Source organism: Pygocentrus nattereri, chromosome 20 (genome assembly GCF_015220715.1).
Source record: "Pygocentrus nattereri isolate fPygNat1 chromosome 20, fPygNat1.pri, whole genome shotgun sequence".
Taxonomy (NCBI): Eukaryota; Metazoa; Chordata; class Actinopteri; order Characiformes; family Serrasalmidae; genus Pygocentrus; species Pygocentrus nattereri.
The window spans coordinates 23543776-23660608 of record NC_051230.1 but is presented as its reverse complement, the minus strand read 5'-3'; the positions used below and the strand labels follow the sequence as shown (position 1 = coordinate 23660608).

The following is a 116833-nucleotide window of genomic DNA, read 5'->3' as shown; positions in this document are numbered from 1 at the left end:
AGAATCTCAAGAGGATTTCACTACAGTATCACACTGAGCTGAATAAGCAAAGGCAGAGCAATTAGCATTAACCTTAAGATGAGCTAACTCCATATTCTGCTTTATGGAATATGGCTCTGCTTTATGACTCATTCAAAATTATTCAACATACTTATGTCAGATGGGTCACCTGACTCATTCACAAACCATATGCCCCTGTTTACAAATCTTCTTAAAAATAAATAAATAAATAAAAAGAAAACCAGCCCTCATCAAACATATTTGGAACCTATAAATTCAACTCAAACCAAAACAGTTCCTGTTCACAATTATCCAGTCCATAAATAAAGAACATCTACTATAATTTCCATACTTTTAGGCTGGGCTCAAGTTTACAGGCCTCATCCCACATTTTTTTGTGGTCAATGGAACTGTTTTGCTGACTCCAGTTTCCTCGCTGGAAAGTTCCCCCGACGGTGACCAGACGGCTCCTGAAGAAGGGTAAAAATAAAACCTGCTTAGTACACGACTGTATTTGCAAACACAAATACCTCTTTAAAACTGATGGAATTTCTTAAAGGACTAGTTTGACCTATTTTTATTACTAATGTACGGAAGCTATTAGGCACCATCAGATCTAAGTTGCTGGCTAGTAGCTTTAGGGTTGCCACACGTCCAGGATTGTCTTGTCTCTTGGTTGTCTGTTCAGGTAAACTAGAATTCCATAAATGTCTTGGAATCAAAGCATTTTCATGTTAGCACGTTATCATTTCTTATGAAGATTCAACCATTTATCCAGTTAAGCCATCAATGGGTTAGATTAACCCTCATGTAGCTGCTGTTTCATTAAGGTACATGCAATAAGGTTCTACAGTTGAACTGACGTCTATCTACATTAGATTTAACTTCTGACTTTTGAATCAAGCCACTGAAGAGTTTTTACAGTAGTAAGGTGGCAAAACTAGTTAGCATTTTTGGTCAATGTACTCCTCTTAACCCCGTGAAGCAGCTTACCCTGGGATTATATACGGTTTACTGTAAACTTCTGCTGTGAAACTGTGGGTCAGAATCCAGTGCTTTATCCAAGGAGCATCTACCTAATAACACACAAAAAAGAAAATAACAAAAACAGCATAAGACCACCTCTGTGTGTTCTAATGATTTGATCATGAGTAATGTAAGTGTTGGTTTGGCCAAATATCAAATTTTCTCCTTACACCAAATGTAACCAAAGTTGGCTTCATGTGCACAAGCTACATGGCTATTGCAGTAACACAAGTAACAGAAGTTTGAAGCTACTAGTTAGCATCGTACAGGCTACATGCTTAAATCACCACACACTTGCCTCAAACCATGTTGAGCTGTTAAATAATCTCAAAAAGACTTACTTATTTAATATGTAAGATGGCTGCTATTACTGTTTTAGCTATGCTAACATAACTTTGTCCATTTTTATAGTTAACAGTATGGCAATCAATGTCAAAAACAACATAAGCAAGTCTATTTGATATTAATGTAACAATTTACAATAAGAGTACTTCATTTAACAGTACTTAAGAGAGTAATAAGCATTACTAAATGGTTAAGTAATGCATCGTTTAATGATTTTATTAAGCAGTTTATAAAATCCTAGTTCTTACTGTCCCAGTTGAGTAACATTAATTAGCACATCTAAAACTAAAAATCTAAAACTATCCTAATTGTCATTTCATTCAGTAATTTATTTACTAAGTCATTTTATTTAGTAATTGATTTAAGTAATTACCATTTAGTAATCATAACTACTTAATAAAAAATAAATTAATGTTAGTTCCCATTTCTATCATTAGTTTCTGACTAGTTGTAACATTACCTAACTGTTTAGTATTGCTTATTACTCTCTTAAGTACTGTTTATTGTACTCTGATTGTAAAGTGTTGCCTAGATGACTTGTGACTGAGATTACTCGTCCATTATGCTACATTAGCGTTGTAGCTGCAGTTCAAAGCTAGATAACTGGTCGACTACATTTAAGTGGGGACCATTTGAATATTTGTGCATTTGTTATTGGCTGAACCATTGCCACCTGTAGAATGATTCTGACCAAGATTTTGACCACCACCTCTTTTTTCTGACCTTAATGATCTGTCCTCGGGCTGGAGTGAGCTCAGGGTCAGGTTGTAGGTCACCTGATCGAACACCAGAGCAGTTGATGATGATGTCTGCACCACTATCTGCCAGCTACTCAGCAAAAAAGAACAAAATGAAGAGATGTGCTCGTTCTGTTCATATCAAAGGTACTGAGTTGAGTATGTCTATGTTAGAAGTACTACATTAAAGGCCATTTCCTCATACAGTAGAAATAACCACAAAAATATTCCTTATACAAGGAAAATGGCAATACAGGATCAATGTGAAATGATGATGGAAACAAAGTTTAAATCTAAATTAAAATATTAAAATTCAAAGCTGAACAGAGGGACCCTCTAAAACAGACTGAAATTGCAGTTTATCTACTGTGAAAATTCGTATATGCCTTACAATGTGTGGTGAAGTTAATGTGTAATAAAAAATGATAAGAGAGATCAGTGGATTGGCACAATAAATTAAGTAATGTTTGACTTAAAGTGCCCCATTTTTTTTTGCATTATTTTTGTCCTTGGGGTCCAATTAAAACATTTATGTGGTTTTACATATCAAAACAGGCACTATTTATTCTTAACTGACCATTTCTCAACCTATATTTATGTATTAGAATTAAACAGGATGTCTGTTATGATAAGCCACTATCGTTCAAAAAGAAGTATGGGCTGAAACACTCCTTATAACTTCAACGTGAATGGGCGGAGCTACACTGCACAGGCAGGTAAAACTGCATACAGAGAAGCCCAAAAATCTGAAATATGTTTTTTTTTTAATTCAACCTGGAGACAAACAAGTTTTTTTAGAATCTTCAAAATTTTAAAAGTAATGACAAAAATGAAGAAGACATATTAGAAATTCTGCAGTATTTCTAGGTCTTCAAACTGAAGCAAATCTATGAAACTGACCCATTCAAGCCTTTACACAAAAAAATTATTATTTTTTTAAAAAATCTATTTCGTTTCATCGAAACACATGTTCAGTCAGGTGGATTTGATCAACTGATCAGAGACTTTTGCAGTCAGTGTTAGCATGAGGGCACGCTGTCAATTAAGCAAAAGGAGGAAATATTAATTCTGAAATTACCTTAAAACAGTCAAATATTTTTACTCAAATTGTTATGCTGACCAAAATGATGAATTCAAAGAGCTTACCTTCCATATATGGACCATATGAAATGGTGAATAAATGGTGTTTTATAAACTTTAACAGTTTTTAAATACTATCAATCTCATTTCTGTCAGTGGGAAATCTGTTTTTTCCATGATATGGGCCCTTTTGTACTTTTGAACCAACAATTTACCAAAAGTTGTTATAAACAGGAACATTAACCTCTTGAAATGAGTTAATTTTCCTTTGGTAAAACTTGATGCCTCTTTCTGACAACCTGCATAGGAGAAAAACAAAAGAGGAGAAAGTGTCATTAAGTGCATACGGGCCAAACTTACAAGGAGATATGATGTCTTGTGTAAAATACACCACATCTTTCAATATTGCATACCATATATCATTACATAAATTAACATCATTATAAACAATAGCTATTGTTTTGGTGCTACATGCTGAAATGTAATATAGGTCACCACAAAAAATGGGCATCACGGAGATAAAGATTAATCCCTTACCAGTTCATGAGCCAGGGTAGGTAGGTCTTCCCTTCCACCATTAGAGCAGTGTTAAACCAACCAAAGCTGACAACAACATGCACACCATTAGAGAAGAGATCAAAACCACAAGGTTAAAAATAGAACAGTTAAAAGAGAATTCTATCATATTTTTCTGCATTTCTGCAAGTAGTTAACAAGTAAATAGAGTCATTCAGAGTGGTTTTATGTGGGATGTTCAGTTCTAGAGATACTTAACAAGTCAGAATTGTTTATTGTTGCGATGATAGGAACCACAGGCCTAAAGAATTTAATGTCTCTAAAAGCTCCTTCGCAGAAGGTTATTACATGAAATGGTCACAAATATGCTGCCTGATGACTGAGACAACATTTTGAAATACAATCTTTGTCTGAGACCTACAAAAAATATTTATACGTTCAGAGTGGATGGGTACTACCTAGGTTTTAGGTTGTGAATAATGATGGTTACATCTGCTTTGTGGACATCACAGCCTCCCACCACCACTGTAAAGAAATCAGTATGTTTCTTGAAAATGAGAAACTTACTGATGTCAAACCACTCTAAATAACAATATTTACATCTGATTAATTATTATGCAATCAATCAGATTGTTATGATTATAAAGGTGGCAGCCGCAACGGCGGCAGAAGCAAAATCCAGGGCATGGGAGGAGTTTGATGAGGCCACAGAAAATGACTTTGTCAGCTTCAAGGAGGTTCTGGATAACTGTCCGGCAACTCAGGAGTAGTCGGGATGGCTGCGCCCAAGCTGTATTCAGCAGGGGTAGAGAAACTCTGACTTCAAGTGAGGATATTGCGGGGCTGTTGTGGCTGACGTGCCTCTGCAATATTGCAAGGAACTCAGGAACAGTGCCCTTGGACTGGCAGACTGGGGTGGTGGTCCCTATTTTTAAGAAAGGAGACCGGAGGGTGTGTTCCAACTATTGGGGTATCACACTGCTCAGCCTCCCTAGGAAAGTCTATGCCAAGGTGCTGGAAAGGAGACTTCGACCGATAGTTGAACCTCATATTGAGGAGGAACGATGCGGATTCTGTCCTGGCCGTGGAACAACGGACCAGCTTTTCACCCTCTCACCGATTGTTGAGGGGGCATGGGAGTTTGCCAACGCCCCCCCCCCCCGAGATATCCTGTGGGAGGTCCTCTGGGAGTATGGGGTGCCGGGGCTACTACTCCGGGCCATTCAATCTCTGTACTCCCGGAGTGAAAGCTGTGTTCGTCTGGAGGGTATGTGTGGAAGGGTGGCGTCTCTGCTATTTGCAGATGATGTTGTTCTTTTGACTGGATCATGTATGCTTACAGCATTCACTGAAGTTTTCACCGTTTGCAGCGGAGTGTGAAGCAGTTGGTAAGTGGACTAGCACCTCCAAGTCTGAGTCCATGGTGGCATGCCCACTCCAGTTAAGGGGAAAGGACTTGCCCCAGGTGGAGGAGTTTAAGTGTCTTGCTCATGAGTGATGGGAAGAGGAATCGTGAGATCAACGCAGGCTGGGACAGGCAGCAGCAGTAATGCGGTCACTGTACCGGACTTTAGTGGTGAAGAGGGAGCTGAGCCAAAAGGCGAAGCTTTCTGTTTACCAGTCAGTCTACATCCTGACCCTCACCTATGGTCATGAGCTATGGGTAATGACCAAAAGAATGAGATTGCGAATACAAGTGGTGGAAATGAGCTTTCTTCGCAGGGTGGCGAGCTACACTCTGTTTGATAGAGTGAGGAGCTCAGCCATCCGGCAGGAGCTCGGAGTAGAGCCGCTGCTCCTCTGCATTGAGAGGAGCCAGCTGAGGTGGTTCGGGCATCTGATCCGAATCCTGGACGCCTCCCAGTGGGGGTGTACCAGGCATGGCCTGCTGTGACAAGACCCCGGGCTCGTCCTAAAACCCGCTGACCAGTCAATAAAGAATCTACAGAGCACAACTCTATACAAACTGTTTAATGAAAAATAATTTTTACAGAACTAATTTACAGAATTTCCCCCTGTACCCCAACTATAATAGACCACCTAAGACATGTTTAGCATCTGAAGTTTACTTTTTTATTTTTGTACTGGAGTTATGAGGTTAAAGTATGAGTCAAGTAAAGTCAAACATCAAAGAACACAAAAGTAAGTCCATTTGATATCACTTAAAGCTGCAGAACGCAAGATTTGAGGATTTGAAGACCTCTCTGGTGGAAATGTGTAATTGCACACCATGAAGAACATTTTGTGATGTGGGTTGTGCTTTGAGCCCCTTCCCCAAGTGGATGAATCTTATGATAATGAGTGTGTTGAAAGAGTATTCAAAGTGAACTTAAGCATCAAGACCTTCTTTCTAAGCCTGTGCATGGCAGTAATATGTAAGATGTATGACATGGTCCAAAAACACTGACTTTTAAATCATTATTCCAAGCTTTACAGCGCAACTTGCAGCAGTTTAGCCTGTTTTTATTTCTCCTGACTCAGTAATGCTCCAACTCTCAATTTTAACAAAAAACCTTATATAGTGCAACTTTAACTCAATGCCGTTTTTGTGCATCTAATTTGTAGGTTTATATTTACAGGTTTCCATTACAAATTAAGCAAAATTCAGACACCAAACATGTCTTGACAGAATTACTACATTTAGGTTAAGGGGAAAAGCAGCTGCTTTAAAGCAATGCTATGTGTCAGTACCTGTATCCTGGAAATATATCAAGCTCACGCTGAGTGAGCTCACGAAAACCCAACACAGTATCTTTAAATGAGGGATCCTGTAATGAGAAAGGAGGTGATTAAAGTCTTTTTCTGCTACTTTTTCCTCACTGCTGAGCTTCAGTACAGTTTATAAAGAATTTGACATTGAAATAATTTTTCAAGTTTTGACTGTGAACTCTGTACCAGCATACTGGAAACGTGAGTTTTAAGTGCAGAATGTCCATTTTCATTTGAGGATTTTTATATTTATGCTTATATACAGACCATGATAAATAGGGCAAATGCCCAAGTGAATGGGCATTTGTCCTACCCATGCTCCAGCCACAATACTTGTTCTCTCAAAGCGACTGTTGTGAAGTTCACAGAATGCTGATGAAATATCATGTAACCTCATGAGAAATCACTTTTGACGAGACTTGTCCTTTTTGAAGCTGAGAAGTTGAGATATATACAAAATAATTCTGAGTGGTTTAATGTGAAATGTGCCATTACAGAGAAACTTACTGTCTTCTTTACAGTGGCTTGTGATTTTTCTTCAATGCAAATATAGCCACTTTATTTATTTTGCAAGACCACCAGTGAACCTACATGTATCTTCTGATTTTCTTTTGAGTTATTTTGCCTTACAATGCCCTACATGCATCTCTCCACAATGAATGGACTTATAAATTATACTTTAGGTCAAAACTTTCTCAAAACTACTGTACAACATTTCATGTAAAAACTTTCTATGAGGGAGCTTTTAGAGGCATTAAATTCTTCAAACATATAGTTTCTATCATCACCACTATGAACTAATCTGAATGTAAGTTTAAGTAGAATGAAGCATTTAGCATCAAGCAATTCTCAATGGTTTTGTTTACATCTTAATTTACACAGAAATTCTACAGAAAAAATCTGCAGAAATTTGCAAAAATCAATGGAATTCCTCTTTACTGTCATATCCAATGTGCTGGTGTACATTGAGCAAAAACTGCATTGCTGACTATTTCAGCAAGTAGGGCTGAGAAGTGTATGGCCAGTAGTATACCAAACATCTGGCAGTGTACATTCTACAAAGTATTCACCCTAAAATCCTCTCCCTCAGACACAGCATAGCATCAGTTCACTGTAATTATTTGGCAAACCCGCAGATATGGTATTTCATTTTTATTAGCTAATTAGAACTAAGATAACATTACTATTAAAAAGAGAGCTACGTTTCATGAGCAGTGAAGCTGGTTTCATTTTCACATATTTCGAATTATATAGGTCTATTTCTTTTTATGTGTACACGATCATTGTTAGCAACCAAGACAGCCAGCTTTCATTGAGTTTTTATCTCAAATTGTACAACACATTTCTGCTGCAACTGTGAGCTAAAAGCAACCAGATACAAATTACACCCCAAGTGGCGATCATTGGGGTCCAAGCACCCTATATACCACTATTGAGCCTGTAGAACACAAATGAAAAACCATTTTTACAATGACCCCCATTTAGAACAGATGTGGTTCTGTTGGTCTACACCTTGACCTTCTGAATGATAATTGTTGAACTCAATGAACTAATTAATTCCACAGCAATTATTCCATTCTCAGAGTGCTCCAGAATTTCATGTTAAAATCAAAAATATCCTAGGAATAAATTCGGCAGAATTCGGTTTTTTTTTTTGTTACTGAACTTACAACCCCAATTCCAATGAAGTTGGGACATTGTGTAAAACATAAATAAAAACAGAATACGATGATTTGCAAATCCTTTTCAACCTATATTCAATTGACACTACAAAGACAAGATATTTTATTTTCAAACGAATAAACTTTATTGTCCTCTCCATGGATCACCACCTTATCGTGGTGGAGGGATTTGCGTGCTTGAATGATCCTAGGAGCTATGTTGTCTGGAGCAAAAGCTCCTGGTAGGGTCTCCCATGGCAAACTGGTCCTAGGTGACAGGTCAGACAAAGTGTGATCCATAATAACCCCTATGAAAAGACAAAAACAGGACTGTACGCTGCCCGGAACAGGGTTACCGGGGCCCCACCCTGGAGCCAGTCCTGGGGGAGGGGCTCGCCAGCGAGCGTCTGGTGGCCGGGCATTTACTCATGGTACCTGGCCAGGCCCAGCCCGAAGGAGTTACATGAGTCCTCCTTCCCATCGACCAACCACCAATGGGAGGGGCAGTAGTAGGGGTTCGGTGCTTTGTGGATCGGGCAGTGTCCGAAGGCGTGGGCCTTGGCGTTCTGATCCTCGGTTGCTGAAACTGGCTTTTGGAACTTGGAATGTTACCTCACTGGCAGGGAAGGAGCCTGAGTTGGTGTGCGAGGTTGATAGATACCGGCTAGATATAGTCGGGCTCACCTCAACACACAGCTTGGGCTCTGGGTCCAATCTCCTTGAGAGGGGCTGGACTTTATTCTTTTCTGGAGTTGCCCATGGTGAGAGGCGGCGGGCAGGTGTGGGCTTTCTCATAGCCCCTCGACTCGGTGCCTGTATGTTGGGGTTTTCTCTGGTGGACGATAGGGTAACTTCCCTACGCCTTCGGGTTGGGGAACGGGTCCTGACTGCTGTCTGTGCTTATGCACTAAACAGCAGTTCAGAGTACCCAGCCTTCTTAGAGTCCTTGGGAAGGGTGCTTGAAAGTGCTCCTCCTGGAGACTCTATTGTCCTACTGGGGGACTTTAACGCTCACATGGGCAATGACAGTGAGACCTGGAGGGGTGTGATTGGGAGGAATGGCCTCTCTCATCTGAACCCGAGTGGTGTGCAAACCACAGTTTGTCCATCACGAACACCATGTTTGAACACAAGGTTGTCCATAAGTGCACATTGCACCAGGACACCCTAGGCCGCAGTTCAATGATCGACTTTGTAGTCGTGTCATCGGACTTGCGGCCATGTGTTTTGGACACTCGGGTAAAGAGAGGAACTGAGCTGTCAACTGATCACCACCTGGTGGTGAGTTGGATCAGGTGGTGGGGGAAGATGCCGGTCAGACCAGGCAAGCCCAGACGTATAGTGAGGGTTTGCTGGGAACGTCTGGCAGAAGAACCTGTCAGATTGATCTTCAACTCACACCTCCGTCAGAACTTTGACCAGATATCGGGGGAGGTGGGGGACATTGGCTCAGAATGGGCCATGTTCCGTTCCTCCATTGTTGAAGCGGCTGACTGTAGCTGTGGCCGTAAGGTAGTTGGTGCCTGTCGGGGTGGTAATCCTCGAACCCGGTGGTGGACACCCCAGGTGAGAGATGCCGTCAAGCTGAAGAAGGAGTCCTACCGGGCATGTTTGGCCTGTGGGACACCAGAGGCAGCTGGCAGGTATCGACAGGCCAAGCAATCTGCGGCTTCAGTCGTTGCCAAGGCAAAAACCCGTGTATGGGAGGAGTTTGGTGAGGCCTTGGAAAGTGACTTTAAGTCGGTTCCGAAAAGATTCTGGCAAACCGTCAGGCGACTCGGAAGGGGAAAGCAGTGTGCCACTAGCACTGTATATAGTGGAGATGGTGTGCTGCTGACTTCGACTGAAGACGTCATTGGGCGGTGGAAGGAATACTTTGAGGACCTTCTCAATCCCACCGACACATTCTCCAGTGAGGAGGCAGAGTCTGGGGACATGGGAATAGGCTTGTCCATTACTGAGGCCAAAGTCACTAAGGTAGTTAAAAAGCTCCTTGGTGGCAAGGCTCCAGGGGTGGATGAGATCCACCCTGAGTTCCTCAAGGCTCTGGATGTTGTGGGGCTGTCTTGGCTGACACACCTTTTCAACATTGCGTGGACATCGGGGGCGGTGCCACTGGACTGGCAGACTGGGGTGGTGGTGCCTCTTTTTAAAAAAGGGGACCGGAGGGTGTGTTCCCAACTACAGGGGAATCACACTTCTCAGCCTCCCTGGTAAGGTCTATGTAGGGGTACTGGAGAAGTTTGTTTGTTCTATGTACCACATTATTTGTAAGTCGCTTTGGATAAAAGCGTCTGCTAAATGTAATGTAAGAAGAGAGTCCAGCTTATAGTCGAACCTCGGATACAGGAGGAGCAGTGCGGGCCCTGGTCGTGGAACACTGGACCAACTCTTCACCCTCTCCAGGATTCTGGAGGATTCATTGGAGTTTGCCCAACCAGTCCACATGTGCTTTGTGGATCTGGAGAAGGCATTCGACTGTGTTCCCCGGGGTATTCTGTGGGAGGTGCTTCGGGAGTACAGGGTACATGGCTCTTTGCTACGAGCCATTCAGGCCCTGTACAAGCAAAGCTGGAGTTTGGTTCGCCTCAGACTCGTTCCCAGTGAGAGTTGGACTCCGTCAGGGCTGCCCTTTGTCACCGATTCTATTCATAATTTTTATGGATAGAATTTCTAGGCGCAGTCAGGGGATGGAGGGTGTCCGGTTTGGTGACCTCGGGGTCACATCGCTGCTGTTTGCAGATGATGTGGTCCTATTGGGGACATCAAGCCGCGAACTTCAGCTTTCGCTGGATCGGTTTGCAGCCAAGTGTGAAGCGGCCGGGATGAGAATCAGTATCTCTAAATCCGAGACCATGGTTCTCAGGCGGAAAAGGGAGGAGAGCCCTCTCTGGGTCGGGCATAGGTTCTTGCCTCAAGTGGAGGAGCTCAAGTATCTCTTAGGTCTTGATGACTGATGGTACTAGGGAGTGGGAGATTGACAGGCGGACTGGTGCTGGGTCAGCAGTGATGCGGGCTCTTTACCGGTCTGTTGTGGTAAAGAAAGAGCTGAGCCATAAGGCAAGGCTCTCGATTTACCGGTCGATCTACGTTCCCACCCTCACCCTCAGGAGCCAGCTGAGAGGGTTCGGGCATCTGGTTAGGATGCCTCCTGGACGCCTCCCTTGGGAGGTGTCACAGGCAAGTCCACCTGGGAGGAGACCCTGGGGAAGACCCAGGACACCCTGGCGTGACTATCGCCCAGCTGGCCTGGGAGCACCTCGGAATCCCCCTTGGAGAGCTAGTGGAAGTGGCTGGGGAAAGGGAGGTCTGGGCCTCATTGCTTAGGATGCTGCCCCTGCGACCTGAACCCCGGAGAAGCGGAAGATAATGGATGGATGGATAAACTTTATTGTTTTTTGCAAATATTCACTCATTTTGAATTTGATGCCTGCAACACGTTCCAAAGAAGTTGGGACGGGGGCAACAAAAGACTGGGAAAGTTGAGGAAAGCTCAAAAAACACCTGTTTGGAACATTCCACAGGTGAACAGGTTAATTGGAAACAGGTGAGTGTCATGATTGGGTATAAAGGGAGCATCCCTGAAAGGCTCAGTCGTTCACAAGCAAGGATGGGGCAAGGTTCACCACTTTGTGAACAATTGCGTGAGCAAATGGTCCAACAGTTTAAGAACAACGTTTCTAAATGTGCAATTGCAAGGAATTTAGGGATTTCATCATCTACAGTCCATAATATCATCAAAAGATTCAGAGAATCTGGAGAAATCTCTGCAAGTAAGCGGCAAGGCAGAAAACCAACATTGCATGCCCGTGACCTTCGATCCCTCAGGTGGCACTGCATTAAAAACCGACATCATTCTGTAACGGATATTCCCACATGGGCTCAGGAACACTTCAGAAAACCACTGTCAGTGAACACAGTTCATCGCTCCATCTACAAGTGCAAGTTAAACTGCCATGCAAAGTGAAAGCCATATATCAACAACACCCAGAAACGCCACCGGCTTCTCTGGGCCCGAGCTCATCTGAGATGGACTGACGCAAAGTGGAAAAGTGTCCTGTGGTCTGACCAGTCCACATTTCAAACTGTTTTTGGAAATCATGGACATCGTGTCCTCCGGGCCAAAGAAGAAAAGGACTGTCTGGATTGTTATCAGCACAAAGTTCAACTCCGCATCTCTGATGTTATGGGGGTGTGTTAGTGCCCATGGCATGGGGAACTTGCACATCTGTGAAGGCACCATTAATGCTGAAAGGTACATACAGGTTTTGGAGCAACATATGCTGCCAACGTCTTTTTCAGGGACGTCCCTGCTTATTTCAGCAAGACAATGCCAAGCCACATTCTGCATGTGTTACAACAGCGTGGCTTTGTAGTAAAAGTCTACAGGTACTAGACTGGCCTGCCTGCAGTCCAGACCTGTCTCCCACTGAAAATGTTTGGCGCATTATGAAGCGCAAAATATGACAACGGAGACCCCGGACTGTTGAGCAACTGAAGTTGTACATCAAGCAAGAATGGGAAAGAATTCCACCTTCAAAGCTTCAACAATTAGTGTCCTTAGTTCCCAAACGCTTATTGAGTGATGTTAAAAGGAAAGGTGATGTAGCACAGTGGTAAACATGCCCCTGTTCCAACTTCTTTGGAACGTGTTTCAAAATGAGTGAATATTTGCAAAAAACAATAAAGATTATCAGTTAGAACACTAAATATCTTGTCTTTGTAGTGTATTTGATTGAATATAGGTTGAAAAGGATTTGCAAATCATCATATTCTGTTTTTATTTATGTTTTACACAACGTCCCAACTTCATTGGAATTGGGGTTGTATCACCTTTTTCACTGCTCATGAGTTTTCATGTGCGTGTGTTTAGAGTATGTGCATCTCACAAACAGCATGGCGGAAAAGAAAATGCTCTTACTGGGCCGCGCGTTGTACATAGATTGTAGCCAGACTGGAGGAATATTCCCATCTTTATTGACTCAGGAGAGCTAAGGAAACTCAGGAGGTAATCAAACGTCTCTTTGTTCCATTTCCTAGAAAAGGTTCCAACACATATATACAGACATAAAACCAGCCAAAACATCAGCCAATAATCTAATAGCACAAATCACCATTGTCTTTCTGCCTGTTATCTGCCAGAAAGCCTCCCGGAAACAATGGAAGCTTTAGTGAAAACAAAGGGTGGACATTAAAAATGTTATGTTATATTCAGCTGTTGAGATTTGTGTGCAACTGTCTGTTAAATTTAAGTTTTCTGCTTTATTTCTGATTTAATACTTGTACTTACAGGCAATGAAATAAAGAAAGGGTGATCTCTGATTTTGCACAGTACTGTAGGTGCACCTTGTGGGTTTACAGTTATAGCCCAGACTGTAGCCCATCTGTTGCAGGAGAATTGATCAGCCCCCCCTTAACTATGTCCATCATTGAAAAGGGACCAGCACAGGACCACCACTGAGCAGGTATTACTTGGGTGGGGGATCATTCTATGCACTGCAGTGACACTGACGTAACACAAATGTTTTGTGTAATACACACCACACATATGCAAAAAAAAATATTTATATATATTTGTATACTGTGTATACAAATGTTGCTAAATAACACTATTATTTTATATTTAATCTATCTATACTGCAGATGAAATTTCTTTAATATATTAGTATATTAGTTTATATTGGTATATAAGTATTATATATTATTATATAACAATATATTATATTAATATATTATATGTATTTAAATAAATTCATTCCCTATTTAAAGAAATAGGAGTCAGGTTGTGTATGTATGTGTGTTTCTGATAAAATGGCCTTTGTGTATGTGCAAGTTAGGAGTAAATAATAAACCCAGTGTATAATTAGCTAAGTAGCAGCTGTTTAAAAGCAGAAAGTACACTGGGATGCCCTCCTGGACCAGAGTTTGACCCAACCCCACTGCAACACTGTCAGTCCTCACGTTTCCTGGACGTTGCCCTTGTCGTACAGGTACGGTTGCCACAGCCCTGCCGCCCCGTCGCTGGTGGTAAGAGGGGTGAACACGTCGGCATAGACCTCTATAGTCAGGGGACTGACTTTGTCGTGGTAATGCTCATAAATGCTCTGGGCAGTGGACAAGCCAATGACCCCTGCTCCAATGACTGCCACCCGCATGGCTGTAGGGAGACACAAACAGCACAACTCTACATTAACAAAAGACCCTCTGAAAATCAGAACTCACTTGCGCCAGGTATTTTCCATTTTAGGGCTGAACAATACTTCTTTCAACACCTTTTATAAAATGACAAACCAAAAGTGGGTGTGGCTTAAACCAGAAATGAGCTTGAGGTGCTGGGAACAGGGATATTTACAGGAGAATTTAATCTTTACTTTTAATTTTTTTTCAAAATTTCCACATAATTAAATAGTTAACATGTTAGTGAAGTCAATCAGAGTTATTTGATATTGTTTATAGTGGTGGTGACGGAAGCCATATGTCTGAAGTGTTTAATGTCTATAAAAGCTCCCTCACAGAAGGTTATTACAATCAGTGGGCACAAATATGTTGCCTGATACCTGAGACTTCATTTTACAAAGGTTTTGTGATAAAGTTGTGACCTAAAACAGATTTTTGAAATCTATAGAGAGGTGTATATGCAGAGCAGAGCACTGTTAGGTGAAGTAATTTGTTCAGATTCATGCAAAAATGCATGTCTTTTATAATTAAAAGACATCACTATGTCTCATTTTGACCCCTGCTATGCAAATAAAAGGTGGTATAATAAACGAGGGTATTAAATATCCATACCCAGCTCTATTCCACATCCAAGTAATGTGTTAATGTCTGCACACGTTTAACATTCAATACAATAAGCAGACTAAGCAAGCATTTAATTATAATGTATTTTAATAATAATAATAATAATAATAATTTATAATAGAGAAGTACCCCTTCCTGAAGTACCCCTGCTCTGCACATTTTAGTGTTTTCCTGCTTTAACACACCTGATCCAACGAGTCAGCTCATTAACAAGCCCTTCTTAAGTTGGATTATCTTATAAGTACCTGGGTTTTCACCTCAACAATAGACTGGACTGGTCATATAAAATTAGTTCAGGAAAGGCCAGAGCAGACTTCTGCTGAGGAAACTGGGGGCTTTTTTTTTTTGGCATCACCTGTCTTTTATGGAGTGGTTGGCTGGGGCAGCAGCATCTCAACTGCAGACAGGAATGACTTGACAAACTCATTAAGAGGGCCAGCTCAGTCCTGGGAAGCCCCCACCCAGTGCAGGTGGTGGGAGACAGGTGGATGTTAGCCAAGCTTGCATCCATATTGGAGAACAGCTCCCACCCCCTGCACAGGACTCTGACAGCACTGGGCTGCTTCTTCCGTGGCTGGCTGCTTCACCCAAATGTATGAAGGAGTGCTATCGCTGGTCCTTCCTTCCTGCTGCTGTTACACTGTACAACCAGTGTAACGAGGAGTGAGGAGGCGGACGAATGTGCTGAGATAAGCGACTTTTATTGAGGGCAAATCCAGGGTCATGGTCATGACAGTCCAGGTTCATATAACCAACACGGAGAGATCGATAGGCAGACAAGACGAAATAACTCACAAAAACACAAACCAAAAGACCTCCAACAGGATATACAGACAATTCAAACAAGCATACAAAGCAAACAAAGACTAGCCAAACAAACAAAGACCAACACAGACCAGAGCAAACATAGGGCTTATAAAACACAGGGATAACGAGGGACAAGCAGAAAACAGGTGGCAACAATCAGAGTCACGAAACAAGGGGCAGGACTAAGAACCAAAACAAAGAAGCAAGTGGATGAAAAAGTAAACAAAAAGCACATGGACAGGACTGGCCGGGGCCAATCATGACAACCAGCAATACTCCAAGTAGAATCCCCTCAGGAATTAGATCTCACCCCTACAGACATTAACTGTGAATTCATCACCATACCCATGTGAAATGGTTACTCTTCTCTTGAGTGCCTTGCTGTCCCTTTGCTGCTGTAACACTAGGAATGTCCCCGATGTGGGACGAATAAAGGATTATCTTCTCATATCCTGTCTTATCTTGTCTTGAAGTGGGTGTCTTAGAGCAGGACAACAGGAAAATGTGCAGTACAGACGTTCTAATATAATGTAATATAGGTATAAATAGCCAGTGTGAATACATAAATATGTACATAGTTATGTAGTTACACTGTAACTGTATGAGTTACATATACAGTTAAAATCTATCAGCCAGTTTTCCACACATTGGTCAATGATTCCATAACATAGGTAATGTAAAGTCACTTTAAAATGTATACTGTCTCTATGTCTTGTGTAAACTGTCTCTATATTTTGTGTATATTTTACTATATTTTGCGTATATTTTCTCTAGACTTTGTGTATATTTATTTCCATTATATATATATATATATATATATATATATATATATATATATATATATATATATTTGTGTGTGTGTGTATGTGTGTGTGTGTGTGTGTGTGTGTGTGTGTGTGTGTGTGTGTGTGTGTGGCTTAGGCTAAATTCCTAAATTTGTGTCTGGGAAACTGGTCCTGAAAGTTAAACTGCAGAGCAGAACATTTAACCTAACTAAACTTTTCTGGCTAAATAGTGTTAAAGGGTTTATATCATGGAAAATAGATATTTTCTAAGTTTGTTTTTAAATAAAAGATGCAACATGTAAACATGGTTACGGTTTTAAAATGTGCTGTTCATGCCGCAGTCCATACAGACCATATATGGAAACTGAGCAGCAAAAACATGTCCTTTGAACTCAGTGTTTTTGTGATGTCACAAAAGCCAACTCATTTACAAATATTTATCTATTAATACTAGTATCATCTCTGAGCGTTGCTGCAGAGGTCAGAATATAAAGTGTAATCATTTCTAGCTAACACCTGTTGTTGAGGGGCTTCATAATTAACTGCTGAGGTAAATAAGAAGACTGAGTAAAGCAAGTGCTGCAGTGGCACTGGAGAATAATTATCCGGTCAGTACAGTGCTTGTCCCATTGCCTGGCAGTAGTCCAAAGATACAATAATACTTTGTTGCAAGTATTGCAGTAGTGCTTTCTAGTTGAATTTCAGACTGACCTAACTGCATGTGTCATCACCGGTGTGGCTTGGGTTTGCTTCCACTCACTTTAAGAACATTCTGTGGCACATCCAGTTGCAAACCATGCCTATTAGAGATGGGCCTTTATTTCAGGCCAAAATGTCAAAACTCGGTCACTGGATACACAAAAACTGGGTAATTACACTGTCAGTTACTCATTTTTATTAGTGATATGTTAGCACTCCATGTTAACGTGATGGTTCAGCCAAAGAATGACACAATTTTCCGCACAAAAATGTTCAGCTACAAAGTGTTCGGTGTCCACCTTCATTTTGCACTGGGGCTTGAAGGGTAGCTAAGTTTGCCCAATGCTAATTGGTCGGCTATAAGTTTGCATTGCTTGTTAGCTACATTCCATGCTAGACCAGCAAAACCAGCATATGTTGTGCTTTGATGCTGGTATGCTAGTCGACCAGCATGACCATGCTGGGGTGACCAGCTAAAGCAGCACTAAACCAGGATGAAATGCTTGCGTTTTTCTGCACTACAGTAGTTTGGTCAGCTCTGTATGTTCCAGTACAATCTAGTACAGACTATTTTTATTATTGTTATTACTGCAAATAGCGTGTAAAGTAAATAAATATTATAATTTCACGCCATTAAAAACACAAAGCACTCTTAACTCGTAAAACGCCGCTGTAACAGAACTTCATTCAGCGATAAACTGCTTTAGTAGTCTGCGCACGTTTACTGTTAGCTGACTTTAAGGCTTCAATAAAGCAGCCGAGTCATATAAACATATAAGATACATATATGACAACGAAGTCAGAAAGACACTAGTCGTCTGTTAAAAATAAAGTTTTATAGCTTGAGTTACCTTGTACGAATGCGTCGGTCGGTGCGAAGCGAATGTACTTACTCAGCTGCTGTTATGCTTTGCTTTTGTGTAAATACAAAGGTGGCCTGTGCTGCGTTCAACAGCTCCTGAAAAGCCCTGATTTACCACCTGCTGATGTTACGCTCAGTACAATCATTACAGGACGTTGCTGACAGTTTGGGCGGTTTGAGTCCAGAAATTGTGAAATTGACTCCGACTCCAAGTGTCGGGAATTGATGAAGTCGATTCCAATAGTCGACTGCACACAACAATCTAGATTCCAAAGAACGAGACATCGGGAACCCTGGGAAAAATAACGAACACTGTGTGGAAACGAGTCTAAAGCTTTGGAGTCGACTCCCGAATCCCGAATGCCTGGAACTGAGGAATTGATTCTTCATGGAATCGGTCCCAAAAAGAATCAACTTCTCGATTCCAGGCTTTCAGAAAGCGAGAAATTATTCCTTTTGGAGTCGACTCCTCATTTTCAGCCATCCGGGAATGGAGGAATCGATTCTTTTTAGGATTGACTCCCAACCAAACTAACAACAGACATAATGGGTCCAGTGCTTCACTTTACACTATGTTTCTCAAAACTTCGGACTTCTTAGATTGATTCTAGTCTGTACATTTGTTTGCCATTCGCACATCACGGTAGCATTTAGCTCTTTTACTCTTTCTGTTGACAGGAATACCCATATGATTATGGGTAAATGTGATCTTCTTCTTCTTCTTCTTCTTCTTCTTCTTCTTCTTCTTCTTCTTCTTCTTCTTCTTTCGGCTGCTCCCTTTAGGGGTCGCCACAGCGGATCATCTGCCTCCATCTTTCCCTATACATTGCCTCCTCTTTTTTCACACCAACCATCTCCATGTCCACCTTCACTACATCCATAAACCTTCTCTGAGGTCTACCTCTTCTCCTTCTACCCGGCAGCCCCATCTCCAACATTCTTTGACCAATATATCCACTATTCCTCCTCAACACATGTCCAAACCATCTCATCCTGGCCTCTCTGGCTTTATCTCCAAACTGCTCCACCTTCACTGTCCCTCTGATCTGCTCATTTCTAATCTTGTCCATCCTTGTCACTCCCAATGAAGATCTCATCATCTTCATCTCCGCCACCTCCAGCTAAGCCTCCTGTCTTTTAGGCAGAGCCACAGTCTCCAAACCATACATCATAGCAGGACGCACTACTGTCGTGTAAACCTTCCCTTTAAATGTGATGAAATTGATATTTTCTTCAAATTATTTCAACCATTTTAGAAAGATATTCTACAATATAACACTGGGTTTTTGCCTGCCTTATTTTTCATTTAGCAGGGAAATGTTTTGAATTAATTTGGGTGAATCTTGTTTTTCTTTTATTTCATGAATAACAATACAAAGTCAAAGAGTAGTTCAATTAAACATCAACATGATTATGCAACCTTTTTTATTGTTGATCATAGTAAAAAGTTATTAGCCTGATAGGAAAATGCCTTGTGGCGTTACATGCAAGCACAACCTAGTAATTATGGGCAAAACTAGAAAAAATGTTACCTATGTTATGGGTTGATAATATGTATGGTCAACTACGTTATTTGTCCACTAGGTTACTGTGACCTTCAGCCATATGTTAAACTCATCCAACCCTAAATACATTTTGTTTGTAACATAATTGCTAAACTTATTTATCAGTTTTCTTTCCTTGAAAGTATTTTTTAAAATATTATAGTACAAGCATGGCCATTAATGAACATAAGAAACATTTTTCCATATATTTTTAAAATATGTTTGACATATGGGCAGCGTATGTCATGACATTTGTAGCGCTGTCGCCTCACAGCAAGGAGGGCCTGGGTTCGATTCCCCAGCTGGGCGACCGGGGTCCTCTCTGTGTGGAGTTTGCATGTTTTCCCCATGTCTGTGCGGGTTTCCTCCGGGTTCTCTGGTTTCCCACAGTCCAAAGACATGCAGTTAGACCAATTGGACTACATTGCTACATTGCTCCTAGGTGTGATTGTGTTTGTCTGTCTGCCCTGCGATGGACTGGCGACCTGTCCAGGGTATATCCTGCCTTCCGCCCGGTGACAGCTGGGATAGACTCCAGCACCCCCTGCGACCCTGACGGAGAAGCAGCCTAGAAAATGTGTGTGTGTGTGTGTTCATTAAAACAAAATTGTACTACTTTGCAGAAAACGTGTCTTAATATGACATATTAATTAATTAATTGACATATTAGTTAATTAATGAATCTTAATATGATTTTCACACTTTGCCACACGTTTACTTCAAACCAATAGGATCTAACTGCTCACCATGTGGTCATAAGTGAAAGGGATGCAGTCTTAATCCCTGCTTTAAAATACAGGGCTGTGTGGCTGTAATGAGGCCCGAGCTACGGACTGAATCTTTTGGTAGTGGTATAAAGTGTTATTTTCATTTCAAGTAGAAATTTAGGGGTTAGGATTTGGAACAAACATCTCCCAATAGAAAGTACTCTGTAAATGATGATATTATACACATTTAGTCTATTACTATATCAATTCATGCCTTAGTTTTAAATAGATCATAACATAACTCTTGTAAATATCTAATGTCTAAATACTTATTTAGTATTGCCTTTAACTGACGGACTGCATTTTGAACTAATTTGGAAGAATGATGCGTATATATTCCTCATTAAACCTAAAGGTGTTCTACAGCACATGTTTTCAGCTTTTTCACTTCCAACAGGCATATATGCAAATATTAAAAAAACTTATGCCATTACATATTTTCATCTATATATATATATATATATATATATATATATATATATATATATATATATGCATATTCTTCAACATATTGACACACACATATATATATATATATATATATATATATATAGGCATATGTTGGAATATTCAAAAGTGCACACTTAGTATATTCTATGATATCCTATAAAAGCACTAAACTTAGCATTTAAAAAACTAATAGATTTATTTAAAAAACATCTTTTTTATACTTTTTAAATGCCAATTCTATATTTAAGCAATATAACATGAAATAAATCAATTGGGCCGTGAACATGGAATGTAATATGTTTTAATGTCAAACGCCAAATTATAGTTCTGTCACAAGCAGCTTGTTGCTGCGTCACTCGTTGCACAATATACTGTAAGTCTCTTGTAATATACAAAGCCTTGCCTTTTGAAGTACGGACTGAGCCATAAAAGTGCTGCAATAAAGTCTGTAAGTATCTGCAATAAAGTCTATAAAATATCTTACAGCCCATTTTGTTTGGCAAATAGTATTCGGTTCATGTCTGGCTAATTCCAGCTTGTTTAGGTGTTCTTCTGTCATGTAATGACAATTTTGGAATTCAGTGTAATCTCATCTTCAGAGTCTGACCTAATTGTCTGTAAGTTAAATGTGATCTTAATATTATCCATTTTCTGCTTGTGGCAAAAAACATTCAAATGGCTTGAGCATCTCCTACAACTGTCGTTGCTTAGCAACGGAGTCTCAGCTGAGTGATACAGTGGTTGTGGAAAAAATGTGATGTTATGGCGAAATAACAGCACGGTTAGAGCGCTTCTCAACCAATCAACTTGCGTGGCCAGAACTAACTGTTATATAATGTAGTATTACTCCACAATAATCATCTAGAATGTCATAATAATAAAGATTATTTAACAATCAACACATGGTATCTTTATTCAACAAATGTTTACACCACCAAAATTATTGATGGACAAAGTGTGTGAATGACCTCTTCTATTTCAATCACAGTCTTTCTGTAGTTGCTGAATAGCTGTGTAAAGTGATCAGGTTACAGGTTGAGTGAAGCAGAATACGAATGTTCAGTCCATAATACATCTTGATTAGGCAGCATTCAGAATACAATTACTTTGTACATTTTTAGAGAAACACAGGTAGAATACTCAACGTCTAAATAAAAATAAAGTTTGTGCGCATGTTACAAGACAGTTTAGCCTGTTTTTTTCCCTCCCGACTCAGAAGTGCTACTTCTTTCAACTTTAAACCAAACTTAGGACAGCTTTATCCATCCATCCATTTTCTAAGCCGCTTCTCCGTCAGGGTCGCGGGGGGGGCTATCCCAGCGGTCATTGGGCGGAAGGCAGGATACACCCTGGACAGGTCGCCATGTCTGGCTAATTCCACAATTTTGGAATTCAGTGTAATCTCATCTTTAGCTTTAAATATTGTAAAATCAGTGAATGATGTAGTAAACATGCACGTTACACAGACTCTAAAAGACCTCTACAAACAGCTATTCTAAAGATCTGAGTAGATTGATAAATCAGCGTGATGCGTTATTTACCTCAGCATTGCTAAGCTCCACTAAAGCCTGAGTCAAAACTTCCTTTCATCATTCTGCATCTCATTTAGACAATTAAACACTATATTAGCTGTTCCCTCGCCAACGGGGACTCTATTCATCACACAATCCTACCACACATTTTTTTTCTCAGGCTCCCAATTATGGATGGCTGTAATATCACTTACAACCTCCTGTTGGGGTAAATGCTTAGGCTGTTGCACAAATTGTGAGCTCCTGAAGTTATGTAGATTTATGTGTACTTATAAGTTAATATGTTGAAAAGTATGCTGTACTATAAAAAGTAATGTGGTGCACCGGTCTAAGAATTCACCCCAGGTTGTGAGTTTGAACCTTTGTGATACCACAACTGTCCATATCTGGAAGCCCTTGAGGCCACAATACTGTGGAACTGTGTGATAGAAAGAGTCCCAGCTAGTGAAATGCAGAACTAGGAAAGGAAGTTGGAAGAACTTTTATCTAAACTAAATACAGGTTTACACTGTAATCTGTGATGTGCTCCACAGGGACTGATTTACTGCATACGTCAACAAAGACAACCTGGATAAAGTTCTGGAAGTGTCAGAAATTTTGGTGCAAAATCTCACAGTGTGACTGCAGCTATGAAACACGGCTATAAACAACCAATAAAGAGTGTCCTGGAACATTAGATGTGTGTACAAGAATGGCAGAGACATAATATATAAGGATTAAAACTTTATTGCTCACAAGTTTAAGAATATTAGCTTGTGTTATTATGTTATCCTATATATAGAGTGGTTTCCAGAGAAACAACAGCACTAGCTACTGCAGAATTCACAGAAAAATTAGCTAACTGACCTCCCTTTGAAGAATGCAGCACTGCTGTGTCTGATCCACTCATACCAGTACAACACACACTAACACCCCAACACCACAGCAATGCTGAGAATTTTTACCCAAATAGTACCTGCTCTGTGAGGATACATGGGGTCCTGACTACTGAAGAACAGGGTAAAAGGGGATAACAAAGTATGTAGAGAAACAAATGGACTACAGTCTGTAATTGTAGACCCACAAAGTGCACCTATATAGTAAGTGGAGTTGATGAGCATAGAAACAAGGAGATGGTCATAATGTCATGCCTGATTGATGTATCAACTGCATTCTTATTAGACCTGTGTAGCTAAAGCATGGAGAAGTCCTTTTCCAGTATGCTTAAAACAGCAGCTCCAGTGGCGCAATTGGTTAGGGTGTGGTACTTATATGACAGTGCGTTGCCAAGCAATGCTGCAGTTGTGAGTTCAGGCCTCACCTAGAGCAGCTTTTACCTTGGGTCCAACACACAAGCATAAAACTTGTTGAGGAGCAGCTCACAGCACTGGACCATTTCAGTAGGGATAGTGGACTTATATGTCAGTGTTAAAGCATATATAAGCTACAGCTCTGCTTACACATCACATCAGATCTCCCCAGCTCCATAGTTCAACAGCTGCCTGTTATCACCAGAACTATGAGGAAAAGGAGGCTCTACAGCAATGGTCCTTCATTCTGGACCTTGTTCAGTTTCTGGATTGGAGTGTTTCTACTGAGTGAAGGCCTAGACTTCTACCTAATGATAACAAGATCCAGAACAGGAATCAAGGCCCAGATTTGGAGACCTCTGCTCTACGTCTGGGAGAAAACAGACTGTGACCTGATTTATGCATCATGACATTAACTCTTGTAGATATGGCACTCCCACAAAGCTGTGTCACTGTTTCACCAGTAACAAACCCTGGATCATCTGCAGGACCTGCTGCTAAAAAAAGAAAGGCGATGAAGAAGAGGTCAAATAGTTGCAGTCTGAGGGTTAGACAGATACAGGGATAAGCTGGAGTGCATGTTGCTACCTATGAGGAGTACTTAAGTAGTCAATTCCTGCTTAAGTAAAAGTTACAGAACTGTATAAGTAAAATATTGTGGCATCGGCGTAGAAGAAGAAGAAAATAGAGTGCTTTGATTTAACTACTTTTTATTGTTATTTTACTTAACAGACACTGAATGACCGAGATAGCAGGAAAGTCTTCAACAACCGTACATCTCACTCTGACAGTAGGCACAAAAACAACTAACCAACCTCACATCCCAGCATATTAGCACACCTGTAACACATAAACACAGTAATAATGTCTATAACACGACTATTTACATTTTATAGTCTCTCTCACTGCTCCACAACAGTACCTGTAATGCTACACCACATGGCCTCGCCCGTAGCTCCCTTTCAGAGGAGCCATCCCAGCTCCCCCAAAAAGCCTGAGCAAAGAGCTCCTGGATGTGTAGGGACATGCCACCCTTACTCTGCAGTCGCTGCACAGAGGGGCTACAATGTTCACTGTCCCAGCAAACACACACAATGCAAGCACGCACATAGGCTGTGCATGTCGCCAGTCCTCCATTGGAGCTGTATTCTCTTGGTGCAGGAGCAGAGAGAGACAGAATGCTGCGTCCCCCAACCCAGTATGGCAGACCTCCTCACAAGTCACGGCTGGGAATCCGGCAGGTCACCAAACAACCACAGAGCTCTGGCCAGTGGTATTCACAGACCCACCTAATTTCCCCACAGTCCAGCACAAGCAGCATGTATATAAACTAGTGCAGTAATAAGTGCAGTTTATACTAGTACACTATACAGTGTATATATACTGATATAGTATGTTTACTGTATATATATTAGTACATTTTGTATGTATAAATTGGAACAAAAAAACAATTTTGGCAACTACCAATATCAACTGCTCTTCATATTATGTGTTAAGTTAGATGGAAGGTTTTGATCTGACAGTGATGATATACTGGTTCAGCACGCAGTATTCAGTATATATGATATACTGGAATGTATACATATACGTAATATTTTGTCTGTAGTTAGTATATATACATTAAAAATACGTCCTTTCTCTTTCACGGTTGTGTAGCTGTTAGTATGAGAAGAGTCATCGCTGTCCTGGCATGTTTGGCTCCTCTCAGACTCTCAGCCACTCCAGATAGCAGCAGTGTTAACTCTCAGTGGAAGTCAGATTTAACCGCCTAGCTGTCTGTGTGCATCGAGCATCACTCATCAGACCGTACATAGCCACGGCTCAAAACAGCAGCCGGTTCGAATAGCCCGATGACCGATAGCAACTGCATTTAGCCTTCATGTATCAGAACAGGATTAATCTCGCAAAAAACGGCTTCATAGTCACCATCCCAGTCGACGGGCGCTGGAAACGCTAGCCGCTTCGGCAGGACTATGGATTGTTAACGGCGGCGGTGGAGTCGGTAACTTGAACCTGGGACTGCGCTTTGTACACAACCTTTCGTGTCGGGATTTTAACAAATAACGACTTTGTGAGGGAAAAAAACGAGCGTTAGCCGGGCAGGGGCAAGGGGGGCATTTCCTCAGCCATGGCTCTGGTAACGCTGCAGCGGTCTCCCACCCCCAGCGCTGCCTCCACCGCCAGCACCAGCACCACCAACGCGGGGGACGCAACGGTAACCTTACGGCCGGCGACAGCCTCTCTGTAACGGCAGACGTTTTTAACGACACACCGGGGAGGACAGGCCCGGCGTGCTAGCTAACTGGGCTTGTCCTTTCCATCCGCTGTTTTACTGACAACGCTGGGATAACAAGCCCCATAATATAAAACTAAGCTAGTATGGCCGTTGGGTTTATCATTAATGTTAGCTTACCCAGCTAACGCTTGCTTATGTTGACAAATGCTTGGTGCTATGCCAAAAGATGTGTTTATAGTTACCTGGAAACCCACATTTTCATTTTAGTCCAGTTACAATGACCGATGCCTTATATATTTTCTCGCATTTATGTAACTAATTTACAAATTCTTAAATATAACTACAGCTTACTCATTGGCTTTTTAAAACATAATATTGCTCGTGTGAATGAGCTAGCCGGTAAGCTAAGCTAAGCTACCTGTCAGTTTCCCTCAGAACGCAGTATAAAAATACAACTAGCTTCTTCAGCATGATGTTCAGTGATATAAAGGCTTTCATGGTGTTATTTAGCAAACCACAGCTATCATTTTGTGTTGAGTGGTGGAGGAGAGATATTGTTGGAAGGAAGTGAACCCGTTCTCTGTCCGCTCCTAGCTAGGGTTTTATGTAGTACCTAAAAAGGTACAATGAGTTGTGACGATAGTTGAAACCTTGTTGGAACCATTTAATAAATATATACAGCAGGTTTTCCATCACGAGACGCACTATGCCTCCATTTATCCATTCAGATGATTAGTTAATTTTTTTGTATATGTCCATATATGCGTACAAAGTGTGTGTGTGTGTCACATATATATATATATATATATATATATATATATATATATATATATATATATATATATATATATATATATATATATAAGATCCCTGAAAGAACCACTTTAAGGGTGTATAACCTCTACTTTTTGTCAACCTGCGTCATATTAAGGTATAGGTTCCTTGTGCACTCTCAAATGTTGTAAGGCATCAAACCTGAGGGTTTGTTTATGCCATAAGTCTTGTGGTTTAGCCATGGTTGTAGTCAGGACATTTTGAAAAAGGACTATCAAAGCAGGGACCAGGGAGGTTTTGGTCATGTGCATCTGAATACAGACAAAAAAAGAGAGCGTCGGTACAAACACACCTGTCATTTGCCTATACAACTTTGCATGCACGCACAATGATGACATTTGCCTGTTTCATTTACCTTGTGCGTGCACTCGCCACCATTCTGAAGGCACATCTTCCTCTACAGTTCTCTCTTTGGTTTGTGATGCTACCCATGTTATGCCCTCTAATGATACCCATCCTTTGTCGCCCATGTATCTGTGACGCAATGGTCATCATGCTACACAAGTGCATCATGGCTCTGCTTACATTGGTTCTGTTTACACCAGGGTGCTGTGTTGTTCAGCAAGAGATTTGAAAGCCCCCGAGGACCACCGAGCTTCCATTCTGCAGTGATTAAAGCTCAGACTTGGTGTCTTGTTACTGCTGGGGCTTTTGGCTGGGCACAGAAATGCTCGAGTTCCCTCTGTGTAGAACCACACCAACATCATTAAAACAGTTTTAGAGATGCATATCAACAGCAGCTCCTGCCACTGTAGAGAAATGCAGTATTTCTTTATATTGTTTACATATTTCAAGGAATGCATACAAAATGTATAAGCCATTGTCATTTTTCCATGCTGGGTAATACATTCAAACTGTTAACACTGACATCATCATATTTATTTTGTAAGATGTTTTGCAGCACCCTGCAGATTTCACCAGTAGAGGGCGCCAGCTTCATACGCTCGGAACAAGCCCCAATGTAAACAAAGCGGATTAGGTCCTTGATAGGCACAATTCTATTACATCAACCCCTGCAGTGTAGTCAGAGGACCTTCACAGATTATATGGTCTGTGGTTGTTGCATAACATATTAAATTTATGAGCGCCCCCATGTTTACGTCATATGCAAACTGCCTCTATCCAGCATTCACTTAAGTAAGTAATGTTAACGTGTAACTGGTAGTGACTGTCAGATTTGGAATCGGTAGCTTTGGATAATCATTGCAGGGGAGGACGTTGCAAGGTCCTTGCTGAAGTAACCAGCAGATTTGCTCAATGGAAATAAACCTTGTTTTCTGGCTTAATGGAAGGTTCCATTGTCGTCCACATGACATCATTGTCGTTAGTTCTCAAATGAGACTGGCGTATGTTTCCACCTCCTTGGGATGTGCTATGGGATGATAACAGTTTTAGGGGAGCGGTTGGGATTCCTCCCCCAGTAGAGTGAAATGGACTGTCCCTAGTGAGGGTGGGGCTGCTCCAGTGCCTTATGGCTCCACACATTTAAATTCACAGCACAATCTCGCCAGTCCAGCCGAGGAACACACAGCTGCAATGATGTCACCTTTTAGCACAAGGAGAGAGAGAGTGATGGGCATATGAAAAGAAGAGGGAAAGGTACTGGATAGAAGATGGAAGGAGAGAGAAAGCAAGGGATTACAATGTTAGTGTTGCACCTCTGGTGTCACTCTATACTTGGCTATTTTGTCTATCAAGCCAGATCTATGATGAAGTTCTTGCTGCTCCGTCACACGGTTTCCTCAACCCCCGCCCCTCCCACCGTGCCTTACAGTTTCTCTATATTTCTCTCCATCCATTGAAAGTGGTGAAAACTGCATTGAAAAATCAGTTGTTTTCAGTTTCCAAACTGGATCATGGAGGATAACTTTGATTCTTACGTAATGGAAGTTTACACCTAGCAATTAGCATCATGCACACTTCATGCCTAAATTGTCATACTCTTGCCTCAAACCATGTCAAGTTGTTGAAGAATCATAAATAGGCTTGATTATGTGGTTTCTGATACTGTGTGACATGCTGTAAACTATAAAATGGCCAAAAAGTGCAGATAAAATTCAGGATCCAACATGATTGCTGCCATATTTTTATCTATGTAACATACTTTTGCACATTTTTATCACTAAAGAGGCGAGTAGATCCCAAACGTGACTTGGATCGACTACATTTGGTGTAAGGGGAACAACTATTGCTATAATGCAGAGCATTTGTGTTCATCACTTTGTCAAATCGTAGCTCTTCATATAATATTATGTAGTCTATAAAACAACAAAGAGTAAATAAGTTATTGCTTGGTGATCCATTGCTAGTGTCAGGTCATTCAAATCTACAGTCCTTGTTTAAAAGGGAATTCCACTGATTTTATAACATCTTACTGCATAATGAAGGTGCCGAGATGTAAACATAGTCATTAAGTGTGGTTTGACCTGAAATGTGTTCCAGAGAAACCTACATAGTCAAGAGTGGTGGTGATTGGAACCAGACGTCCACAATATTTAATGCATATTAAAGCTACATTCACAGAAAATTATTACATGAAATTGATACAAATTTGTTGCCTGACGTCTGAGATTATTGCCAGTAGTTCCGAGATTAGCATTTGTCCTTAAAAGAATATTGTAAAACCTATTTATGGTGAAGAAATAATATAGCCTCCCAAAACTTAAAACACTGTTTTACCATAATGAACACTACGTCCATATAAAAACTCAAAAGTCATGTGGGTTCACTGGTTGGTTTTAAAAATAAATAAATAAGTAAAATTTGTATGGTAAATAAAATGACTTTATTTGCATTGTATCGACATTATGACACCTGGGTCCTAAAGAAAGTCAGTAAGTTTCTCTGCAGTGACCCATTTCATGTCAAACCACTCTGAATGACTTTGTTTACATCTCACTGATTTAAATTATGCTTACATTTGGAAGCATCTTTGGAATGCCCCTTTCTGTCGAATGCACAGAAAACAGGATTTCTGCATGTATACACAGAGGCAGAATGCTGCACTGTGGGTGGAATAGTGTTTCCTGTGGGCAGTTTCGGTTTAAGCGGAGTCGCTTCCCTTCAGGTGTGGAACACCTCTGCCCTTAGTTGGCTCACCTGCCTTTCCTATTGTTCTGTGCTTCTGGCAGTAACCTAATCACCAGTGTTTTGCTGTTCTACACACAATGAGAAGCTATTTTTAAAGCAGTTATTGTTGTGATGAAGCTGCATTTGTTCAGCAAGGTCCATATTCTTTATTTTTCTCACCCAGCTCTGTCCTCAGAAAGGTGGGTTAGATGCTAACTTTTTCTGCAGTGTCCTTTTTAGCGTTGCGTGCTGTTACCTTTATAAAGGCCTTAAACAACAAATGAGATCACAAAGTGTGAAGGTTTCAACAGCTGAGAGAGAGAGAGAGAGAGAGAGATATTTAGCCTTCATGCTTGGAAATAAAACTACATCTGTAGCATCTGAAACCTTTGTGTGCTCATGTTTGGAGCATGTTGTTCTGAAAACCAGGTGGAACTGTTTTAAGTGTCTCTTTTTTGTTCCATCTAGATGGTTGTGTTAATGCTAGCTGTAGCTGTATATAGATCAACATGGGTTTTGGTTATTTAATAATTCTTATGTAATCGCCTGTTATTTAAGATGATTGCAATTATTTAAGCTTGTGCTTATTTAAGTTTTCCACACTTTAGATTTCACAGTCATATTATGCTGCAACAAGCTAAACTTGAATTGGGGTTGTTGGGACAACAAAAAATGTAAATAATAGAAAGCAGTTGATAAAGACGGATTATGGGACTTATGAAGAGAAAATATGTAACTTTGTGCTTTAATGTTTAGAGGACAGTGCCAAACATTGTTTGTTTTTTTGTTAGCTGTGTAGCTGTTTCTAATCTTTTTAGTATGGATGCTAGCAGAATGAATCTTTTTTGATTATATTTTCACTCTGAAGAGAGACAGTGTAATTTTTGTGTGACTATAGACATTTGTGTATGTTTTATGCACAGCAATGTAATGTATTATTTTGAGGAAGCAGGTTCATTTGGCCTCTTTAGGCATGCATTTTAATGGTTGCATACATTGAATGAAAAGAGACTCTTAAATCATTAATAGCAGTTATTTATGTCAGTTAATCTTCAGCTAAAATTTAACGATCGGCCTAACTAGTGTCCTCTGAAATTATAGCTTGAGGCGCAGATTGCTTGTTTATATAGGGTGACATTGAAAGGCTGGAGTGTTTATCTCACACAAACTAAAATGTAATATCAAACCCTTAGGGCCAGTTTCCCAGACAAGGATCAAGCCTAGCCTTCTACTAAAATGCAATGTCAGTGATGATTCACAATTGAAAATCCTATGTAGTCTAGATTTAGGCTTAATTTGGATCTAGGAAATCAGCCTAGATTAACGTTGAAGTGCTTTGAGTTTAAAAACGTTCTTTTCCATAAATGCAGTCAACCAGGCAAAACATTCAATCTCTTAATTTAGTTTTTTTGATTCAGCACTGGAGCTACAAGGCTAATACAGCTTACAAGTAAAGGAAGCTTATCTGGCATTTCCATGTGTCTCGAATGCATCTCCAGTGACTCCTTATGGCTGGATTTTGTAACTGGAGCAATGGTGCAGCCAACTACGCCAGTCTCTCACTACATTAGCTGTTGGACAAAAATATGTTGTGGGTCCTTGTTTGTGTGCATATACAGGGATATACATTTTACAGAAGTGAAGATCACACAAGCTGCTGACACAGCCTATAAACAAACAAGAAAGATGGTGAAAAATAAACTTTTCACAACTGCTTTTGTCTGTGTTGTGACACTTCGGACTCCTTACTGTTCATACTACAAACGTTATGGTGGTTATATGCTTCCCTGATCATTTCAAAACCTGTACTTAATGCTGGCCGCTTATGATCGGATCAACCAGGACTCATGTTAAGTGAGTGTTAACAGGGCCTGAAATTCAGATTGTGGTTGTCTTTGTCTTGACTGTTGTAAGTTACAGCTCCGGGTGTTTGAAAACTTAATTTTCTTTTGTATTGGATGGGTGACTAAAGAGAAGGCACCCTTGATATTATTTAGTCAGACGGAGATGATGTAAGGCACTCTGTGCAGGCTAGAGAAGTGCTTTTCAGTCGTGGTGCGAGTTTCTCCAGAGATTACAGTGAAAAGGAGCACACTTGAGAGAGTCTGAAAAGGTGTTGTGTGAGGACTATATTGAGTTGTTAAGTAATCACAAATAAACTTGATTATGTGGTTTCCAATATGGAATGATGTACTGTTATCTTTAAAATGGACAAAAGCACAGGCAAACCTCAGGCTTCAAGATGGCTGCTGTTTCTAAACGTGTTTAGAAAATGGTTTGCTGTGATTTCATACAGTGTCAGACGTCATGACCGAATCTATTCGCAATTGCTTAACAACTCGATGCATTTTGAGGCAAATATGTGGTGCTTTAGTCATGCACTTTGCACTGTGCTTATTGGCAGGGTATAAACTTCCATTGCTTTTTAGCTACGCTCGGTGGCCCAAGGTGCTTAGTTTCTGTTGTTTTCAAAGGGAAAGATATGCTTCGCATTGTAGGTGTATTTTGTGCAGAAGGTCCCAGTTGTCCTGAGATGAACTTGAAGCAGTCAGCTATGTTTTTTCTGTGCTGAATTGTCAGATCAAAAAGAAGGCGGCCCTTCTGTGACTGTTGCAGTTGAGTAGCCTGAACTGTATGCTTTCAGGAGTCAAAACTAGCAACACATAAGCCAAAAGTACCATTTTTTTAGTTTAGTTTGGTTTTTCATTAGATGCACTAGCAGTGAGTTAGTAGTAGATCACTTTCTAAAAGGACAACTGATGGCTTTCAGAATGTGCATAGAAAAACGATAGCTAGCTAGCACAACTGATTGAGAGTTACGACGTTCCTGCGCAGTGCACCCTCCATTTTTCTACCTTTGGAATTTGAACCACCCCATTAGCCGTATAGCTCCAGTCCAAAAGTAAAGAAGCAAATGTCAGGCAACATGTCTTGGCTTATTAGCAACAACTTCAGGCTCTAATGCATGCAGACCCAGAAAGAGACCTTTCAGGACATAACTGATGATTCATAAGGCTGTTTTATAAGATACTTGCATATTCCTTTAACCTTTTCAGAGTATCTTGCAGCAGGCTACTATTTCAGGGTGTTGTTTTATTTTTCCTAATGGATGACCTGTCAGATCTTTAACCTCTGTTTCTTTTACCTTTTTTCAGGACTTTGGTAGCGATGATGAAAGACGGCTGAATCAAAGGTAAGAGATCTTCTGTTGCCCATGTGCCTGTGGCTGCTTGTGTGCACGAGCCTGTGTCCTTTCACAAGTACACAGAAAGCTACAGTAACAGATGATTAAGAAACCCATCTGCACTGTGTTTGGTGGAGCCTTCACCTCAACCTGCACTTAAGAGGCTGTTGTCTGCATTGCTGTCATATTGTAAGGGATAATCAAGGCGACTTTGTCTCAAATGGCTTGATCACTACCCTCACTGCAAACTATCACACCAGGCCGTTATTTTCAGATGCACATGGACTTCTAATGTGGTCACGTCTCCGAGGTGGAATGGGTTTAGCATTGAACTGCGCTTTTAACTCACATCTTTGTAACAGCTGCTACTTTTTGCCTCATAAATGTCATGCTGGGTGACTCAGCGTTTTTGAATTGTGCCGAAGAAGGTTATATGAAATATTAAACTACTGACAGTCTGCGGATGCTGGAAGTTAAATGACGAGGCATGTTTTGAAGGTGAACATGTCTCAAAAAGACTCTCCAACTAGGTCTGGCCTCCTCTGGGAGTGGAGCAGTCAGTGGCCCGAAAAGTCCTTTCAGATTCCGAATGTGGGTCAACAGCACCAAGGCAACAAAAATGCTTAAGTGAAAAGTTTTCCCCATACTTGCTGACGTAGTTTTGAAAGTACAGCTCAGCCAAGGACTGTACTCTGTATTGATCTGCAAGATGTTCCCTCCACTGAGTTGGATGTGAAAACAGGCTTGACCATCAGATGATTAGCCTCATTTCACCGTCTTAAAGTGTCAAAACCATTTGATTATAGAGTGAAACAGATGTCAGTAGAATCAGAGAGCAGGGGGTTCATCATTTTCGTTGATATATCTATGTGAAACTGACAGGAAGGTCAAAAAATGGGTAGCACTTTAATGCAGGGCATAACTCTGCCATGACAGTTGACTTGTCAAGTTGGCAAATACATTGTGTGTGACAAATGACGTCTATTGAAATAAGCCTTTATAAATGTTTATGTAGGCATGAAGGGCTTATGTAGCTGTAGTGTAGCCTTATGATCCCTCCAGTAAAGTTTTACAAAAAATGAATTACAGTTATAGCAGCTAGAAATTGTCTCTTTGGTTTCTGGTTGTGTCACCTGGATGCCTTGGGAAGAGAAGCATTAGCAGTTTTCCGTCAGATTTAATAGATTGTCACATTAGCCTGTCAGGAACACGTAAAAATAATGGTTGAAGTAGCATGTAAACATTATTAAATCAGAACACATACAGACCTGTGTCCAGTGACAGATAACTAAGTTAATATTGCAACAGCCCACAGTGATGGGAAAAACACATTTTCTCCCAGTTTCGAAAAACCTGCCATTTATTCATTTTTTATATTTCTGATTGGTGTCATTGATTGTGTCTAGGGTAAGTCATAAATTATTTCAAATAAAATCCTTTAAGGACTCCAAAATCAGAGAAAACAGCTTCCGGTTTCAGGAAAAACACAAGTAAAATCATGTTGTCATCTTATATAGGTGAAATAGGCTGTTTCAAATGCCTCACTCAATTGAGGGAAGAACACTTTAGGATAAGCTCAGCAGCCCCATATTATTTCTGCCATTTTTGTCAGATTTTCCCTGATATATCAAATATATCGCTGTTGTCGGAACAAAACCTTGTTTTTGACAAAATCTTTTCATTTTTCAGTTTTTTACCTAATTTAAAAGTACCTGTTGCCCTTTACGTTGTGTGTACATTTCATGAAGGATGGACCAAAAGAAATGGCCTAAAATGACTTGGAAAAAGCTTGGTTCCATTGACTTACATTAAAAATAAAGTAGGTTTTTTCTTTCTCCTATAAAGTTACCATTTTGGAGATTTTTGTTTTGTTTTTTTTTTGTTTTGTTTTGTTTTGTTCCAACAACAGCGATGTGTAACATTTGCTTGGCTTTTACCTTTGTGTTTACAGATCTCTCTCTTGTGTGATTGGAAATAACTATGTGATGGCGTGGCCAACATGGCAGGCCTTCCTGTATGGGCTTTGGTATCATTCAGCCAAGCTACAAAGTGATGTGTGCCGTCCAGGAAAGCATTTTCCGAAAGCATTATTGGCAAGGGATCTATGAATCTTACTGTCAATATTGTCTCCTTTGTTAAAGCACTTACTGTGCTAAGCTCATGAACAACAGTTTTAGGATTTGGGGTCAGAGGAAGCGGAAGTCTGCAGCGGATTCTGCAGGTCAGTCACTGCAGCTGCAGAGGTCATTACTCAGGAAGTGACTGAGGGTTGTCTGTGACTCACCCCTGAAGAAGCACTATGCTGATGTTAAAGCAGAAATATGCACAGCAAACAACTGGAAACTCAGCTAGACAGCTACTGAAAACGCGAAAGGGCCAACTTGCACATTGAAAGCAGACATGCTGACCAGTACTAGGCTGTTGCCAGCCTGAAATAGTAGCAGTCAGAAGCATTAGACTAAGTCTAAAAGAAAGTGTTAGCTACAGGTTAGCTTAGGCTAAGTTGTAGAGTAGCTGCTTTGCACACATTTTAGTGCATAAGTTCTGTTTGTTCTCCTAAAAACATAATTAATAACATTAGGCCGGTGTCACAAAGCAGGATTTCTTGCTTAGCCAGCTAATTGAGTTCAATCTGTTTTTAACCCTGTATTTTTTTTTGTCTTACAACAGTGAATGAACAGGGAACATGTACACTGAGATTGGCCTTTTATGCTGCATGCCTGGCCTTTTTCAGGGTAGGCTCAGGAGTAATTCTCTGTAACTGTTGTTACTGTAAACTGCAAATCAGGTTTAATCTTTTTATATATATATTTTTAATGTCATGAATTCTGAATTAATGTTTAATTTGAAAAACATGGCACAACAACCACTTAGCTACCACAATGCTGAAATACACTACTGAAAAGCAGTGCTGAAATATACTACTAAAATTCGTACTACATAAATATGAATTATATAAAGTAGTTATTACACTTAGGAATGCACAGATACCCCTTTTTACTTTTCTGATTCCTGATTCTGAGTCACGAGACTGATCTATCAATATACACATATACATATCGAAGTCGTAGCGACCAGTAAGCTGTGGATTCTTGGCTTGATGCGAGGCCCCAAGACCATGGAGCTGGCTGATGCAGTCAACTGACAGAGGTGACTAGGGGACACAGAAACGGATGGTGGGTTGCTATGCTACAGGTTAACCCAAGCTAAAGGCTATTGTTCCCCCAAGAGACTGGCATTTCCTTTCAAATATCACTCTGTTGTTCATTACCTGTATAACATCCTGGACAAACATTACCACAGACTGTAATGCATGATTACTGAAAGAAGCTCAGCCATTCAGATAAAGGACTACGGTTAGTGTGATTTACACTATATATGTTGTGTTATCTGTGCTCATTTGTGCCATATAGGTGAAATAATACTTTAGGAAGAATTTCAACCGGTATTTTAACCTGGGCTATTGCCTCTTCTTGAAATACTGGTACGACACATTTTACAATGGGCATGTTTACTGCTGCTTGTCAACCCACACCACTGATATGTTGCATGATTCAGTTAAGGTCCATGTCCTGGCTCAGTAGTGCATGTACTGCTACATTTTCTCAGTATTCTTTAGTGCAGCACTAATTGCACCAACAAGTAATAACTGCTTTGCTTTGCACATATTGAAGTCAATTAATTTCTTTTTCCTGCTTAGGACATTTACTCTCTTATCTCAAATTCATGTTTTGCATGATTATCTGTTTATCACAAACGTCATGCTTTCATGTTTGTGTGCATGAGGATTAATCATATGAGGATGTAAACCTGTGTTAACAGAGAGAGCTGTTAACCGCCGTTCTAAAACAAGTTGACTGCGGTTGAATTTGTTTGGTTTCGTGAAGCTGAAACTTAGTCTGGAACCCTTTCCATGTTCAACGTGCTTCATTGCTAATGAGTGCTAGGTTTATACTTGGCTGAAATGGTAGCAATTCAAGTAGGGGACACTCTATATTCTTATTTTCATGTCAGTTTATTCCTCTTGAATGTCCTATTTAGCATGTTGTGTGACCTAAATAAGGTCATGTGGAAAGCAAAAGAACAATTGTTCTCTGGGAACACTGCACACTCTCTTTTTCTCTGTCTTTCTCTCTCTCAAAATCAGTGCTTTTTTCTATTTTCACAAAACAGGATGCAGGAAAAGAGGTCAGATTCTTTGTGCTGCTGAGTGTCAGCATAAAGCTAACAACTTCTGGCTCTAAAATGTCCTTTGTAGCTAAGACCACACTAAATAAGAGAAATTAGTTACAGTTTTGGCAGATAGACTTGACAGAAATTTTCAGGTAAAGCTTGTATGGATGGCTGCGTGGAAGTCCAGAATCTTTTGAATATTAATGTAATTACACTACAATATATCAATTTACAACTTGCGTCTTATGCATAGAAACTACAATATATGTGTTTGCCTCGTTTGAATTTGCATACACAAGATGTTTGTCAAATGTACAGAGTCAAGTCTGTACAGAGTCAGAGACCATCATTCATTTATTGAATTTCCAATTAAAACAGTCATTTTATGCAAGTTATTCATTTTTTCGCATTAGATTAAAAAATGAAAACAGAAAATTACACAGAAGCTTCAACAGCTAAATATAATATAATAAATAAAAATATAATAGCACATTTTTCAGTCTTTAATGTGTTCACTCTTTGCCTTTATAACAGATTTCATTCTTTTCAGGTATTTCACACCTCCAAAGTTCAACCTTAGACGTTGGTAAAATTTTCTGCCTTTTATTATCCAAGTAATCCTAAATACAGATTACAATCATGGATGTCATTTGCTGTTAATCTAATTTTTTTCTTTTTCTTTTAATAATTTTTTGATGTCCAGTTCTGGAAACTCCTGTTTTTTTTCAACTTATTTTGCCTTAACATTTTCTTTTTTTATGCAGTATATCTAATCTCCTCAGAAACACAGTATATCCCTTAAATGTATAACTTGCATTTAATGGCCATTTGACCTTAGTCTCTGACTTACAGTATTGTAACATACAGTACTGTATGTTAAACAAAGTTACACCATAAACTTGTAAAGTAACTGGCAGCTTCTCATGTGGCTCCAATATAAATAAGTACAGTTCATGAACACACCAAAGTAAGTAGTTGACTGTTAAATATAGTAGAGTGATTAGCAGGATGAATCATGTAATTTCAGACAAGTAACATTACAGGGTCTCCAGAAACAGTCGCATGATAAGTACAGTACTCAGTCTGTACTCGATTACTTTTCACCTCAGCAAGATTGAAATAACAGACCTGGTCTGAAATATCCACTTGTCAAACCCCAGAGTTTAGTGGTTTATTGAGTGTGGTTGGTGGTAGATAAGACTTGAAGGAGAGGCATTTAGGAAAAGATTACACAGTTAACCTTCAAGTTTAGTGCTGTCAGGTACAGTGTGGGACAAGGTACTTGAGCTATTTAACTAGTTTAAACTAATCAGTGAAAGCTTCTTGGTCAACTAAGATTCTGTCAGTTGACTAATTGCATTTATTAATTTCTCTGTGTATTATTTGTTTAGTTTTTACTAGTAAATTATACTCGTACATACTAGAAAATGTGAAAATACTACAAATAAGGTGCTTGTGACGTTGGTTCTTCGCCAAAGAGGTGTTCTGCTGGAAACCCTACCAAATAACTTGTGGTTATTTAGATGACCTCTGACTGGAGTTTGAGAGATGTTTTGATGCTCAGTCCCCAGCTGTGATCCTTAGCAATTCTTTAACCACTCAAACCATCGTCCTCACTATGTGTGGGGTCTATATAGACGTATAGTCATATGAAAAAGTTAGACACCCCATGAAACTGGTATTGCCCCATTTGACAGAAATAACTTTATGTAGACATTTCCTATAACTCTCTACCAGTTTCTGGCATCTACTGGGAGAATTTTTGTCCACACCTCTTGCATGTACAGCCCATTTCAAGTCCCCCCTCCATTTCTTACTTTTGAGCCATTTGTTGGTGGATTTACTTGTATGTTTGAGATCTTTATTCTGTTAGAAACTTCAGCTTGTTGGCAAATGGTCTCCTCAAGCACTCTCTGGTATGAAAGCGAATTCATAGTCGGTGTAGTGATTGCAAGTTGGCCAGACTGTGAGACAGCAAAGCAGCCCTAAACCATAACAATTTCACTGTCATGTTTTACAGTTGATATGAGGCTCTTTTAATGAAATACTGTCTTTGGCTTTCTCCAAATATTGTTTCTGGTACTACGGCCAAAGAGCCTTATCTTTGACTTATCTGTCCATAGCACATTTTCCAGAAGTCCTATTCCTTACCGAGATATTGATTAGCAAAATTTAGTCTTGCCCTGTTCTTTTCAGACAGCAAAGGCCTCCTCTTAGTGCATCTCCCATGTAGACCATATTTCTGCAATTTTGTTCTAATGGTAGATGAATGTATTTGAACATCCACAGTGGCAAGAGCTACCTGCAGATGCTGTGATGAAATTTTGGGGTTCTTAAAGGCATCCTTGAGCACCTTACGGTCTGCTCTTTCTTTAAATTTGCTCAGCTGTCTGGCTTGGACATGTCGGCAGTGGTTTTAAATCATCTCTCTTTGTAGATCATCTTCCGGACACAGGAAGGATTGATTTTTAATATTTTGGAAACTCTTCTCAAACCCCTTTCCCAGACTCTTAGGCATTTACAACCCTTTTTCTGAAAGCTTTGTAGAGCTCTTTTGATCCAGGCATGAAGATGGCCCAAACTTCAATAACAAAGAGTAAACCAGACGAGATATCCGAGGTTTAAATAAGACACGTTCCTTCATGATATTCTGTAATAGGTTCTTAAACATTAGCACCTGATTGGGTGCACTTGATTTCAGTTTTATATATAGGGGTGTACATATTTTTACCACATAAGGAAATTGCATTTTTGTTATATAAAGGATGACAAAGGTGTTCATTTTAGCTGTTACTGTTTACATTATATTACTTTTGTCTATTGACATTGTTTATTTGAAACCTGTTATGTCCAAATGTGCTGAAAAAGTCTAAACTTTTCATGGGGCATACTTTTTTCTTCACATGACTCTTTGTCCTCTACCCAGCAAATACCTAATGTTTCCAGTTTCTTTGAACTTCTGAATTATTACCCTAATAGTGGACATGGGCACATCATTGCTGTATTCTCTGGTCTGTCTTGTAGTGATGGATGACTAAGGGAATGTGGTCTGTGTGTCACCTCATATTTATAGTGATATAGGAAGTCATGGCTGACTGTTTAGGTGTTTGTAATCGCTCAGTGAACTTAAAAACATACAAACTGAAATGGATTATACTTCAGTTACATTGTATATGTATATTTATTTGATGACATGAGTTTTTTTTAATCATTGTACTACAAAAAAATAATTAGATTTTTGTTAGTATTTTGCATGAAAGATAAAAATCTTAAGCGATAATTTTTTTACAACCTGTTTTGCTCATGTTTACCAGGGGTGCTAATATTAATGGAGGACACTATATCTATTCAGCTGTATGGCTTAAAGGAAGAACTCTTTTGATGTCTCTTCAGTTGCCTCAGTGTTGTACATTCAGCCAACCTTTGTCTTGAAATGGAATGAGTTTAAGTACCCTTGTGATTTAAATCAGGCAATACTTTAACTAGATTGCTTTTATTAATAACCTGTCTGCATCTTAGCTTTGCATTCTTTACCTTTTGTACATGTCTTTACCTTTCATAGCTGCTGTGTTATGTTAATAAACAGCATTAACAGGAGAATTCTCTGCACCTGATGTCATCTGCCTATATGCATTCAGATGGGTGATGGCCACATCAGGTTCTGACCTGTTCTCTGTTGATCTCATCGATCCCCGAAGGCCTTGTGTTATGCAACAAAAAAAGAAGGTAGTTGAAAAAATATTTGAACCCTCACAAATTCCATTGCACTTGCATAACGCTGACCTGCTTGATATGCTTCTTAAATGACAAGTGGAAAAATTAGATTATTGCACCAGATGGTACAGATTGCTCCATAGTTTTTTAATGGGCGCATATGGAAAAGACTACATTTTGAAAGATCCCAAGGCTGGTATTGATAAAGCATCTCTGAGTGCTGATGGGGACTGAGATCACTATTAACAGGAGGAGTCTTGTCCTAGAGAGGCATCTTGCCTCCATCTAGACTATAATGTCTCTGGTATAACACCAATAATGGACATTGTACACGAGGAGACACATAACACCCTTCAATAAAATGAGTCAAGCAGCTTGATGGTAAAGCTGCAAGAGAGAAAGGTTCCCCCTCGTTGTGGGGATATGTGCATGCGCAGTAACCAAAGCAAGCTGAAACACATGTTTTTCTATGTTTGTATGTTATTTGAGCCAAATTCTCAAACTATTTATGCTATTTTGGTTAGGCTTTAACAGTGAGTGTGTACCAATAACTGAAGAAAATCGGATTTTCTCAGTAATCTGATCAATGCATTTACATGTACTTGAGTAATCAAATAACTGGAAGGTCTACAAAAATCAGGCATTCATCTGATTTCTGCTTTGCAACTGGCCAGTAAACTCACAGAAGACGACGTGACGTAACATAAAACTCCAACTTCATGACGTGACTTTTTTTTAAAAACATAGTGGCACTTTACCTAAAAATATGAACATGCGTCATCTAGAAGATGATGAATATTTAAATCCTTTCGTAGAGAATGTAGCTGGTTTCGGCATCGCTCCAAAACTGTTTTGCTGCCGTCTTTTGGCAATGCAATGTCCTTATTTCTGGTACCGCCATCTGTTTCACAAAAGAAATCAGGGTAAGAGTATACATGCACTGAGGAATCTGATTCCTGAGCTAAAATCCCCATCTCTTTATCAGATTCTTAATTGGATTTCTAGATCTTATTCCGATGTAAGAAATCGGAGTATGCTGTTCACATGACAGTTTGAATAATCAGATTGTTAGGATTGGGTTTTTTTGATTATGAAAATGTTTTTGAAATTAGAATTTCACAAGGATATACAAGCCTCTCCCATCCATAGGCATAAGATTCTGGTCTTGCATGAGTGGAAATAACTGCCAAGATTGAGGGGACAGACTTTCCGATAAGGACTTTGGTTGTACAGTATATTGTTTTTAGTTGTCTTTATAACACAGATATCATTAAAAACTGAATCCTCTAAACCAGGACTTCTCAGAGTTTTTCACATCACGACTCGCATCATATAGTGAGTTTACAAGTGTCCTTTTGATAGGAACAGATAAAGCTCTGTTTTGCAGAAGCTAAAGCCATAGTGGGAGCTGTGTTGTACGACCCTCAGTAACTGCATGGCTGTACTTGCGGTGCGTGACCGGTATAACATTGAGTGGTTCCACTTCTGATCTAAAGTGCCCTTCAATTTAGGTCTGCTCTTAAGTGAAAACAGAAGTATGCACTGATCCAGCTTCCTAGAGACAAACCGTTTGAAAACCAGTGCCCTGACCAATCACAGTGTTTCGTGCTGTGTGCTATGACCAATTACAGTACAAGAGGAGAGTTTCTATTGGCATTTAGATGAACCAAGATTGATGTAATCAAATGGTAGAAAATGATTTTGGTTAAAATAATTCAGCCCAGTCTTTAACCCTGTCACACTGTTGATAATAGTAGCAATAGGTTCACAAATCTAGCACTTCGGTCATATCGTCATATTTAATTTTCTCAGACTCTTGCAGTGTGTAGATTTCTCAGCGCTGCTTTCCTGACCACTACTGTTCCTCCAAATGTGACTGTCCTGAATTGTTCGGCTCAAATTTCGCCGTGCTTGGCACAACCCGCCTTTCAAATGGAACAAAGCAATTGTTATTTTGTGCTGCTCGGTCCTCCATGGCTTTTGTTTTGTAAGTCTGTTTGGCCTCCCCCTCCTTTTTGTGATGGTCAAAGATCAGAATCAGCCCATTCAGATCCGAGCAACATCAGAAACTGATCTTACATCAGCATAAGAGAGAAATGCTGTTCGAACTCTGCCTCCTACAGCTGCTCTCTCTCTCACTCGCTCTGCATTCCTGTGCAGCAAGAGTTATCAGGCCCAGAGAGAGAGAAACAGGCAGCGTTTGATAAGGTTGAGGAGAAAGAGGCCAACATAAACACTAATATATGGGAGGCCAACTGGAGTTTTTTGGATGGACATTTTACTTTATGTAATGCTGCTAATGATTCTTCCAAAATATTGTGCTTAAAGCTCCAGTAAGGGATCTCTGCACATAGTAGACCAGGTTTTTGGTATTGCACCAGAGGGCCCAAACCTGACCCCCTGAACCCTAGGATTATTAATTATTTTCAGACTAAATACTTATTATGAATTATTGGGTAACTACACTGAAAGTGAACTGTAAGTTATGAAACTATGAATATGAGTAATTCAAGTATTAGTCTTCCATCTGATAGAACAGACAAGCCTCTTTTTTAATCAGTATTTCTAGATGTGCATCATATGTCTGTCATCCTGCACTTTTGTCCTGCCACATTTTTTACAAGTTAAGTCTATTTTCTTTTACGCTTGTTAGCCTTACAGTTGCAAAGCAGCTCCTGTGCTGTACTCACAATGTGTGGAGGCTACATGACGACAAAAAATCTAAAACTGATTTGTTGATTCCTCTGTATTTTCGTACTTAATCCAACGTAGAAGGCCTTCAGTCTAGCTCATAAAAGCCTAAGCAGTGGTTACCAAATGGTTATTATTCTTTTTCAAAATTTTTAAGGATGTTTAAAGATTTTAACCCTTTAGTTTCCAACAAAACGTAAAAATAAAATAAAGTTGTATTACTCTTATAATACTTTTATCTGTTAAATAAAGGTGAGCTAAATTATTCCAGTGTTAATAAAATAATTGTTTACCCAAAGTGCACAGATGTAGTCCGACAAACTTTTCCCACTAGCTGTCATTATTTGCTAGCAGGGAGTAACAATTCCCAAAATTCAGAATTGCATTTCTTGCTATAGGTGTAAATGTAATGTAGGTGAAAATGTTACGTTAATGTTTTCATTTTCATTTTATTAGGACATTTGATATTATAAATGTGCCATATGTGAAACAAAAGCTGTATAGTGTCCCATTCTAACACTTCATGAGCTAATATGCTAACCCCAAGGAAACACGCTTACCAAAAGCTAATATGCTAGTCACGATACAGTGATGCATTGTATTGTCACATCCCACATAGCCATGGTAAAACGTTTGCATCAGTAATCGCAGATAACCGCATATTGAAAAATGCTGTTTAGGTTCTCCCTCAGTCAGATTGCTACATTTGCGCTAGCTGGGTGATTCACACATAAACAGCGGCAAGAGCAGCCAAGCACGGCTATCTGTGTTTTTATTTGGGAGTGTGCTCATATCAGAGAACACGTGTGAAGACTTTGGCCATTCCAGTGCTTTAAGTGCAACCATTGCATAATTACATAGAAATAAAAAGGATTGAATTAGACAGGAACTCGTGGTCCTGTGTGCTACTCAAAATATCATTTGTTAGGGCCTGTTTTAATGTAATAAGCCCTGTGTTCCTCAGTGTACTGAATAACGTTCACAAATGTGACATTTGAGGTCATATGGTCATCTTAATAGTAGAAAACAGGCAATGTACTGGTCAGGGAGATCCTCTTACCCAGTTAAACGAAGCAGTTCTCTCTGCCTATTAACTGTGTCTGCCCTGTGGACAGTATGGAATAAGTGGTAGTTATGAGCATGACTCAGCTTTTCCACTCTGTAAAACAGAAAGCTTTTATAATTTAATATATAATTAGGGTGGGTGTAAGATCATTTATGCATCTGATGAAGTACTATTTCCAGTGTTTTTCAACCTCAAATCTGTTTGCTGCATTGTTGTCATTTAAAAATCTGTTTGAAAAATAATGAAAAAAGAAAAAAACTGAAGAAAAATAGCAATATAAATCAAACAACAATACCAAGCTGGCTTGTACCGGAGGGGCAGCATCCAGCTGTAGTCTCTTAGGTTTGAGTCATAGTCAGCTTTAGTCATAGAATTTCGTTAAATGTGTTTTTCTATCTTAAATATTAGTTTGTGTGGTTTTATAGAAATATTTCCAAACCCTATTGCAAGAAAAGAGACTGTATGTGAAATGCCAAGAAAAACAGAGAGCTGTGATTAGGACATTTTGTTTGATCTGTTGAAATTTGAATTGAAAATGGAACAAAAACTTAGTTTTTTTTTGCTCAACCTAAATGCAATACCTGAAACACATTCTAAAAACGGTTAGACAGAAGTATGTTTACCACTGTGTTACATCACATTTCCTATAAACAACATTTAAAAAACATCTGGCCATCGAAGACACAAAGTGATCAAGTTTTTAATTTTTTCAGCTTTATTGGTCTTCAACTGCACAACCATATGGGCATTTTGTTTTTATATTTTGCTTTTCATAATGGGCCACTCATTTTTAATAGGAGATAGTTGGCTCAATCTCTTATTAACATATTTGATTGTAATATACATAATGTTTCTTTTCATGTTGAAATAAGCATGGCCGTCCCTCTAAAAGACTACATCTAATATATTTTTCATCAGTAATGATGTTTTTTCAGATTTCAAGTTACACAATAATACCCCTCCCTACCCTGACAGACTCTGGTTTATGGAACTTTACACTGGTAACCATCTGGATGTCCTTTATTTCTTAGGCCCAGGTAACACAGTGCTCATTATTTCTAGAAACAATCTGAAAGTTTGAAAGTTCTAGAACAGAAATAAAAAAAAAAAAACTTAGAGAGACTTCAAAAATATTCTTGATAAGCATTAAAGTTAAACTAAGTGTTAAATGTCTGTCATTAATGCAAATTCATACTGATGTAGAAGTATAAGTCCAACAATAGAGGTCAATGTGAATCTGTATAAATGACCACAAAGTGCCAAGCAGATGTCTTTATTTTGACCATTTGCTTACACATATGTTGTGGAATGCTAAAAATACATTTAACGAATACATCAGTAGCAAGATTGCACAATTTTCTACGGAGCCCTGTTGGTGATATCCCATATAAATAAAAATAATTCGTGTCCATGCCTTATTAACGAGAACGAGATCCTAAGGCTTGGCCACGATTTAGTAAGGTGTGGGAATTAGTTAATTAAGTCGTGGCCATGACTTAGTAAGGTGTGGGAATGAGATCACGCCTTATTAAGTCGTGTCCATGCATTAGGATCTTGTTCCCGCGCCTTAATGAGTCATGGCTACAACTTAAATCTTGTTTCCTTGCCTTACTAAGTCATGGGCACGCAATATTTTTATTTAGACAGGATGTCACCAGCGGGCTCCATAGTTTTCTGACATTTTGTTGATTGCTCTTTTTTCTGTTTCATAAATGAATGTGTGCTGTCTGGTGTCCAGTAGAAACAGTCACACATCAGCTTTGTGCAGCATATAAAACCAGCCAGACACGTAAAAATGCATTAATCTAATGTGAATCTTCCAGAATGTATGTTTTAAATTGTGATGTGTACTTTTGGATGGTCCCTTTCTTAAACACCTGCTCTGTAATTGTGCTGAATGCAGTCCGGCAGCAGCACTGACGACCTAAGATGGCTGGCTGTGCTCAACGCGGCATCTATTTATGTATATCTATGGTGTGGAAGTCCTAGATAAGTCAGTGACTGAATATGAGCTGTAGTCTGACCAGGTTTCAGTCAGTTGTTAGACATGTAAACAGTGGTAGTCATACAAGGTGAGATTTATGTTGATGTCTGTTACAAGCTCCTAATGTCCTCCTTTAGTCTAGAATGTCCAAAAAAAGGTAATGTGAGCTGCCATTAGCTAAGTGCTAACATACTACCAGGATTTATAGCGATGCTAGCAGAAACGGTATTACCGTAGGGTAGGAGTTTTCCTTTCTTTATGACATTTATGGCCTGAACTGAAGGCCTAGCTGTAATAATCATGGTTCACTGCTGATTGGCAGGTGTGGCACAAAGTGGTGTGTCGAGACTGCTTGTCGATCCGTCACTTTCACAAAAGTCGGACAGAGCTGATACGGTTGCAATTTTCTTTTCTTCTATCTTTCATTCTTCCATCCCTCTATCAGCACAAGTCGGTGACACAATGCGATTGTTATGTAACGCTGGTCGCTGCATTGAAGAGACTCTCTTTGCTGCTGTGTGTGTGTGTGTGTGTGTGTGTGTGTGTGTGTGTGTGTGTGTGTGTGTGTGTGTGTGTGCGCGTGTGTGCGCGTGTGCTGCAGAATAAAGCTCCTCTTCTGTGTTTTCGCCTCTGTCACAATGTGTGTTTTTGTACATTGTCAGGATGAAAATGTACAGAATGTAATGTTTCAGGATGTCAGAATGAGGAAAAACAGGACTAACCCACAGGACCAAAACGTCTGAAGAGTTTAATGCTTCTGAAGACATGTGTAGGTTTACTGGTGGTTTTGGGTAGTAAATAAAGTGGCTAAATTTGTGTTGTAGACATCACAACCTCTGATTCCTATCAGCACCACTGTAAAGAACTCAAATTTTTTCTCTACAATGAAAAATTTTATGTCAAACCACCATTGTGTAGACATCTTGATGGAATTCCCCTTTAAGTTCTTTCAGTTCTTAATGGTCACTGAGGTTAAGATAGGAGCTGGGTTTTGGATTGGGTTTAGATAATCCCTATTACATAGACACCTATAAATAAAACATGTGCAGTATTTATTGTTGCATATAGACAGTGCTGTGCGAAGGTATTAGGCATCTGAGAACATTGTATATACAATTTATCTGGGCAGTAAGTGTTTATTTCCTCAGAAAAATATTGATTTGTTAGAATAAAGACAAATTACATTAATGCAAAAGTGGTGATTTTGGTGGTGATGTCAGTATGTTCGTTTAACCATTTCCAAACCTCTCCTCAAAGGAAACCCAGTATTCTTGTAGTTATCATGAATCACTTAGTTTGGCTTATCAGTACTTCACTAAATTAAATCAGGAGTGCTGCTGATTTTAATGAAGTGCTGCTAGAATTGAACAAATCAATGCAATGTTTATTTATATTTATTCTAATTCTAGTGCTACCGACCACATAAATAGTTTTTAAACATGACATATTATATAAGACTGAGTGCTGAGCAAACATGTTGAGGAACTTGGCTAAAGCAGCTTTGCTAACACTGCCGCTATAAATGGCAGGACTATACAGTCTCTCTGCAGCCCATTTAACAAAAGCAGTTTTAAAAAAATCAACATATTAAAATCTATACTGTGCAGTTCTGTACAGTTTAACAGAGTGAAGTCAACATATACAGACTTTGGTATCAAATGTGACCTTTTTTGCCTCTGTTTTGGTAGCTTATGTGTCTAGATCTGTATTGGGGAAGTGGCTGTAAATGTGTTTGTGTGTTTAAAAATGGGATAAAATTGCACAGTGAGTACCTGGCAGGAATTTCAAAGTGACCAGTGACTTTGGGTCCAACCTTCATGGGGTCAGCAATGCTTCTCTGTGTGAGCGGACCCTCGATTACTGCCAGCTGAAGTTGTTTGTTTATTAGCGTGGCAGCATACACTCAGATAACACCACATGGTATCTGCCAGTTTTTATGAAGCTGAGTGTGAGTGTTAGTAAAGATGCATCCTAGCAATACATATTTATTTTTTATATAAAATAAAAAATGAATAAGAATGAACAGGTATTTTGGTTCTTTTTTTTTAAGTTAAGCCATTATTGCCTCACACACTTAAAACACAATACTGTGTGTGAGAATAAGTCTAATGTTTGATGCATTTTTACAGGCCTGTAGTTCAGTATGGAGCCATTTTGAGCTTTGCATGTGTGTGTTTTGTAATTGGTTATATAGCTTAATGGGTAAGTCACATGTTCCTCATGCGGGACAGCAGACAAACACTCATTAGGATTCTAATATGCAAGCTGTATGATGTCTTATATATCTGTCTGGCACAGTGCATATGAATGAGGTTATTTGATATGTTGTGTAATTGCAGCTCTTAACAATATGCTTACTATGGAAACATTGATTTGTAATGGCCATATTACTTATAGATACGTAGCATAGAATTGCATATGAATACATATTTCTGTGTAATACCTGTAGGAGCGAGCTGTATGACCCCATGCCTTGACAGTGTAAAAAGAAACCTGTGGATGTGCTGGCTGGATTAGGACTGACACACACACACACACACACACAAACACACACACACACACACACACACACACACACCTGTGCATACAGCTCAGTCAGTGTCCAGGTGGCATCTCAGCCTGGGACACCTGTTGGCGTGTCCTGCGGTCTGCTTAGAGCATCACCATTGGATACAGTCACTGTGGTAATGCTGAGTCACATGGCCAGGGCTGGAAGGCGTTTAGTGTGTTCTGTGAATCACCGCTCCAGCAGTAGAGCCAGCCTGGGCTAATCTGGAAACACACCAACATTTATTTTTACCTGAATGCACACAGACACTACTACACATCTGTTTCATGTAACATATGGCCAAGACAAATGAAGCTTCTGCTGCCTGACAGCAGGACCTGCCTCCCGTATTGATGCATCTGAATCACTATAATAAGCTTTATTTTACAGAGCAGCTTTCAGGACTGAAGTGCAACTTGGTGCTTCTCAGTGGGTTTTTAAAAGGCATATAAGTTGGTGTTTTCTCTGGAGGTTAATGTAGGTAACAAATAACGGAAGCTTGTGTCTAACCAGTTAGCATTGTGCAAGGTGCATGACTAAGTCTTCATACATTTGCCTCGAACCAAGCGTGGTGTCTGATGCTATATGACAAATGGCCAAAAGTACAGACAATATTTAGCTTTCAATATTAGCTGATCAACTTCCATTACAACACATACAACATTGTGTCACGTCTGTCAATAAAATTGAAATGCAATTTAGTTTTCTTTAGTTTTGCACCGGAGCTATATGTTGCTAGCAGAATTTTAAGCTCATTAGGAGCTTTCTTGTGTAAATCAGCATGTGTTTGTTTTAAACCAAGTTGAGTTCATTAAGTAGACTTGCTTCTGGCACTATTCTGACAAATGGACAAAAGTATGTCGTACAGATTCACCTCAAGATTCGATTCGATTACTATTCAGAGGGTCGCGATGCAATTATAAAACACCTTGATGCATCTTTTTTTCTATACAGGATCTCTTTTTTTTTTCTCACTGTGTTTACATGCAAAGATTTTTGACAATCCGATTTAATACAATTGGATTACATTTTCAGACTGAGGTGTTTATCTGCTCACTCTATTCAACAATCTGATGGGAAATCTTTGTTTGGAGCAGCGCTTAGAGTAAACGTTACCATGACAGCGAACATCACATGAGGTCCAGTCAGAGTGAGATGAGTTTCCCGTTGGCGCGCTTGAGTTTTTAATTGCTTTAAACTGACGTCAGACTTAGGAAAACGTCCGTCTCACTGCCGTCTTTTAAAGATCAGAGCATAAACTTCGTCTCCTCTGCAGACCAGTTTCTGCTCCGCCATGTTGAACGTTACGAACCTTTCGCGATGACGCGACGTGCACGCACAGAACGTTCTTACACGGTCCGATTGGAGTGTAATCAGATTCAGGCGTATTTACACAGCAATTATTCTAATATTTAATGGATTATTTAGAGGTTTACCTGTGTCGTTCAATCGGATAGAAATTGTATTCCGAATGGCCTCAATCGGACTAGACTTTTCGGATTGAGGTGTTTACATGGACGTATTCTATTCCAATCAAACTATTAGTCGGATTACTAACGGATTATTAGGCTGCATGTAAACGTGGCTACTGTGTGACGACTTGGTACTTTTAAAGCAAAGTATTTGTAATGATCTATAATTAATGTACTTCCAATATCTTGTATTAATAAACCAAATGGACGTGATGTGGTAAGTGAACTGGAAGACTCTTATTCACTGCTTTTGTTTGGAGCACATTAAACGCTGCTGCCACGAAAAGGCAGAGAGAGATTTAGCCAAGACGAACATTTGGACACTCATTCGTATTTATAAGCAGCACAGTTGTTTTCCTGGAATGTTAAATCTGCAAGGAGAGACTGTCAGTCACTAAAAAAATTGTGAAGCAGAAGTCGCTTCTCTTTCGAATATACCCGGTCCGCCGCATTTACATTCGGCGCCTCAGAATTTAAGGTGGAACGGAAAAATTCGAACAAGAAGCTGGAGAATAAGAAGCGACTTCAGCCTTGTAAAACAGCCGAACGATGAGAAACATTTTAAAATAAGCTGCTCTCCTTCTGCGGAGATGGGAGGAAAGCCGCTATAGCTCAGCTAAAGCTTAAAGCTGAGCAAAGTGAGTCCGTGTTTTCGTTCAGAATTTTTTAGCCAAACTGGGACATCAGCAAACACTGAGACATACTGGGCATTAAATATTGTGGCTCCCAAGGTCGTCTGATTTTTGTTGAAATGACAAAATGGCATTTGTTCTTAACATTTGTGTTGTGACTCCTGACCTAACCTGACTTTAATGCAGAGCTGGTCGGATTTCTTGCTCATCTATGTGTATTTTTATTATGCACTTTCCCATTTCCAAGTTCCGCCCCTTGCATTCCGTCAACATTGTTATAAATTTAGAAAATCTATTTTTGCATCGTCGCGATGCATCTAAGAATCGATTTTTTTTCCCGCACCCCTAATTATTAGCATGCATTTTAAATATTATAGTGTTTCTATACATTTCTATAGAAAACTGTAGCTTATATCATGTCAGATGCTAGATAAGCAAGTATATCTGAGATTACTTAACAACTCGGTTTAATAAGTCTGCCGTGGTTTAGGCCAGTGATTCCCAGCTCTGCTACTGGAGGCCCACTGCTCTGCACTTTTTACTGTTTTCCCTGCCTCAACACACCTGATCCAGCAAATCAGCTCTTTAGCAGCCTGTTATTGAGTTAAAGTGGCTGTGTTAGAGCAAGGAAAGCACTACAATGTGCAGGGCAGTGGGCGCCCAGGACCAGGGTGGAGAAACACGTGTTAAAGTGCGCAGTTAGCACGCTGCTATTGAGTGGCGTAGCTTTCATTGTGTTTTAGCTACATTAGACTTTTGGCTCCGGTGTAAAACTAAAGAAGCAGACTTCAGACACAAAACATGTCTTGCCTCATTGAGTGCATTGCATGCACTTAATAATCCAATAACTGCAGAAAATTAGATTTTGTCGTAATACGATCAATGCATTTGTCTGCACTTGAGTAATCAGATAATGGGAAACTCCAGGTCTACATGAGTCAGACAATAATCGGATTTCTGCTTTGCTACAAGCAACTTAAACTTCATGCCGCGGTTTTTAAAAAAAAAATCACACGACTTTATGTGAAAGTATGAATATAAATCGTCTAGAAAATGAAGAATATGTAAATCCTTCATTTCATTGAGAATGTAGTTGGTTTCATCATCGCTCCAAAATTGTTTTGCTGCCATCTCACAGCAGTGCTGTGTGCTTATTTCCAGTGATAGTTTTCGCACATGCACAGATGAGGAATCTGAAAGGAATCAGAGAAGGAGTATACATGCGCTGAGAAATTAGATTACTGAGCTAAAACGGCGCTCTCTTAATCAGATTTCTAGATCGGAGTATGCTGTTTACATGACCACTTGAATAATCTAACTGCAGAAATCTGATTATGATCAGATTATTGAGTGCATGTAAAAATGTCCAAAGTTGGCTTAGTTTGCAGCTGTAATGTCACACATAAAGCCAGCAATAATTTCAGATTTCTGATTATGATCAGGTTATGAACGACTTCTGATTATGATCGGATTTTTGAGTGCGTGTAAAGATGCCAGCTTAGTTGGCTTAGTTTATGGTTGTATTGCCAGCAACAATTTCAGATTTTACTGTTTGCCTGCTGAAAACAAATATTGGTTCGCTTGAAACGTTGAGGCGCTCCTGCTATCCTAACTGGCTTTACTATCTTTGTCCTATTTCTATTTTAGAATTAACTGATTCAGTTGAAGATCACAGATTAAACAGCATCAAACATCACCTTTAGATAATAAACTATTTCAATTCCCATTTTGGAATTTGCAAATGTATGTGTTCTTGAGTTCCTGCTAGTGTGGGTTTCCTCTCTTTCAGTTAATCAGTTTTTTCTTTTGTTAACATAAATTGTTCTACATGTAATAACATTAAATCTTAGTAGAAGTGCTAGTATGTAGTTTTTACCTCAGTGTTATATTTTAATTTGTGCTACAACATTTGTAATTTTTCTTGCACCAGTGCTGCCTGCTGAAGCTGTTTATGTACAGCCCTGCCTTTAGGACACAAACGTTGTGCAGTTGTGGATGAAGGGCAGGACACTGAACCCAAACCAGCACACACGGACTATTTACTATAAGTATTTGATTTTGTAGCTGCTGCTAAGCATTTAAATTGGCAGTGGTGTCCCTCTGTTTGTTATGAGCTACTGATTTTTAATCATGCAGTGTACGAGCTTCTGTGTCTTTAAAGTTTAGCATGCTGGCTATTCATTAATTTGTGAGTTAACAGCAACTTTCAGTGAGTAAAAGGACATCTGACATTAGTGTGATTGCTTGTGTGTTTAAATCAGAGGATTAGTTTAGACTCAGGTTTAGGAGAGTAAATGCCTCTCATTAATGTCACTGTTTTAGCAGAGAACAACATGAAGAGCTGATCTCACGCTAGTGCTCCAGTGATTTCCTCAAAAGACCCTCTCTGTCTTTCTCTCCCTCTCAAATTCTGTCTCACTCACTTCTTTTTTTCTTTCTTATTTCCTAAAATGTATTTTCTTTTTTCTTTCATTCTTTGTCTTTCTTTCTCCTGAAATGTGTTCTTTCTTTCTTTCTTTCTTTCTTTCTTTCTTTCTCCTAAAATGTTTTCTTTTTTTCTTTTTCTATTTCTTTATTTCTTTGACTTTATTTTCTCTCTCTCTCTCTCTCTCTCTCTCTCTCTCTCTCTCTCTCTCTCTCTCTCTCTCTCTCCTGAGTCTTAATTTCTATATTTTTCTTGCTCTGGTTGCCCTCAGAACAGTCTTATCAGCTTTAAGATAGACCCCCCCTCCCCTCAGTTATCCTTCTTAATCTCGATTTGTGTGCATGCGTATGAGACAAAAAGAGAGAGAGATACAGAGTTAGAGGAAGAGTGCTCTGTTCTGTCCTGTCTCCTCTGGCTGGACCCTCATGCTCTACAGCTAGATACTAAAGCAAAGACTACAGTTCCAGACCGAGCGGTTCCTCGTCGGGCTCTACACAGTGTCCCAGGACCAGCGTGCCTTTTCTGAGCGGGATGGGGAGGGAGTGGGGTGGTGTGGGGTGGGGTGGTGTGGGGTGGGGTGGCCCTCCCCTGCCTTCAAGCCCTAATGAGATTTAGCAGAGGCTCTACCAGGCATCTGATGTGAGATAGACGGTGGCCATGTCACTTCAATGAGCCAGCTAAAGAACATCCCACGGCCTCCAGTGAGGAGAAGACTGGCGCTTCTTGGAGTCTTGTTTTGCTGTTTATGGGGTACCAAGCACCAAGGTGCTGGAAACATCTGGACTGATTTGGTTGCTTTCTTTGTCCCTCATACGGTTACGTTAACATCAGTCAAAGCATCAGAAGGAAGAAAATGAGCAGTTTTCTTTTATCCTAGAGGACAAGAAGAAGCCAGTCAGCACTTTTTGAAATCTGTGCTTTTTTAGTTTTTTGCTTTATTTTAAGGGTTCAAGTGCCAAGGTGCTTGAACCTTCTTGATCTCTTACATTGTCTGCAGTGCTGTGTCTCTTCTAATCAGTCATAGCAGAATGGACTACATTTGAGGGGAAAAAGAAGGGATTTTTTTTTTTATTCAGGAGGACGAGAACAAGTCAGTGTCAGAATCTAGTGCTTGTTGAACTGTGTAATTTGTAGGGGTCCAAGCACAAAAAGACGACCAGAACTGGGGGAAAAAAGGGAGGTTTTATCCTTAATGACAAGCTGTCACTTCGGACCAAGGGGGATATAAACTGCAGGATATGGAGAGATTTTATTCTGTTTCTCTCTCTCTCTCTCAGCCTCTCTGTAATCCAGCTCTGTTAGAATAAAGCCGGGAAGTCTCTCTATTTGGGCAGCTTACTCTGAAAGAAAGGGACCCAGATTTGAGAACCCTATTGGATTTTATTTATTTATTTTTTTTGTACAGCCGCTCTGATATTGTGTGTGAGTACGAAAGAAGACAGACGCACACACATAGAGTCAGCCTGCTTCAGGCTCTGGGGCGGAGATTCCACCAGTCAGTCGGTGCATAGAGGGAGGAAAGCCGGTTTGTCTCCCTCTTACCGTTCTCCTGTGAGGGAGCACAGAGAGAGAGCGAATGAAGGGGCACTCAAGGGAGGGAGGAGTGACGACGCATTCCCAGCCCAGCAGGAACTTGCTCAAACAGAGGCACTCTCATTCTGAAGGGATCTATCCGCCTTGCATATTCTCTTGTTTGTGACTTTGTTTTGCGACGGGACGGTATCTGGGTTTGGCCGGGGGCGAGGCTGCGCTCCCTGTGCCTGAGCAGGATGCACCTGGTGCTGGACACCCGTCCACGGGCCGTGCTCACCATGCTGCCATACTTTGTGGAGAATGCCGTGCTCACACAGAATGAGATCTACCGCATGTGAGTCTGCACCAACTACTTTCAGGATGCACTCAAATTGTAATACATTCAGACAGAATAAGGGAGACAGTGCAGAAATTGTTGTATAAAGAAATTCTTGAAAGTTATATCAATATAGATATGTAGATTTATACAGAGACCTATATCTCTTTGAAGACATGAAGATGTGGCAGTGGCGTCATAACATTCATACCAGTGAGGCTGTAACATTCAGTTGAGTGAGAGATTGTATTTGGATGGAGGAAGGTTTGCAAGACAAATGTACATATATAGTTGTATGTACATGTTAAAATTACATGTTTTTGTGGAGGTTTAAAACACATTAATAATCCTCTATAGGGAATTAAACTTAAATATCAAATTTATATTTATTTACTGATTTAATGAAAAGTGATAGATAGAATGTGCCTCAGCTTTTATACAGGAAACATTTTATGTTTTCATTTTTTTTCTACTGAAGAGTATATGTAATTTGGCATGTACAAAATATTGCATATGACTAGATGCATAGATTTATACAATGCAACAATGACTGTGGCTGAAGGATATACAAATGATAAATTGCTTTTCTAAATCATGAAAACAGAATTAGATGTATATTGGAATTTTCTAATAGATATAATAGCAATCTTCTATTATGGTTTTGATGTGTAAACCAATCAGAAAAGGTGAATATGGTCCTATTGATTGTAATATTGCACTCAGAACAGACCCAGTTTGCCTTCTGACGCTGTTCCTGAAACGCTAATGTTACTCAACAGCTTTGGCAATGCCGAGATCCTTCCATGCTTGCACGGCTACTGTTCAAAACTTAGGAATCACTGTATTTGTTGATGACACATGCCTCAAATTATTATGACGTGATGCTATTACTCAATAATAATTTGTAGCTGTAGAAAATGAAGAACTTTTAGATGCGTTCAGCATGAAGATGATGGTTTAATGATTGAGGAAACTGTACAACGTCAAGAATCAAGTATCCAAGAATCAAGAATCAGCATCCAGAATGTCTTGTATTTGTATAGTGATGAATTCACGAGGCAGATAACTTATAAAGAAATTACTGTGAATAAATTATTGCAGTTTACACTGTGTAAGTTTTTCTTGAATAATAATAATAATAATAAAACCAAGCAAGTATTAATACGACAGTGGATTTTAGGTAGCTGTAAGCATCGGACCACTATCAGTAGAAATGTTTCATAAAGTCTACTTTTATGTGCTCTCATGTGAACTGGAGCAATTAACAGTGTATTTTACAGCAAATCAGCATACAGATATTAACCGGTCCTCAAACTTTAAGTATCGGAGAAAAAAAGTGGTATCAAAGGCTAATGACACCAAAGATGTGGCAGAAATCAAGGAGATTTTCCCCTTTTTGATAAAGAAAATTATGTGACATTTTCTAAGAATTCAGTAGATGATTTAAAGGGGACTTCCCACAACACTGTGTTTACAACTTTGCTGGGGTGCAGCAGAGTATTTATGTATGGTATAAAGTCCTATGCACACTGTACATGTGACTTTCTCATGTAGTTTCTGCTATGTTCATAAAAGTCAGCTGTTATTAAATAAGTAAATGTGAATATCATGAGTGTCTCACTGTAAATCAGCGTTCAACATGTGACGTTTTAGTCTGGGTTGAGTTAAAAGAAAGATTTGGTGAAAAATCTAATTTCTATTTACTCCAGATACAGTCAACCAGTCAAGACATGTTTGGGGTCCAAATTTGGCTTCTTTCGTTTAACACGAGTTGTGAGGTTGATGTAGCTACCACCACAAGTCAGTAGGCACCCAGATCTTTAGTTTAAATACATCCCCAGAACTTCTCTCTCAAACTGCTTCCAGGTCTTCATTAAGGTCAACAGACTTGGTGATGTGGTTTAGGGCTCAGTATGACTTACTGTAAACCAAACAAACCTTCACCCAAACTGGCAGTGTTGTTTAAACAAGTGTTGTGCTGAATCAATCATAGCTTCTGTTTATAAACATTAAAATTAAGAGTTTATATGTAAAGACATCACAAATTGTGAATATAATATGCAGTGCCTATTTGTGAGTGTTCAACACAACACCTGCTGTCAAACCTGGCTGCTCCCAGCGTTCAGCTACACAGTGAAGTTATGCTTATATTTTATAGTCTATAGTAAGTCATACTCATGACTTTAAACTAAAGAAGCACGAACTGGACACCAAACATATCCTGATTGATTGACTACATCTAGGGTAAGTGGAGAATTGTGAAAACATTATTTATTTTTAACCAGGTTATTCTTTTAAATGACCAAACTCCTGTTAGTGGCAATACAAGTGTGTGATTATCTTCCAAACTAATACATCGATACCAGTCATCTTCTATAGTCATTGTTACAATTCTGAGAAAGCTTTGAATGCTATGAACCACACATGCAAACTACTGGCATGTTCAGGGGTTCATTCAAAGACAGTTGTTTGAACTCTCTCTTCAAATAGTTCTTCTGACCAAGCCTTGCTTTGTGAACGACCTCCATTGACGTTTAGCCATGCAGGTCATTTATTGTGAAGGAAGCTGATCTTTTACCACATCAGAAATGAGCTGTTGATGAAAAGGAAGCCATTGTCTGTGTTGCTTTAATTGTATTAATGCAGTTAGTGGTCATGCTCATACTCATGCTCATGCTCAAATGCGCATGATCTGTAATATCATGGTAAAGCAGTGGTAGTGGGTGATATACTAGTTATAATTCTTTCTTAGACAGTAGTTTCAGCGGGACACTACAAATAAGCCAGTTAACGACGTATACAAAGTGTAAAACATGCTATCATGAGCCCTTTATCTGAATGGCTGAGCCAGACTTCTTTCAGGAATCTCTCCTGCAGTCAGTTATTGTTATTGAGGAAGTGAACATAGACATATGGAAGGAACTGCCAGGTATTGGGGTATTGACGGCCTTTAGATTTGATTTTGCCTTTAGCATAACAGCTGCATAACACCGTGGCAGGGTCTAGCAGCTTGTTGGTTCAACCAAGCTGAAAAAAAGCTCAGACTTTGGCTGCTGTCAGTGTGAATGACTGCAATATGCATTAAACTCTGGAAAAGTCTGGTACACAGAGATGTAAGTGCGAGTGCACAGGACACATATATGAGAAAAAGTGGTATCAGTGCATCCCTAATCATTAACCAGGTTTCCATCCAGCTGTCAAATTAAATTAAACCAAATAATGTTGGGGAAGAGTGTTCATCAGCTCTGTACAAAAGAATTAGCCTAATGCTCATGTCTGGTAAAACATTTGTGAGAAATAAAGAGGTTCTTTAAAACCTTTAATGTTGACTTTTTATTAACTTTGCTAATTTCTTTAAATTTATGGGTTAGGAAATAATTGAAGTAGGCATATTATGTCAGTTTACTGTCTAATATTACCTTTACGTTTGTTGGTAAGACAAAAACATGTTTTCATTTCTTTATTTAATTCTCCAGAAGATGCTACCTTCATAAAGTCATGTTTAGTAGCTTTTATTCTGGGCAAAAACAGAAACCTTTGATTATTAATGTTTTTTATTTGACAAATGCGTTTCCATCATAATTTGATTTATTTTTTTTATCGCCAAGATATTTAATCATTTCAAATGCGCATACAAACTTTTTTATGAATGTAGCTAATTTTAGTTCCGTATTTCTCATTTCTGCCGAGTTTTTTTTACTCTATGTCAAAATATGTGTAAAAATGAAAACTGTTTTGAATATTAAATGGAGTTGAACCTCTCGGCTCATCAAGTGAAGTTATGATAAACAATGACTCTCTTTCTCTAATAGTGCCTTATTGTTATTTACTTATAACAGTGATGCCCAAAAATAATCTTTATATATTTTACATGCCATTTAATGAAGTTGCTGTATTGTGAAACCTATAAGTTTGCTGGAACTGCGACTCTGAGAGAAAATGTAGAGAAAAAAGATAATCAGGCTGCAATCAGTTTCTTAAGGAGGATGAAGTCAGAAGTGTCCAAGTGCTGTGGTAAGGATCAACCAGATTGCTGTTAAAGAAGTTGAGAGAAAAAAAGGGACAAGCTATTGCGTAATAGCATCAGCTTCTCACTGCTTTATTTTAATGCTTAAGACAAAGCTGATGCCGGCCTGATTTGAATTATAATATGGTGTTGCTTGTTGTGTTTTTTCTTCGAGTTTTGTTTCGCTGAGTTGTCATCGAAGGCGGGGAGGCGTCTGACAGTAAGCCATTGGTGTATAAGTGAGTTATGATCATTAGCACAACGTTCCTTTGGAAATTATAATGCCAAACATCATCCATCAGAACACGTAGGGCTGAGTGACAGCTTGTTCCATGTGTAATTAGTGCATGAATTCACTGGCACAGTTCAGTGAAGGCTGTGTACTTGAGTTATGAAAGCAGCTCAGGTAGTCATAAAGGCTGTTAGGGCTGTGTGCACGTCTGTGTATGCATGTTTGTGTGAGAGTGTGAGTGCACACATGCTTGAGGCTCTTGTTTGCTGTGATAGGGAGTGTATTTTTAGCCTGCTGTAGTTTGTGGGGTGCGTGATAGCAGGTTCCCTGAGGCTGCTGGGTTGGAGCACACTCAGCCGAGTTTGACCCGGTATGACAGACTCCTTCTCTGATTTATTACGCCTTCAAACCTGGTTTATACGAGACATTACGCTGTTGTCGGTCTTGGCTATTTGACCTGTTTTTTTTTGTTTTTATTGGCCTTGAAGATTTGAACCAAACCCCAATATACAGAACCAACTAAATCCTTAGCATTGACTTCTGAACCTAAAACCGACTGCAACCCAATACAATTAAAACCCAACTGTAGCCTTGCCAAAAATCTGTCTAAATCTGCCTGATAAGATTCTGTATGTACCTGATAATAGCTGTATATATAATTACAATCTCACAAGCAAAATACAGTCTGAACCTGACTGTAGCCCAACAAAATACAGTCTGAACCTGACTGTAGCCCAACAAAATACAGTCTGAACCCGAATGTAGCCCAAAAAGACTGTCTGAACTTGACTGTAGCACAAAAAGACTGTCTGAACTCGAGTATAGCCCAAGAACCTGAACCTGACTGTAGTCTGATAAGATTCTGTCTGAACCCAAATGTAGTCTAACAAAATTCAGCTTGAACCTAATTATAGCCTGACAAAATTCCATCCAGGCCTTACTGTAACCTGACAAATCTCTCTTAACCTGAATGTAGCCTGATAACATCCATACAACAATACATATTTTTAGCAATATTTTGTCCAGATATGACTCTTTCCATGATCAACCTTATTAGTGACTGGCTGACTTTGACTCATTTTTGCATTACTACCTAAGATGCTGATATAACTACTACTTCAGTATTCAGTATATGGCACTGAATCATAATGCAAGGCGTATAATGTTCCGGACCTTTGCTTGAGGATATTTTCTTTGACTGGACCTTATTGAATTTTAATTAAAGACCTCTGGCCTAGAGCATGAGGAAGAAAGACTGAGATGAACCTAAGCTCAAAAGGGGAGCTCCTCTGGACTGCACCAAGTAGTGACATTATGATACAAATAGTTACAGTTTACAATCAAGATTTAACACAGGTGCTGGTATCATTTCAAAGAAATATCTGATTATCAAAAAACTGATTGTGTACCTGCAGGATGTTAGTTATGATAATATGGAGAGTGAGGAGTTCAACGCAAGTGTAAGGCAGGAATACAACTTTGAGAAAAAGATTCACACAGGGGTGGGCTGTCATGAACCTTATTATAAATCGTCACAGAAATTGGACAGTGATGTGCTGCTAGACTCCATTACTCTCTGGAGCATCCAGGTGGTACTTTTCTTCAGAGCAGGAGGTTGAATGACATGCAAATGGCTCCAAGGTGGTCAAGCAGGTTTTGGGGGCAGGACAACCATAGCAGAAACACTGGATAATCATGTATGCTTCAGTTGGTCCCAACAGAAGGGTGCAACAACTGATGCACACCCCTCCCTTAGACGAAGAAATATCTGTTTGTGGCAATATTTACTACTCAAACCACACCAAGCATAAAGTATAGCTGTGTAAACCTTGCCCATTTGAAGATTTCCCAACTAGTCCAGAGTGATTAGGGATGGATGGAATACTGCCACGACTGTCTCTGTAATGGAAAGCCTCATCTGGATGCTTTAGAAAATAACAAATACAAATCAAAAAGCTGTTTTGTGATGACAATAATGACCTCTGACCACTCCATGAATCCATTTATTGAAGTTGTAAACCTGTCTTGCACTTACTCTAGAGTCTTACTCATCATGCTTTCATAGCTAATAGGGAGTCCAGACTTCGACATTTTTAAATCAAAGTCTGAAAAAGTCAAATAGTAAATTAGGTTCTGCAACAGGACTCATTCCAAACTGACTTTGCTCTTGACTGCAGGGTTTATTGGTAAGTTTGCTTTAATAAAATATTTGTAGCTTTAAGAAAAAGGGTTATAGGCAGTAAGTATTGTAACTGTACTGTACACTCACTCAGTTCCTTTCACTATGGTCTGTAGACTCACATCTTCAGGTGATGCTAGGTTAAAACCTTATTGAACTCATTTATTCTTCATTTCTGAATCACTTTGTCACTTCTCTCCTGTCTTCTGCCCTTTACCTCTGTGTTTTAGAGTTCACTTAATTCACTCTCCTCAGTGTGTACACTGTATTTATTTATTTAGATTAAGGTTTTTTTGTTTTTGGTTATAGATTTCTGCAATGTCTCAAGGTAGAGGGGGTTCAGTAACACAGTAAGAGAAAAAAGGCCAAAAATTGTTTTCAGTTTCTACAGCACAGGTGATCTAAAATTCAGCCTTAGTTGCCTTTTGGGATCTAATAAATATTGCATTCAGCATTTTACAATTTTCAAAGGTATAACTTACAATTTTCTTGTTTGTTTTTTTTTTTTTCTTTCCTTGAGGTCCACATATGACGTAACTAATTCCAAATGACCATTTCCAACTTCTCTAAGCAGGCTGTGCTGATTTATGTAAATAAGCTCTGTTGCTATTGGCTGCCCTCATTCAAAACGCAGTCCAGGCTGAAAAAGCCAGTCCAGACTCCTTAGAACTTCAGCCTGAATGGGTGGATCTTAAGTACTGTGGGGTGAATAGGTGGATAAATGGAACATGTTGGTCTTTTTGAAATCACAAAAACAATTGATTCTAAACAGGCTGTTTTTGCAGCTTGGTTTCCTTACATGATATGGACTTGGATCTTTTGTTTAGTTTTTGACATAGTTTGAAAATGCCTATTGCACTTTACATTGTGTGTAAATTTCACGAAGAATGGACCAGAACCAGCCCAAAATGACTTGGTCCATTAATTGATGTTTTGCTGCTTCGCTAGTTAAAATTCGACTGATCATTTTTTAGCAGGTTGACCTCAGATGCCACAACTACCATCTACATCAGGGTGTCCGGTCTTATCTGCAAAGGGCTGATGTGGCTGCAGCTTTTCACTCCAAGCAAGCTGGTGCCCACCTGACTCCACTTTTAATCAGTCTGTCTTAGACTTGAAACGTTTTATCAGGTGACCTCCTGCTTTGTTGGAGTGAAAGTCTGGAGCCACACTGGCCTTTTACAGATAAGATTGGACAACCCGATCTATGTGATCACTAAAGCGTAGAATATGTATGCTTGCTATGCTTTTTGTTGGTGAACTCGGAGTTAATCCTGGGGGCTCACTGCAGACAAAAGCCCCTTTCACTCATACTGTTGCTTCTGTAGGCCTCGCTACGAAACATAATTATGCTCCTTGGGTTGTGTGCAGTCTGTTTGATTTACCTCTCTCTCTCTCTTTTTTCTCTCTCTTCTGTGGCTTCTCATATTCATCACTCACTTTCTTTCTTTTGTTCTCAGATAGACACCTTTACCCCTTAGGACTGGGGTAGATTGTTGGCAGGGTGGACAGAGAGAAAGAGAGAGAGAGTGAAAGAGGGAGAGAGAAATAAGAGAAGAAAAGAGAAGTGAAACAAAAGCCCCTGTAATCTGCAGACACCCCCGCATCCTTTACACAGCTTAACTTTGTCTTTCGAGCAGAAGACTGAGAGAGAGGTGGGGGGCGAGAGAGATAGGGACAGAGAGGGGGCGAGAGAGAAAGAGGGAGAGAAAGTGAGATGTGGATAAAGAGAGAAGGAGTGGGGGGGGACAGAGAAGAGAGAGAGGAGGAAGGACAAAGCCACTTCTGTTGTTGTCTCTTTATCGTTTACTGGTGGGTGTAGCCTGGAGTTCCTCAGGACACTGGACACAGGAAGTCCAGTCAGAGCGAGACAATGCCCAAAAATTGAGTCAGCACAGGGTCATGACCCCAGCTGGGCGAGAAAAAAAAAATGCAACCCTGAAATTTTTTTAGCTACTTCTTTGCTTTTCCTCCTTCTCTCCTTCTGCAAGGCAGCTTGAGTCACGTGTGCTGTAACATGTTCTGTAACATGTTCTGGTCACATGGTGTGTTGTTACTTTCTACTTTTTTAGAAATAAATTCTAGTTACTTTTCAAGATTTGTGCACAATTCAATTGAGATGTAAATAAACATCATTCAGAGTTGTTTGATGTGTATCTGTGTTTCTGTCACCAGCATTTTGAAAATCGTTCAAAACGATGATGATGGAAACCAGATGTCTGATGAGTTTAATGCATGTAAAAACTCCCTCACAAAAAGTTAAAACATGACATGGTTAAAAACACTTTCCCTGATGTCTGAGGCATTATTTAATATTATATGTAGGACAAAATAGTACAAAAAAACTAAACTATTATAAACTCTTCTTCTTTCGGCTGCTCCCTTTAGGGGTCACCACAGCGGATCATCTGCCTCCATCTTGCCCTATACACTGCCTCCTCTACTTTTACACCATAAACTATTATAAACATTATGAATAAAAACTCAAAACGTGCATTTAGGTTCACTGGTGGTTTTAAATAGTCAATAAAATGGCTGTTTTTGCATTGTACACATTGTAACTCCTGGTTCCCATCACCACCTCTGTAAAGAAATACATTACATTTCTCTATATTTTACCATTTCACATCAAACCACTCTTAGTGACATTGTTTCCATTTTGATAATTGTTTTCTCACTAGGATCAATTGTGATAATGAGTTCTAGTGAAATTAAAGCACTTGACTAAAACACTTCACCTCTAATCTAAAACCTAGCAAACCTGATTCAGTCGATAAAGAAGTCCGGAAGACACACACTTCACATTGGTTGGATCAGCTGTGGTAGATAAGGTTTGGAGCTAAAACCTGCAGGAATACATTTCTCAAAGTGTTTGGATGGTGACCACTGGATTAAGGAATTCTTTAGATGTTAGTGTTCAAATCATCATCTTTGATAAAATAGAGTTCAGACTTCTGATAACTGGTTGGTTTTAATTTTCCTCTTTTTGTTTTGCTTTGTTCACTGTAAGCTAACGGCTCAAGCAATTTAAGACCACATTATATCTGAGAATTTTCCAAGAAAACGAACAAGGCCTTGTTGCTTAGTTTGAAGTCCATTGAGCTTGACGTGATTGGCCATTACCCCACCTGTTTTTGTTTTTGTTAGAGAGTCAAACGTTGTTGGAAATTAACCGTCATCCTGCTTGAACACAGAAGCCCAGAGAAGCTGTCATGAGCACACAGAACAGCGCAGGTGAGACGGCTTGCGTAACAGTCCCCAAGCCTCATGGCCATTCTGGCTCCTGAGACTGGCTCCTCTTCAGGATCGCTCTCCCAAACCAGCATGGCTTACAGGAGATAATTAAACTCAGCTCAGAGTGCTCACTAAACACTGAGTCACAGCATGGGATTTTCCCCATCTCAAGATTTGGTAAGCAAGTTTGTAGGAGACTAATGGGATCCATTCTTGTGTTTAGCATGTTGGACTTTTTTGAGAGTGACTAGAGCTGGTGTGGCGCTTTTGTATGTTGGACGTGTTTGCCAGTTACAGCAATTAGTGTTTTGCTGTGTATGCTGGATTTTTTCCATTAACTGGAACTTGTGTGGTGCTTACGTGCATTGGATCTTTTTGACATTCATTGAAGCAGTTATGGAGTTCATATTGTGTAATATGCATTGGACCTTTTTCCAAGTCAAAGGGGTTCTTGTTGTGCTATGTGCGTTAGACCTTTTTTGCTAGTTTATGGAGCCAGTGTTGTGCTATGTTTGTTGAACCTTTTTGCCAGTCACTGGAACTGGGGTGGTGGTTCGTGTGTTTGGCGGCTTTACCAGTTACTTTAGCTCGTTTCGTGCTGTGTGCATTGGACCTTTTTGCTAGTTATGTTCCCAGGGAGATGCTGGTTCTTCGCACTGCTGATCTAGTATGAATGGCACTCTAATAAGAAAATAATCAGAAATATTTGATATTTGAGCAAGACGGAGCCAAAATATTGAATCTCTCTCTCTCTCTCTCTCTCTCTCTCTCTCTCTCTCTCTCTCTCTCTCTCTCCTCTCTGTTGCAGTCTGAGTGAGAGCTTTCTCATGGTGAAGGGGGCGGCGTTGTTCCTACAGCAGGGCAGCAGTGCGCAGGGTCAGAAGCCACACCCCCATCACAAACATGCAGGTGAGTGCATGCGCACAAAACACGTCATTTGAGTGTGGAGTTTATCCCCACCACAAACATTCAGGTGAGGATTTACTCACCTCATGACTCACCCTCTTTTACAAGTGTTCCTTCCTTTCTGTCTGTGTCTTTTAAAAAAATCTCTGAATCGCATCAGCACAATGAAAATTTATACAAGTGATTTAACTGCATCAGTTTTTTTTTTCAGTTTTAGAATATAATAGAGTTGTTTATTTATTAAGTTAGTTATACATTTTTCAGTGTCAGAAAAAGCAACAAATGGATATTTAATTAAAAATTATGCAAAAGTCTTAGTATAAAATATGAGACGTATAAAATCAAATCTATCAGTATTTAATTTGTGGTCACTTTTGCCATTTTTTTCATTGTTCCATTCTTAAACCCAACCACTTCCAGATGTGTCCTCCCAAAAAAAAAAAGCTGCTCTGAAAGAGCTCATTGACCTGATGTTTCCCTTCAAACAGACATGAACATTCACACCACAGCTACCCAGTCACCTCAGCAGCCTTCACATTTCTTTCCCATGTGTTTCTAAAATTGAGATATTTCTGAGGAGATTAGATGTAAGATAAACCATTTGCATAAAGAAGGAGAAAGCTGAAAGAAAATAAGTGAGAGAAACAGCGTTTTCTGAACTGGAGACCAACAGAGGATTAGAGCTCTTAGAGAAAACGGAACTCATAACAACCACGCAAGTTCTGGTAAACCACCTAAACTTTCCCCATCAGATCAACACTACTTAAAGCTTGGAGAAAGGGAGGTTCCACTCCTTCAAATCTCAACATGTCCACAGCTTTGTCAATCCTTCTGCTGTGAGAAGACTCAGTGACATGTTCCTGAAAGGATGTGTTGCTGTTAGGAAGACTACTAAAAAAAGAAAGATGTGAAGAAAATTTGCACTAGAACCCTGAAGCTAGACGTCTGAGTGGGGTTTTATAGACTGATGAGTCTAAACTTGCTTGGATGCTGATAAGCAGAAAAATGCAACCAACTTCTAAGACTGATCTTTGGAGGTGTGAAAAAATAGCAAGTGTCCAGAAAAGAATGGAAGCTGCAATAATAGCAAAGGGTGGACAAACACTAAATACTGAAAAAAATGATATTATGTCATTTTCTGTTCAATGTTTTTTTGTCCCAGACACAAAAACTGAAGTAAGGATGGTTTCTGACTTTTGCACAGTATTGTATGTGTGAAAATATAAGTCTCCAGTGATTTTATATGTAAAAGCCCCTGCAAAAAAATTCTTCTTGTATTTATTGTCTGTATTCCACCACTGCATCAGTAGCTCCTTTAATCACTTTGTCTTTTTTCACATTTGTGTTTTTCTGCTTGCATAATTCCTCTCTTCACATTTTTTCCATAAATCTTCCATTCAACCTCACTGCACACTCCCTTTTTTCTGCCTGTGCTCTGTCCCTGATGCTCTGCTGGTAACCTTCAGCTGGTGCTGTAGAAGTATGTATGTGTCCTCGGGCAGTGTGAGGATAGCAGATGCTGCACAGCACCTGCAAAGACACAGAACACTCTCAGGGCCTGCATTGAACGTCAACACACAATGCACACTGCTGGTTAAGCATGTCCCAGACAAGTGCGGCCTGTAAGTGTGTGTGTTTATGTGGATTAGCCGGATTAGCGGTTTAGTGCAGCATATTGGAGATGTGAGCACAGCACTTCTGCTCTGATGTGCCGGTGAGGTGTAGAACAGGGGATAGTACAATTCCTATAGAACTGTAATTGACCACTTTGTGTTCTACAAACTGGGTTGATAACACCTCCTGCGTACTTCCACTCATTGACCACTTTATGAACTCCACCTATCTTAAAAGTCCTCAATATGGGTGTACAGTTGCAGACTGTAGTGCACAGTATATCTGTTTGCTGCACAGTATATCAGTTCCCCTTTACCCCATTTGTCATTGACCAGTCTCTGACCACAGGACTGCTGTTGTTCAGATATTATTTAGGTGTTGGATCATTCTCAAAGTGACACTGACACTACCTGGCATGGCAGTAAGTTCCAGTAAGTTCATGTTTTGATTGTATCTCTAGTTACCTTCAGTTTTTGTTTGTTGGACCACATTTGACTGTATTCATCACCCTGTAGTTCTTCTTCAGTGATCAGTTTGTGACCGAAGAGATGCTCTTGGCTGGGAGGTGGACTGTACAGTGCAGTGCAAAAATCAGATTCATTTATAATTTCTGTTTAAAACAGCCATAAAGTACAAACTTCGTTTAGCTTCCAGGTTATATAGAACAGAAAATTACACAGAAACCTTAACAATTAAATTATATCTTGTTTTCAGCTCTTAACATGTCCACCATTTACCTTTTATTACAGCTTTCATTCTTTTCTGGACATTTGCTTTCAGTTTTTCAAAGAGATCTGCACGGATCTGCCTCCAAACTTCAGTATTAGAAGTTGGTTTGGCATCTTGTACGTCTGATGATGTGTGTTTACAAACACTTCTAATGATGTTGAAGTCTAGACTCTGGGGTGGCCAGTCCATTATTCAGAGAACCCATGGGCTACATGTGAGCTTCACATTCTTTCGGACTTATAGTGTTGAGTTGTCTTCTTAGAGTGGAAGAATGGACAGAAAAACCTGTGGATTTTTTTAGATCCGAAGCAAGAGTGGCGCATGATTTGCCTTTAAGTATTGTTTATTTGATAGGGACAGTTTTGGTGATGTACTAGGTCTTGCACAGCTGTAAGGAATCCCATTTTATCTTCATCATTATTTAAACTCCAGTTTTAAATTCTGCTGTTTTTTCACTTATTTTTCTTTGACTTTCTCCTTCCTTATGCAAGTGGATTATCTTCTCTGAAATATCTTCTGAAAAGTATGTATACTTTGTACTGTGTAAAAGGATAACTTGTACTCAATGACCATTTTAACTGTAAATGAAATAAATGATGGCTGGTCTATACTTCAACGTTTTCTTGCATCTGGTTCTCCGAGCTGACTGAAGCTGCTTGCTCTCACTCCTCCATTCACAAGCCCAGGTGCATGAGCTAACATGCTTCTACCACCCAGAGGTGTGAATAATGAGGTAAACTAAGAGATCCTGAATGGTATGTTCTTGCTTAAACAAATAGCATTGCGTGGCCTGTAGTTCTGCTTGCAATCAGTAGGACATGAACCGCACAGTGACAGTAGAGTCTTGGGGGTACTTGATGTAAATAAACCTCCACTTCTCTTTGGATGGCCTGTCCCACCGTTTGGCATCAGATTTATTCACTTTTTTGTTGAATGTTCTTCTCCTTCTTAACCCACTTAGCTCATCTGATGTTATCTCAGTGCTGTTGTGTCAGCTGCTCTTGGTCACGCTGTCGACGACTTACGGGATGTTAAGTTTCGATTTTACATGTTGTTTTTGAATACATCATCAAGTCTGAGAACACAGAGATGTCTTCCTTTTTTGGCAGAGTTCACTATCAAAGTGAGAGAGAGAGAGAGAGAGAGAGAGAGAGAGAGAAAGAGAGAAAGAGAGAGAGGGTGTTCCTGTACACATGCATGTTAATACCACTCTTTTATCTCTAAACTCTTGTTACTTTCTGTAGTTGTCACAACTTGCAACCATGAGCAATTGGACATTAACTACATCACCGTATTACACTGTGTTGTGAAAATACTTATTATTTATGTATTGTTCTATGTGGCTTTGTGTATTTAGCCAAAGTCAGTTTTAGCCAAAAAAAATCATAGTTATCTAATCTATAGTTATCTAATCTTTTATCAGTTTATATGTTCACAATATTGCATTTATTTTTTAACTGTTTGTAATGTCATAATGTCATCAGGTCACAAAGAGCACCCCCAAAGAACACTTAGAAATTCAACAGTTTCATAGTTATCATAGTGGTCAAAATGTATGTTTTATATTTTACCAAAATGTTTAATTCAGCAAATAAACGTAATTGTAGAGTCACTGCAGAGAGTGTGTTAACTTATTCTCCCTCAGAAAATCAATTTATTTGACCAGGAAGGTCCAAACATTTGCATACACATAATGGCACACACTGGGTTCAATACTACATGGCTCAAGTCTACACACAGATTTTGAACAAACAAACCTTGTAACAGACATTCAGGGATTTTTTTTACTTTATGTTCCAGCTTTGCAGTAAATTTTTTCATTAGTATTACAACTTAAGACCTAACTCTGAATATTACTGAATTCGCCTGTTAACTCGTTAGCAGCCTGCCGAGCTGCATATTAAGCAAAACCATATTTTGTCCACAAATAAAGTACTATGTATGTTAAACCTCACAATACACCAAGTTATCAAATAGTAATACATCAGTTTGGGATGAAACAATTATTATGATCACTTCATGTAAACACTGTCCTAAGCAACTCCATATAAATGCCCATGGTTTGGAATGGAATGTCCAACAAGCTCATATAGGTATAGCTGTTTATAGTTTGTAGTTGTGGCTATATCTATAAGAGGGCCCAACAAAGATTTTAGGGAGCCCAGTTGTTGTGGTTCTCACTGCACCAAAGGCTTCAGTGCATTTGCCCTAGTAGTTACGCCACCGTGTGGATGCAAATGCAAATTCTCAGCAGCTGCTGCGGAGTGCTGCCCTTTGGCACTGACCTGAGGTCAGTTTCTCTCCTGGAGGGTTCGTGAAGGGTAGGTGGGACGGAGGTTACACCTGTTTTCTTCACAAAGAGAAATGCAGTGCAGTATAGCAACTCAAGCATGCTTTTTTTTTTTTTAAAGGTCAAAGAAAGTTCAACGCAAAGTGGATGCAGACTCGAGAGTACTGATCCAGGATCAGGTTCCCTCTTGTGTGCGTAATTTGTTAAGGTGCACAGGAGCAATAACTGAACCTGGAACATCATTCTTATTTTGAAAGTAGACCAGTGTCAGTAAAAACCCTGAAACTAGACAAAATAGGTGGTTTTGTTCTTACACATCAATCCTGCTTCCAGACAGGTTCTATTCAGATGTGGGCCTTAGTCAACCCCCTTTTCCGATCACCATGCCAACCATGGGGGATGACTCACGATGGCAGTGATGGAACACTAGTTACCTACAATGTTGCCAAAAAAGACAGAAAATCTTAACAAAAACAATAGTGTTCCAGCATCTTTGGTGCTTGGACCCCTTTAAAAGAAAATGCTGGGTGTAAAAAACAGCATCTGATCAGGACCCAAACTGTTAATTAAGGCTGATGATGGTTGAGATGTATGAGCTCGTCTGACTGCCACGTGATATTTACCCTGTGTTGCTGAGAATGCTCACGGTCATGCCAGGCCGGCCTGGGAATGGGATGCATACAAATGAGCATTCAAATGGTCTTTGCCTGGAGAACTGGTTTTCTGGTACAAAGTCTTGTTTCGCAGGTCCTAAAGACTCAATGTACGTTTGGGAGTGTGTGATTTATTTAATTGGCTCCAGATCTTATAGGTTGTTTATCAGTTCAAGCACACTTGCTGACCAAACACAGATGATACTCTGCCCATATGTAAACGGAGCATCAGAAGTTTGACTTTCAAAGCTAAACGCAGCTGAAGTTCAACTGACTTGAAAACTATGTAGAAAACGTGATGAGGTATGATCAGTTCAATGCAGGGACATGCTATCTTGTCCTCGAAGGGGCGGGTGTTTGACTGAGACCAACTGATTGAACCAGAAGGGGTAAAAGTGCTTCAGCTTGTGTGGAATAAAAAAGATTCAATTTGCATGGAAGATGAGCTAGGAAGCATTATGTACTGTACGGAGGCAACCCAAGAACTAGCCTATGTCATTATAACTACCAATGAAAAAAAACAGTTTTAAACACAACACACAATTAATGAACTCAGTTATTAAAAGTGTTATGTTTATTAGAGCCTTCAACATTATAAGAACAATATTTGAAATGAAAGCTTTAATTCTTTCGTGTGTAGATCTAATGTGCTAGGCCAGAAACTTCAGTAAGGTCCAGTTAAATAAAATTTCCTCAAGCAAAGGTCCAGAACGTCATAATGTCTAACTTGCATTATGACTCAGTGCCATATACTGTGAACTAAAGTAGCCTAGTAGATATATCAACATCTTATCCAGTCACCATTACTGAAAGTACAATTCAGTAATATTTGAACAATATTTGTCAGTTTTCTCATTTTAGAGCGTGCCATGTAAAATAACTTTCTGAAAGACTTGTGCTTAAATGCTTGCAATTACTTTATAAGACCAATATAAACAGTGTTTTATTTAAAGATGCCTCATTTAGACTTTTAGGCCATTTAGTGTGAGTAAGTGATGGTGTCCATCCTTGTGTCCAGTGTCTATAGAATATGTGTGCCATGTGTGCCATCAGCCTTTAATGTACATTAAAGACTGATGATTTTGCTGGTTTCTCGATCACTAAAAACTGTTCATACGAATTTAAACCACAGATTACCGCAGATGGAGAGTACTTGAGAAAGTCATGAGATGCGAGAATGGGAACGCATTTGGACATCAGTTGTGGTCAAACCTGAAAGGGAAGTTGTTTTGGGTGGGATCTCACTTCACACCTCATTATGCCAAAGTTAAAAAGATTAGACGTCTTAGGTGACAAAAAACAAAGAAAATGTTTGCGTCATTACTGCACTAGTACCTTGTCAGGTGTAGCTCAGAAGAGGATAGTTTTCCCTTTTGAGTGTTTGTACCCCTTCCCCATGCTCTTAGAGAGTTTCTTCTGTTGAGTCTTTGGTTTCTTCCTCATGCTCTAGGGATGGTGTCTCCATGAGCGATTCTTATTAGCAGACTAGAAGTAGATTTTTGGGAATCTGCTTTGGGACAGTGCTATGAAAATTGCTTATTCGAATACAGTTGAATTGAAGAGAAAACAAAATAACTAGTAGACAGTGCTACATACAAGCCTGTTACAGTGGATAAATCCAGTTGCATTAGATTGTCTTTCTATTTTCCTCACAAAAGTCAGCGGATTAGGTGGTTCTACTTCAACAAATGGCTAAAGATAGCAAACTGTTGTTTGGGAGTGAAAAGTGACTGAAGAGAAGGTTTTTTTTTTTTTTTTTTTTAAATAAGATGCGAAGCAGCACATGGAGCTATTTTGTGACTAACTCACTCACTCGCATTTAGCTGCCTGAAGATTTGTCTCAAGAAGGAGCTATCAGTTACTTAGCTTTTTGGTGCTTCTGAACAGTGGTGCTTCACGTTGGTGGCAGTGTTATCAGAAAGAAGAGACCCAAGCAGGCTTTTCTATTAGCTCATGCAATGTTGGCAAATTTATAGCATAAAATTTACCTAATTCAGTTTGTGTGTGCTTACTTAGAAATACTCAAAGTCAGTAAAAAAAATTTAGCCAGTCCTTCTGGAGTGGTTGTGACATCACAACCATGAAGTCTATTCCAAAGGCTCTTTCTGCAGCTTAGTTTCCATGTATGTACCTTATGGACTTAGAAATGAATGCTTTGAAATTTTTAATAACATTTACACATGTACCTCTTTGTATTGCTCTTTTTATATCTCTTTACTCTTCTCATTTTCATATTTTATGAGCCATTTCATTTATCCCAAAAATTAGGTCCTCAAGAGTGTAGTAAAAGAAGAACATGTTTTTTAGACCATTGAGAATGACCTCAAAGGACAGTCTTATTAAAATCACTGCTAGTATAAGGCAATGAATTAAACATTAGGTTTGTTTCAAGCACTTTTCAAAAGTTCGGGTCCCAGCGCCCCAGACATAGATGAGACTGGCAGTTTTTTTTTTTCCTCCCCCAAACATTTGCCGGCTGCCTCCTCACTCATCAAAGTGTGAATCATTCATTCTTGTCTTTTCCTGTTTGGCCTCACCTCTGTAAATCCTGTTTTTCATTTTGTATTGCTGGCGTGTTGATTTATTATACAGAATATGTCATACTGTTGAGCAATACTGCTGTGTTCAAGAGGTCGAGTTGTCATGGTCTTGTTTTGTTTTAACAGTGTTTTTTGTCTGTCTCTGTCTCTCTGTAGGAGATTTACCTCAGCACTTGCAGGTAATGATCAACATTCTTCGCTCTGAGGACCGAATCAAATTGGTGAGCACACCCTCAAACACCCACTCTCACTCATGCCTGGCTGCATTTTATTGCCTGCCACAGGCTGTGTGTGTTTTGTTGTGTTCATTAACGAATGAGAACATGCTTCAGTGTACATGCATTATTATGGAGTGTTTCCATGTGCAAGCATGAGACGCTGAGTCAAATGGGACCTTTGGCCAAATCAACTTACCAAATGCACTTGTTGTGAACATTGTACGCTGTGTTCAGTGGGCAAATTTTCACAAGTTCATGTGTTTGTCTCCCACATCACCCTTGTGTCACTTTATTTGATCAGTGTAAAGGAATGATTTGGCTTAAGCGATGCCTGGTTGTAGTTGATTTGATCTAGTTTTCTCTACAGTTCATTGCCGTACTCACCTACTAACTGGATCACCCCCAGTCACACAGTGCTACCAAGCTAGGAAGAGGAAGGTGAAGGCTAGTCTTGTGAGGCCAGATGTGATCTCGTAACAAGTACATCTAGGGACAACATCAGAAATTTGGGGCTAAAGGTGGATGAGAGAGACCCTTTGAGAGGGAACAAAATGAGTGAAATTTCTAAACCATATGTGAAGGCAGAACTCAAAGTTGGGTACCTTATTAATATTGTCTAATGACCAACAAACCTGTTTTTATCCCCTGGATTTAACGTTAGCATGACTGAAAAGTCCCCTAAAAATCTGTATAAGTATGTAGATGTTTGATGCTTGAGCAGGAAAAGAACATTTTGTTTGCTAACGTTTCCCTAGCTAGCTTGCTATTTTTTAATTATTGGTTGCTCATTAAAAGATCACAGACTAGAGGAATTTGGGAATTTTAGAGGGGGCGTAAATGAAATGATCTTAAATGACCAGGGCCTACTGACCAGTCCAAATTTTTACTCTGACCTATGAATAATTCATTTAGTTTGTATTGTAGTCCAGGTACACTTAAAAAAGATGCAGAAAATGGTTCTGTATAGAACCATGAACACTCAAAAAGAAGTAAATGACTAAAGGGTTCTTTGCATCGTGAAATGGTTCTTCAGACTGTTGGAGAATGTATTGCATCTGGGTTCTATGTAGAACTTTTTTGAAATGGGTTCTATATAACACCAAAGGGGGTTCTTCTACTGTTATGATGTCATGCTTGAATGAATAGAAAAACTCTTTTTTCATGCTACATAGAGCACTTTTCTAAAAGGTTCTGTGTAGAACTATGTATAGCACATTCTTCATCAAGTTGAAGAACCCTTTCATGATGCAAAGAACCCTTTAATCATGTAAAGGGTTCTTTGAGTGTTTATGGTTCTATAGTGTTCTGATGAGTAGTATTTGTTGTTTATGTATGTTTATCAGGCAGTGCGGTTGGAGAGTGCTTGGTCAGACCGAGTACGGTACATGGTGGTTGTTTACACCAGCGGCAGACAAGACACAGAGGAGAACATTTTGCTGGGGATGGACTTTAGCAACAAAGACAGGTGAGCTCACCTGCACACCAACTCAGTCACACTTCAGGAAAGATAGTATGAGCAGTTAATTTCTAGCTGCTTGAGCATTTTTGCTAGTTTTGTGAAAACTGTAATTTATGCAGGTTTTGTATTGGAGCTATGAGCCTAATGTAGATAACATGCAGTGGACCACCAGTTACGCTGTGGCAGTACACAACAGGTCTCATTTATTTTCTATGGGAAGTGTTACCTTTGTCATAAGTGTTCTGATTGCGGTCAAGACAATGACTCCAGTGTTTTAAGTCATTTTGACAAGCCTTCAGTTCTTAGATAGTGCTGCTTCTTCCACAGCAAGACAGACCACCTGAGCTTTGCTACAGTACATTAATCCCTGTGGTTATGTGGTCATCGAATGCACGCTGTCTGACACTGTGGTTGAACACACTCAGACAGTCTTAGTCAGCATGGTGAGGATGTTGATCTGGAACAGCTGCAATAACAAACCAGTAGCTGCACTTCATTTGAAGTGATTCACTTCAGATGAAATTGTGGGAGTCGTCACTGATTTGGAAGCGCATTACCTTGATATGCCTTTTCAATATGATGACTGGATTTGGTACTAATTCTCTGTGGTTGGAGTATCACTATCAACTAGGGAGATTCTCCCAAAACAGAAAAGGTTTTCTTCCTCAGATTTGCGTCTTTATTCTCGAAACTTGCGTTAGTGAACCTTGACTGAGCTGAAATCGAACTTGTGCGATAGTATGCTAAGCTACTGCTACCTGGTGGAAAAAAAACCAAAAAACAAACAAAAAAAAAACCTTGGAGCAAATATGTGACATTAATAATGTGAATATAAAATAGGGAGATTTTAAATTTATCAGCAATTAATCAATTCATTGAAAAGAAGTTGAATACTGAACAGTGCCAAGGTCAGATGGAGCTAATTATGCTTATGCTAGCTCAGCAGTCTCATAGCTCAAACCACCAAAGAAAATGGTACGTTCTGTCTTTCGCTTCACTGTCACTCAAACACTACTTGCTCAGATTTGAGGCTTTATGCTCCAAGACTTGCCAAATGAGCATCTGAGAGCCAAAATTGAGCCTGTTATTGCTAGCCCACAAAGCTATCTCTTCAGCTTCTACCCTATTGAAAAAAGCAGCCCAGACTAGCATGCCTTCCATACTGGTTTCTCTAGCAGGGTAGTACTAACCAGGAAGGATAGTGGAGGATCACTAGCTTGGATAATAGGTCCTCACACACACACAATAAACCAATCATTTGCTACCTCAGATTTGAGTCTTTCTTCTCCAAACTTGCATCACTGAAGCTTCACTGAGCTGGAATTGAACTTGGGCAGAAGGGTTTGAAACTGTAGCATGCTAAGCTACTGCTACCTGCTCCTAGAATAGCTCTGCACATTGAATTTCAGTTTATTCGAAAAATGTCTAAGAAATTTTACTCCATTGGTGTCCTGTGACCACATGTTGTAATACTTTCAGTAGCATATTTTAGTATAGTGGTCCAGTTTATGTGTACAAAACCAAAGCTACATAGTACATAGTACATTTTCAAACCAAATTACTGAGAAGACCTGTGTTGTTCAGTGGAAAAATGTGAACTCTGACCTATGGCAACACATTTGACACAAATATCAACTTGTATAATCATAATAAGCCATCCAAAAGTGTACATAATGTTATTAAAGAGCACATAATAATTAAAGGGCATCTGGTGCTTTAAAATGGTGCTAATAAAATTCAAACAAGCTTGTTTTAATAAAGTTTGCTTTGATAGCAACAATAGTTTCATAGTATCAATTTCAAAATGTGAAAAAAAGGTGGAAAATTGCACTTTGGCTCAGCAATAATGGTTGCTGGAAGAAAATGTCTGATTAGCTCTCGAAATCTATATTATTTGGATAATATTTGGAGAGTGAAATCAGAATCTCTGCTCTTTATCACTGATTTAACCTCCTATGTAACTGTGTGGCGTTTTTCTCCACAGTAAGAGCTGCTCTGTAGGGATGGTACTGCCTCTCTGGAGCGACACGAAGATTCATTTGGATGGAGACGGGTGAGTGTGCTCTGTTGCATTGCCCCCTAATGGTCAAAGACAGCAAATGCAGCTTCAGGGTGTAAGAATATTCTAGCATTCCAGAGGACTACATGACTATACATCCACCCTGAGTGCAGAACTAAAGAAGCAAACTTCAGACACCAAACATGTCTTTGCTGATTGACTAAGAGGGGTAACCGTTATACCGTAACATATGTGATTAATGAATAATATATCACATACTGTATAAATTTGACATTGGTAGGCAATATGAAATGTCATGACATTGCACTGTCTTTCTGAGTATATGTCAGTACTTCTAAAACCCTAAACAACTGCATGCATCAAAAAAAGACATATTTAGACCAATTTTAAAAAGTCTTAAAACACAGAGGAGAACACTCCGAAATTCTGTTAGGTCCCAGAAACTACATTTGGATCCTTTGAGGCTAGACTGATGGTCAGTAGGAAAAGCAGAGTCAAAGCCAGAGTTTCTGATACATTGTACAGTGGAACATTGAACATTGAATTAAAAAGAATTGTACTTTTAGCCATATTTAAATGTGGTACTACTGTTTTACTTGTTTTAACTTGTTTACAGACCTTAATACTGTAATATATGTGTTCCATTTTGAAAATATATTCAAGTATTATGATTAGAGCTGGGTACTCAAATTCGTTGCATTTATGGTACCCACTGAATTAATTCAATGTTAGTTAAAAAACAAAACAAAAAAAAAACCTGTATTCAGGTTGCTGGTCTTAGCATTTGTGACCCATCTAGACTGCTGATTGGCTGCTGGTTGGTCTTAATTACGTTCTGTATGCATGTTATTGACATCAGTGCCTCTTCATTAGTCAGTGGTCCATCCAGTAATCAGAATTAATACACCTACTTCCTGAACATAACACTCATTTCTGGTTTCCACTTTTGGTTTATATTTAAAAAGAAGGTATCAAATAAAGTATCTATCAGGAATTTGTATTGAAGTGAAGGTATCAATATTGGATATTAAACATTTAATGATACCCAGTCGTATTCATGATATTGTATTTCTGTCATTTTGCCCATTCATAAATGAAATTGATTAATATGTAGTATTCAAGTTAAATATAAAATACAATAGGATGTAGAAGACTACATAAATAATGATGAGCTCATAAAATAAGAAATGTTTCTTACACTGTTTAGAAGCCTTTTGCCCTGATAATTAGCAGGGAAGCAAGCTTAATGGCAGCATAATGAATGTCTTAATTTGAACCGTGGGGTGGAGATGACCTTGGTTGATCTCTCTCCTCTCGTCTCCAGGGGTTTCAGCGTGAACACAGCAGGTCGCACACACATCTTTAAACCTGTGTCTGTACAGGCCATGTGGTAAGAGAACCACACACACACACGTGTGTATATATATATATATACACATACATACATACACACATACATATGCATCATTGACTTTCCTTATGTTTGTGAAGAAAAGATATTTTCAAGATTTTTGAAACATGATGTTCACTTCCCAATCTATAGACTATATATATATATGGAAAGTTAGAAAATAGCCCGTTTTAGGTTTTTTTGTGATGTCTTGAAAAACAACCTCTCCAGAGAATTTCTAGTGAGCAGAACTGTAACTCAATAATCGTCTTCTGGGTTTGTTATATGCTAGATGGTGCTCCTGAAGGAATCCAAAATGAATGGGTTCCTGTGGAGCTTTTGTGCAAAACTGTAGTTTATAAATGTATCATTTATAAAGCATCAACTTTCTAAACACAACACATCATACAATATTTTCACTTTGTTTTTATGTTTTCTGAGTGATTTTGGACTAGTTGTAAGGCTTTTTGGCAGTGTCTCATGTACGTTTATGATATGCACCAGGTGATCAGCACTAAGTAGCAGTAATGTTGGCCACTCTGTACTCAGTAGTAGTAATGCTGCCTTCATACTGCCAAAACCTGTGTAAAGATTCTGGGAGGTTTTCTGCAATTTCCGAAATTCAAAATCTCCCTTAAAAAGTTAAACTCTGGGTTGGCCACTTAAATACAGTACATTTCAAATTTTCTGACAAATTTAAGGGCCTCACATGAGGACTTCTTTTCTACATTTCATCATGTTCATCATTAGTTTACTCTCCCTTAAATAAACTGTTAACCTGCCCAGACTGAACTCATAACCTAACCGTGCAACCAAACTGCATTGTTCTGGTTTTAAACTGGAAAAGCTTAAAGCTCAAGTGCATTTCAAACTGCCAAGGAACTTTAGGTAGTACTTTAGAAGTTCACCTTGTAGACCCTCCCTAAGGCCTCTGCCCCAGTTCAAACCCTGGGGGAACATGCAAAAACGATTTTATTCTTTCCTCATAAGGATACCACATGCACAACAAGAACTTTTCATTAATTCATAATAAAATGTTTCAGTGAGCTATGAGTGCTTGTGCATACAATATGTACATTTGATTTCATAAGGCTAAAACGAGTAGAAACTGGACCTTGATTAGCATTCATGCTTCATACAGGCCTGTGTGTTCATGCTAAGATTGAATGTGGTTTTATTTATGACAACATGAAAAGTAAAACCTCTTCTTAGCGCAGCGTTTTTACTCAGAGGAGCTTGGGTTTCATGTTTGTCTTTGTCGCTCTCTCTTTGGCCAAGCAGTGAGGGGTTTCATTTGAACAGAAAGAGGCAAACAATAATGGTAGCTGAGAAGCAAAATTGCTTTCATACAAGTTATTGTGCTTGTTCCAAAGCCTTTGTTTGGGTGGCTGGGTGTGCCTGTGTCCTCTGAGCTTTATTTGCGAATGAATGGCAAACTGAAGCTCCTCTGGGGTCTGGAGTGGTGTGAACACGCTGTTGTTCAAATGCTGTGAGGACCTGGAGGAGACTGGCTGAGATTGATGAACCTAATTTTTTTTTCTGCTGACACCTGCTGGTGAAGTTGTGTAATTGCTGTTCTGTAGAAATGCAAAGGTCTGTGCTCCTAATGTGTGAGAGAGGACAGTGTGTGTAAATAGCAGTAGTTGTAGTCAAAGGGGAATTCAACATTAAAAAATTTGTATGATTGAATGTTTAAGATGTAAAGTGGTTTGACGTGAAATGCGGCGTTGTGGAAAATTGTTCACAGTAGTGGTGATAGGAACCCAACATCTGAAGCATTTAATGCCTCTTAAAACTCCTAAAGAAAGTTATTACTTATTAAATATTTACTAATATGCTGCCTAATGACTGAGTCAGTGGCGGAGGAGAGGTTTTTTTTTTCCCAAATTTCACACCATTTTACCATCATCAGCATTACATATAACTCGGAAGTCAAAAGTTTGCATGCCCCTGGTGAAATGACATGTTTTTCTTGTTTTTCTAAGTGAAAATAAGTTGAATAGATTTTGCACATTTAAATGAATTATTGTTAATTTGCCGAGTGTAACATGTTGGGAGAAAAAAACATGTTATGGGGCATTTTATATTTTTTATTTAATTCTTTCCAAAGAAATTAGGTTGTTCTCTAAAAATGTTGTATATTATGTCATCTTCTTTGAGTCCGCTTGCTGGGGCAGTAAGCTTTAGGACGAGTATTTTTAGGTTTTTAACTTTACTCCGTTGTTTTTCCTTGTATTTGCACACCTCAGCTGTCTGATTTTATCTCCCCGATGTCTTCTTCATGGGTTCATCAGTGTGCCAGTGGACTTTAAAGTGTTGGTTGGGTGTATCCAGTATTCTGGTTAATTGCTATAGTTTTTCCATCACCGCAGAGTGAAAGTGTTGGAATAGGTAGTGTGATGAATGCACTTGTCAGGAGAAGTAATTGTTATGCTGTAATTCTTAATCTTATTGTCTTAGAGTGCCACTTTAATCTTAAATAATAGCAAAACAGCCACACTCTGTTAGTATTGTTCAGTCATCAGTTTTTAAGGGTATTGTTCGGTGATTACTATACATTATTCAGTTACTACTATTTAAGTGAGTGAGGAACTGTAGTTTTTTCCCCCCACAAACAGGCATTCAAACTTTAAGTTAAATCTGAGTCAGAGTTAAATCTGAGTTTATGTCCTCTTTCCTCAGGTCGGCGCTGCAGGTGCTGCACAAGGCATGTGAGGTTTCACGCAGGTATAACTATTTCCCTGGTGGCATGTCTCTGACCTGGACGGGCTACTATGAGAGCTGCATCTCCTCAGAGCAGAGCTGCATCAACGAGTGGAACGCCATGCAGGACCTCGAAACGATGCGACCAGACTCACCCACCGTGTTCAATGACAAGTTAGTTCTCTTCTCTTCTCTTCTCTTCTCTTCTCTTCTCTTCTCTTCTCTTCTCTTCTCTTCTCTTCTCTGGAAAAACCCATTCGACCTGTGTGTTGTAACTGCTTTCTGGTGTTCTCTGTGTTCCTTCTACAGGCCCACAGAAAGAGAGCGAACTGAATGCCTCATCAAAACCAAACTCCGAAGTATCATGATGTTCCAGGACCTGGAGAACGTGACGTCCAAAGAGGTGAACAAAAATGACCACATCCCACTCACCTGCAAAAAACACAAAAAACAACACATGCAACCACACTTTACAAAATCTGGATTAATTCACAGAACATTTGCCTTTATATACATTAACAATTAGTTTAAATACCACAGTGTCAGTTTCAATTTTGAATTGAATTGTGTTGTAACTAGTTACCGAAATATATTGATAAAAACATTTATTATAATAACTATTTTATAGATAATAAGTGCAATAATGACAATAAAATCAATGTTTATTATTCATGATGTGTGCATTTTAAATAATATTTTAGTAAAGTTATATATTATGCTATACAATATTATAGTTTTTACCATATTATTTAACACTAAATAATAAATAAATACACAGGGAAAAAAATATGATATTAACTATGATTAGTGTTATCTTATTATTTAATAATTCAATAATTATAGTAATATCAATAATAATAATAACATAACAGTAATACTACAGCTAACTAATTAATCATAGTTTTAAAGAAATTAATACATTTATTTGATCTATTTCTGTCTCTCTCGTGTTATTAATAAGAAGAACTGATTAGATTTAATGCTCAATTTAATACTCAGTTTACTTTGAAATGCACACATTCTGAGTTTCTAGATCTTAGATCTAGAGTAGTAATCATATATTTCACATATTGTAGTAGCCAGTAAATGTTGGAAATGTTATCATATTAATATCTTGTCTGCCAGTTCTGAGTGGAGGTTGGAGTGTTGTTGTTGTATCTGACGTGTTGTGCACTGTGTGGTGGTCTTTTTTTTTCCTCTCTGTTAGATCCGTAATGAGTTAGAGCAGCACATGAACTGCAACCTGAAAGAGTACAAAGAGTTCATTGACAATGAGATGCTGCTGATTTTGGGGCAGATGGACAAAGCCACGCTTATATTCGACCACCTCTACCTGGTCAGTAGATGCATATTCTGCTTGCCAATAATTGTTCTTAAAACTGTGAAATTGCGACCCTTAATTTTGACGATTTTAATGAAACTAGAGTTGAACAGACAGATACTTTAAGTGATGAAATCCAAAATATTTGTAATTCCTTTAGGGCTCTGAATGGAACGCTTCCAATCTAGAAGAGCTGCAGGAGACCGGGTAAGGTTCTGTTACTTCTGTGGAAAGTGGAAAAGTCTTTTATTAATAAGTCACTTCCAATATGTCATCTTTCTGAATATAAATTTCAGTTCCTTTCTCAAATGCAACAGTTTTTATATTTGCTCAAATATAAGTAGTACTTTTGGCCAGTAATGAAACAAGTACAGACAAGCATTCTCTTTTTTAATGTTGCCATGCTCATATATTACTAAGAAGCCCCCTTAGTTAAGGTGAACATACTTTATTTTGCTTTATTTTTAGGGTGGGCTACATCCTAAATGTTACACGAGAAATCGACAACTTTTTCCCTGGGACATTTTGCTACCACAATGTCCGAGTGTATGACGATGAAACCACGGACCTGTTGGCCCACTGGAACGACACGTATAACTTCATTGTCAAAGCAAAGTAAGGGACATGCTCAGGGAGTTGGAGCTACATTCATACATACATACTTTCATTTTTTGGAACACAGCTTATACAGTTGTATGTGAAAGTTATACACAGTTTTATTTCTTTCTTCATTAAATTCAGCAAATATACCATAATTGTACACTAAAATATGCAGAGGTGTGCTCTCTGTAATGTAATTTGACAAGGGGTATCTAAAATCTGTCTATTATAATAAAACTTAATTTTTTTTCCCCTATCCTTTTCTCTGATTTCACAGGAAGAACCAGTCCAAATGTCTGGTCCACTGTAAGATGGGCGTGAGCCGTTCAGCGTCCACAGTCATTGCCTATGCTATGAAAGAGTATGGCTGGTCTCTTGAGAAGGCCTACAACTTTGTCAAACAGAAACGCAGCATCACGCGGCCCAACGACAACTTCATGCGACAGCTGGCTGAATATGAGGGCATTCTGGATGCCAGGTGACCACTTGCCCCTTTGAAAGAGAGAATTGTTTCAGTTTGGGATGAATTGGTGAATTAATTTACAATTAAAAGACATGTACTTAGTTTTACTGATGTTTTATTGAAACTTACTATGCATTATAAATGTCTGCATATGTTTGATAGCCTGTTTTCTAGTGTTGTAGTCAAGATCGAGACATTGACATATCTGAGTCAAAAACTTTATAGTAGTCGAGACCAGATTCAAATTTTTTCAGTATATAAAAATAAAGAAAAGGAGAAATTCTGGAATTAAATTGTGGTTCATTATAAATGTATTATTATTTATGATCTATGAGTCTATCTACAGTATATTTTGTAAAAATAAAAATGCAAAATATGTTGCCAAACAACATTAATTATTATTGTAGAGCTGTGTATTGCAGCTTTTGGAAGTAAATGATGGTGACATTATTCTCTGTCTCTTCTTATCAAATTCTTATTCAATTTACGTAGTTTATTAATAAATGAAAGCATAGTGATCAGTTGGATCCTTAACTGACAGTAAATAGATTTAAACAGGTAGAGAAAAGATGATTCTATTTAGTTCGAAGGTATTGATTATATTCAGTGGTAGTAGAAAAAAAATCCAGTTTCCAGTTACAGTGGCTGATCTCGAGAACACCCCAACACCGAGAAAAGACCAGGCTCAAATTATGTTGAGATTAAGACAAGACTGAGTCCGGACTCAAATACTACAGCAGTAGTAATAGCCAGCATTGACACAAATTGATACAGTTTACCCGACAGTGACAGTGTTATTGAAGAAAAAGTACATTGTACGTTTTTATACTTTCACTCTGCATTTCTCTTTTAGCAAGCAGCGGCACAACCGCCTGTGGCGCCCAGACGCAGAGTGTGACCACCCAGATTGCCAGCAGGCTGCTGCATCCTGCTGCAGTGACCCTGAGGGCATGACCCCCGGCACCACCCCATGTTGTGAGGCTGCGGCCCGCTCTTCCCCACTCGCCCTAGAGCTGGACCCTGCTAACCCCCAAAACTACAACTATTACTTCCGACGGCTGTCTGACTCCGCACTGGACAGTGATCCCTCCACTCCGGTCCGTGCTCCTCCACTTCTGGACGTGGACCGTGTCTTCATCGAAATTGAGGATGTTGAGCGGGACGCCCTCCTGGATGATGAGACATTCGAAGGACGGGACAGCCTCCCCCTGCCTCGCTTCGCTGTACCTGGGGAGGGCACAGCGGCCCAGACCTGCTCGCGGGGAGCAGAGCCCCTGGAGGAACTTCGGCTGCGTCTGGAGTTCAGCACGGTGGAGGAGGAGGATGAAGAGGAGGCGCAGAAAGAGCAGGAGGAGATGGAGGCGTTGGCCGAGGGGGGGAGGAGAGGTGGAGTAGGAGCAAAAGAAAAGGAGGAAGAGTGTGAGGAGAGCGGAATTGATTTGGGAACCATGAACCACCTCTGCAATGAAAACTCCAACAACAACAATCACCTCGGAACACAGAACAGTCTTGCTGTGAGTTCAGCAATCGTTTAGTCCTAACACGTTTTATTTACTTGTTAAAGTTGTTGAACTGGCATTTTTTTATGTCTTGAAGTTCTGTCTTAGTAGTAACAGTTAGATGCGACAATCAGGTCAAATATGTTTAGAAAAAACTTTAGGGCTTTTTTTTTTTTTTTTATTTAATGAAAATATAGAAGTGTGCTGTCACTGTGTTCACTCTTGATTGATCTTTCTGTTCTCCTGTTCCTTTTTAGGAAAGCATCCTTAAGAAGCAGGTGGACAAACCCAGCTCCCTCCCCACTCCTAAGCCCAGCCAGAGCACTCTTTCTGATTCTAGTGGACAAGTCCTTGCTCCTTCACCCCTCCGTAATGTGCCCAGCATCTCTGTTGAGGTGCCAGCCTGTGCCAACGTGCCAGTCATACCTGTAGTGCCCAGTCTGCTGCAGGCTTGCGGCCCTTGCTGTGACTGTGCTAAGTGCAGCAAGGCAGCCTCCAATCCGTGCCTTGATTCGGCCATTCTGGTCATTCAAGAGAGCCAATCACAAAAGCTCCACCAGGGGGGAGAGGACAGAGCATTGCGGCAGGCCGCCGAGGGGAATGAAGGTTTAAAAGTGAGAGACAGGGCTGGGGAGAGGTCCACAGGCATAGCCAGAGATGGGGACTCAACCCTGGTGTCAGAGAGGGTGACAGTACCCAGCCACCCACCGCATCAGGAAGCTCTAGCGCACCTCCAGAGGTCCGGCCTGGTCCGCCGGCGAGCTGAGCGCTTGGAGAAACTCTCTGGTCTGTTTCAGGACCGCTCAAGAGATCACCCTTTGAAGAGACCAGATCATCCTTACGCAGAACCTTTTGGGGCACAAGTGGATTTATCCACAGATGGCACAGCTGTTCCACTCACGAACGAGGCCTTGTTAGCTGCCCTGGGATCAGGGGGCTTGACACCGGTGTCTTCGCCGCATGGCTCCACGCTTACACGCAGTTCCAGCAGCGACAGCATCCGGAGCGTGCGGGGAAAGCCGGGCCTAGTGCGTCAGCGGGCACAGGAGATTGAGGCTCGCATACGGCTGGCTGGCCTCACCGTACCCTCACGCCTCAAGCGCTCTAACTCACTGGCCAAGCTGGGCAGCCTCACTTTCTCTTCAGAGGATTTATGCTCTTCAGCATGCTCCTCAGATGCCGGGACCCTGCTGCTCCTCTCACTGTCACCAGAGCCAGGGCACGCCATGAGCCCGGACTGGCTCTTCAGTCCAGGAGGGACAGGGCTGGCTGAGCCCAGGAGCTGACTACAAGGCTTAAGGATCCCAGTGAGATGATGTCTGGGCAGAGTTTTGCAGCACAAGGATTTCCTTTATGGAACCTTTTCCTCTGAAATGGCAAAGCCCTTAGAGGGAACATGTTCTCACTGCTGTGGGAGGAGGACGGTACTGTACATGAACTGAAAATACAAAAAGACAGATGTTTAAAAAAAGCTATGAATATGCTATTTAAAGAAAAAAAGAAATAGCCAAATACTTCGAGAGCGCTCTCTTGGTTGCAAGCAGTGGTTCCTCTGGTCCTGGAGGACCCCTGTGCTGCATATTTTGGAGAATTCTCTGCTGTAATACTCCATATTCAACTTATCCACCAGTTACCAAACTCTGGCGTCCTGAGCTGGCGAAGGAGGAAAATTCTGAAATACGCAGAGCAGAGATACTCCGAGACCAGCATTGGGAACCACTGGTTCAAAGGCTTTTGTTGCATGGAGCTGAAGCTGAATGTGTGTGACAAAAAAAATATGTAGAGCACTCGCTGCTCTTTGGCCAAACCCCTGCGGAGATCATTGCTTTGGCTCAACCGTGCTCCCCTTCCTACTGATACTGACCTGCCATGTCTGAGGCAGAACCAAGCAGCCATATTTCCCAAGGCCACTGCCCAATGAGGCAGGAGAGATTGTTACTTGTTTTTTCCATTCATCCACCCATCTATGTCCTGTCTAAGTGTGGATCACATATTCCTGCTGACTTTGAACAACAACTTTGAATCACACTCCTTCCGGACAGCCAAAGGAAAGGGACGTCCGGATCATCCAGTCGCTCTTTCTGTGCTGTGAGGCTTCTAGAATGTTGGGGAGGGAAAAATAGACAATTTTATTTCAGTCTCTGTGCTGTTCTCTCAGTCTGCGCGGTACATCCGCAGAAGTCGCTGGAGATGCTTGGCTGTATTTTGCTCTGGTCTGCAACCCATAGTCCATTTAGTACTGAATTTTAACACTGCACGCACGATAATGGTTAGGCTTTATTGGAATATTATATCAAAAACACTAGGGTGGGTAAGTGTGTCTGTGTGTGAAGATTTACAACCTTCCTCAAGATGTTTTGGAGAGCCGTTGATTGACTTGGACCCTTTGTTTCGGTTCCTCATGGTGCTCTTATTTGTTTCAATGTGAAAAACCCATTGCTGGGGATGTGTTTCCCAAAACACGAAACATAGCACAAAGATCTTTATTAGCTAACAGTACATTTCACTTCACAACTAATGACAAGAAGTAAGGTCGTCTGAACACTATACTTTGCGGCCCTGGCAAGCTCCACTGAAGCTCATTATTTGGCAACTGTTCTTAGAGATTACAGCCATAGAAAGCCATACCCCAGTTAGCCATTAATTTCAAGGCTGGTTCTCGAATGTGATGGATGACTGGTTCCGTTGTCTCATTTGATATTTTTGCATTGGTGTAATTGGAAAGAGTTGAAGGAGAACCAAATTTCTTCCGTTGACCAGGAACCTTAGTTGGTTTGTAGGTTAGTTCCCATATTGAATCCCATGATAAAGATGATTCAAATCTTGGAATAAAGAGAGTGATTGAATCTCGAAAGAGCTACTCCAAGGAAGATTTAGACTTTTTTTTTTTTTTCCAAGCGAAAGCTGAAAAGTCTGGTGCCCAAACACAGCAAAGTTTGTGACCTTGGTAGTGTCCCTCCGTTTCACCTTTCTAGTCCCTTTCATGACTCGTGCTTGTCAAGTGGTTTAAAATAAATTTAGTGCTGGAGTTTGGAGGCTAAAATCGCCAAATAACAACAAATCTTTGCAAATATGTCCCCAACATTTTGCTCAACTCACTCCAACTGCATGAAGGTCTTCATTAAGTTAGGACGGGCTGAACTATAAAAAAATGAACAAAACTTCACCATGTAGCTGAACATGTGCATTTTAAACAACGGATGTTGACTACCCTTCACGTGCAAGCATGTCACGCAAGCATGTGGACTTAGATTATGTTGTATCTGTTGATAAACATATTTTTTAATCTTTAAAATGATAAACGGTGATTTGTAAAAAGAAAAACAAAAATGCATGATTTCCATGCGCATAAAGGGAAATCAGAATTCTTTAAAATGGCTGTGTTCAGTTACATGATAAAGTTTTATTCCGTTTTATAGTTCACAGTAAGGCACAGTGTCCTAAAACACAGACAAGTCTGCAAAACCTTACTGACCTCTTGTATGCAGTTTGAATCTGTTGGGATGTTGCGGATGTGTTGTTGAGCTGATAAGGTGACTATTGACTTCTAAAGTTTTAGCCTCTTAGCTGTAGCGCTAAAGTAAAGAAGCACAATTTGAACACAAAACATCTCGACTGCTCCTCCACATCTGGGATAAGTGGAAAATTGTGCAGATTTTTTTTGCCAAGCCATTCCTTTTAACAGTAGTGGTCTAAGACAAGATTCTGTCTTACATTCCATTCACCCAGGAATTAATTTGGAAGTTGTTGATGTTGGTCAAGAACACACGACCTGGATCTATCATGTGCTTGCGTGGGTATGTGTGTATATCCTGAGGGTCCCAACTTTGTAGTTTAAGAGATAACAAGATCTGCTGCTTATCAACCCCTCTACATACATACATTCATACACGTATTCTCTCGCTCCCAGTACCATATGCATTACCAATCTATATTGTGCTGGTTCTTTCATGTGAATTCAGCAGGCTTGTTCCCTTTATTTCCAGATCAGTCGGCCAATCGCGACTCGCGTCAAATTACTTGAGGTTGATTTTTATTATGCAACACGTTTTGACTTTTACATACTTTTTTTAAACTCTTATTTTGTACATTCAACTATGCTGTTACTGTGTCAGCGTGCGCTTCTGAAATGTGAACCGTGTGTGCGTATCTTGTATATAAGTGTGCATATGAGCGTGAGCGGCATCTGTGCGATTACTGTGAAATATTTATGAGAAATTGAGGAAAAAAGTCCTTCAGAGTGTGTGAGTGCGCTAGTATTTAGCGATGAGGTCATGAGCAGGCTCATAGAACACAAACATCCTTCACTGTAATGCACACGCATGGCAATGCACTGTACATAAAGAATAGAGATATATGTATACAGTCCTCTTTAAAACTAACTTGTCTTTAATATATGAGTATGTTTTCTTTGTAGAGTTGTATTAACGCAGTGTAGACTAAGCAGGTATACTGTAGATTATCATACATGTAAATATGCAAAAAATGTACTGTATAGGCTCCCAAGTAGCGCAGCCATCTAAGCATTGGTCCTGTTATCAGGAGATCATGAGTTTAATCCCTGGTGATGCCACAGCCATCTGTAGTCAGGAATTGAAGAGAGCCTAACTTCTCGCTTTCTCTGGGTAGCTAGACTGAAACTCTCTCTCTCCTCATCACTCAGTGCGATGTTAGCAATGCAAGCGTCTGCTAGCTGATGTAATTCATAGTTAGCGCTCTCCTCAGTCCAATGATGTTGCATTAGCAGTATTTTGAAAAGATGCAGCAGCACTTCTTGTGTCTCTGAGAAGGTATGTGCTAGCCTTCACCCCACCAGCTTGGTAGTACCATGTGAGGAGGAGATCTAGCTAGCTGGTGGAACTGGCCACAAGTAAACTGAGTAGAAAATTCAGGTTAAAAAAAGACTATATAATGCAGTGGAGCAGTTTTTAGTTATTCTCAGAAATATTTGTGGGATGATTATCAGTTTTCTAGAAGTCAGTTAGTCTTGAAAGTTAAAAAAAAATAGTAAATTAGGATTTTTAATATGCAAAGAAGCTTTTCTCCCACATTATATGTTGTCATGTTAAAGAAGTGTGATATGCCTCTATAATCCACTTTAGGGCAGTGTAGTGCCGTTCTAACCTGTTTAGTCCAAAGACAGAAGCATAGAAAGACTACTGGAGCTGTCTAAAGGCTACCACACACTGTATCTGGTGCTTGGTAGCAGATAATACAAAGCACAACTTCGGCACATTGCAAGCACCGAAAAAAAGAAGCTCAAGCTCACTTTACACTCATAGATTTAACGTAATAAAACTTGCAACGTTCTTTACAGAATTGATAACGTTTGATATCTGCCAACTAACTTTTCATAAACTGAGTTTTCAAGCTAAAATTTATGGAGTGGCCATAAATTTTATTGCATTTGTGAGTTTTAAGGCAAACGTCTTGAATACTTCCTCGTAAATTTCAACTACATGTCACCTACATTGGATTTGTTTATTGGCTTTAATATACACCAGTCTAATGTGATTGAATTGCTTTTAGCTGGAATGTTTATACATGATATTAATGTCCTCAAATTAAATGTGTCTAGTCTAATTTAATAGGTTAAATGATTACAAACTGACAAAGAAAACATGCTCATTTATTAAAAGCTAAACTTTTGATGAGTGTAGATCCCCAAAAAACAAAAACAAAAAAAAAACAGGAGGCGTTTAGATTCCCTCAGCGCTCAGCTGAATTGGTTCACCTCTTGACTTGAATTAACTCCTCTTCACGTTTGCTGATGTGTCCATACATATCACGGGCTCTGTGGCCAAAAGAAGCGCTATTGTACGCTTGTACAGTGATCTAATGGAATCTTCCTACTGGTCCCTAAAAACATTAAGGAGCAGTGTTGTACATTTGCTTTGGGGCAGCAGTCCGCACACTGTTTTTGGGCAGATAACGACAGATTATCACCAGAATTCTGGTTGACGTTACAAAGCTAATTCTGTTTCCAGACGGCATCTAAGAAATCTGTTATTGGATGGAATTTCTTTTCCTTGCTCAGGATGTGGAACTGTGTTTTGGGCATTGCATGTTTTTGGTGACCCCACCCAACCACCCCCATCCTAAAAGTGCACTGACTTCTAATGTAATCAAGTTTGTCACAGCTGATCGATGAGTTTTCCTGTTTACAGTTTTTTGCATGCTATAGGATCACAGATGACTTGACAAAAGCTGTCATAAATGCTTCCAGTAAGAATGAATGAGTTCTGACTAAAGAGAAGATTAAGCCCTTACTTGCTTTCCGTAGACCAGTGGTTCTCAAAGCACTCCTAGGGACCCCCGGACAGTACACATTTTTGCTCTATGCCTACATGCTGCAAGTGAGGTTGAAGGAAAAATCTGGAACATCTCTGGGGTCCCTGAGGTCCATTTTCAGAGCCACTGCCATAGAACCCTCTGCAATTCAGGTTCATGACTATGTTGATTTGTCTTTCAGGGGTCCTTTAGGAGTTATCAGAGAAGAGTTCTCTTTGTACACTCACCAGACACTTTAGTAGAAACCCTTAGCTTACAGGTTCATCTAGCTGGTGTACACTTAAGGCGTTTATCCACAGGGCAGTGCAATGCGGTACGATACAGTCGCTGATCCATACTGTCCGTACCCTGATCAGATACTTGTGTTTATTTCCTTTCGTACAAGAGAACCTTGAAAGTAGGCGAGATACTTAAGAGGTTGTGTCTGGAGTCACTTGGTTTCTCACATGACGCTAGTGAGAACAGTGAACACAAACAATAGCATCAACGGACCTTCAAGTTCCATTGAAAGATTTACTTTTTACACTGCAATTGTTTTCAAGAGTACAGTGACGGACAGCAATCCTGGCTAGTTCATATTTTTAGAAATAATAGTCGTCTCAGTTGCCCTCCTGTGATGACACGTAACAATTCTGTGATGATTGCGTTTGACCAATCGAACGGTCTGCACTATTTATAGCTCCACAAGTTCTGGCTTGTTACCCTGCTTTATACCAAGAAGGGTAAGTACTGGTACTCAGGTACAGTATGGGTCACTGGACAGTGGACAACAAAGCCTGTCATCACAAATTGTAACGTACAGATTACAAATTGTAACGTACAATTGTAAGGCAGATGTTTCTAACAAAGTGGATGTTGAGTCTAGATCTGGAACGTTCTAGTCAAGAGTCAAGTCTGACTCTGAGGCTGTTGTCGCTGTATGTAAGTTTTCAGTATGTAGCTGAATATCCTGGTGCAAGCCTGGGCCATTGCCTCCTGGACAGTTCTGCTGCCCCCTAGTGCTCAAGTGTTTGTGTGTTAATGTGCTTGCCAATCCACTGAGCTTCAGTTCACACCAAGAGGATTTTCAAGTGTTGTGTCCCTGAACTCCCTCCTTCCCTCTGACCGGACCTTTGCCGTCTTGCCTGTGATACCACGTCAAGGTCCATAGGTCACACAGAGAGAGGGAGTAGCTGGTCCAGGTCGACTGTGTTTCGTGTCACATTATCTGTGTAAAAGTGCCTTACCCAAAGACACTAGAGGCAGTTTCCTACACATCTTCCCTCCGATCATGTTGCCAAGCAGGCCAAGAGAGAGAGAGATGATGGTTAGACAGGCAGTTTCGTTATATAAAGCTGGCGGATCATTTTATGTCTCGGCTGCCCCAGTTCGATATCGCTGTGCTCTTAAATTCAACTTAGTTTTTTATACCTCTTAGATTAGCTCGAAGGAGAATCTGAGTGTTTGCGAGGAGGGGAGGGACCAGTATGCTTCAAATGGACATTTTAGAGTTGCCAAGTTTTTGTGCTGTCTTCTTCATTCCAAAAAAAAAAAGAAAGAAAGAAAAGAGGCTTTTTAAGTAGAGTGTGGCTCGGCCATGACCAAAGTCATACATTTAAGAAAAACGTTAAAACACCACAGTATAGAATTAGTTTCCTGAGTAACCACTGTCGCTCCCACGTTCTTTAGCTGATGCCACTTTTATTGCACCTTTAGGAAGGATGGTTACAGTGACCAAGAGAGAGGTCTTCACATTATTAATCTGACACCAGGCCACAGCAGGCCTGGGCCTAAATCAGTGACCGATAAAGCAGCCATATTAGCAGAGGTCATAACGTGGCAAAGTTGACTCAGATGAGCAGTTCTCTCGATTCACCTCTCTCTTCCTCTCTGTCACCACTGTTACCATGTTCTGTTTTTGTTTGTTTTATATTTAAGTATGCAGTAATTTTGTCTTTTGTACTGCGAAGTTGCTGTAGTTTTCAATGCATATTGCACTTTGTACATTTTGTGGAAATGATGTACTGTGTGTATATTATGGGAATAAACTTTTTTTTCATTCAGTTCCATTCAGGTTTCTTCTTTTTTCGCTTTTGTTCAAATGGCGAAATGGACAAATTCATATTCATTAAGCTGTTCAAACGAGGCTGCGATTGGAGCAGCTAGAGCAACTGGCTGCTGACGCCTTTTCTCTTGCCAAACAGTTGAGCTCTTTTTGAGTGTTTTTATTAAAACATTTGATCAAATTTATATCAGTGTAAAATGCTATTTCCTACAAACGTGCTAATTCATCTTTGTGGTGCTAGAACACATCCATCCATCCATTTTCTAAGCCGCTTCTCCGTCAGGGTCGCGGGGGGATGCTGGAGCCTATCCCAGCAGTCTTCGGGCGGAAGGCAGGATACACCCTGGACAGGTCGCCAGTCCATCGCAGGGCAGACAGACAGACAGAGACAGTCACTCACTCACTCACTCACACACTCACACCTAGGGGCACTTTAGCATGTCCAATTGGCCTGACTGCATGTCTTTGGACTGTGGGAGGAAACCGGAGAACCCGGAGGAAACCCACGCAGACACGGGGTGGTGCTAGAACCACTACCACCAATTACTCACCCCACTACACAACCACAAAGACAACTTAAAGACATGAACCTTTTACTTTTCTATACAGAAGTGTGTTTAATTGGTGATACTTTTTGACTTACAATCACATATTTTTTGCTCCGTGCTTCCATTTTCATAAAGTACTCATACCTCAAGTAAACTTCACAACATCTAAGCAAGTCAAGGACATTCTAGAGGAGGTTAGTGTATCATTGTGAAAGTCTCCAATCAAGAGATGTCTTTGTGAATGTAAATATGGAGGGTTCAAGATGCAAACGACTGGTAACACTCAAGAACAGAAAGGCCAGATTCTTTTGAGATATGAAACCAAGATTAACTTGTAGCAGAATTATGGGAGAACAGTTTGGAGAAAGAGGGAAGGGCTCAGGATCTGAAGCATACCACATCATCAAACATGGTGAAGGCAGTTTTATGGCATGGACATGTATGTCTGTCAGTGGAACTGAGTCACCAAATCACCTGACCTCAACCCAATTGGTCATGTCTTTCCACTTACTGAAGGCAGAAAGACAAACAAGCAGCAACTGAAGGCAATTGGCAAAGCATCTCAAGGGAAAAAACTCAGCATTTGGTGATGTCCATGGGTTCCAGACTTCAGGTAGTCATTGACTGCAAGGACTCACACCAAATATTAAAAATAACTTGTATTTATAATTGTTATTTTGTCCAGTTAATTGTGAGCCTGTGAAAATGAAAATGGTGTAATGCCTAAACAATTAATGCAAGTACTTGAATTAAAGCTGAAAATGTGCACTTTAATCAAATCCATTGTGGTGTACAGAGTATTCGACACAGAGTTTTGTTTATAGTAATACTGCATAGATAAGATTTTACTGTGCAAATTGCCTTGTATCATTATAAAAAATGTTGCTATTGTTTGGATAGACTTCATGCAACAAGTAGACATCGGAGTGAAGTTGAAGGAGCTTCCAGAAGTTCTCAGGGACAGTTATCTGTATTAACCCTCTATTGCACATTGTTGCCTCAACAACAAACTCATTTTCCTCGCTTTACAATACCATTATATATACAAAAGACAATGATAGGGTTAAAAATAATGGGAGGAGTTTGAGTCACTTGAGTCACATCTCTTAGCACATTTAAACCTCTTTTTTAATATTCAGAATAGAATTTGCAGAATTACGTTGTCTAGAAGCAACATTATGCGAGAGTGAAATGGATTTAGCCAGTCACAAATCACGTGACGCAATTTTAGGGAACACAGCTCTATACCTTTTCTTCCTATTGTCACACAATGTTGCCTCAAGACAACATACTCCAAAAGCACCCCTGCGCACACAGTTATTTTAAAATGTTTTAACATTTAATCAGGTGTGAAAAAATAAGTTAAGGACCTTTTCATGCAAGAAAATTGAATATATATATATATATATATATTTATTTATTTATTATTATTATTTTTTTTAATTGCTCTCATAATGTGTGCAGTAGGGGATTAAAAAACACACAAATGGGGAAAAGCCCAAAAAACTTAAACATCTCTGTCAGTGCAACTGGTCCAATTATATGCAAGATTTCTTTCAGACTAATAATAAGAAAAGTACAAGAGAAACCAGCAATCGACCTCAGAATGACCTAATAGCAGCAGGAAAAACAGTTACACAGAGAACAATAAGCTGAACTGGGCTGCATCTCAGTTCCTACACCTCACACATCACACAGAGACAAACAAGCATTTAGACAAATCAGAAGTCTAGTGAAACAGTGTACTCAGATGGAGCAAAATAAACTCTTTGGCAATAATTCACCTTGTCATCTTGAGAGAAAATGTTTGTGGGCATGATCCCAAGAACAGCCACAGTGAAGTATGGTGGTGTGAGCATCATGAAATGCGACTGCTTCTGTGGGAAACCTGGATAAAGCATTGTACTGGGACATGTTTCTCAACCTGATCCAACTATTTCGTTCATTAACAACCCACTGTTGAGTTAAAGTGGCTGTGTACTCATGCCATAATTTTTTCCCTTATTATTTTCTTCTTTTAAACATGTTTTTGTTTTTTCTTCATATTTATGAGTACAAAAGACACCATGTGTATTAATTTTGATGGATGTATACACTAGATTTATTATCATCAACAACAAAAGTGTCTGAATACTTGTTTGCATTCACTGTATATTGAGAACTCTGCAAGTACCTGCCTGGCTACTTGTAACCTGTTCTCAGCTCTGATTGGCTGTCTGCATCTTTATTGACATCATCCAGCAGCTGTGACATCACAGGATTCCATCTGCCTGCTTTGACAAGGCGGGACAGTTAGAGCAGATTATGCAACTGCTGGACACTCAAGCCAACATCTGGCCTGACTTCAGCGTAGAAGAGCTATTTCTTCTGCTTAGTGCTGTCTTAAAGTCAGATTATTGATCAATGACCTCTTAAATGGAATGACGGACAACGGTCTTTTAGTTACACTCCTACATGCCTTACAGTGAGGAGCAGTCAGGGGTCAGCCTCATGTAGCGTCACAGCATCCTGCAATAGCTCGTCTGAAAATGAATATAATAAATTATCGTAATAATAAAAGTTATTTAATAAAATGTAATTAATTATATTTTGTACACAATATAATTGTTTTAGATTATAGGCTATACATATTTTTATACATACACACACACACAGACATGTATATATATATATATATATATATATATATATATATATAAACATGAATTACATCATTTAATTATATAATACAAGAAATAAAATCATGTAAAAATGAAAGTACACTAGATGTGGAGACCGTGGAAGAGTCTTTTTGAATTTAATCTGTAGGGTGCATTGGTGTGTGTGCAGTGTGGTAACACATCCGGACCCCCGAAAGACCATCAGTGTGTCCTGCTTCCGTGGTGATAATGAGAGAGTCCACCAGAAAACAGGAAATAAAAGCACTTACTGTTTTTTTGTCATCTTTGGCACAAGCATCTAACTGAGCTGTCTCTCTCCCGCAGTCTCTCTCACTGTCTCTCGCTCAGCCTTTCTCTATTTCTCAGTAACTTACATATGTCATTTCTCTCTCTCTCTCTCTCTCTCTGTCTGTCTTTCACTCTCTATCTGTCTTTCAATCAGTCTATCTCTCGCTCAGTCTCCCTCTCTCTCAATCTCTGCCTCTGATTCTGTCTCTATATCAGTGTCTCTCTCTCTTTGTCTTTCACTCAGACTCTCACTTTATCTCTCAGCGTCTCTGTCTTTAACTCTTTATCTCTCTCTGTCTCTCAGTCAGTCTAGCTCTTTCTCACTCAGCCTCTCTCTGTCTTTCAGTCTCTGTCTCACTCTCTCTGTCTGTTACTCAGCCTTCATCCCACTCTATTTCTGTCTTTTTCTCTCTCAATCCTTCACTACTTCACTATTTTTCTCTCTCTTTTTCTCTCTTAGTATCTAGCTCAGTCTTCCACTCTATCTTTTACTCTCTCACTCTTTCTATTAGTCTCTCTCTCTCTCTCTCTCTCTCTCTCTCTCTCTCTCTCTCTCTCTCTCTCACTCTCATGTCCCTCCTCCCCTAATGGGCTCTCAAATATACTAAGGCTGGTGTGCTGTGTGTCTTGTGCATCTCATTACCATGTCATTGGTAGATTTTTGGAATGGATATCGATGGACTCTGTGGCTGTGCTTTATCTGCCAGTAGAGGAAGGAGGACAAGGCCTTGTGGACATACAGAGCTGAGTGAAAGCCTTTTGACTGCAATCAGCAAAAAGGTTGCTTTACCAGCGAGATCTACCATGAACTCAGAAAGATACTACGATCCGGCATAGAGTAGGGAGTCTCACTCCTTTATATCTATCACTTCTCTTGGTCTGGAATATGGTTTGTGAAGTCTCCAGAGATGTCCAGAAGTTTGACAGAATGGATACTGGAAGAACCATTACTGTACAACCCTACCAAGACGGTTGTCCTCAGCTAGCTTGAGAGCATGCCTCCTGAGGAAGGGGTGTACAAAACTGGGGCACTGCATGGACATTAAGGGGTTGAAGTCACCCTTAGATCTCAGGGAGGTGACCAGACAACAATCATGCAGAGTGGTCACTAGATTGCTTGAAGAGATAAAATCATCCCTTGCAGGGTGTTATAGAGAGGTGGTCGCAAGAGGAGGAATACAAAGACAGCAAACAAGAGGACTTTCTGCTCCTGGTATAGAGGTCAAATTGGCAATTCACATGGAACCAGATGAAGAGAGGCTTCTAGCAGGGACATTGCTCCATATTCCTGAGCTAGGACAGTCTCAAAGAAGGCTTTGTACTATGCCTGTGTCAAAGTAGCACACCAGACTGATCTCTGACTTTCTCAGTATCTCTTTCCTTATCTAGCTCTATTCACAGAGTCAGGGCTACAACAGCACCAGGTCATCTGCATAAAGCAGGAATTTCACTTCCGTGTTGTTTAGGGTCCAGGAGCTGCAGATTGTTCCAGTAACACTGCTAACTATCAAGCTGCAGGCCTGTCTCACTCCATGACTCTGCGTGAAGTGCTTTATTATTTTGTGTCCAAGATTAATTCCACATTTCAAATACAGTGCTACTCGAATGTTTGTGAACCCTTCTATGTAAACATAAGCTAAAATATTATCAGATCCTCATTTAACTCACAAAAATAGATGACTAGATGATGCCCCAATTAAAAAATATGTGACCCTCTGCTTTCAGGAACTGGTACAACAGTAGTGACTTCAACCAAATGTTGATCAGGCCTACAAATTTACTTGGAGGAATCTTGGCCCTTTCCTCCTTGCAGAACTGCTTCAACTCTGTTGTGTTATGTTGTTGGTGGGCTTTTCTTGCATGAACTGTTGAAGGATAAACACCTTTACACTCGTCTGGAGAATTTTGTGATACATTCTAAAATTCATAGCTCCTCTAAATGATGGCTAGCTGTCCTGGTTCAATAGTAGCAAAGCAGCCCAAAACTATAATACTGCCACCGCCATGTTTTAAAGTTGGAATGAGGTTCTTATTTCTGTTGTTGAAAGAAAACCTTGTATCTCCATTTTTAACGTTTTACAGTTTTTGACACAATGTGAAATGCCTGTTGCCCTTCACATTGTGTAAAAATTTCATAAAGAATGGTCCAAAAGAAATGACCAAAAATGATGTAAAAAAAAGTCAAGTTTCACAGACTTACATTAAAAGTAAAGTAGATTTTTCCTTCTCCTGTAAAGTTACCATTTTGGACATACAAGGTTTTCTGCTGACAACAGCCATATGCTGGAATGCAGTGTTTTTTGCCAAACATAACATCTCTCATTTATATAAAGATATATTTTTGCCTCATTTAGTCCAGTAGTTCTGGCTCATCCAGGTGGTATATAGAAAACTTGAAACAGGCAGAAATGTTCCTCCTGGAGAGCAGTGGCTTTCTCATGCTCATCACTCCATACATACTATTTTTGTTCAGCATTTGCCTGATCATAGACTCATGAACACTGAAGGAGGCCTGCAGATCCTTAGATGTTACCCTGGGGTTTCTTGTGATCTCCCAAAATATTCTATGCCTTAGTCTTGGAGTCATTTTGTTGAATGACCCCTCCTAGGAAGTGTAACAGTTTCCTCCATTTGTACACTGGCTGGCAGTGCATTGGTAAAGTTCAAACTTTGCTGTGGAACGTCGTTCAGCCTAATGAACGTTGGCAAATAATGTTCTGGGGTCCTCAAAAATCTCATTTGGTTGAGGCATAAACTAACAAATATTTGTGGCAAAGGCCAGACTTTGATGGTGAAGATGTTTTTAAATAGCTTAGGGTCAGCCACACTCACCCCTGATGGTCATCTGGTCAATTAAATATAGGTATGAAGGTGTTTCTCTAAGCTGGACAGCGTCCACTCAGCTACCGGTCTGACTTGGACGAGCAGGCGTATCCTGTTTGGCCATTACTATGGTGACCAAGATGAAAAACAGGGTGATTTCACAGCCATTGTTTCAGCCATGCTACAATTTAGCAGCTTGTCTCTCTTTCTCTCTCCCTCTCAGTCTCTCTCTCCCTCTCTCTCTGCCCCCCCCCCTCTCTCTCTCCCTCCTTCTCTCAGTCTCTCTCTCTCCCTCTTCTCTCTCTTTCTCTCTCTCTCTCTCTCTCTCTCTCTCTCTCACCAGTGTGGCGAGCATACTGGACTGTGCTTGTTGATTAGATCAAAAGAAAATTGACATAATTTCCTGCAAAAAGCTGTAGTTGTTTTGTTTATGGCTAAAAAAGATGCGTTTTGACATTTTATTTTTCTTATTTTTATTATTCATTCTTTCAGTGGAACAGTTCCACAAGAGATCACATTTTTCTACCCTATAGAACTACTTCCATATGTAATGGCATACAGAGCAGTTTCCCTTTAGAAAGGCTGTATTATTTTCTGGACATCTCTCTAAGCTGAAATGCAGCAGTATTCCTTTTACAAATGGTTCCATCTCCTCCTCAGTCCAGCTACATCTCTCCACCATGCTGTTAGTGTTTGTGTTTGCTGTAGGAGGCACATGATCTGTTGCTACTATACTATATTCTTTTAACATGCTTGCAATCTTCAGATTTATCCACTTTGGAGAAGGGTCAGAAGCACGACCAACTTTCAAAATGTTCTGTGTGCACTTACACATTTTCACCAGAGAGAAAACCAAGTTAACCAAGTTAAACTTCAAGCAAAAGCAAATTAGGAACAATTGTACACTATTGCTGCAGACATTTAGTCATGTACTCAACCCCCTTTGTACTGTGTTATTAAATTCATTTCTGTCTGTTACCTCATAAAAAAATATTTTTACGAAATTAGCATGATTTTAGTTTACTCCAGAGAGTCTGATTTACAAAAGATTTGGAAAGAGCTGAAAGAGTCACTGCTTCACTATTTACTTCACTATTTACTTTTATTTTAACCATAATAAAATTAGTCATACGCCCCAGGGCACAACTCAGGGGCAAATAGATGGATAGGTTTCAAAGGGTGTATGACCAGGAATAGAATGTTGTTGATACAGTGAGGCTAATGATTTAAACACTAGATTGGTAATACTGTAGCCCTGGGCCCAAACTTGCATTACAGTTTGGTGACATCATATCTTAGCATGAGGCTGAGATGGTCCAGCATTATACTGCACTAGCACTGCAAAGACTGCACACACAGGCTTTTTAACCCAAAAAATAATAAATAAATATATATACACATATATATATATATATATATATACAGTGGGGCAAGAAAGTATTTAGTCAGCCACTGATTGTGCAAGTTCTCCTACTCAGAAAGATGAGAGAGGTCTGTAATTTTCATCACAGGTACACTTCAACTGAGAGACAATATGAGAAAAAAAAATCCAGGAAATCACATTGTTGGATTTTTAAAGAATTTATTTGTAAATTATGGTGGAAAATAAGTATTTGGTCACCCACAAACAAGCAAGATTTCTAGCTCTCACAAACCTGTAACTTCTTCTTTAAGAAGCTCTTCTGTCCTCCACTCTTTATCTGTATTAATGGCACCTGTTTGACCTCGTTATCTGTATAAAAGACACCTGTCCACCTGTCCTGCCTCAAACAGACTCCAAACTCAACCATGGCCAAGACCAAAGCTGTTGAAGGACACCAGGAAGAAAATTGTAGACCTGCACCAGGCTGGGAAGAGTGAATCTACAATAGGCAAGCAGGTTGGTGTGAATAAATCAACTGTGGAAGCAATTGTAAGAAAATGGAAGACATACAAGTCCACTGATAATCTCCCTCGATCTGGGGCCCCATGCAAGATCTCATCCTTTGGGGTCATAATGATCATGAGAACGGTGAGTAAAATTCCCAGAACTACATGGAGGGACCTGATGAATGACCTGCAGAGAGCTGGGACCTAAGTAACAAAGGCTACCATCAGTAACACACTATGCCGAGAGGGACTCATATCCTGCAGTGCCAGTACATGTCCGGGCCTGTCTGAAGTTTGCCAGAGAGCATATGGATGATCCAGACAGGATGACTGATCCGTGTTAAGGGAAGAATGAACGGGGCCCTGTATTGTGAGATTTTAAACCAAAACCTCCTTCCATCAGTGAGAGCATGGATGGAACGTGGCTGGGTCTTCCAGCATGATAATGATCCCAAACACACCGCTCGGGCAACGAAGGAGTGGCTCCGTAAAAAGCATTTCAAGGTCCTGGAGTTCTCTAGCCAGTCTCCAGACCTCAACCCCATAGAAAATTTGTGGAGGGAGTTGAAAGTTCGTGTTGCCCAGCGACAGCCCCAAAACATCATTGCTCTAGAGGAGATCTGCATGGAGGAAAGGGCCAAAATACCAGCTACAGTGTGTGCAAACCTGGTGACTTGCAGAAAACATTTGACCTCTGTCATTGCCAACAAAGGATATGTTACAAAGTATTGAGTTGAACTTTTGTCATTGACCAAATAATTATTTTCCAGCATAATTTACAAATGAATTCTTTAAAAATCCTACAATGTGATTTCCTGGATTATTTTTTTTTGTTTCCCCCCCCCTCATTTTGTGTCTTATAGTTGAAGTGTACCTATGATGAAAATTACAGACCTCTCGTCTTTCTAAGTAGGAGAACTTGCACAATCAGTGGCTGACTAAATACTTTTATGCCCCTGTGTGTGTATGTATCTATATATATCTCTCTCAGTTCAGGGATTTCTAACATTTCAGTATCTATACAGGGAAAGGAAATTTAAAAACTTATTTTTTTCCAAATAGCATCATGGATCAGGAGTCATTGCTGCATGCCAGAGTGTTATTGAAGTAAATGAAGTAAAAACTCTCTAACATAGAATAGTTGGTATATTCAAAACATTTGGTACTGAAGGTCCTTGGTCGCCAGCCCCAATGACGGCTTCAGTATCAGAGTTCATACAGTAGCACTCTTTCTCACAAACCCACAAATCGTTATCTGAAATGAATGTGGGATGTTCTTTGTTAGCCATGGTAGCATTTTTCTATTAATTCCAAATAGTGGGAAACCCATCCACCTCTGATTAGGTCCTTAACTCCTATATTTAGGGATTTTCTTTTTTCAATCCAAACTATTCACAACAGTGTCATGCATCCCTTCCTGTAATAAACCTCATGCAACTCCTGAAAAGCTTGATAATGAGTTGAATCATGTGTTTTACAACGGGGGGGGGATTCTGCATGCATCCAGCATATTGTGCCTGATACTCTAGTACATACTATCATGCTAGTATCATATGATTGTCAATGCTTCAATGCTTTGCTGATTCATTGTAAACATGTAAATGAATAAAGTAGAAGTGTCAAAGATAAATGAATTAGCCAAACCAGGTACAGTAGAGTAGAGTAAACTACATGGTATTTATCTTTCTCCAAATACAAACAGATTCAGTAATTCTTACTGACTTAAATTATGCAGTGTGTGGAGGAGGCTGGTTGTAGGCCTGTGCTTACACTTTGAGACACTGGACGAGGGACTTTTTTGCCCTTATCACTGTCCAGCTCTGATCAGCTGTGCAAATTCACAGAGGAAGAGGAGTAACTTATTGCATTAGGCAAATAAGGCTGTGACATCACAGCACAGGAGAGCAATAAAAAGCCCTGCCAATGACACAGTGAAGTAGGAGAAGAACAGCGCAAGAAGCTTCAACTGTCCGTGCGACAAAGAGCCGCCTTGTCCCGGTGGACAGAAAAATTTGGTTTCGGAAATCCCCCAAGACCGCCGGTGAGTGAGAAATACACACACACGCACACAGTCACATTTAAAATGCATTGTTACTCCATTGTGGTGTCTGTTCTCAAAGCAGGCCTTGACTTCTATAGCGTTTGATTCAAACTCACTTTAACTCTTACAGTCAGAAGAACCATTTCCAGAAGTATGTTGTGTGTGCAGGGGAAAGACAGGCAAGCACAAGGCGATCAAGTGATTCGCCTTAAGCTTGGCTGAAAACAACAGGACAATAAGGCAGTTGTGTCAGGCCAGGATGGGATGGGGGTCTTGCTGCAGACTGCAGGCTGATCTGGGATTTATTTGGGCCTTTCATGTTTAACAAATGAAATTACTTGGATTGGGGAGAGCCTATTTATCAGGGACAGTCATGGGCTGGAGTTTAGGGAACTGGCCCTGTGACCGGAAGGAGCTGACAGTACGTGACTGAGGTGTCCTTGAGCAAGACGCCTATCCCTCAACTGCTCCCCCAGATGTTGCGGATAGGGCTGCCCACTGCTCCAGGCAAGTGTGCTCACTGACCCCTAGTGTGTGTGTGCTCACTACTGTGTATGTGGTGACACATCACAGATGGGTTAAATGCAGAGGTGAAATTTCCCCATTGTGGGACTAATAAGGGTCACTTAATCACTTAATCTTAATCTGCATTAATATGCACTCCTACTATGTGTTGTAGAGGTTTCTGGACTGTCCAGAGGCCTTAAAGGGGCTCTTTGGTCAAAATAAAAAATGTAACTGTCACTATATCCATTGTAAATACAGTGAGTGAGTTTTTCAGTGTATCTTGAAGGTGGGCTTGAAGGAAAAAAAAAATGCTGCACTACTGAATAAATTGAATTGAATTAAATTGAAAAAATCGGAGTAAATATGACATTTCCAATGTGACTTGAAGGCAGCATTAGCATGATGCAAACTAGATCGCTGATGTTTACTTTCAGCTTGTTTCAAAAACCTAGATTAATACCAAATTTAGACACCTAGACAAATAAGAAATTTCAGTGATGAGCCACCACTGACATTACAATTCAGCCCAGGTTTAGGCATAAAAGGGAATTCCAAGTTTTTAAATTTCAGTATAATTCAGTTGTGGCGCAAACAAAATCATTCAGTGATTTGTTGTGCATTGTAGAGAAAGTTACCAGCCATTTGTTTACAGTAATAGTTATAGGAACCACATAATCACAAGAACCAATAGAATAAAATAGTAGGAATTAAAAAAAATTTTTTTGGGTCCTATTTTTTTTCTCACAGTACCCTGTATGGACATCTCCACCAAGAACGAATTTTAATAAATAAATTTTTGTCATCAAAAACATGACAATGTAGCCATTTTCTGTAAAAGTTTTCTGCACTGTAGCTGTTACAGATGTCAGACGTTTGGTTCCTATCACTGGGGCTGTGAATCATTCTGGCTTGTTGAGTTTCTCTAAAATGATGCATTTCACATTAAACTACGCTGAATAACTTACTAACCACTTAATTGTACAGAAGTTTTGGAAAATCAGTGGAATTTCCCTTTATGTTCTGGAAACTACCTCGCTGGATAGACTATATCATTACATAATATTTTCAATTCAGTCCTACATAAGAAGGACATTGCCTTACTGATGTTGGCTTCCAGGTAAAAACCTGACTTGGTCCTGCCATGTTAGCATTTGTGAGTGAAGTATTCCTTTAAAGGAGATGTTGTCCTGACTTGACAGGAGGTCACATGGATTTTCAGAGCCTAATTTCTAAGTACCTATTTTTATCCAGTGAATTCAGCTGTAATAGGCAGTGTTCCTGCTGTTTGTCTCTAAGGTAGAGTCAAGATTTCTAGATGTTGCCCATACAGTGTAAGAACATGGATGAACTTGTGAGACTCAAGATACACTATTGACTTTTTTTTTTTTTTTACCTTTTATGGAAACCCTCATAAGCTTGCCACCCAAAATTGTTCTAAACTGGCTGATATGTGTGTAGAGAGAGGCACAGGGACAGGAAACACATTGCCACTGTAGAACCCTGTCCATTGTATGAGTCATTCTCCCTGTAGTCTGTCTCTTTCTCAGCATCGTGCCATAAGGTTACAATAAGGACCAACATGTGCGTCATGGGAAAATGATCATGCACACATATGACTGCTCATTATATGAGTGCATGAAATCTTAACTCAGATTTCAACCAAGAAATGAAACGGTATCTGTTAAAAACATATCGCCACTGATGTGACCCCTAGACCCTCTGCACTTGTAAGCATTAATGATCTTTCCTGTAGAAGGGATGACACTGAGATAACATAGATGATGGATGTGTTCCTGTTTCACAGGTTAGGAGGAGCTGATAAAGAAACTGGAAGAATTCAAAGGAATTCTCTAGGGTCTTTAGGGGGGCCGATACCAGCAAAAGAGCAAAGATTTTGAAAGACTACACAAATAAGATGTGTGGGGGCAGGATTAAAGCCAGTCAGGAAATTAAACTGCCTTTATACATGACTCTTCATGCTCGGGCTGTTGCTAGCTCTATGCTATAAGCAGTCACTTAGGACCCCAAAGCTAGAAGGAGCCTTATGAGTATGTTATTTATTTGCATTGGGTTTTTTACACACCCCTATCCAACTGCATGTTTTATTGGTTTTCTGAGTGAAAATAAGTTGGAAATAAATAGAACATAAAATTTAAAGTGTGCCTAAAGTTTTTGGAGACTTTTTGAGGTTTTAATCCGATAGTGAGGATGGATATATATATATATATATATATATATATATATATATATATATATATATATATATATATATATATATATATATATGTGTGTGTGTGTGTATGTATGTATGTATGTATGTATGTATGTATGTATGTATGTATGTATGTGTGTGTGTGTGTGTGTGTGTGTGTGTGTGTGTGTGTGTGTGTGTATATGTGTGTATATATATATATATCAAAATCTAAAATATATATACAGAGATATGCAACCGTTTGAACACCCCATATGGAATTAGATTCGTGCCATCAGATGTTTAAATACAAATGCAAAAATCAGAATTTAAATGTTATTATTCTGAATCTGTGTCATACCGTCTAAAGTTGAATTCTGAACTAAAATGTCATTTTAAGGTTTGTAAGCAGTTGAGCGCTGCATCTCGTCAGTGGCGTAATTTAAAAATGCTTGTTTTATAACAGAAGTGGCAGAACAGCCAGTAAAGCAATATATTTTAAAACCAGACTTGAGGCTAAAATGTAACATGGACATATTTTGTGCATGAATGTACTTTGTCCAGTACCAGGCGTGTGAACCCCAGCCATGCAGGTGTGCCTTATATACTCTATTTAGTGTAACTGCTACACTGAGTGGAACATCACCCAGATCTTCAGGTCAGCAGTGGTGCTGTGGTGGTTCCTTTTCACTGATGGATGCAGTAGAGAGAGAGGGGTTTGATAAACTGCAGCAACAGATGCACTACAGGCAGTATTTTCAATTGTACCTGTATGTTAGGTGTTTCTGATAAAATGTAGGCACAGTGAGGAAGAGGGAGAGTGGGGGGAACATGGGTTGTTTGATTGCTTTTGCCTGTAAGACACTTGGATGTTACTTTCACAGTGAATCTGAAAATGAATAAATAGAAAAATGTATGCTTTTTAGAAACCGAATATCATTTGACATTACAAATTGCTTTCTTACAACCTTAAAATTCAATTTCAGTTCAGAATTCAACTTCAGATGGTTATGATTTGATTCAAAATAAAAATAACATTCAAATATACATTTTTTGTATTCAATTTCAAACTTCTAATGGCATTAATTCACTCCATAACCCCTGGTTAAATGACATGTTTCATTAATTATCTAAGTAAAATATAAAATAAAATAATAAATAAAATAATAAAATAAAATAATAAAATTGTTGGGCAGTCGTGGGCTGGAGGTTAGGGATCTGGCCCTGTGACCGGAAGGTTGCCATTTCGATCCCCAGGGCTGACAGTCCATGACTGAGGGGTCCTTGAGCAAGACACCTAACCTCCAACTGCTCCCCGGGCGCTGTGGATAGGGCTGCCCACCGCTCCAGGCAAGTGTGCTCACTGCCCCCTAGTGTGTGTGTTCACTAGTGTGTATGTGGTGTTTCACTTCACGGATGGGTTAAATGCGGAGGTGGAATTTCCCCAGTTGTGGGATCAAAAAAGTACCTCTTAATCTTAAAAAAAAAAGCTCACACATTCTTTACAGACAACAGAAAACTTCATGTGCCATTTTTCTGCACATTTTAATGCACAATTTGTAATTATTTGCTAAAGTTAGCATGTTGGAAAAAATAAAACATAAAATGTTTTTTAAAAAAATGTGCAGCAAAAGTTCAGCAAATAAATAGTAATTGTGCCTCAAATGTGCAGAAGTGTGATCTCCATAGAGGATCTTCTTCTTCTCTCGGCTGCTCCCTTTAGGGGTCGCCACAGGGGATCATCTGCCTCCATCTTGCCCTATCTACTGCCTCCTCTACTTTTACAACAACCATCTCCATGTCCACCTTCACTACATCCATAAACCTTCTCTGAGGTCTACCTCTTCTCCTTCTGCCCGGCAGCTCCAGCTCCAATATTCTTTGACCAATATATCCACTAGTCCTCCTCAACACATGTCCAAACCATCTCAACCTGGCCTCTCTGGCTTTATCTCCAAACTGCTCCACCTTCACCGTCCCTCTGATCAGCTCATTTCTAATCTTGTCCAGCCTTGTCACTCCCAACGAAAATCTCAGCATTTTCATCTCTGCCACCTCCAGCTCAGCCTCCTGTCTTTTAGACAGAGCCACAGTCTCCAAACCATACATCATAGCAGGATGCACTACTGTCTTGTAAACCTTCCCTTTCACTTTTGCTGCTATCCTTTTGTCACACATCAGCCCTGACACCCGTCTCCACCCACTCCATCCTGCCTGCACCCTCTTCTTCACCTCTTTTCTACACTGTCCATTGCTCTGGATGGTTGACCCAAGATATTTAAAGTCATTCACCTTTACGACTTCTACTCCTTGCATCTTCACCTTTCCACCTGCCTCCCTCTCAATCACACACATGTATTCCGTCTTGTCTCTACTGACCTTCATTCCTCTCCTCTTCAGTGCAAACCTCCACCTCTCCAGATTCTCCACATGCTCTCTACTCTCACCACAGATTACAATGTCATCTGCAAACATCATGGTCCATGGAGTCTCCTGCCTGACCTCATCTGTCAACCTGTCCATCACCATTGCAAACAAGAAATGGGCTCAAAGCTGATCCCTGATGTAAGCCTACCTTCACCTTGAAACCATTTGTCACTCCAACTGCACACCTCACCACTGTCTCACTATCCTCATACATGTCATGCACCACCCTAACATACTTTTCAGCTACACCTGACTTCCTCATACAGTACCACAGTTCCTGTCTTGGCAGCCTATCATATGCGTTCTCTAGATCCATAAAGACACAATGTAGCTCCTTCTGACCTTCTCTGTACTTCTCTACCAACACTCTCAACACAAAAATTGCATCTGTGGTACTCTTTCTGGGCATGAAACCAAACTGCTGCTCACTGATCTGAACCTCTCGCTTTAGCCTTGCTTCAACAACTCTTTCCCATACCTTCATGGTGTGGCTCATCAACTTTATACCTCTGTAGTTACTGCAGCTCTGCACATCACCCATGTTCTTAAAAATGGGGACCAGTACACTGCTTCTCCACTCATCAGGCATCCTCTCTCTCCCCAGGATTTTGTTAAACAACCTGGTTAAAAAGTCCACTGCCTTCTCTCCTAAACATCTCCATACCTCCACAGGTATGTCATCTGGACCAACTGCCTTTCCATTCTTCATCCTTTTTAAAGCTGCCCTCACTTCCACCTTACCAATTCTCTGCACTTCCTGATCCACTATCTCTCCCCCCGTTGTCCTCTCTCTCTTGTTTTCCTCATTCATTAGTTCTTCAAAGTACTCCTTCCATCTACTCAACACTACCTTTCCAGCTCTATCTCTTTGTTTAGCCAAAAGATACAAGTCCTTTACTCCTTCTTTACTGTCCAGCCTCTCATACAGCTCATCATAGCTTTGCCACCATTCTTTTTGCTATGCAACTAGCCTCACAGTACTCCTGCCTACTTCCTTCATCTCTCTGGTTATCCCACTTTTTCTTAGCTGCCTTCTTCTTCTGAATACTCTCCTGGACTTCCTCATTCCACCACCAACTTTCCTTGTCTTCTTTCCTCTGACCAGACGAAACACCCAACACATTTTTGCCAGTTTCTCTCACCACCTTAGCTGTAGTTTCCCAGTCCTCAGGTAGCTCCTCACTGCCCCCAAGGGCCTGTTGCAATTTTTCCCTGAACTACCTGCAACCATCCTCCTCCTTCAGCTTCCACCATCTAATCTTTGGCTCTGTCTTCACTCTCTTCCTCTTCTTTGTTTCTAATCTCATTCTACAGACAACCACCCTATGCTGCCTTGCTACACTTTCCCCTGGTACCACTTTACAATCTCCAATCTCCTTTAGGTGGCATCTCCTGCTAAGGATATAATCCACCTGTGTGCACCTCCCTCCACTTTTGTATGTCACCCTGTGTTCTTCCCTCTTCTGAACATACGTGTTTACCACAGCCATTTCCATTCTCTTTGCAAAATCTGCAACCATCTGACCTTCCGCATTTCTGTCTTTCACACCATACATACCCAGCACCTCTTCATCCCCTCTGTTCCCTTCAGCAACATGTCCATTGAAGTCTGCACCAATCACTAATCTCTCCTCTCTAGGGACACCATCTACCACTTCATCCATCTTACTCCAAAATTCCTCTTTCTCCTCTAACTGGCAACCAACCTGTGGTGCATATGAACTGACCACATTCAAAATTACACCATCAACCTCCAACTTCAGGCTCATGATCCTGTCTAACACTCTCTTTACATCCAGAACACTTTTCACAAGCTGTTCCTTTAGGATTATCCCTACTCCATTTCTCTTCCTCTCTACACCATGATAGAACAGTTTGAATCCACCTTCAATGTTCCTAGCCTTGCTTCCTTTCCTTCTCCTGTCTTCCGTCTCCTGGACACACAGAATATCTACCTTTCTTCTCTCCATCATGTCTGCAAGCTCTCTGCCTTTACCAGTCATATGCTCTCCATAGAGGATGTGTCAACTAATTTTCACTTAGAAAAGCAAGAAAACATGTCATTTGACCAGGGGTGCCCAAAATATATATATATATATATATATATATATATGTGTGTGTGTGTGTGTGTGTGTGTGTGTGTGTGTGTGTGTGTGTGTGTGTGTGTGTGTGTGTATAATATACTGATATTGGCTGGAAAAAATATTTCATGAAGACATCAATGCTAATGCATGTATAATGTGATTATGAAATACAGTACTATTGAGAAATTTCTCTTCATTAGCATTAGTAGATGCTCTTTGAGAGTCTAGAGCTTTGTGTCTGCAAAAGTAAACTGCAATTAAACAAGATGAAATCAAGATTTCAGTTACAACATTGATCTTATGTGGCACGAGCCTGATAGGACCCAACAAAGCATCTGGGCCCAGAAGTTCAGGGCATTTTTTTTTACAAACAACATTGGCCCTTACCCTGATGGGCCTGACAAAATATCAGTTTTCAGGCCTGATTTTCTCAAAATGCTTCTGAAAATAAAGATGCTGTATGTATGTATGCATGTGTGTATATATATATATATATATATATATATATATATATATATATATATATATACACACATACATACAGCATCTTTTTTCAGAAGCATTTTGTTACATATATGTATATGTATATGTATCTCTCTAATGTAATCTATAGTTGCTATATAGATTATAATCTATAATTGCATCTAGTTGTTATAATCTATAGTTGCATCTATCCATACATCTCTGTTAGTGCATATTACCAGGCTGGGGATGATTTCTGGCTTCAAATTTACCAGTATTAGGTGGGCCTAGTTGGGTCAGGTGTCAAAGGTATAAGCCAGGTTCAGTCTTCAGTTTTATGTCCATACAGACTTACAGTATTTTCTACCTCAGGGATATATAGTACAGAGCACAGAGCAATACAGACCAATAGCAGGCTGTGTACAATATCCCTGATAAATCCAGTCAGTGTCCTATTAGAAGTCACAAATGGCACGTTCTGAATGGCAGCTGATAGAAAGAGCCTAGAAAACAGTCCCTACACTATAGTTCTTATATAACACCATGACACCACTTGGCCTGGAGCTGTAGTCAGTGTGTCTGACTGTGTCATTAACAGCTGAAGTGAGGGAATGAGAGAGAGCGATTCAGCTGGTAAGATCTCCAGCAAAACCTTGTGACTCTAATTCCCACTTTCCTGCTGACGATGTGGTCCATGTAACGAGAGCAGCATGAACGATCAATGGGTGTTCAGAAATGCTCAGTCACAAGACACTGAGGGAAAACACACAGGTTCTACAAGAGGTCAAAGTTTGCAACATCACTACTGTTTAAAGAACAATGTACATTCTATTGGCTTATGGTGAGAAATAGTTGGTGAGAAATAGTTGTGCAGTAAGTTAACTATTAGAAAACAGAATAAAGAATAATAAATACAGGACAGAGACAGAAAACAGAGTGATAAACTGTGGTAAAATGAACAACAGAACTGTTAAGTTACAGCAGCGTTTGTCAATAACTGTGGGAATGATGAACACATCCTAAGAGCAGAGAAGCATGAAATTGATATGGTTATCAAACGTCACAGAGCTACAGTTATGAAGAGAAAGGGGAGTGAATATGAAAGAGTGGGGAAAGCTCAGCCTTGTGCAAGATAAGACCTGGCATTGCCTGCATGCCAGACCGATGGCATCATGTGTAACATGCAGCGGTTGGCCCACCGCCATGGTACTCTAGCAATAACACAATATTTCTTTCCATAGAATGCAATGGGCCAGAACCAAGGCAACGTGAGGGAACAGGAGGGCGGTCCAGGCCTGGAGGAAAACGGACCCAGCCCAGAGCCAGGGGGGGCCAAAGAGGAAGGAAACCCCAGTGAGGTGACCTGCGGAGAAGAGGAGGATCAATTGGAAGCGGGCAGTGAAAGACTGGACTTGGTCCCAGGCCTGGAGCCAACATTACCTACCCTGGAGCTATACACGCATTCTCACACAAAACGGAGCCCTCCCAGAGACCAGGCGCAGACAGGGTGGACGAAGGGAGGGGATGGAGAGGGAGAGAGAGAACGGGAAAAAGGAGGAGGAGAGGGAGGCAGGGCTGGACTTTGGGTTTCACGGCAGCCACATGATATCAGAGTCTTTGAGACAGGCATGTTGAGCACTGAGGTAGCTGGCTCTTCAGAACCTGTTCCAGAGTGGATAGCTGTGGCAGAAAGGAACAACAGAATGGACCCAGAGAGTTCAGTGAATGAGATGCCTGTTCCACATCATCAGGAGAACATTCAGTGCCTTAGGAGGGACTCACTTGGCAAGGATGAGGATTTTCAGGAAGCTCTGATTATTGAGGAAGAGAATGAGGTCCCTCCAAGGGTGAAAATGACCATGGGAATTGAGCAGAAACAAACAGGCATCCTTAATAAACAAGAAGAAAACACCATGAAGGACTGCATTTTGCCTTCTTCAAACTTCAAGGCCTTCACAGTGACGGAGGATATCTCTGATACTGATTTTACAGAAGCATCACTCAGAGCCCCAGAAAAGAAGGACAACCTAGAGCAACTGAAGGCCACATCACTAGGCCAAGATGGACCTGCTGCTACACTAGTGACTCCTGACCTAGGCTTGTCTGATCCAGAGAGAAGGTCTTCAGTTTCCACTAGTTTCAGAGAAAACCTGCCATCAATGTGGACAAAATTTGAATCTCAAGAGAAGAGAAGTACTAATGACATGATGTTACCAAGAAGTCCAGGAGTACAGCAGCAGATTGCAACATTAGAAAATGAATACAACACTGAAATGCCATCTATTGCCCCAGCAGATAGACCAAAGCTTAATACAACAGAGCCGACTACAGAGATGTGTGAAATCCTAAACTCTTTAAAGGGTATTGTCACAGAGGAGAGAGAAACCAAGGATAACTTTGGAGAAGATAAAGTGCTCCCTAACAGTCACAAAGTTCCAACCAAGTCAAGGCTGGAAAAGCATCAGAAAGAGGAAAATCATGCAGCTGTGTCAGACTTGGACTATCTGAAGGAAAACAGAAAACTTGACACTTCATGTAGTAGGTCACCAGCTGGAGGAGTATGTGAAGAGTGGGAGCCATTTTCAAAGATCTTCCCTCACTTTTGTGAAGAGAAACGGAAAGAGGCATCTGTTGCAACCTCTGGGTCTGCCAGTGATTTTGCACTATGCCAAAACAAACCTAGACTGCAAAGCAAAGAAGACAAGAATAATATCATATCCTCTACAAGCATAACAGACGACAACCTGTCTCCTAAAAGTACTGAGAGAAAAGATAAGGATTGCCCTCTAACAGAAACAGCGATTGTCCAAACTGAGGAGATGCCTGAGAGGTGTGTGGCAGTGGTGAGTGCAAAGCCGGAGATGCTGTCATTCCCTGGCATTGTGCATGGCGCTATGGGTGAATTGGATCTCCAGTTGACCTTATATGCAGTAATGGAATCTAAAAGAACTCCAATCAAGGAGACAGAAATGAGAGCTGAAGGTGAGGTTTCTGACAAAGCATTTGAGGATGCTGGGGACTTGTCAGGCAAGATGCCATCATTACTCAAAGACAAGCCTTCTGGCAAGACCATGGCATCAGACATAGACCGTGTGACATCAATAGACAATGACTTGGCCAAGCTAAGGTTAGAGAAAGATAGAGACACACCCTTGGGTGTGATGACATCATCAAAGAGAGACAGAGTGAACCAGTACACTGAGAGAACTATTCTGCAGGAAACATCTGCATCCAGTTCTCCCTCTGAGCTCATCCCTGACCCTGGGATCACCACAGGTCATGGAAAGGACAGGCCAGAAAAGAAGCTACTGCTTTCACATGAAGAATCAATGTCTGTGGCTGTGGTTTCTTCTCTACCTATGGAAAGGCAAATAATGAATGTGCCAAATGAGAAGGAAGGCCCTCTAAAAGCATTAAAGGACAGCTGTGGGTCTTCTGAGGCAGCTGGGGTAATGCAGAAACCCAGGACAGCTCTTCTAGATATGCAAAATTGCCCTTCAGTGTGCAATGTACAGCACAAGCCAGGGCAGAGTAAGCCTGCTCTACAAGCAAGTGGGCAGACTTTCACTTCTGACCCTGACATTTCAAAGCCTCACCAAACAGATCAAAACAAAGCAAAGAATGAACAGACTGATCCAGCTACACAGAGCATTGTCACAGCAAGGGAAAAGACACAAAGTGCTTCCAAAGGCAGGCCTGTGTCTGACCTGATAAAAGAGACCATCCAGCTGCATGAGAAGATGAAGGAGTGGACCAAACCAGCAGAATCCAAAGCTGATGTGGCTTTAGGCACTGCACAGTCAGTCAAAGTGGCACAGATGAAGGCGGCATTTGACCCGCCGAAAAAATCACCAGATAAAGTGCTTGAGAGGACGTCATCGACAAGGAAAGGTAAGACATGGCATGCAGGGCTGTGCTAAGCTGCAGTTCCCTTAAACTGCAGGCTTATTCAGCAAATTAATTTACCTTAAAAGAGAATGTTTAAAACTGTGACGTAAACAAGATGTAAACAAGGTTATTCAGAATCGTTAGATGTAAAATGTCTTTCAAGCGAAATTTATCAATTCTGATTTCTTAACAGTGGTAGTGATAGGAACCTGGAATCACAACATCTCTTAATGATTTTATGTAGAAATTAAGTACATTATTTAGCAACCTCTATGGCAAATAATATATACATTATAGGAGTGGAGAATTGAGTTATGGGCCCACTTTTGAATCCTTGTAGTTTAAAAGGGCATTCTGGCCTGAAACTAGCATTTAATGTTATTTGTTATGTTATGTAATATTCTGTAATGCTGCTCAGTCTCATTACTTTTAGTACATGAGTACAGTGTTTGCTCAGTACAATACCCAGCATGAATTTTGCAAATATGTCATTGAAGCATTGGGAATCCCCCGCAAATAAATTCTGACTACTAGTATAGCCACTAAAGCAGAGGATAATAAACACAGATGTGGTGTTCTGCTTACAGTAACATTAGCTATCTGGCTTTCTGCTGCATTAGCCAGCTATAAAGAAAAAAATAATAATTTCAAACAGCCCACTCTTAATTATGAGTGCTTGTAGCTTTTCAAAAGTTTCTTCCATCTTCAAGATACATTGTCAGAAGGTGGGTTTCCTAGTCTTTAAATCAGAAATTCTCTTTCTAGAGACCCCTGTGACCACTGTTAGAGGAGAGTAGACACGTTTACAGCAGATGTGGTAATAGTTACATTTTTAGTTTTGGCCAGAGTTTCCCTTTAAGGCTTTAAGGAGTTTATTCTTCAAAGACTTAAAGGTGTTTCTGTCTTGATCTTGACATCAGAGTTGTTCTGTTTGTTATTATAAACTAGCCGCTTTAGTTGGCAGATTCAAAGAGAGGGAGGTATTATAGTGCTAAGTCTGTGGGATGATACAATTAAAAATGTTAAGGCTTTGAAGAAAGCTAAATCAAATCAGGGCCAGTATTTGTAATGCATCTTAAGGTAAGACTGATCTCGGATCAGTTATAAGCTACCAACTGTCCATAAATCTGAATTATTAGGACATGATCAGCACAAGCTGATCCTAGT

The 116833-nt window shown here is 39.9% G+C and overlaps 2 protein-coding genes across 5 annotated transcripts in view; one reads left to right on the top strand and one right to left on the bottom strand.

Moving 5' to 3' along the window:
• The window catches only part of LOC108414103 (D-amino-acid oxidase), a 22122-nt gene extending 3783 nt beyond the window's left edge, over positions 1–18339 (bottom strand). Inside the window, exons 1-10 of one of the 3 annotated variants that reach the window (XM_037531632.1) lie at positions 18018–18339; positions 17179–17282; positions 14036–14231; positions 12996–13110; positions 6396–6472; positions 3726–3791; positions 3433–3487; positions 2095–2199; positions 994–1076; positions 353–470 (exon numbers count right to left, since the gene is read on the bottom strand). In XM_037531632.1, the coding sequence (XP_037387529.1) occupies positions 353–470; positions 994–1076; positions 2095–2199; positions 3433–3487; positions 3726–3791; positions 6396–6472; positions 12996–13110; positions 14036–14231; positions 17179–17188 (825 nt within the window). In that variant the 5' untranslated portion in view covers positions 17189–17282; positions 18018–18339. The remainder of the gene's footprint in view (positions 1–352; positions 471–993; positions 1077–2094; positions 2200–3432; positions 3488–3725; positions 3792–6395; positions 6473–12995; positions 13111–14035; positions 14232–17178; positions 17283–18017) is intronic. The other 2 variants (XM_017686896.2, XM_017686887.2) reach the window with 2 other exon arrangements.
• A 6990-nt stretch (positions 18340–25329) lies between these two features.
• Positions 25330–93876, top strand: ssh1a (slingshot protein phosphatase 1a). 2 transcript variants are annotated; one of them, XM_017686907.2, is made up of 15 exons: positions 25330–25825; positions 32905–32942; positions 65947–66047; positions 74027–74091; positions 75432–75553; positions 77532–77600; positions 78892–78957; positions 81640–81834; positions 81970–82063; positions 82868–82996; positions 83142–83188; positions 83450–83596; positions 83859–84059; positions 84898–85558; positions 85801–93876. In XM_017686907.2, the coding sequence occupies exons 1-15, from the start codon at positions 25739–25741 to the stop codon at positions 86827–86829; spliced, it is 3051 nt and encodes a 1016-aa protein (XP_017542396.1). In that variant the 5' UTR covers positions 25330–25738; the 3' UTR covers positions 86830–93876. The 2 variants fall into 2 exon arrangements, with proteins under 2 accessions (XP_017542396.1, XP_017542404.1); XM_017686915.2 differs by lacking the exons at positions 25330–25825; positions 32905–32942 and adding an exon at positions 54392–55505.
• Positions 93877–116833: the final 22957 nt, after the last annotated feature.

Bases quoted from the DNA above. Each gene is read 5' to 3' on its own strand.
- ssh1a (XM_017686907.2), top strand. From the start codon at position 25,739: ATGGCTCTGGTAACGCTGCAGCGGTCTCCCACCCCCAGCGCTGCCTCC. The intron at 25,826-32,904 runs GTAACCTTACGG...ACCTTTTTTCAG, and splicing joins CCAACGCGGGGGACGCAACG to GACTTTGGTAGCGATGATGA. The intron at 77,601-78,891 runs GTGAGTGTGCTC...TCTCGTCTCCAG, and splicing joins ATTCATTTGGATGGAGACGG to GGGTTTCAGCGTGAACACAG.